Source organism: Vicugna pacos, chromosome 25, assembly GCF_048564905.1.
Source record: "Vicugna pacos chromosome 25, VicPac4, whole genome shotgun sequence".
NCBI lineage: Eukaryota > Metazoa > Chordata > Mammalia > Artiodactyla > Camelidae > Vicugna > Vicugna pacos.
In genome coordinates, this window is record NC_133011.1 from 34,176,438 (window position 1) to 34,320,616 (window position 144,179).

Sequence of the window (144,179 nt, forward strand, 5' to 3'; positions counted from 1 at the left end):
AATTCTCTTCCACATTCCCAAGGCTATTGGCAGAATTCAGTTCCTTGAGGCTGTTGGACTGAAGTTGCTGTTCTCTTGCTGGCTATCAGCTGGGGGCTACTCTCAGCTCCGAGAGGTTGCTCATGGTTCCCTGCCATGTGGTCCTCTTACAACATGACAGCCCACTTCTTCAAGGCCAGAGGGAGAAACTCTTATTCCAGCTGGCTAACATGTAATCTTGTATCACACAATAAAGTCATGAGTGTGACTATTGTACCTATGCCATAATCTATTGACCAGAAGCAAGTCACTGGCTCTGTCTGTATCCAGGAGCAGGGGCTTATACAGGGTATGACTCACTGGGGCTCGTTCTAAAATTCTGTCTAGCACAATTGTTTTGCCCAATGGGACAGTAGCAATCTTGACACAAGCAGAAGCTTGGAAATGTGCTTGCATGTTTCTGCTGGGCCCCTGGCATTACTCTGAGTTCATGCCTGGCTAATCTATTGGAAGGAAGAGATGTGTGAAGAAACGCTGAGACATCCCAATTGGAGCTTAGACCAATTTAGAACCAGTCCCACTCCAAGATCCCAGCCAAAATCAGTAGAGTTGCCTGTCAAACTATAGCTGACTGTAGATGCAAGAATGAGCCCAGTTAAGACCAGAAGCATCAGCTGGCTGATATATTCATAAACAATAATAAACAGGTGTGGTTTCAGCTGCTGAACACAGGCAATTTGTTACATAGCTCTGTTGTATCAATGGCTAACCGATACAGAATCACCATTTACTGCATATCCACTCCTTGCCAGATGCTGTGTTAGTTTTTCCATGTCTGTTTTCTCATTTAAGCCTCAAAACAGCCCTGCAGGAGAATTTGGATCTATTCAGTATTTTCATTATTGATGTAGGTGAGGATATCAAGATGATGAGTACTGATGGCCAACACGCACATGAAAAGATGCTCAACATCTCTAGTCATTAGGGAAATGCATATGGATACATTGAGATACCACCTCCCACCCCAGAGGATGGCTACTGTTAAAACAAACCCCAAACAAACAGAAAATGACAAATATTGGCAAGGATAGGAAGAAACTGGAACCCTTGTGCACTCTTGGTGGGGATACAAAATGGTGCAGCTGTTATGTAAAACAGGGGGGCAATTCCTCAAAATACTAAACATAGAATTACCATAAGATCCAGCAATTCCACTTCTGGGTGTGAGCCAAAAAGAGTTGAAAGCAGGGTCTCAAAGAGCTATTTGCACACCCACGTTCATAGCAGCATTATTCACAAGAGTGAAAAGGTGAAAACAACCCAAGTGCTCACCAACAGATGAGTAGATAACAAAACTAAAAATATACATATATATATACAAGCATAATTGGTATTCAGCCTTAAAATGGAGGGACATTCTGACACATGCCAAATTCTGCTTATGTAGACTCGTGCATTCTGGCATATGCTATGACCTGGATGGACCTTGAGGACATTTTGCTGGGTCAAGTAAGCCAGTTACAAAAGGATGAATACTGCATGATTCCACTTGTATGACCCCTAGAGGGGTCAAATTCATAGAGACAGAAAATAGAATGATGGCTGCCAGGGCCTGGGAGGAGAAGGAAATGGGGAATTAGTGTTTAATGGAGACAGAGTTTCAGTTCTGGAAGATGAAGAGAGTTCTGGAGATGGAAGGTGGTGATGGCTGCACAACAATGTGAATGTACTTAGCAGCACTAAATTGTACACTTAAAATGGCTAAGATGGTAAATTTTACGTTATGTGTATTTTACCAAAATTTAAGAAAAGATTATGATGACTCTGTCATCTACTTGCAGTGCAGATCCTCCTGTCAAGGGTAAACAATGCATGGAAGCCGCCAAGTCCTTAAGCTCGTGGGCTCCGATGGGAGACTAGCTGGGTTCAGGTCTGGACCCTAACTGTATGACACAGAGGTATGATCTCATGATGCTACTTAACCTCCCGATCGGCAGTTACCTCACTTGCAAAAATCAAGATAATAATAGTACCTCAACCCCAGTGTTGTTGGAAGGATTGAGTGATGGGACACAAGGAAGGGGCTGAGCACAGTCCCCAGAAAGCAGGAAGTGCTCAGTAAATGCAGCTGTTTTTGGTACCTGATAAAAGATGACACCTACCCCAGTTATCCTGAAAAAAAAAAAAAAACCACAATAGACACTCATCACAATGCAGAACATAAAGAACATAATTAAAAATCTTGGCAACTGAAAAACAGCGTATGGTTTCATACCTACTGTGCGATCCCAAGAACAAACAACTTGTTCTTTTCCCTTTGGGTTAGTATTCAAAATTAAGGGAAAATTGCCCACAGTCAAGTCTGGGCATGATGAAAATGGGTCACAGCACAAAGGCTTTCAGAGTCAAATGATTCAATTAGTGTTGAAACGGCCCAGCCACAGCACTGGATTCCCTTCCCTGATCTCTCCAGCTTACAGACCCTTCTCCCCTCTGAGGCCCTGAGCCCCTCTTGAAGGTCTTGGTATGTGCTGTCTCAGGCCTTGCTAGCTCAAAACTGGTGGGCTCTTTGAGGGTTGAGGCTGCGACTGATTAACCCTCCAGTGCGTCACTGTGCTGCTGACACAAAAAAGGCCTTTCTGAGCACCCAGATGATTGGGTCCATGTTGTTGTGAGCACTCAGGGACATAGTTCGATGTTCCCTAAGAACTTAGAGGTAAATTTACACTTGGAAAGTTCAACTTGAAAGCTCGCACATACTGGATCACAAAAGAGGCAAAATTTAAGCATGAAGACACCCAGGCCACCCAAGAACTCAGTATTATCCCCTAAAGAAAAAGTGTGTCTATGGCAGGAAAATAGGGTGTGAGAGGATGGCTGTGTCCCAGGTCCCAGGCGAGTCCCTGCGACGTGCCCTGCCAAGTGAGAGTCCTTGGTTTCATGCAGGAAAGAATTCAAGAGTGAGCCATAGTGGAGTGAAGGTAGATTTATTCAGGGAGATTCCACAGACAGAGTGCGGGCTGCCTCACAAGGCCAGAGAGAGGGATCGCGAGGCTCAGCGTTGTTAGGTTTTGTGGGCTTGGTAACTTAATGTGCTAACAAGTGGAAGGATTATTCCAATGACTCTGGGGATGGGGCTGGGATTCCCAAGAATTGGGCCATTGCCCACTTTTTGACGTTTTATGGTCAGCCTCAGAACTGTCCTGGCACCTGTGGGAGTGCCATTTAACATGCTAATATGTTACAATGAGCACATAATGAGGCTCCAGGTCTCCTGGAAGTCAAATCTCTCGTCATCCTGGGCCTAGTCAGATTTTAACCAGTTTATATCCAATCTTCAATTGCTGTGCCATTCTTCTGATGCTTGTACCCTGCCCCTTTCCCTCCCGTCTCATGTCCATGAGAAGGTGAACTTGGTGCCTGGTGGTGGCGGTGGTCATGCAGCCTTGGAGGAATGGAAAAGGGAGTCACAGAGGCAAATATCAGCAGGACCAGCCCAGCTCTCATCAGGGAAGGAGTCATACCTGGGTGCACTGGGTAAGCCGTGTCCACGGTGGAGGTGGGCACGCTGGGCTGTGTAAGCCATTGTGGTCCCGCTGAGCGTGCTGCATACACCTGTCTACAGGGAAATAATGTGCTGGGTATAGGGACCCAGATATTCTTGTTCCTGTATGGGGGGCAGGATAATCCCCCACCCCACAAATATGTCCATGTCCTAATTCTTAGAACCTGTGACTATGTCATGTTACATGGCAAAGGCAAATTCAGGTTGCAAATGGTATTAAGGTTGCTAATCAGTTGATCTTGAAACAGGAAGATTATCCTGGATTATCTGGGTGGGCTGCATGTAATCACAAGGGTCCTTAAATGTGGAAGAGATAGGCGGCAGCAGAGTGAGGTCAGAGTGATGAGCTGTGAGGATTCAACCCATGCTGCTGGCTTTGCAGATGGAGGAAGAGGGCAGAGAGCCAAGGAATGCAGCCGCCGCTAGGAGCTGGAAACAGCAAGGGAACAGATTCTCTCTTAGAGCCTCCATGGGAGCGCGGCCTGCCGACAGCTTGATGTTAGCCCAGCGAGACCAGTGCCAGACTTCTGGCCTACTGAACTATGGGATAATAAATTTCTGTTGTTTTAAGCCACTAAGTTTGTGATGATTTGTTACAGCAGCCACAGGAAACTAATACAGCCTGGCAGTGATCTCTCAATGCAAATGAACAAATTGGCATTTTGATTTACGTTTCCATTTCAGGGTATGCGGTTTCAACTCTCCATGGGCTGACAAAAATCAGATTTCTGACTCTGCAAAGCTAAGTCGACTCTGCTCCTGGAAGGCATCTCCACTAACAGACAGTAAGAATAATTTCCGTATGTTGAGAACGTCTTTGTGTTGAGTGCTTTACGTGCATTTCCTAGAATTCTCTCTCTAGCCCTGTGAGCTAGGTATGCTTATGTTCGTTTTGTAGATGAGGTAACTGTGGCCCAAGCTGTACCAAACCGATTCTTCTGGATTTACATCCCGTCTGGGTGTCTCTGTCATTGATTGATTGATTGATTAAGTATAGTCAGTTTACAATGTTGCATCAATTTCTGGTGTACAGCACAATATTTCAGTCATACCATATACATGCATATATGCCTTTTCATATTCTTTTTCATTATAGGTTACTACAGATACTGAATATAGTTCCCCGTGCTATACAGAAGAAATTTATTTATCTGCTTATTTTTAAAATTTTAATGAATGAGTGAATGAATTTTTATTGAAGTATAGTCAGTAGTAATGTATCAATTTCTGGTGCACAGCATAATGTTTCAGTCATACGTGTACATACATATATTTCTTTTCATATTCTTTTTCATTGTAGGCTACTACAAGATACTGAACATAGTTCCCTGTGCTGTACAGTAGGAACTTGTTGTTTATCTGTTTTACACATCGTAGTTAGTATCTGCAAACCTCGAACTCCTGTCTGGGTGTCTCAGTGCTCGTGCCTCGCGGCAGTGCTGTCCCAGAAGCTCCAACTCATGGAGAACAGTCCATCTGGTCACGCCCCGTGAGAGCTGGAGCTGGATGGAAGCGGGAGAGCGAGTGTTCCTGCCTTGATGCTCAGCTGGGGCTTTACTAATCTGTAGGGAGAAGGGGCTGGAGTGCAACCCATACACATTCTCAATTATTTGCAAAATGTTGCCTGTATACTTCTGAACCCTCTCTGTTTGTTAACTGTTTTACCCACTATATATGGTTCACCTCACTATGTGTTCTGTTACTCTGAATTATTAATCTTATTATTTCTGTCTTAAGTATTTCTGGGTGAAAGCACTCTCATAGTTAACCTCAGCCAGGAATGTTCAACCTGAACCAGGCGTGGCTGCCCTGCACACAGGGAAGTCAGCTGACGGACGGTCAGAGGAACAGACGAGGAGCCCAACGTCCTGCACAGCGGAGGGCCTCCTTTTTTAACATAAATCCCATGGTGGAAAGCTCAGAGATATAAAACCAGCACCAGCAAATCCATCTGGTTTCCCCCGTGCCTCCAGGAATGTGGTTGGTCTGCAGAGCAGAGTTGAGAACAGATGTCATTTGACCACGCTCTGCTCCAGTGGGTCCATATGACCTGGAACATGTGACCACCACTCCCTGGGTCCTCCTGACTCACTGGGTCAAAAAGGGAACTGGACCTGACGGTTGGGGTGACCTGCCCAAGGTCGTGCAACTGTCAGGTGGCGGAGCTGGGATTCACATCCAGACTTCAGGCTCCGACACTCATGGGTCTAGCTTTATCTCAGCCTCTGCTCTCCCTGCCGCGCTCAGCCTGGTGCCATATGTCCGAGGAGCCCTGGAGTGCTTCCTGGATGACGCTGATGTTGTGCACGACAGAGCGAACTGGGGCCTCTCTTTGTCTTCCAGGGGTTCTGCTGGGTGGCTGCAGGAAGCACCAGCTCCCATCATTTGCTGACTGGGGATATTCACCTCTGGAAGTGAATCACTTACCTGCTCAACTGGCTCAAGATGTAGGCTGCAAGGGTCTCACAGCTTTGCTCCAAATTTTCCCTCCAAGCAAGCACATAAGTGGAGAAGCCCCTGATTCCAACCAAACCCTAAATTGCTGCTCTCGTTCCCAAAGGGAAGAAGAAAATGTGTCCTGGAGGAACTCACACTGGGGGCCCGGGTCAGGTGCCTCCCTTGTTATCTGCACCGTCCTCGCTGTTCACCCCTCTGAAGACAGAAATTGAGGCTCAGACAGCGGCCAGACCACAGGAGGTGGCAGGTTCCCCAGGACCTGGCTTCCAACCAGTCCCGCCACCTCCTACTATTATGACCTTGGGGGCTTTCCCTAGCTTCTCTGAGCCTCTGTTTGGTTGTCTGTAAATGCAAGGTCGTGTAAATGCAAAGTCCAGGAGGCTCAGTGTGAACCGCAGGCTCAGTGCTGGCATCCTCAGTGCTCCCCGGGGTGGGGGGGCAGAGCACAGGTGCTCTCTCCAGCTGTCTCCTAATTTCAAGAGTACACGGGTCCTGTCACCCCAGAGGAAATGCCTGTGTGGATCCCATAGGAATCGGTTTAGAGGCTGTGTTCTTCCTTATTAGCCTCCCTCAACGGATGTCTGCCTTGCCCGCCTGGCAGGCTTGGGACTGATGGATGAGAGGAGGAGGGCAGACCGGCCCGATGGGTCTCCCCGCAGGAAGGAGCCTGGCCCTGGGGACAGCCACCCACGCATCTGCGGCCACACAGCCTTCCAGTCTCCTACCCGGCTCACGACTCCCGTCACCCTCACGGGAGGAGGTGGTTGGAAAACTCATTTGCGTGGACTCCAGGACACTGTCTGGTCCTGGGTTCAGGGAAGGTAGCAAGGGGCCCGCACGAGGGGCTATCTATTGATTCGGTGGCTCTTCTTTTCCTGTCTTGTTGCTCTTATTTTGCTCCAGCAATGGCTTTCTTTGTGTTGCCTCCGAGAAGACCCTTGGGAGCAGCTGGCTCAGGGTCTTCCTCCCAAATGCATGTCTGGCTCAGGGCTGCTTTGATGGATAGAGGCAATTTTCCTTGGAAATCGGCTGCGGTATTGGCAGTTCTGTGGGACATCCGTTACTCTCCTCCCGGAGAGAGATTTTCCAGGGGGCGGCGCGATGGAGCGATGCTCTTCACGAGGGGGTGGGGAAGCAGAAATAACCTAAAAGGAAAGGCATCTATTTAAATTTTTTGCAGAGCTGCGCCTCCTGCATGTGGGTCCAGCCCACTCCTGAGAAGCAGCTCCTTTTGGAAAACAAGGGGCCTGGCAAACGGCGTGTTAAAGGCAAGGGAATGAAGAGAAGAGGAAAGAGAAGCCTGTGTGAGGAGAGCCAGCACCTCCGGCTGGACTGACAGGCCGACCCACTGAATCCAAGGACCCTTGCTTTTCCGTGGAGACCAGAGAGAGTGCGCTAATCATCACAGGACGTGCGTGGAAAGTGCTGGGTACCCAGGAAGAGGGGGGCAAATCAGCATCCTCACCCTCTCAGAGCTGACAGCTCTGCCAGGGAGACACACACAAAAATAGCCCTCTTGATATAAGAGCGCTAGCATTCCTGATACGTGCTTGCTGTTTGCTGGTGCTTAAGAAGCATCCAGTAATTTAAGTTCACCCAAACCTTGTGATGTAGCTGTTATGATGATCATCTCCACCTTCCAGATGAGAAAACTGAGGCACCGGGAAGTGAGGTGACTGGTCCAAGGTCATGTCTAATAAGGGGAGGAGCTGGGATTCAGATCTTGCCTCTCCAGAACCCACGCCCACGCTCCTCACTGCCCCTCCTTTCTGTCTCTTTCCTACCCCGGGAAATACAGACAAATCTGACAGTTTTAAGCGGTGCATTTGCCGGCTCTTAAATCCCAGGTACCGATTTGGTCAGCTCAGCGTGCTTTTCTCCAGATTCACTTCTTGAACCTTGGCCTTCCTGCTTCCTCTTGTGTGACTCACCTCCTTGCAGCTGAAGGGCAGAGTCTGGAGCCTGCAGGGGGCAGGTTGGGAAAGCAGAGGGTCTGGTCCCCGGGGAGCTGTGGTCTTCATCCCTGAAGCCTCTGCTTGGCACCTGTGAGCTTGCTCTGCGCTGGGCACCAGGGGTGCACCTGCTCTGTCTTCGGGATCTTGCTGTCTACTCGGGGAACCAGACATTAACAAGTCGACACTAGAAACCCGGGTGAATGCCATGCAGAGCATTATAACTGGCTCGTGAGATGAAGTGTCTATTTTGAGCTAGATGACCAGATGAGGCCTCTCGGAGAAATGACATTGAAACTGAGATTTTAACCTCAAAGTGGAGCTGCCACAGGAGGACAAAAGGAGGGGCATTCCAGGGAGAGGGACCTGCAGGGGCCGGGGGGCTGCCGCGTGGGCAGAGGCTGTGTCGCTGGAGCGTGCTGGGCGGGCAGTGTGGGCGAGGTGGGTGGGGGGCGGTGTGGGGCTGGGATGCGGGCCTCGCGGGTCATGGTGAGGGGTTAGGATTTCATTGAGGTGCGTTAGGAAGCCCTGGAGGCTGTGAGCAGGGGAGGGACATGATCGGAAGAGACACAGTCACTTTGCTGCCAGGTGCTCGTCATTTTAGCAGGAATAAGCCTCCAAGGCCAGTAGTGTGGCCTGACGGTCAGAGCTCCGCCCTCGGGATGAGAGCTGCCATTTCACACGCACACTTGTTCTTTCTCTGGCAGACGTTCCCTGGGCACTGACCACGGCCCGGCGCTTTGCATGGCACTGAGGATACAAAGGGGCCTGGGGAGTATCCCTGGCCTCCAGCATCTCCTGTTGTGGGGGCAGAGTCAGCCTCCCAGCTGGGACAGGACTCAGGAAACAGACCTCTGGTCCTTTGCAAGATGTACCTGAGACAAGTGAGAAATTAAGAGTAATTTCCTGACTGCTAAGAAGTCTTAATTAAAAGAACACAAATACTTACAAAGCAATAGGATAAAATATTAACGGAAACACCGTTTGTCTGGTTACGGCGACTCACGGAGTGGGTGGTCCTTGCAGGGGCGTAGGCACTTGTCAGCAGGAGAAAGGGTTGGGGGGATGCTCGGCAGAGGGACCAGGTTGCTCGGCCCCCCGTGTTCCAGACACTCCTCCTGGGAGCACAAGGAGGGGGAGGGAGGGCCATGAGGTCAAACTCGGGGGAAAAAACCCTTGTCATCTCTCCTTCCAATGGCCTCTCATTTCAGCCAACATCCTTTCACGGGCAGGGAGGGGCCTTGGGAAAGCGCAGAACTAGCCAAGTCCCCAGAAGCTAGAAACTTACAAGACCTTGCGGACCACTGGGCCTGGCAAAGAAAAACCAAAACCAAAACCACCAAAACCACAACCTACTTTCTTCCCCCTAAATCCCAACGCCTGTTAAACCGCCATCTGGTGGCTCAGTGTGAAATGACGATCCGTCCGGTCCCAAACAAAACGTTCCATTGTTCTCTACTCCGTGTTTACTTGGAAATGAATGTATTTACTGTGCTTCACTCCGTGTACCTACCATTCAGAGACCTGGCAAACGTCACCCTATGTTTCCATCCGCAAATAGCTTCTGCCTCCTTAGTAATTATTCCTCACCCACGTGTTTTTCATATATCTCTTGAGAAACTGCTATTGTATCTGCTGGGCTTTTCAACACCTGCCTTGCATTCGAGGTATCTGTGAGTGTTTCCCTGTCTTCCCAGGCACACCACGAGCTTCCAGAAGGCAGAGAATCAGACTCATCCCCTTCTGGGTTTAACAGAAGGAAAGAGCATTAATTAGGACACAGCCAATGGTGGCCACTTGTACCTTCGAGAGGAGTGTGTGGGACACAGTTCACACAAAAAGGGACATACATTTCTATTCATCTGTTTCCTTTGCTGAGCTTCGTGAGAGAAGAAGAAAATGTCATGAGTGGCGCCCCCGCTGCTGATGCAAAGCCAGCTAACAGGTACCGGGTGCATGGGAGACCTGCATGCTTAATCTTTCTGCATCTCAATTCCGTCCTCTGTCCGGTGGAGGTGATGGTGCTTACCGTGCAGACAGCGCAGTGAGCGTTAGCTGAGTTCCTGCATATGATATGCAAGAAGCTTGCTTTTGGTTTTGGTTTTCTTTACCAGGCCCGGTGGTCTGCAAGGTCTTGTACGTTTCCAGTTTCAGGGAAGGCAGCTAGCTCTGAGCTCTCCTGAGGCCCCTGCACACTCAGGGTGTGGGCCGAGCGGCTCTGACAGAGACCGGCTCGTGGGCATGCCGCAGGATGGTGGCTACCGTATTGGTTTGTTGTGAAGATGAAGTCTGACAATGCCTGAGAAGTCCTGGCACCCGGCCTGACGTCAGGAGCACAGTCAGCCCAGGCCAGTGTTGGAGGGAGAGAGGGAGGGAGAGCAGTTACAGAGTCAGAGACCTAAGAGGGGTGTCCGTCTGCCCGGATGGGGGTCCTGGACTCTGACTTGGACGTAACGGCGGTCGAAACGCACTTGGAGACGTTTGGGGTTAACAGACTGCGGACTGGCTGTGAGATGAAACGGGGGGTGGGGGTGGGGGTGGGGAGAGGAAAGCAGCCCGTGACGCCCGGGGGCTGGGCTGGCGCGCCCAGCCTGGCCTGGCTGTTGTCGTGACCTGTTCTTGGTCATTTACAGCTACTGAAGTCTCGCTTGGTTCGCTTGGTGCGGTGCTAACAATCCGACAGATTTCCTGAAATGCCGGGTCCAGTGAGTCGGCCAGACGACGCCAAAGGGCTGCGTGTTGGCGCCTGCCTTCAACCCCCGCTCACACGGTCACAGCTCTGCCGGGCCCGTCTTCCTGCTTGCACAGACCACACAGGCGGCCCGAGGGGACTGCTCAGGGCTTTCCTGGGGCTTTTCTGGGCGTGGGCACAGCCCTGCGCGGTGCGACCTTTTGGGTTCCTTAGGTCTAGAGGTTTGATCGGATTCGCTTGTACCATTACGGCAAGATAAAATGACATTCTTTTCCACTTGGACCCATCAAGGTTTGGCACGGTACACGGCACTACACTGCATAGGGAACTCAGGAGAGAGGCTAGCTGAGGAGATGCTGCTGTGTTGATTATGAGGATGGGTTTGGCACAGACAGGGGCTGAGGGCTGTCCCAGGCTAGTCATGCAGGGAAAGGCCAGGGCTTGCAGACCTGCCTGTGCAGAGGGAGCAGAATTAACATGCATTGTTCTTCATCTGTGTCTTCTCATTGGACATGTCTGCTCACGGTCCTCTGCAGACTGACCGTACTGGGGAAACAGAGGCACCTTGGAATCCTGCATAGAAATCTCCAGCAATAATCAGGCCTCTGGATGGCGACATTCACCCCAGAAGATTGTTCTGATGAAATAAAAGCTGTCACATATATTCAGGGGCATGTGTTCATCGCCAGCTGAAAGTTCTCTTTGACTTCCTCCCAGTGCAGAGCCCGACCTTGCACACATGCAGTTTACTTAGGAAAGTGGTCTTGAGGAAGCGGAATGTGGAAGTGAGAAGAGTAAACCAGGGAAGGAGAGGAAACCAAAGCAAGGAGGGAGTGAGCTGGTCGATGCTGCAGGTAATCAGAGCTCAGTTTGGCTGAGGACCCTCAGGACAACTGTGCTGAATGCACTCTGGAACTTTCCACCTGAGAGATGAGAATGAGGGTCTCCCTCCTTGGCTCTCACTCCCGTGCACGGAGAGTTGACACAGGGGATGTTCATGTGCATCTTCCAGGTGTGCACCTGCATCAGAACGGCTGAGTTAGTGCTCACACGTGTCCTACAAGAAATTCACACGTCGGTGCTGATACAGGAGGTGGGAGTTACACGGTACGGTGGAGGCAAGGCACTGTCCAGACGCACCTGTGTGCTGCTGTTTGCTATGGGAGTCAGAAGGTGGGCTAAGAGAATGCGGTGGGTGTGCTGGGGGTTCCCGAGGCCAGCCTTGGGTTTGATGATTCACTGGAAAAACTCAGAAAAGCTGTTAGCATCGCAGTTATGTTTATGACAGTGAAAGGATGAATCAGCACAGGAAAAAGGGGTGTAGGGCAGAGTCCAGGAGATGCCAGGCACAAGCTTCCAGTGGTCCACTTCCCGGGGCGTCCCATGGTCACCGTTTCATTCCCCCGGACAACATGTGATGTGTGACGACACACAGGAACTGTTGCAAATCAGAGAAGCTCATCTGAGCCCTGGTGCCCAGGGCATTCACCGGGGGCTCAGCCGGTGCCTGTACATCTGACCTCAGCTGCCCAATATCCAGGCGCCGTAGGCTAACCGGGCTCTGCCTGCTCTCAAATCTTCCTGGGCATCGTCTAGGTTTTCACATATTTTCCTGCTGGGCTGCAAGATGGATGCCAGGTAAGAGGAGACAGAGCCCCACGGCGCCAGGAACAGCCACCAGGCCAGGTGTGGAGGGGCTGCCAGCACCCAGGGCTTCCCCTTCCCTTCCAGCCGCTCTCCTCCACTGGCTTCAGAACCGAGGAGATTTGAAACAAGGCACATTCATTTCCCTCTCTTTCCTTTCTCTTCTCCAGCGAGTCACTAAGGCTTGCATTTTCTCTCCAAAATGCCTCCCTAGAGTTTCTCTTCCTCCTCACGGTCCACGTCGGGCCCTGGGGACATCCTCTAGCTGGGTCTCCTGCCTCTCTAATCTCTCTTCCCTCAAACGGGCTTCCCTGTGGTCCCCAGGGGATCATTCTAAAACAAAGAGCGTCCTGTGGCCATCTGCATTTCTTCTTTTGGAAATATGTCTGTTCAGTTCTTCTGCTCGTATGTTAAATGGGTTGTTTGTTTGTTCGCTTTTTAATTGAAGTACAGTTGATTTAAAATGTTGCATTAGCTTCTGGAGCACAGCGTGGCTGGGCTTGGAGGGCATGATGCTAAGTGCAATGAGTCAGAGAAAGACAAACACTGTAAGGCGTCATTTCCATGTGGAATCTAAAAAGAATACAACAAACTCGTGAATATCACAGAAAAGAAACAGACTCACAGATGTAGAGAAGGAACTAGTGGTTACCAGTGGGGAGAGGGGAGGGGGAGGGGCAAGATGGAGGTGGGGGATTAAGAGGTACAAACTATCGGGTATAAAATAAGCTACAAGGATGTGCTGTACAACATGGGGAATGGAGCCAATATTTTATAATAACTATAAATGGAGTATAACCTTTAAAAATTGTGAATCACTATATTGTGTGCCTGCAACATGTAATACTGTACCTCAACTATGAGGTCGTACAATAAATACATAGATTTAAAAAGACTTACAAAAAAAACAACAAAAACAAATGAAAGTACGGCTCCTCTTCAAAAGCTGCAGCTGCCTTCCATGGTCACCACCTAACTTCAAGCTCTGGGGACGGTCCCCAAGCCCCCCGGGATCTGGCCTTACTCTGCATCTGAGGCCTCAGATTCAGTCGCTCTCAAGCGCCAGCTGCAGCAAGCTGCCCGGCACGCAAGGCCCACTCACTGTACCGTCTGCCCCGCCTCCCTTGACCACCACGTTCTGCAAAGCCTGGTTCAAAGACGGGGCGGTTCCTCTGGTGTCTCCATGTCAAACTAGGTTTCCTCCCGAGTGTCCCAGAAAATGCTAATTGTCTTTCTCTTTAGTATTGAATTTGCACTTAAAAAACAAATTGTCGTTAGTGTGGTTGTCCCCTCCCCAGAGGGACCCTGTGCGGTGGGTGGCGTGCAGAGAGCAGAGTCCACCGATTTCACCAGACTGTCAGTATGCGGACTCCGAAAAGCTAAGAACAACTGCTTTAGGCAATTAAAACAGTCTCTATCAAGAATTATCCTGATGGATATGACTTACTCTTCAGAACTGCCGGAGAGAGGAAGTCCTTTTGAGGACGTGGCATAAAGGGGAGGCAGAACTGGTAAAGGTGTATCGACCTGATTCCGAACCTTCGGGCATGTGGCTCTGTCTGTGAGCTTCTGTCGGATCCTGCTGAATCCTTCACGACTCTTCCCCACGAGACATGGTCTGCTCATCACCGAGTCTATGAAGCGTGGCTTGGTGTCTGGCACACAGCACGACTATGAAGATGTCAGTGGAACTGTGAGGCCTGGGGAGCAATGGGTCTTTCTCTGGAATTCGATTTTCCACCTAAAACAAGGTGGGTCTCTTTGTGAGTTCAGTCTGTGACTATGCGGAGATGAGGTTGCCGTCTTTTAATTTACCACTAGGCGGCGCTATTGGCCCGCCCTTGAGTTCCTCCATTGTCTCCGCCTGCGCGGTGACCGTGCATTATTCAAAAGGATGATTGCTACCAAGTGTTAGACTTACCGTGTATAACGGCACATAAAAGCGATCGATAACGAACGGGGTGGGGCGGATGATTAGCTACATCCGACTCCCTGGTACCTGCTTTTGCGCGGATGGTACCTGCGGGACCGACACCACCTTGCCTACACCCTGAAAGGTTCACAGGTTCGTTGTGAAAACCCACAGGTTGCTGCCAACTATTTCAAAGGGATGTGCCTTCCTCGCTCCATGAGGAGGGTGGGAAATGATTCCTCTACTCCCGCCTGCATCTATTTCCAGCCTCAACTTTAGCGACATTAAACTGCATACCTTACAGAAGTCTGCTCCCACCCCGAGGGATGTGCAGGAAGTTCTAAGCGTGTGGGCAGCAGTGGGAGGAGGAAGTGTGGCAGCCCCCAGCTACGCTGGGCAGTAGACGAAAGTCGGAGGCTGCTCCCAGCATCCCTCCTCCCCTGCTGTGGTCCTGCCCTCCTGCCTTCCTCAGGTCCCCTTGCTCTAAGCTCTTGCCTCCAGGCGGCAGCACCACATAACGCAAAGCCCTGGAGCCTGGGTCAGGGCAGTGGGGATCTGGCGAGGGCTGTCTAGAACTTCGACTGTGTGATTCTGGGCAAGTTGTTTCCTGTCCTATGTGCAGACTTGTTTCCTCGTCTGCAAAATGAAGATGTTAATGCCTGCTTTATCGGACTATGTGAGGGATCTCCATTTACTGGGATATGCTCTTTCAGTGGGAGGCATTTAGAGAATTAGAAAAAGCCAGGTTCCAGGTCTTAATTTGTTGTGTGGTCCTGGGCAAATCTCTCTGGGCCTGAAATTACTGATCTGCAACAGACAAGGTTGGAACAGCTGATGCTTAAAGTCTTTTCCGTTCCAATCTTTTACAAAATATACCTATCCTGTGTTCTACACCATCACAGCCTTGACCTGGAAAGCGATCGGGTAAATTATAAAGAGTTACGGAAGCAAATACATGAATGGGCAATCAGGATGACCTGGTGTATTCCTCTTGCGTGATTCACTTTTTACCAGGGGACGGAAATGTCCAATACTCTCTTTTCCTGGTCTGCTGGTCTTACTGTTGCATCTCAGAGACGACTCCCCTGCCCCCGAAGCCGTCTCTAACATCCCCAGGTGATGTCAAGGCTTTTTGATGCTGTTCTTGCGCAGCGGACCTCAAAACCCCCAAATTATATTGTTCATGTGTATGTCTTCGAATTGAGTCTTATTTTTTACCCCGTTCTTACTGCTTTTGATAGCATGGTACAGACAAAACTTTCTTCATCTTGTGATGATACGCACGTGCTCACCTCTATATCTGTAAAGCAGGTATCTGTGGTGGGGCGGTCAATAATTTCCATACTCTCAGCAGGTCATGCAGTGCTTGGCACATGGTAATCACTTGAGAAGAGATTTTTAGATGAATGAATGAGTGAAGAGAGTGGGTGGGAGACAGAATGGATAAACAAATAAATGAATGACCTGTGTCTCCAATAACGGGTTTCAGGCTCCCTGGATGAGGATGGATTTTGAAGAACACAGATGAGAATAATCCTTTTTACGCTGCCTGAACAGAGGATGTCAAGGTCATACATTTGCAATCCCAGGCTCAGTTTTTTTTTTTTTTGTATTGTGTGTGTTCAAGTATAGACATCATGTTCTCTTTTATTTTCCTTGAAGGTTAAACTTTTGCTTTTTTTCTTCTGTAAAGATGTTTTAAAATCCCATCTTGAAGCTTTAAAGATTTTTTTCTCGCAGCAGCTAGATATAGATCTATAAAATCCACCCACCTTACAAATGAAAATGATTGATACACATCAGAAAAGTTATCTGCCCCGGATAATAAAACCCAGCTCAAGTCTCTCTTTACAAGATCACTCCAGGAACTTAACTGAAAAGGCAGGTTCCTTGGAGACGCAGTGGTGGGGCATTTAGGAACGAGGACAGTCGGTGGTGGGAAGGGAAAGTCCTATTTGTGTAGGAGACACTGCTGAGTCGTCCCCACTGGAGAACAGCCAGCATCAGCCCTAGTTTTGCACGGGAGGGAATTTGAGGCTCTGATATCTTAAGCAAATTGTCCAAAGATGCACACGCCAGCTGGTGGTACTGACCTCCCGTCAGATTCCTGGACGTGCAGATCCCACCCTCACGCTGTCTGACATCACTGTCGTGAAACTCTGTGAAAAGAGACGTTGGCGGGATTTTTATGCAAAAATTGAGTTCACTTTGCGGTTGTAGGCATCCTCCAGTCCCTCCTTGCCCACGGCGGAGTCCTGCTGTGTTTTTATCACCCACAGAGTTTAAGAGTCAGGGCTGGGCAGTCAGGCAGGGACAGTTTCAAATCCCAGCTCTTCCACTTAACTCATGTAATTTTGGACAAATGACTTAACTAAATCTTGGGGATGATGATGTTGTCTAGTTCATGGGATTGTTTTGAAATTATGTGACAAGATGAATACAAAGTACTTAGAGATGTGTCTGGATATAGTAGGTGCTCAGTCAGTGTTCCCAGGATGAGGTATTGAGACATTCATGGTGTTTTGACTTTTCCCCCTTTGCTTTGTGGCAGGTTCCTCTCAGCCCCACCTCTAGCCCAAGAGAAAGTCCTCTCCTTCCTTAAGATATTTTATTTCAGTCTCCCAGCAGTAGTCTCAATAAATACTGAAATTTATGGCTCCCATTGCGATGAACAGCACCTCTTAGACTAGCACAGTGGACAACCTGCACACAGTTCCCTGTGGCCCTGGACCTCTTTTGGGGGGTGATGGTGGTGGTGGTGAAGCAGTTTCCCCTTCCTGAGAGAGTGGAAGATTTCATGTCTGAGAGGATGGACCTCCTTTGCCCCAGAGAGGAGCTGACCAGTGGATGAAGGCGCAGTCCCTTCTGGGGCTGGAGCTGGAGGCTGACATTCCAGAGCGTAAAGGAACAGGGGCAGAACCCAGAGAAGGAAGAGGGAAGTTCCTGGGCCACCAAGAAGAGGGGTGAGTGTGTTGCCAAAGCAGCAGGACCTTGAGCTGGGGAACAGTGGGAGAGAGCTGAGTGGACTAGGTCCTCCTTTAATGGGGAACTTTGGCTGGAGGGCTCCCCATCAGCCTGGCCACAATTTTCTTAAGTTAACTTTCTCTCCTTTTCAAGTGTCAGAGTGGCATGGTGGCTCTCCCTTCTGTCTCTTTCTCCCTTCCTTTACCCTTTACAAGTGCTTCCCCCAGTAAGTAATGGGAACACCTTATAGCATTTCCTGCTCAGAGCACCCGAACTAACACAGACACCATGATGACTTTGTAGATAATTTAAAACCTTGAATTAAGTAATGCACTGTATTTTCCTATAATAAAAAAAAACATTTCATGTATTTCATTTGTTTACCTTTATAAGGAGCTATGACTTACTTTTCCCCAAGGAACCCACCATCACACATGTCCTCCGTCTGTTTTGTTTTCCTGAAGACCTCCCTCCAGGTGCCCTCTGGTCCCTTCCCAGCCTGGAGTGGGCATCCTCAGGCCTGGACGCTGCTCTGTCTAGATTTCCCTTTGCCCTGTGTTAGATTTCTCGTCTTCCTCTTGACTTACTTCCTTGTATCCCAAGAAAGGGCACCTACACGGCAACTTTCTTATTCTGCCAATATCTGTGACTGTCTTTATTTGCTCCTTTGGTTGGATGGCCTGACGGTGTTCTCATTCCAATTTCTTTGTATGGGGTCTCTTTTTTTTCTTTCTATCTGGAAGTTGATAGGATCTCATAATAGTGTCTTCGTGTGGGTCTTATTTCCTTTCCTGTGCTGGGCATTCATGGCCCTTTTCCATCTAAAGATTCGAATGTTATGAGGGGACAAATGATGAGAAGTCAGTCTCCTTCCTCACCCTGTCTGCTGGCCCCCCACTTTCTTTCCTCCGAGCACTGTTGTCACCAGCCCCCCCATGCCCTCTGGAGATCAGCCATGGCGCAAGGACAGCTTCGTACCCTGACGCTACATTCACGCATTGACATTTCCTCAGTTCGTTCAGAAGTCTTTGAAAACATCTCTTTTAATAGCATCTCAGGATTCTAATACATGGGTGCCATCAACTTGATTTAACCAATTCACTCTCGTGAAGTGTTAGGCTTTTTATACTGTCAGTAGTGATGTGATAAGCGTGTCTAAGCATCTTTGTGTACATGTCAAATTATTTCCTTGTGTTCTGTTTTCTAAAGGCTGTTCCCATGGAGGATCTCAGTTTGGGGTTCGAGTGGATATGGTTTTGTGGGGTTTCATGTTCTTTTTCTTCCCTGTGGACAGTTGAGAATGGGACCCCATTTTAACCGGTAATGAAGCATGAATGCCAGGGAACATTTGGTTGTCTGTTGCCCACACGCAGAGGACAGAAATTCCCTTCCTGCAAATCACTTTTTGTTAAAAGGAGGCTTTCTCCCTCATGCCAGATGACATCATCTCCAGGCCCAGCTGTCCACAGAAACTCAGAGCTGTGAGCTCTGCAAGTCACGATTTCCCAATCCCTCTTTGAGCTTCTGAAGCAACAACAAAAAAATTGCACACCTATTTCTTCTCCACAAGTTCTGAATGCTTAGAGGATCAGCTGCTTTCAAAATTCTGCTCCCAGCGAGGTCTGACGCACACAGGAGAAGCACCACCTTATATTGGTTGGACAGTTTCCCCCTTAAAGCATTTTTATATCTGGAAATACACCTGATCCCCCCTCGCACTCTGCAAGGTTTCAGAGCCAGGCTCGTGGCTCCTCCTGGTGATTAAATTGTCTCACGGGGGTCACGGTCACTTCAGGGCAGATCTGAGTCTTAATCCCTGGCCTTCAAGCCAACCTAGAGCTGATTCCACCAGGCCACATAACTGGGGCGTTTTCAGAGAACAGAAAGAACCAGCCAAGATTCAGAGCTGCGGAGTTACTGGTGAAAAGACTTAGGAACTCTTCAGTTGGGAGGACCTGGCTGTAATCCTCCCGCTCTATCTCTAGTACTTTTGCAAAGTGGGGATAATGCTGCCTGCCTCGCCGTGTTGTCAAGCACTAAAACACGTCTGTGAAAATATTGATCGTGGTGCCAGGTGTACAGCAAGTTTCCAAGCATATGAGTAGAACTGTTATGTGAGTGATTTGAAATGCAAGTGAAAAATCTGGAGTCAAATTCTTTAGAACCCTGGACGGCCACGGTTAGGATGGACCTCCCAAATGGCCCCAGGAGAGGAAAAGAGACCCCTTAGGGGCAGGGCCAGGAACAGAACCAAGAGTCCAGCTTCCTGTCCATTGTTTTCTTTACCACTCCACTGAGATGGCCCAACCAAGGTCCCCCACGCCCTGCTTGTGGACAAACCCAACAGACACGGCCACCCACATCTATCTCGAGATGCGTTCTTCCCTTGGTGCCTGAGACTCTGCAGCGTAACTTCCCATCCTGCCACTCTGGCTGCCAACTCAGTCTTTGTTGGATTCCTCTTCCTCAGTCCTCTTGTGATGTTGCCATCCTTGGGGTTGCCAGGTCCCCCATAAGCCTCCACTCTTCTCATCCCAGGTACCCTCCCTGGATGGCCCCATCCACATCTGTGGCTCTGGGTTTTGCAAACTCTGGTCTCTCAGCCTGGAATGCTTTTCCCCAGCCCTCCAAGTTTCAACTTAATTAATGGCCATGTCCCTGAGAGACCTCCCCTGACCCTCCTATTGAGAAGCTCCATCTCGTCACCTGCTTTATTTCCTGTGTAGCACTTTGCACAATCTAGTCATTCTGATATTTTTGGCCATGCTCTTTCTGTTGTTGTTGCTGCCCCCCTGCTCTTAGAGTGTACACTGGGAGCACAGAAGCCTTGTCTGACCTGTTCGCCAGGGCCTAGCAGGGTCCATGGCCAAGGCCCGGAGTCCAGCGCTGTGTGAGCTGCCCCAGCCCCACATCAGGTTATCCGCCTGGCCTCCTCCAGGGCATGGCGTCGGGAGCTGCCTAGGTCGGGAACGTAGGAGCACTTTTCAAGTCTTAATCCCAGTCATTCACCAAGCCTTGATCATCATAGCATCCCGAGTGAGTGAGCCGGGTGGGAGCCATCCTGCCTACGTCCTGGTCCCAGAAATCAGGCACACGATGGTCATGTCTCATCCTCCAATAGCCTGGCCTGGCCTGGTTCACTAGATTGGCAGAAGATTCCTCAGGGTCAAGAAAGAGCAGGTCCCAACGCACATGTCTTTCAGTCTCCGCTTGCATCACATTCACTAATGTCTTACTGGCTAAAGCAAGGCACGTGGGCATACTCAGCTACAAGGGTGGAGATATGAACCCCAGCGTTTGCTAGAAAGAGTGGCCAAGTCCCACTGCAAAGGGGCACGTGCACAGTGCGGGGAACGTGCGGCCACTTCGTAGTCTACCGTAGCCTGGATAGATAGGCCAAGGGCAGTTGGAAGGATGTGGAGAGCAGAAAAAGGTGACAGCCACCAATCTGGTCAACTGCAGAGGACAAGGCAGCATGCGTCTCTTTGTTTATCAAGCAGAGATCCAGACCTCGCTCTATTCTCTGCTCTCTGCCGAGCACGGTCAATGCAGAGATGCCCATTGCCCTAAGGAGCTCTAGCCCAGTGAGGGAGGCCCAGCTCACGCTAGGGAAGCTTTCAGAAACCCCGGAGAAACGGACCAGGGACAGCCAAGTGCTCCTGGGGCAGCAGGCATGTGGGAGGAGTGGACGGTAGGCAGAGCTGATCGGGAGGCCCAGAGATGAACTCAGGCAACGGTTCAGCTTTGCCTTGGAGCATCTCTGATCAGGGCTCAGAGAATGCTCAGGTATTACAGCTCTCCACCTGGAGGGGAGATTGGATTCCATTCCGTCCTGTCATCTTGTTGTACAGCTTTTGTGATTTTTATATGTTTTATATATTTTTTTGTGATTTTATATATTTTATATATTTTTTGAAGATGGTAGTCAGGGTAGGTTGACTGCTGTAACAAGCCAATCCCTGAATCTCAGTGTCTTAGCGCGCTAAGTGTGTATTTCTCACTCACACCGAGTGTGGTGCAGATGCTCTTGGCCGGCCGCTGGCCTTCTACAGAGCCACTCAGGGGCCCTGGCTCCTCCTGCGTTGTGGCTCTGCCCTTCCCCAGGGCCTGCGAGCCCTCCGTTGGACATGGCAGTCAGCTGGCATTGCAGGATGAGGCGAGGGGAACATTTGTGGCCAGGCCTGGCAGTGGCCCCCATCACAAATATGCACTGGCCAGAACTCACTCATCCAGTTCACACTGCAAAGAAGCCAGGAAACAGATCAGCTGTGTGCTGTGAATAACATGAGTGGGTCTGGGGACACGTGGCAGCACCGTGTGTGGACACCGCTTTGCCTGGAAACCATGTTCTTTAGGAGGCTGGGGCTGAGTCACATGTGCCCCGTGGCCGAGGGCCTGGCTCAGTGTCTGCTGTAGGGAAGGTACTTGACGTGTAAGGGTTGAGGGCATGGAACCCTGACTCTGTACTTTGTCCTGACCTCGGGCTCTGTCCTCGCTCATCAGACTCAGTGACTAAACCCAGATTTCTGTCCCCCTCCCCCTTCTCTGGGCTTCTGTTCCTGGCTCTTCCTGTTTCTGGCTTCCACCCTGGCTCTGGTCTCTTGGCCACAAACCTCCGCCCACCCATCTCCTGCAAGGGGCAGGAGGACCACAGGGACAGAAGGAACGCCTTCCTCCTGCCCCGCCCCTCAAGCCGTCTTGAATCCTTTAGCCACGCCAGCCTTCCAGCCTCGAACAGGGCCCCCACTCGACAGGTCTGGAAACTTTCTCAGCAAGAAGACAAGCTGGCCCATGCCAGGGCTGTCTGTGTCAGACAAGAGACACACGGGCTGGGAACAGACCACGAGCCTGACCCGCAAAGCTGACAGGGACCCGGGGTCCCTGCGGCCGCACCCCAGGCCTGGGTAGAGAGTGCCCATCCCAGGGCCACCCGCACCAGTGGGCAGCCTCTCCCTGTGCCAGTCCCTTGTCGGCCTCAGACCCAGACAGGGCGAGTCCAGGGAGGAGGAGGAGGAGACAAACAACTCCCAGCACGCCTCCTGACGTTTCTCAGCTTGGGGGGGAAGAGAAAAAAAACGCCAGTTCAAAGGGCTGCCCCAGTTTCCAGCAACAAGGTTTCCCCCGGGGAGGTAGGAGCCTGCTGCGTTGATGGAGCACAGGGGAATGATCAAAAGAGATGTTTTGGAGACAGAGAGGAGGCAGGCCTTTGAGAAAGAACGTTGGCTTCTTTTCTGAAAAGAGAAATTTGGAATAGAAAAAAGATCAAGATGGCACTGGGGTAGAAAATCGTGACCATTATTTTTGGTCTGCTCTATGCCAGGTACTTTATTTACTTTTTAGACCCTTGAGATAACCCTGCGAGGTGAGTGTATTACCGATTTTTTATAGATGAGGAAACAGAGGCTCAGAGAGCTTGAGTAACCTGATCGGGGTCACACAGCTCTGTGTTTGAGTCAGGAGTAAAGGACTTTTCTGATTCCACTTTTCTGACTTCTCCCCTACTATTTCACTCTCCAGCTTCCAGATTTTCCAGACTATTTCCAGAAAACACTGCTGTTCTAACTTAGAATTTGTCATTTAGGGTATCTGTACCTGTCTTATATCTCAGTTAAGGGTTACAACAGTCCTATGGGAAGCACACTCTTGATTTTTCCAGTTTTTTGAGGGAGAAACAAACCCAGAGACCTTGAATAGCTGGTCATGGTCTTGGGGCCAAGAAGTGGAGAGGCCAGACTGGAACGTGGCTGTGTGGCCCCAAACCCAGCGCTCGTTCCTCAGCACCAGGGGTCGGCAAACTCCCACCCCGGGGCCAAACCTGGCTGCCTGTCTTTTTTTGTACAGCCTGTGAGCCCAGTTTTTTAATTTCCTTTTCTTCCTTCCTTCCTTCCTTTCTTCTTTTTTAAAAAAATGTTTTTACATTTGAAATGGTTGAAAAAAATCAAAACAGGCATACTATTTTGTGACATGTGGAAATTACTCCTATGAATTAAAATTTCAGTGTCTATAAATAAAGTTTTATTGAAACACGCCCATGTCTATTGCTTCATAATTGTCTGCAGCTGCTTTTAAATGCCAGTGGCCATATTGAGTCATCGTGGCAGAGAGTGTGTGGCCCATGGAGCCTAAAATGTTTACTCTCTGAGTCTTTACAGAAAACTTTGCTTTCCCCTGCTGTACAGTATCCTGCTGGGAGCCACTGAATTCAGAGAGGAAGGTGTCTGGTTTCGGGGGAGCAGGGCCAGGCCTGGGGAGCTTGGCCTTTTCTGCTGATGGTGCAGGGCAGGGTTGTCCCCCAGAGAAGCTGCATTAGGGAGCCCAGGTGGGCCAGCTTGGGGTTGCCAGCAGGGCTCAGTGCATGGGGAACGCCGGGATTCCGGTGCCTGGGGACTCAGCAGCCAGCTCGAGGTAAGAAACAAGGCAGGAGGGCGGTGAGAGGAGCTTGCAGGTGGATGTATCGCAGGAATTGAGGAGGAGGCAGTTTGGAAGAGGTGGTTTGGTCCAGCAGGAGCACCAAACTGGAGCAGGTCCAGCCTGAGTCTGATTTGGGTGAGTGATGGGGTTAGGGAGCAAGCATTATGTCTTCAAGGGGATGGAGGAGGAAAGGCTGGAGATGAAGGCGTTAAGGCCAGGTGAAGAGAGTTTGGGGAAAGCTTTGTCCCTACACCTGCAGGGTTCCACTCGGCCCCACCAGGGCTTGGTGATCTGAACTCGGCCCCACCTCTGAAGGATGGAGGGAGGAGCATGCGCACTGCAGGGCGGAGTGCTTGAGTGTCAGGGCTCCATTCTCAGACGTTCGGCACGTGGTCCTCCCCTGCCCTTCCTCCACGTGCTGGACAGCGGGGCCACACAGAGCTCCCTCACCTTCTAGCAGGGGTGGAGATGACGTGCTCCTCGCCCTCTAGGAAGGAGAAAATTTCTCTTTTCCTGTAAAAGGTTCAGACTCTAGGTATAGCGCGTGATCAAAATCCATCATGAAAAACTAAGAGGGAGGCTGGGGTGTGAGGGAGAACAGGTTTTGGAGCAGGAGGCGGTGTGGAGGGGATGTCTGCCTACCCAAAGGGCATTTCCCTGGGGAGGGTGGGGCGGGGACAGGAGGGACCTATGGGTCCAGGAGTTTTGAATGCTGGCCCTGTTCCATGGCAGGGCTTGCAGACAGAGTAGAGCAGAACACCAAGGAAGAGGGCAGGAAGAGGGGCCCTGGGTCTCGGGGTGCCGGTGCTGTCAGAGGCTCCCCAGTGTGCAGGCTGTGTGGGTGCAGCCCCTGGACCATCAGGGGCCACGTGCTCTTGGAGGATGCAGATGACGTCAGCAACCAGGAGTGAGTGGAGCCACGGGGGACCCCTGGGATTGCTGCCCCTCGGAAAGTGAAGGGGCCTCAACCACATGATCAAGAGGGAGTTGCCTGCCTGCCCACATGGGATGGGGGCACAAAGTAGAAATTAGGTCGACTGCAAAGACTAGAAGAGAGTGACATTTCCTAAACCTCTAAATCTTTGGGCAATTGTGTCTGCGGCACATGTGAAGTGCTTACAGCCCAGTACGCGCTAGACACACAGTGTTAGCGCCTCCCCGCCCTACCTTAATGTTTCTCATGATTACTGAGACACGGCTGAGGTCTGTGAGTCAGGACCATTGATAGGGACCTCTACCCCTTACTGAACATGCAGAATGTGCCAAACCTGCTTCTAAGAGCTTTCATTCTAATAACTTGTGTTTTCCATGCAACACTACCCCCATTTTACAGATAGGTAAAGTAAGAGTCAAGGGTTATACAGCCAGGCGTGGTGCCTCCGGGGTCAAACCCTTCCACCTGTGTTCTTGACTGTTCTGCTCCATTGCCTCTGGAGTGTTCTGGAAGCGAGCAGAGAGTCTAGGAAGCAAGGAGTCAAAAGGAGTCCTGTTCAGAGGGACTTGGGCCAGTTCTCAGGTGGAAAGGGGATCTCCCAACTGGGAGAAACGTGCCATTAGAACCCCCAGGTCGGCCGTGCCCCTGAGGGGCTGCTGCCAGGTTGCCGTCCTGCAACACACCAGGTGGGGCTCCCAGGGCCCATGAGGAATGCCTGGAAGATTCCGCTGGGTCTCAGAGACCTTCCAGAAATGCGGTATGTTTTAAAGCAGCAGCCGTCCTGCCCTTTGTCATCCCGCGGCCCCATCTGTCTCCTTCTGCTTCTGACTACTGAAGGCTTTTGCATGAAAACGGGGTTTTCTCCGTTCTCTCTTCTCCGAGGGCTTGGCTTCCTGCTGCGGATTCCCACCTGGAGCCATAATTCTCCATTTGTGGCTCAATAACCATCCCCCCAGGTGACTAATTGTGGACCATATGCTCCTGGGGCTGGTGGGCTGGAAAGGCAGATTGATGTGCTTCAACGTCTGCGTCGTGTTCCTACTTCTCTTTTGGGCCTGCTAGTTCCAAACCCGTCCCCCAGTGTGTCTCCCCAGGGCCTCAGGAGACTGCTTTCCTCCTCAGGTCAGGTTCTGTTTGGCAGGTGACCCCGGCTGGGCTTAACTGGGCATTCACTCATCTGCCTGCCCGCATCTCAGGATTGACCAGTTGGCAAAAATCAACTGACGAGCAGATGACATCAGCTGTTTAAATCCCCTGCAGGTGAGATGATGGAGCAGGACGAGCTCTGACCTGGGATGCGGGGAAGTTGAGTTCTGCTCCTAGTTGTGCTGGGAAATTGCTGTTATGACTTTGGAGACATCTTTTACCTTTCTGGTTCTTAGTTTTTTTTTTTTTTTCAAATACAAAAGAAGAAATTTTGGTTAGATCGATGGCTTCCAAGCTGATTTCTCAATGTCTGAAAAGGTAGTGATGGGCATGGTGGGGAGTGGGGGATTTCAGACCGCTCTGGACTCCCTTTAGTTGCAAAGTCTTAGAAGAGATTGCTGCCTTTTCAGCTTTGTGTCTCCATCACCTAGGGGTGTGGGCTACAGAAGTGCCAACAATGAACGTTTGTTGAAATAAGAGGGCTTTTCAGAAAGTCCAACAAAAATTATTCTTTGGCCCTGATGGAGCTGGGCAGACTAACGAAAACCTTGGTTTCTTTAGTAATTAGCATTGCATTAAAGATGTCTCTGCATAACTAACTCTGTGTCACTTTAGCAGGAAAGGAATCTTTGCGAAGGGCGCTCGCCAGAGTTAAAGGACGGATAAAAAGGCTGAAAACCAGACTGGAAAAGAATGATGGGCCCCTCAGGAGCCAAGGCATTCGGGAACACAGGTGCGATTCCGTGTGGAAGATGGGAGGTCCAGCTGGATGAGCCGGGGCCACGTGACTGCCCAGCTGCTGGGGGGGTGGGGCAGGGGAGTTGTCTGGCTTTGCCAGGCTTCCACAGACATTGTCCCCCACCGAGACTATCACAGTTTGGGAATTTCTGCCAAACAGGGAGGAAATTTGAGTTCTGGGTAGCCCCAAAAATGACAAAGGGCCACTGCACCTGTTCCTCTGGTCCCGCCGCACTTACCTGGCACTCTGCTCAGTATTTTTGGGGTGGCTTTGGTGAAAGCAGGTGGGAACACAAACTGACACGTGTATTTTGATGTAGAAAAACACCTATGTTCCTGGAGTCTGTGTGAAAGAAATTATAACAGGATGCTTGGAGATGAAGGCCGACCCATTTCCAGCCTACAAAGATGAGGCCTTCTACTAAGACGCGTAACGGGGAGTCCCCTGCAGAGAGGCAGGTGCAGGCACCAAGGGAGACTCACCTTCTGCATCCCTAGCTGTTCAGCGGAAGTGCCAGTGAATTGCCTTGTCTGTTCTCTCCATCTCTCTGAGCCACACAACCCCAAACTGGTTGACTGCATTGGGATTTTGTGAGATCAAATGAGATAATGGATTCCAATAGTTACAACTCTAAGTGTACTCATGTCTCCTGTAACAATTAACAGCAGCGTCAACAATACCGATAACTGACTTGGTGTTTTTCTGGAGGGCGTGGGTGGGCAGCCCTTGATAGAAAACACCTTGCCTTTTCCTTCCCCTCCTTGTTAACGTAGATTCTTTGTGCTCTTGTCGTCTCTGCAGTTGACATATGTCATTTGCCACTCTCTGGTGTCTTTTGAATAGCCTCTGTGTTTTTGAATTATTTTTCTCATTGTGACTCCTGCCTTCTCAAGGCAGAATCCAGAAAATTTTTCATCCTGAGGCTTGCTTTCAGCCAGGATAATAGCAGAGGAGCTAGGTCCCGAGAGTCAGATGAACTTGTCTGAGACCTGGAATCAGAAGTGAGCAATACCAGGCTTCAGTCTGGCAAGGGGGGGCTCTCAGCGAGAAAGGGTGGAGCTGTTGGGGTCTCTGGGGGAGCAGGGGTGGACTTTCTGTCACCCTGTCCTGGTCACTGCAGCTGCTATATAGTGACCACTGGGGCGTTTTGCTAGAGGATCCCTACAAACGTGTCTGGACTTGGTAGATTCAGAGTCTGTTCTTTGCTCTTCTCAGAGGTCTTCTGAGCTAATAGCCTTCACTATGTTCCGTTTGTGGGTATTACTGTTCTTGAAAATATGTAGACAGATTAAAAACTAGTGGAGGAGACACAAGTGACAGAAGAAGAGATAAAGAAGAAGAGAGCAAGGACAATGAGAGACAGACAGAGACGCAGAGAGAGACAGAGAGATAGAGAGGGACAGAGAGAGACAGACAGAGAGACAAAGAGACAGAGACAGAGAGACAGAGAGAGACAAAGAGACAGAGGGATAGAGAGACAGGAAAGGGCCCTGGCTACCCCAGAAATGATCCCCAGCAGGTTAGCTTCCATGGTAGCCAGCCCCGGCCGCAGCCCCACCTCTGGTATCCACGTCCTATATAATCCTTTTTTACATTGAATCAGGACTGGCTCGTGCGACCAAAAAATTTGGCGGAGGTAGCCATGTGTGATACCCAAGTCTAGGTAATCAAAGGCATTGGATTCTCTGCCTTGGCTCCTTGGCCCACTTTCTCTGAAAAAAGCCAGCTTCCATGTTGGAAGGACACTCAAACAGCTCTGCAGAAAGCCCACGTGAAGAGAAACCAGCGTGGCAGCTCCTTGCTAACACTGCCGGACACTACCTGGCTGGCCACGTGAGTGAACCTCCTTGGACGCGGGTCTCGTAGCCTCAGCCCGTCCCTCGGGAGACTGGGACTCATCTAATGCCTGGCAGCAATCTCCTGCGAGGGACCGGAGCCGGATCTGCCCAACCCGGCCGCGCCTGCGTTCTCGGCCTCCGGCGCCAGAGAGGGAACAGACGATTACTGTTGTTTGAAGCCATTAAATGTCAGGTTATTTGTCACACAACGTTAAATACTTGACGCAGATTCTCCTGCAGCCCTTCCTTCTGGTAAAGATGCTCTGGTCTCTGCGGGAGGGGCGGGCAGTGGACACGCTGGGACCCCCGTCTTCTTCTGACGGTGTTACTTTTCTGCTTCATAACCCGCCTCAGTTCCCCGCTCAGTAGAAACTCCTCGTGGGCTCGGGCAGATAATGAGACATCAATCTGATGTTCAGTGTTACTGCACCTTTAACTCTCCTGGGTCTATTTTCGCAAGTCTTTCAGTGGGAAGGTGGGTAAGGATGAATCAAGTGCTGCTGTCTTGCTGTTCCCCTAACCAGGAAATCAACGCCCTTTAGCTGCCTCGACATTTGCGGTGATGCACGCCTCTGTGCGTGTTTTGGAGCCATGTCTCCAAAATATATTTCCTTCCTTGTTCCTTCATTTACTTGTTGTTTACATGTGCCATTGTGTTGTTTTTGTCATATACATGATGACACACAAAAATATACATTTAGAAAATGTGAGATAAAAATGAATAGAAATTGAAGTTCTAACATTTTCTTTTTCTATCCAAATGGTTCTCTTGGGCCCTGCTGGTAAATGTGTCCCCTCTCCCACTTTGGACACCACCAAGCTCCAATATGGGGAGCTTTTCATATTTTTGTATGATCTCATGTGTTTTTAAGGGCAGAGGTCGTGCCTCGAGATTATGGGGTTGCTGCTCTGTTTACCCTTCTTATTCTATGGAATGAATGCATGAATGAATGAATGCATGAATATATGATTAAATGGAGGAATGACATCTGCATTTTAGTATGATACTAAATGCAAGGAAAACGAAAACTAGTATGTTAATGAAAATAAAATGATGGAAAAATTATAAAAATTTAAACGTAAAATTAATTAAAATTAATGTGTATGTTAAGTAGATGAAACTCACTTTTGGTCTCTTTCGGTCCCTGCATACTCTCAGTGACCAGGAGTCAAACCTGGGCATGCCTGATTCCAAAACCCCGCTCACTGTTTCACGTCCCCCAGATTACAGAGACCATCCTTACCCCACGCCCTGAGCATCACCTTTGTGCCAGGCACACCCCTGGAGGGAAGTTCCCGGATTTATTTCTAAAACAAATTGTGTTCTGTTTTCCCTGCCCATCCCGATCCACACATTGACACACACAGCCCCCCGTCACAGCCCCGCATACAACAGTTTCCTCCTTTTCCTTCAAGCTGTCTTCCGGGCCTGGCTCTCTGGCAAATAGCCAACAGCAGCGAAGACCTTTCTAGTGAGTACATACACGGGGGAGGACTTTCCTTAACTAGCCTGCCTCGCCAGGACTCAGGCTGTCTGGATTTCTGTCTCCTTGAATTTCCTGGAGCTGAGGACCTGTGGCAGAGATAATCATAGCCAGCTTGTCAAGTCTGTTCGTCCAGCTGAGCATCCCTCGTCCCTGTCAGTCGACCTCGCTCTCCATCACCGTCTAGGCTTCGGAGTGACCCAGGACGTTAGAATCAATGCTGCCGTTTCCCTCCGCAGCCCCGTTCTCCACTCCACTGACTTTCCTGGCCTGGGGTTGTGCAAGTAATGGGGGGCCTAGAAGAAGGCAAGGAAGGGGCAGCTTTTCTGAGAATACGTAGCTTGGTTCTCTGTGTGTGTGTGTTTCTGTGTGTGTGCACATGTGTGCAATCAGGGAGTGATGGGAGGAGCGCATTGCATAGGAACTCACTTCCAACTCTTCGTGTTTCTGTAGGGGGAGGGAAATTCTGCTTTCCCGGAGGGAAGGGCTTGGGAGGAGCACTGTTGACATTTTTCTCCACACCTATGACCTACTTATTCCTCCCCCGGGAAGGAAAAGTGATTCTGATACAAGGAATGAATTTGGGGGAAGGATTTGAATGGGGACCAGGGTTCGTGATGGGTTGTAGGTACCCCCAAGGAGAGCCGGGAACTGACTGGGACCTGAGGTTCAAGGAAGTGAGTGGCTCGGCCTCCTCTGTCCCGTGTGTGGCAGAGACCAGTGGTGCACCCACCTGTCCTGATTCCCCGGGTGCAGGAAGAAGGGACAGGTTGGTGGTCGGGGACAGTTAGCAGCCGTGGTCATGATGGCGAGAGAGGTGGGCACAGACCAGGCAGAGCCCAGGAGATGACGAGGCCTGAGTGGAGGGGAGGCTCTGAGGGGTGATGGACAGGAATTCAGACATGGATCCAACGGGAGACTGAAGGAGGAGGTGCTGGGGTGCAGGTTCCCAGCTCGGGTGAAGGTGTGGAGTGACCCTGGCATCTGTGGCCTGAGAGGGAGCCATGATCGCTCCGTTTTGGAGCTGGAGGAGTCACGACGCTGGACTTGGGTTCTCCCTGAGCAGCTGTGCCAATGTCTCACCAGAAGACTCTGGAACAGAATTTACAAAATAGTGATCTTCGGGCTGAATCCAGCTTTTGTTTAACTGAAACAATTTTTAAAATTGTGAATTAGCTGAAGGAAAAAAAAGTGGAGGATTATAAATAAAAATCTGAATTTCAATTTTTTTCCTTAAAAAGAAAAGACTGGGGAAAACTGGGGCCCACGTTCTGGGTTGGCAAGTGTCTGGGAGCTGAGTGGGGCTCGCTCCCTTTTGCAGGGGTAGCTCCCGGTTTGCCGCTAACCCCACGGATACATCGTTTTCCAGACTCGCTCAGTTTCCCGACCAGGTGACCTGCCCGGATCCAGTGGGCATTAGAGGCTGCAGCCCTCTGTTCCACCTGGGTGCTGGGTTTAGCCTCTCCTGGGTTTTGATACTTTAATGTAAGAGAAAGGCCTCTGCAGAGAGCTGTACCTTGCCCTGTAAACTTTTAGATACCATTACAGGTGGTTTCCAGACCCCCTAAAGCTGTTTAGAACCTGGATCCCAAGTTAAAAACCCCTGCTTCGAACAAAGGATCCCTGTTTCTTTGAAACTTCACTTGCAGAAGCACTTTACAGTTTAGGCGCACACCCCTTTTCAACTTGTAGAGTGCGCGGTGTCCTCCCTCATTTCCCGTTGCCCTCCCTCCCACACCCTTGCCTTATACCCTCCGTAGGCAGGCGTGAGGGTGGTCCCCCCTCCTTTCCAGGTGAGAACTGGGCTTCAGGGCTCCTGGGTGACACGTGCAGCTCTCTGCACAGCCAGGAGGTGGAGGGGCTGGCACTCAGCTCACCCCACGATTCTGGCTTGAGTCTTTCTTCCCTTCCCACTGCCTTCCACTTGCCAGGCGGTTATAAATAGCTCAAAGAAGATTTTATTTCCAGCTCCGGAGTGACATGTGCTGTCAGCAACACCACAAAACACTTCATTGATGTTTTTAAGGGGTAGGGAAGAGGAAATAAGATTGCTTATTTGCCCAAAGCAGTGTTCAGTGAAGTGAAATCCACTGACTCCCCGAGGGACTCTCTGCTTTTCCCAAGTGAATGGATTTTCAAATTTGGAACAGGTGGCCTTCAGGCTGAGTGGCTGCAGCCCGCCTCCCTGATCACTTCAGTCAAGGCCGCAGCCCAGGGAGGGCTAGGAGTCGGAACCGCCACCGCCCCGCCCCGCCAGCCTGGGGAAGACCATGTGAGCAAGAGCAGGGGAGCGGGAGGGGATGGCAGCTCCTAGCAGTTTTGGAGGCCTTGTCTGGAGAGGTAAGCGACTGGCTTTCTCTCTTGCTGCATGTCAGGGCCAAGCAGGAGGGAGAAGGCGCTTCTCTGCACGCGGAGCCTTCCCAACAGAGGAAATCACAGCCAACCCTTGGCGATCACAGAGAGAAGGGCTTGTGTTAGATGTCAGGGTGAAAATGGGGCACTTTTCGATGATATTATGAGCAGGGGATCCAGGAAAAAGCAAATGGAGCTCCGGATAGCAATAGGGGAAGAAGAAGGGCTGTGCTTGGACATAGAAAAGGGAAGGAAAGTACCCAGGATCATTAGCTGAGCCTTGGACACAAAGCCCAGTGCAGAGGTCGGTGGGTGAAGGGTGTATGGGCCTCGTTAATAACCTGGGAAGCTCTTCCTTGGCCTGAACTACTAGAAACTGCCATGAGTTAGTGCTTCGTGCTCTCTTCCATCCACCACTGCCCCTCCGCGACCCTTGGGAATGAAAATCATCGTCTTTGCATGCCTTTGGTAGATGAGAGAATTAGGGCCTGAAGAGGTTAAGCCATTTGCTTGGGATCACATGGCGGTGTGTGGCTGAGCCCGGTAGCCTGGCCCCAGGCTTGATCTCTTTAACCTCTTTGCCTCATTGTCTCAGTGAGCAAAGCCTGAAATAGAGGAAGAGCCAATCCCCAGGGGAAAAGGAACCCAGGGGAGAGAAAGAGGCAGGAAGAGGCTGTCAGCCTCAGTGTCTGGCCGTGAGCGGGCTCGGGTCGCCTGTCTGAGAAGAAGAAACAGACCACTGGAAACAGGAAGGGGCAGTGAGACCCCGGCTGAGGGCTAATTTTAGCTCTGATCCCTTTGGACTCTCTGAAGGGAGAGAAACAAGAGCTAATTCGTGTCCTGACCTTTTAACACTGCTCTGCACGCGAGTGGTGACCTTATTTTTCTATTCACGGCTGTGTCCCTGCTGAATCCCTGGCTCCTCACAGGTGCTCAGAAAGTCCTTGTGGAAAGGATGTGTAAAGTAACTGGCCCAAAGTCAGTGCCATCGTTTACACGTAGGTCTGTTGGCACTGAAAAGAGTATGCTGGGTGTACCCATTTCTGTACACTCAAGATGGTGAGAACCCATCAGGTTAAAATATCACCCCCTTTAATGATACAGCTGAGAATTTAATAAATATTGAAAATATTGTCAGGACTAAGTAGGCACTTAATGAATATTAGATAATACCATTTCTTAGGTTAGTTTGGAACTGCCAGCAGACACCATGAAGAGAAGGTCTGTCTGACACTGAGGTCAGCACAGGTTCAAAACATGGGAAGACTGAGTCCTGATGTTATCACCTGAGCACCTGGATCCATCCATACCTGAAGCCAGTGATCTCTAGAATTTCTTATTTAAGCTGATTAAAGTTGATTTTGAAAGATTTCCATGAAAAAGACTATTGCTATCACCTTAGAACTTTTTGTGATTCCCCTTCTTTTTGGGGCTAAATTTCCAATTCCTTGGCTAAACCTCTAAGAGTCCATGACTTCACCCCTGCCTAACTCATGGGCCTCCTCCTTCTCTGTATCCACTTGTTCCCTACTTTCCCACCTTTTCGAACTTGCAGAGCCCTATGCCCATTCTGCTCCGTCCTCCTCTGTGACTTTGCATGTGCAGTTCCCAGTCCTGGGGATGCCCTTCCCCGTTGGGTTGCCTCTTCCCCGGGTGCTCTTGCTTTGAGAAGCTCTCATAAACCCTTCTGAAACTGGGTCAGGCTCCCCTCCTCCCCTGTCTTGCATGACAGGCACTTGTCCCAGCAAGGATTGTCACCCTTACCCCAACACTGTGATCTCCTTGAGGGCTGGGACCACTTAGATATGAATAATTAGCTCTGCCTCCCAGGGTCTGGCACACAGCCTGCTACACAGAAGGTACTCCCTGTGCACTCAGGGTGGACTCAAAATCCACCCTGTGAGGGCGAACAAGAGATGAAAGACAAAAGCAAAGTGACGGCATTCTGATATGCTAAGAACCCTTGATGTGATTTGTTAAAAAAAAGCAAGCCTTTAGGGTGCCAGAGGAGGCAGCCCGTTTGGAAGCGCAGCGCTTGAGGTTCCTGCTGGATATTTGCTCATGGCTGGTTTGGCCACGTCTCTGACAGTGAAGTCAGCTTCCACCTGACAGGTGCTTGATTTAATGAAACCCCCAGCCTTGTATCAGCCCTGACATGCCTGGGGAATAGGACAGCAAATTAGAGAGATGGAAACTCCACTCTGCTGCAAGCCAAGATTTAAAACGTCCTAGTAGCCCTTATTTATGGAGTTTGGGTTTCCCTTTAACCCTTCAGTGAGAATGGGATGGCTTGCTGGCCCTAAATACTAATGAATTTTGGGCTGTGTTCTGCCTCCTGGCATGACGTGCTTAATAAATGTTCCCATCTTTCTACAGGGAAATCTCTCTCTCCCTGCTAATTGCTGTCAACATCCATCAAGATCACTGAGACAGCCGCGTCCCAGCCAAAGGGGCCATCACCAGGAAGCCAGGGGCCCATAAGGGACTGCATTTGCTGGGCATCTCCACTGGGAGGCGCCAAGGACACACACACGCACACGCACACGCACACGCACACGCACACGCACACGCACACAGTGGGAGTCTAGACCAGCAGCTCACAGACTGTGTACCTTAGAGCCACATCCCCTTCCCTGGGAGAAGTGTGGGGTCTGGGGGTGTCGGAGCTATGGGGTGCCAGATTCCATCAGCCTCTTAATCAGACCAGCCCCCTTTTATCTCTTTTATACCTCAGACCAGCCCTAAAGATTTTGTCAAAAGAGTTCTGCTGACTTGAAAACCACAGCTCTAGTCTAACCCTCACCTTTAACAGGTGAATAGACACAGTCTGGGGGTCAAGGGTGGAGAGGAGGGAGGCACCACTAGGTCAAAGAGAAGGTCAGGTTCAGACCTGGGGCATGGAACCCCACCTCCTAATTGCAAAGGCAGCACTTCTGAATTTTTGTTTGTTTGTTTTTAATTTCCCACCTCCCACTTCCATCTGTTTTCTGCTTTCACAAACGCGCAGGCAGGCACCACCCTCTGTGTGTCAACCTTAGAGACTGTATGTGAGGGAGGGTGAGGCGCCTGAGTATCTGAAGTCAGGGTGACTCCCACCTGCTGGTCATTGGTGGGGAACGTCACAGACTGACTTATTTATTTAGCGGATATTTGCTGATTGCATATTATGCACTGATAGGTCCTGATCTTGAAGAGCTGATGGGCCAGTGGAGGAAGAAGAAGGAAACAAACAAGCAAACATAGAAGTGAAATAACTACAAGCTTTGTTTAATGCAGTGAGAGAAAGAACTGACATCCTGTGATGGAGAGTGGTGGCGGGCCAGAGTGGTGGGCAGTGTCCTTGACAGGGTGGTCTCGGGAAGACTTTCCTGGAGAAGGGGATGTTTGAGCTGGGATCTGAGAGTCAGAAGTCAAGCAATTCAGAGGCGGGAAAAGTATTCTGGCAGAAGCCTTCTGGCAGATCGGGTGCCATCCAAGAGGAGCACGTGTAACCCACTGGCCTCTGCATTCCTGGACCTCCTCCCCTCAGGGATGTCCCCCAGCCGTCTCGAGCCACCCACCCCAGGGCCATCTCTGAAACCTCCATTGAGAATATCGTGCTTCCTGGCTCCCACTGCCTGTCCATCTAGATCGCCCAGCACCAAAATGGCATCAATCAGAAGCAATCAGTTTGGGAATCTTTCCTCTGCCTGCTTCTGCACTCTCTGCGTTTCCTCCTGTTTCAGTGGGCGGTGCTTCCTACGTCCATCAAAGGGACACATCCGCTTGTGGTCTGCATCACGGGGCTTCTATACTGAGATGATTCATGTTCAGATACTTCCCACCTTTACCGTGGCCCCCACTGGCTTTGGTGTCTTTCCTCTTCCCTCCACCATTGGGTGACGTCTCCAATGCCTTGTTACTGCCTCATCTCCCATTACCTCTTCGGCCACCACCATTCGAGCTGAATATGACGCCCTGCCCACTACAGCAGCTGCTTCGTCAGGTCGTCGTCAACCTGCAAGCTGGCACGGTCGCAGGTCTCTTCTGTGTCATGATGTCTATTTCCTGGTCACATTCCACACGGCTGCTTCCTTTGGATTCTTGACACTGCATTTGGCTTCACTCACACAGCCCTCCCAGACTGTTCCCGCACATTCTTCTCTGCTGGACCCCTCCCCTGCTCTGGGTCTGAGTGTTGATCACCCCAGGCTCAGCTCTGGGCCCTTCTTCTTCATCTATACACTCTCCTTAGGTGACATCATTCATTTTCATGGCTTTAAATACCATCTTCATGATAATGACTTCCAAATTTATACCTCCAGCACTAACATCCTGAGGCTACAAATTCATATATCCGGAGACTTGACATCCCCACTTAGATGACTAATGGGCATCTCAACTTAATACATCAGAAAAAGTCTTAATTTTCTCACCTTACCTCCAAAGTTGTTCCTCCCTTACTTTTCGCCATCTTGGCAAATGTCACCGTCTTCTCCCCCATTGCTCAAGCTCAGGTCCCAGGAATCATCTTTAATTCATCTAAGCACTTCACCCCCACACCCAGCCTACAAGTGAGACCTGTGGGTGCTCTCCTTAAGGGAGGTTCTGAATCTATTCACTTCCCTCCATCTCCCCCATTGCTGTAACTGCCCCCAGCTCCACCATTGCTCCCTCCAGCTTTGACAGCAGTCCCTGCCTGGTCTCTGTGTTGCCTGTCCTGCTTCCCAGAATCTGTTCTTTATACAGCAGACTGGGTGCTCTTTGAAAACTATAAATCAGATCTCATCACTCATCAACTTAAGGACCTTCAAAAGTTCCCAAGTGCATTTAAATTTAAGCCATTTACTGTGCCTAACAAGTCTGTATGTGAGCTGGCGCCCAACTTCCTGTGACTTTATGTAGTACTGCACTGTCTTCTCTCAGTATATTTTGTCCACTTTGGCTTTTCCCCTCCCTCTGTCCCTCCCTCCCTTCCTCTTTTCCTTACTTCCTCCCTCCCTCCCTTCTTCCTCTAAACATCAAGTTCATTTCTACTTGACAGCCTGTGTTAGCTTTCTCTTGCTGTGTAACAAATGCGCAGACACTTACCAGCATGTTCAGTGGCTCCATAAAGTTGGCTGCCTCTCCCTTCTTGTTCCCAATTTGTCACAGGGAATCAACTATCTCGGGGAAGGGGAAGGGGAAGGGATGGGATGGGTGACGGGGGACAGCTTAACAAAGGAGGGAGCAGAATAAAGCCATTCAGAGTCTTTCCTCTGCCCTGGCCTCTTCAGCACAAGTAACACTCTGTGACTAATCAGGAGCCGGAAGTCATGAGCCTGCAGAGGACAAAAGGAAATACAAATGTCACATAAGGATAAGAGCACCCATCTGAAAGCTCTGTGGTGAGGAGTCGCTCTTACCCTGTAATTGTCACCAGGCTGCGTCAGCGCCAGAGGCAGGGAGTCACTTTGGAGGGCCTGACAGGAGGACGGATGTTACGTCCCCAGGGCTGCTTGCACACGGGCCAGCCCAGAGACAGAGACAGGGCTGGCTTCTGCTGCAAGCGCAGCTCTGGGCCGGCTGCTGGCGGGGCAGGCAACGGTGTTGGGGAGAGCTGGGGCGGGAGGCCAGCCTCCACGTGGTGCCTCTGTCCGGCAGGCAGGGTGCTGGGCTTGGCGCGTGACTCTCAGCACCGGCCACGCCGAACAGTCAGGCTGCAGTCCTGACACGTGACCAGCTCTTGCTGACCGTCAGTGTGGAAAGCATTTCTTCTCCCCTTCTGCTTGGGTAAGCCCTATGGATTCTTTCAGCCTTGGCTCAGATAATACACCCTCCAGAAAGCTTTTTCTGATTTCTCTTCTTCTCCAGACTGGGAGAATTGTCTGTCCACCCTCCTGTAGCCTCCGGAATGTCCTTCTCTCTTTCTACAGTGTCGTTTGTCGCTTACACTGTCTGAGCCCTTGGAGACCAAGGGCTATGTCTTTCTTTTCCCCATCTCTGTTGTACCAACACCAAGCACACTGTTTGGAAATTAGCAAGATCTCAGTTTGGGCCCATGTAATGAGTCTCTAATGCGACACTCACGGAAATTCTGACACACGGCTTGTGAAATCAACACCCTAACTCTCACGGCTCAAATGAAGACACTGGACAGGACAGCGGTAACACAACTTGCCCAAAGACACAGTGCAAATAAATCATAGCACCTGGTTTTGAATCATTGTGATTATATTGGTATTTATACCAGTTTTATTCGAGCAGCAACCAAAATTTTGACAGTGAAATTTCAGGTGTGAGCCTGCAGGGGAGACAGGATTCGAGGGGAATTGGGACTATTTGTGCATCCCTGAGAAAAACCATTGAGGCAGTGTGACTATGCTGTGGAGGTGGACCTGGGGCAGGAATCATAGAGGTTTTCGTGGCTTCTTGTGGGCTCTGATGGAGAATGAGGTTTTGTAACTGTTTAGAACAGTGTGTAACTCACAGAAAGCCCAAGGACCTGGAGCAGGAAAGAGGTTGCTTCTGATGTGGGGAGAAATGGTCCCATCTGACCGTCCCTCCCTCGTGGTGGGGATGCGTCCAGCATCCGTGAAACAGCTCTGGGGGCAGGGGTCTCTTGGGTCGGGTTCCCCAGTCACAGACCTTGAGAGGAACACACGTGTGCAGGTGGTTCATGAGGGAGGTGCTCTCAGAAGCCCGTGGAGGAGTGGGGCCCAGGCAGGCCTGGGAAGGGGAGGAGCCAAGCCAAGGTGCCATGTCAGCCCAGTCCTGAGGACACCGCAGCCTGAGCCCGCAGGGAGCTCTGGAGGGTCACGCCCAGATGCAAGGGGGCTGGGTCACTCTCCAGCACCCGTGGGCACTGGCTGAGGGCCACTAGCCGGGGACATGCACACTCAGGCTTCCTTTGTCCTTGAGCACTGGGCAAAGTGCTCCAGAGCCCTGAGGGAAGTCCTCCTATGAAAAGTTCCAGGGTTGGGGTCGAAGATAAAAAGTGCACAGAATCTGGGGAAGAGGGGAGGGTGCGCTCTAAAGAGATCTGGGGGAGGCCGCCACACAGGAGGATCCCTGCTCCTCTCGGTGGGTCAGACAGCTGAGAAGGAGAGACTCATCCTGCTCCGCTGGCCGGTGGTGCGAGGGGCAAAATAAAGGCAAAGAAACAACGAGGTGTCACCTCACAGCAGTCTTTCAGTTAAAAACAAAAACAGACTCCAAATCTGCCCATCAGACCCCCGGCTGCACCAGCTAAGACATTGGAAGAAGACTAGAGGCCACGGCCCGGGACGTCAGAGAGGGTCCGGGAGGAGGGGACCCCGGGGGACAGGGTTCTGTCTTCTCTGGGGCGGTTCTCAGAGGTGTGGCTGTCCGCCTGTGTTTGCAGGGGGCGCTCTGTGGACCATTTCTGTGCAGAATGGAGGGTCTGGGGAGTCCAGGCTTTGCTGCTGAAGGCAGTGCAGTTGGGAAGGAAGGACCTGGCAGGAGTTTGTGATGCTTGTGCTTTCAGCCTGCCTCCCCGCAGGGCACCTGGAGCCCGGCGTCCCTGAAGCCTGAGCCACCCCCTGCGCGTTCCAGGCACGGAGCCAACAAACTCCCTCCCTGTTCACCTTGCTTGAGCTGGCTTTGTGTTCTGCGCAGCTGAAATTGTTTTAATCACTCAGACCTGACGAGAGAGACCAGGAGAGTGTGTGAGATGTCCCCGTGGAGGGGGGACACACAGGGCGAGGGACGGGACCATCAGGAGTGCTCGCGGAGAGGGTTTGTGCAGGGGCGGGGAGGGAACGTGCAATTCTAGGATGTTGGAGGTGATTTCCAGTCTTCCTCAGTCCCAGTGGGGGCGCTCTGAGAAAAACACCGAGAGATCGGAGCCTCAGCTTCCCATTTTGTGCCGTGGAGGCAATGCTGAAATACCGGTGGAGTCTGCGGGTGCGACGAAACGCACCGCGGCGGCGGCGGCGGGCTTTCGGGCGCCGTGGCCTGTCTCCGTGCCCCACTCCGCTTCCTTCAGCAGCGAAGCGGTGATTGCGCTCACACGCTGCAGTTTTACCCGCCTCGACGTGCTGTCACCCGTGGTATCTCGTTTTCCTTCAGTGCGTTTCCTTCGGGTTCAGGTGGCTGCCGGGCCGAGGGGAAGTGGCTGGGGAGACGGGGAACTGACATTTTAAAATCATTTATCTCTTCCAGGCTTCGAGTACACTTAACCCCGTTTAATTATCTCAGCCGCCCTTTGCGGCTGGGCTTACTAGCTCCATTTTCAGATGGGAAACTGGGTTCCTGCGAGGTTCGTGGCTGGCTTTGGGTCAGGCAGCTGGCAAGCGGTGGAGCCTGGAGTCACAGCCAGGCTGGGAGGGAGGCAAAGCCCCACCTGCAGGCTGGGAGCGAGGGTGAGTGGCGTCGGCTCAGCTTTGTGGCTTCCAGGAGCGCCCCTGACCTGGGGAGGCGGGTAGCAGGAGCGGGATGCCCTCCCTCTCTCTCTTCAGCCCACCAGCATCCTCGGGCTGGTGCCTCAGTGCAAGGTTCGCACGACGCATCCTCTTTTTTCCTCGCTTCCACCTGCCTCTCTCCTGCGCCTTCCCTGAGGCGGTGGGACTGGCCCAGTCTCTGGCTAATTAAGGCTTCATTTTCTTGAGCAAAGCCACCTCCTCTTCCTCCCACTTCTTAGGAGGCTGCTCAAAAGCAGTTGAGCTGACAACTCAGAAGAGAAGGCAACTCAGGTGGCTGCAAACTTTCTCCAGAGGCTTCCCGGGGGAACCCGAAACAGGGGAGCTGTCTGCTCCTGCGAGAACACCAAATACTCTCCAATTGGCTTTTTTTTTCTTTTTTAAGAAAAGGGTTTAAACAAACCTCCACACATCCTCTTCTTAAGTGGGATAAAATTATAAATGGATATACTTCCCTATGGGAATATGTGGTGGGGTCTTTCCTGCACTGCTCATATTAGTCCCATTTTTCTAGACTGGGATGCTGCCTCCACCACACACACACATGCACACATAATTAAGTGGGCCACTTTATGCATATACATTTTATAAATATGTATAATGTCACCCACTATGTAGTGGGCCAGGTACTGGGGACAGGAAGGTGAATAAGATTCAATTCCTGCCTTTAAGGAGGTCGCAGCTCCTGGCGGTGGGGTGTGATGGGAGGACTAGGTAAGTGCGAACTTGTAGTGAAGAGTGCGTGAGGGTCCGTCAGGGTACCATAGGAGCACAGAGGATGGAGGCTGTCAACGTGGCGTGGGAGCGAGCCTGGGAGAAGTGGAGTCTAAGCTAGAAGTGCATGAGAAATAGGTAGGAGGGTGCAGGAGAGCTGAGGAGGAGGAGGAGGAGGAAAGAGAATTCTTGCAGAAGAAACAGCCTGGCCAAAGGCTCAGAGACGAGAAAGAACATTGCTCTGGGGAGACCTGAAAACAGCTTGGTTAGTTCCCAATGCATTACTCTTCCTAAATGGGGATGAGACAGACTCCGGGAACTTTGTGTCTAAGTGTGTCTGTAAAGAAATGGGATGCTGGCAACCAGCAACTTTATGGCATTTGGCAATTTACAAATGCTCTCACAGCTAAACCCACATCTCACTGGCATGTCCCAATGGTCCAGTGACATGTGTGTGCCTAATCTTGTGACAAGTCCAGTGTTACACTTGGGAAAACCAAGGCTTAGGAGATGGTCATAACCCTTCTGAGCTTAAAAGTGTGTTGCCTCACACTTCACATTAGTTTTTTTATTGCTGCATAACAAGTTAGCACACATGTAGCCCCTTTAAACAACACACATTTATTATGTCATAGTTTCCATAGGTCAGGAGTCTGGGGCAGAGCTCAGCCGGGTTCTCTGCTTCAGGATCTCCCCAGGCTGCAATCAAGGGGCTGGCCAGGCTGCATTCTCATTGGAAGGCTTGGCTGGAGAAGGGTCTACTTCCAAGCTTTCTCAACTGTTGACGGAATTCGTCTCCTTGAAGCTGTAGGAGTCACAGTAGCTGGCTTGTTCAAAGTGAGCGAGGAGGGTAAGATCCTAGTGCAATCTGCTAGCAAGACAGAATCTTATATAATGTAACATAGTCGCAGAGTGATATCCCATCCCCTTTGCCATGTTTTGTTGGTTAAAAGAGGTTCTGTCTCTACTCAGAGGGAGGAGATCACACAATGGCATGACTATCAGGGGGTGGAGATCGTGGGACCACCTTGAAGTCTGTTTGCCACACTCTACCCTTTATTCATGCTGTCGGCCCTCCCCTCAATCTCCGTGGCAAGTCCCACTCATCCTCCAAACTGCAGCTCAAATGCATCCCCCTCGCCTTGGGAAGCTCCCTGACCGCCTCTTGCTCCTTCCAAGGTGCCGCTGTCCAGTCCTCTCCCACCTCCGTCACTGCGGTCACTGTCAGATACTGGACTCTCACCCCTGGTGTGCAGGTCTCCCTCCCTCCAGGTGGGAACAGAGCCTTCTCACATCTGCATTCCCCAGTGCACGATGCCTGGTGGGTGCTCAGTAAGTATTTATAACTAACCAAACTGAGGAACTGAGTGATTTGCTTAAGTCTCAAGTCTATTCAGGAAATTGAGCCCAATTCTAGGCCTCACTCCATGACCCCATCACCTCTCCAATTTCTCAAAAACCAAAATCGAAACTTGTCAGCATTGTGGATGCTCTTGTTAGAGCTGATCAGATTTGAAGGAGCAGCTCCTTTAAGACGTAAGGGCAATGGATGATAATACATCATGTCATTGGTTTCCAAAGCACTGTCCTATTCAGTGTTACATCTGCTTCCTTCAGTATTCAGTTGGGTTTGGTCTCCTTATATACAGTGTCAGAAGCCAAGGCTCAAAGAGATAAAACAATTTGTTTAAAACTATACAGAGGAAGAACAACTGCCAAGCTGCGGCTCAGTCCTGGGGTGCTAATTCCAGTCCCCCGGCCCCACGGGCACAGTGCATCCATTCCGTGCTGGACGTCACCAGGGGTGGAGACACAGCCGGGAGGAGCGTCTTACCCACAGAGGGCTCACGCTCTCGTGATGGAAACGTTGCCAGACTGTAAGCATAAAACGAACTGGCAAGCGCAGTGGAGTTACGGAGTCATGCACAGGAGGCTTTAAGGATTAAGAGGAGAAATACATCACCAGGTGGGAAGAGGGGAGTCTTCAAAGTGTGCGCAGAAAGTCACCAGGGGCAGGCAGGCACAGGAGGCAGGAAGGGCCTAAGCGAAAGCCGGCCGCTCTGAGGCATGGGGCTGAATCGTGGGAAGGTCCGTGTGAGGCTTGAGACACATGGCAGGTGAGTGAGGCATCCTAAAGCTCCCCCTCTTTCTCTCCTACTCTTGTTTCTAGAGCATCTTCCTCTCGTCCAGGGCCGCTCCCTCTGCCTGTTCTCTGGAATCCACCCTCCCCTGCCTTCTCACAACTGCAGTCTGTTGGTTTCCTTTTCCTCCTCACCTTCGGCCTGTCCCTTCCACTTGGTTCTCACTGAATGTCTCTGACATTTACCCCCCCCCCAACGGCTGGCCTGGACCCCCATCTCTCCAGCACTGCTCCCAAGAAGGCCCCCAGCGACCTCACGTCGTGCTGAGTCGTTGAACACTTGCGGGCCTTGTCTCACGTGAGCTCCCACCAGGCCACAGAGTCCACCAGTCTCTCCTGAGACAGTCTCCTCACCCGAATTCCTGACACCACTCTCGGGTTACTGTCTCGGATCTCCAGCTGCTCATCGCTGGTTTCCTGGACTTAGGTCTCCTTCAGGGTTTTGTCTTCAGCTGTCTTCTCTCCTCATCTCCAAGGCAGGGAGGCCTGCAGGTGCAGAGGCTCTGAGGGGCAGCAGATCTTGCCGAGTTTGATGAGCTGGAGGAAGCCTGTGTGATGAGAGCTTAGCCGGGGAAAGAGCCTGTCCCAGCTGATGGCGGAGGTGCAGGGAGAAGCTGGGTCATGACGGGTCTTGTAGGCCATTGATAAGAATGACGTTTATTTGATATCATTGGGGGTCTTTGAAGAACAAGAAGGAGGAAATGACATGATTCTCTGTATATTTAAAAGACTGTCCTGGATCCTCTAGGAAACTACATGGCGGGGGGGGGGGGGGGGACCAAGAGTAGAGGAGGAGAGCCCAGATGGTATATTTTAAAGGCAGAAATGATAGTATTTGCTGATGGATCAAATGTGGGACCTCTTGTGGACTCTCCCCTGTTATTCATTTATTTATTTTTTAATTCTACTACCATTTTGTTTCCTTTTCTGTTTGTTTAGTTTGGGGGGTGAAGGGAGAAGTAATGAGGTTTATTTACTGATTTGTTTTTCACCAGAGGGACGGGGATTGAATCCAGGACCTCATGTATCTAAGCCTGCACTTTCCCACTGAGCTCGACCCTCCCCCCAGTTATTGTGTTAATTGCATGAAACTCTTTCCTTCCATGTGTCCAGTAAAAATACAGCAATCCACGTTTAGACAGAGACGGTTTATTACTCACATGGCCAGAAGAAGGGAGAGGAGTTGAAGCTGCCAGCTCCTGGGGTCCTTGTCCTACACCCCAAAAGGAGAACACCAAAGCCACAGGGGCCAGGTGACAGTGCAGCACAGGATGTGGGACACCCCCTGCCGGTGTGTGGTTTATAGTCTCTCATAACCTCGGGGAGAGGGTGATGAGAAACCACCTCCTGACAGCCTCCTGGGGGGATGGGGAGGCAAGCGGAGGTGAATTTGTAGTGTCTCCTTATAAGCTTCCCATCCTCTCATGTTCTTGAAAGATTGCAGAGTTCTGCCAAGACTCAGACTGGCTGCGGTTTGAGGCTCTGTCTGCCTGGTTTATGTGGATAGGTGTAAGGTCACCAGGGTACCAGTCCAGGCCTTTTAGTATCTCTCATTACAATCATCATTCACATCACAGCAGACACACGTGGCATTAGGAACTCTTACTGCGTTCTAAGTACACACATTAACTCATGTATTTGATCTTCATAGCAATCCTATGAGGCAGGCATTATTTCTTGAGGTTGATGTAAAAACATTTTTAATTGTGGTGAAAAAGACAGAATACACAATTTATCATCTTAACCGTTTCAGAGTATGCAGTTCCATGCTCTTAAGTTTATTCACGTTGTTCTGCAACACAGCTCTACAACTTTGTCTTGCAAATCTGAAACTCTACACCCATTAAATAGCACCTCGCCAGACCCCCCTTCTCCCAGCCCCTGGCAGACACCTTTCTGCTCCCTAGTTCTATGAGTTTGACTACGTTAGGTACCTCATCTAAGTGGAATCAACAATATTTGCCCTGTTTTTCTATGGCTTATATCACGTGGCATAATTCAAAATTCATCCACATTGTAGCACGTGCCAGGGTTTCCTTCCTTTTAAAGGGTGAATAGTATTCCATCATATGTGTATACCAGTTTATTTATTATACCAAAAGTAGGCACTATTTTAGCTCCATTTTTTTTTTCAGATGAGGACCCTAAGTTAAACAGAGGATAAACCATTTGCCAAACTCATAAGGGATGGGGCTGGATTTGAACCCATGGGCACAGGCATTATGTCCATTTCGTCCACCGTGGTGTCTCTGGAACTAGAAGAAAGTATGGCATACACAAGGGATTTGACAAATATCATGGAATCAACTGAGCACTAAGGCTAAAACTTACCTGACTGAGGGCTGATGGACACAGGGCATGGAGGAGTGGGAGGGGTCAAGGGCAGCTCCTCCCTTCTCGCCTGGTGATTAGGGTGTTTGCAGCGCCATCAATTGAGGTGGGGTGTGAGGAGGAAGGACTAATCTGAGGGGCAGGTGAGGAGCTCACTGTTAGACATTTTGATTTAAGGATGTCTGTGGACCACCTGTGGGGAGATGTTCAGTAAATTTTTGAGTAAATAAAGAAAAATGAGGTGCAATTTTCTCCCTTCAGGATGCTCACAGAAGTATCGGAGACATAATCACAATTCAATGGCACAATAAAACTGGGAAGAGAAGAGGGGAAAGGATGGGTGTTAACAGCCAGAACAAGCCTCACCTTTTGTATAATCTTTTATCATCCTACCCCGAGGCTCTTCCACGGTGTTGGGGAGGAAGCGGAATCATTGATCAGACTTTGGGAAGCTATTCTGGTCTTGACACTTCAGCAGCGGGGTGTCTGGAACTGAATCTGTTCTGGTTAATAGCTCTTCCCAATTGTTTTCCCAGCGAGGTGCTGTTTCAGCTTTCTGTCATCCTGGATTTCCTTACTTTTTTCTTTTTTGAATAAGGCCTCCCAGTAATAGCCTGCTTTAATTACATTGAAATGCTACCCACCCACTTCCTGGCTGATGTCCACGTGACTGTGGTAGCCTTGTCTCCAGTTATGGTGGACACGGGGGAGGACCCGAGATGTGTACTGAGACACAGATTCAAATGGTCCTTTAGGGACACACGGGGAGGCGATGGTTATCACAAGAGATTCAGAGCTCCTAAGAGAAGAAAAACCTCTGAGGAGAAACAGTTCTGAAATGAGGGTGAAGGTCGCGGCGGTGTGTTTACTCCTATCATTTCTGACCACATTCTCCTCCACCCTTGTCCAGGGAGGTGGGTTTCTATGATGGAGACTTTAGAATTGGGAGAGGACTAGGGACGGTAACAATGGAAGGCTTTTGGTGAACGTGGACTGTTCCTATGAACCAGGCTTGAGGAACTCACATTTCCACTGCTGTGTTAGCGCCTTGCCTCTGGGAAGATGGCAGATTCTCCCGACGTACCACAAGCCTGATGAGGGTCCATCTTCCTGTATCGCCCTCCCAATCCGAGGATCATCTGCTCACACGCAGACGGGGACAACACTTCCACGAGTACACACGGTTCCCATTTTAGTCACCCAGCAACCCTGCGGGGTCTCAACTGTTACTTACCTTGTTTTGTTGAATAAGAAACTGGATGTTCCCAGGGCTCAGGCTTCTCCAGGATCATCCAGCTGGTGGTGGCAGAATCAGAACTGGTTCCTCGATTCCTGGATTCTTGGTCCAAAGCTTGTTTCTACCACACCCCGGTGCTTGGGGAGGGGGTCACTGACAAAGCCCTCCATCCCGGCTTACCTTCATTTCCCCCTTCCTTTACCTTAGTGGCTTATCAGCCTAAGTAGGTAGGTCGCATGTCTGACGCTCACTCAGCGTGGGGCACGACAGTCACAAGAATCCCTTCCCACGCCCTCTCAAAATTCCACCTGATGCAAAGACAAGCCTGAAACGTAGGTAGGTCACATGAACTTGCATGATGACTGGGAGATGAAGGCACGTTTCCATGATGCCCCATCAGCTGGGTGGAAAGGTGGAAAGGGAGAATGCTGGAAAGGAAATCAGAGGACCAGAACCCTGGGCTTGCTTCTTCCTCGTAACTCTGCAAGCCAGGTAATCTCCCCGGGGCTCAATCTCCTTGTCTGTCAGTGAGGAAAACCGCCCTGCCCGTCCCTGTAAGGCATGTGAGTGAACTGGGGGATCTGCCAGGCCCTATACAGCTCTGAAGTCGTGCTGTCATTATCCTGGAGGCAAATGAACCTGAAACCTCATGTATAGTTGCTTCTCTCCATACACGAAATACGATGAGACACTTGCTCGTTTCTTTCCCCTGCTAGGGAATAGCAGTTATCTAAGGGGCATTTGGTTTGGGTTTTAATCATGCACAGGTGTTGTAAGATTCTGGCAGAACTGAGTGTCTTTAGGTGCCCCTTCACAATCTCTGCATGTAGAGACAGAGATAAGATTATTTACACCCCATTCCATTATTCACAGCCTCTTGGAATGTAGCGTTAAATAATTCAGAGACCATACAAGCCTGGGGATTGATGGCAGGGCTGATACTTTTTGCAGATACAGCATGCAGCAGCTACAGAGCAGCCGTGGTTCTAGTGCAAATGCACGTGGGGGTGATTCCTGGGTACCCAGTGCTCGTCAGGACCTTGGAGAAAGGCCTTCTCTCTGGTCTAAAATGACTGTGGATGGCAGGGGTGGGGAGCCTTGTCTCTGGGTGTGAAATGCTCACCCTCCAGCGACCTTCTAATCTAAAACCTTGAAAGCCACTCGTGTTAGAATTACCCGCCGTCTCTGACATAGGTCCAGTACCACAGTAAGTGTTTGCTGAGCTTACACGCAGTGAACAGTCTTCATCTCTTAGCTGCTGCTGTCCAAACTATGACAGACGGGGAACAAGCAGAGCCACTGGGCGGCGGAAGACCGGTGGGTGTCCGAGTTCCTCCACTGACTAGTCTGGTGACCTTCCCGGCCATGGGGAAGGTCATGAGGAAGAAGAGGGGAGGACATAGAAACTGAGTCCGGAGAAGAAGCAGAGAGCTGGGAGGATGCCGAAGAGGGGAGAGTCGCAGGTAGGAGGTGGTCTGGAGGATCAAGGGGCGTGTCATTTGAGGAGGAAGAGTCCTGGGAAGTGACCACCAGATTTGACAGCAAGGAAGTTGCCCACCTCATCTCTGACCTCATGTACAAAGCCTTCTTTCTGTACCACCAAGGCAGACACGTGGCCAGCAGGCCTGTTTGGACCCACCAGCCACTTAGCTTTCTGGCCTTTGGCTCCTTGCATTTGGCTCCTGAGTTCCCAGCCCCACCTCTGGCTCTGATGTCTCCTGGCCTTGCCCTCAGCTTTTGAGCCGGCCAGGCTCTCCTCTGGCACCTGGAGCTCTGGTCCACTCTCTTGCCAGACTCCGAATTGACTCTTGATTTCAGAGCCACCTGCAACTCTGGACAAGAGGCCCTGCTTCTCTGTCAGTCCCCCGGCACCATGGAATCTTCCACGGCTGGGATGGTTCCTTGTTTCATGGTTCAGAAGAATATCCCTGGTGAACTCCCAAAGGGAAATTTAGGCGAATTCTTAGTTAACATGCTAGATTTCAAGTAACCAGGAGCACAATCCCCGGCACGCTTAGGTCTCCAGTGGAAGCCGCTCAGTGATGGAGACGGGTCCCAGACGGAGCCGGGGAGCTGGCAGAGCTCTCCTCCCAGGGGAGCAGGGCCACGGCACTGTTGAATGTGTGTGTTGGGCAGTGAGCAGGGCAGGCCTGTGACTTCCTGCAGCCGCAAGGAATTTGAGCATTGTGGACGGGATGAAGGGGAGAGACATAAAGGAAAAGCGTGGAGATCCAAGCCCAAAGGAATTAGAGGAATTAGGCTGAGAGGCAAGAAGCAGGTTCTGTAATTAGCAATGAGCGAGCTGCGATGGAGGAGCTTGGGGGGTGGAAGGAAACACCCTGAGGCTGGTTAGATGGAGGGAGGGGCCTTTCAGGGGGTGCGGCTGCCTCGCTGGTGAGTGAGGAAGGACCAGAGAGGACGTGGAAACAGTTTGGACAGGTAGGGCCTGAGGGTGTGGGTCGAGGGGCTGCTTTTAGACAGGAGAAGGTAAACCCTTCCCTGAGATGGGAAAGGAGGAGGCTGAGGGGCCAGCCGTTGATGGAGTTGAGCTTTCAGGATGCTGGCAGAATCTCAGAGAACAACTACCCCAGAGAAGAGCATGACCACAGAACAAGCGCTTGGCTCTGTGAGATCACTAAGGAGCTGGGAAGTCAGGCTTCCAGAGGGGCAGCGGGGAAGTTAACACTGCTCACCTGCGTCCGCAGGTTAATGGCGATCCTACGATATTTCAGGCACTTGACATGGGCCCTTTGCCTCCTCAGAACACTCTGCTCTGGAGAATGTATTGCTCTTCCCCATTTTGCAGATGAAGTAATGGAGGCTCAGAGAGGTTAATTAAAATCACCAAGGTCACACAGCTGAAAGTGACTGAGATGGGAGTCTAGTCCTAGTCTTTCTGATTATGAGGACCATGATCTTTCTATTGTGCCCAGGGAAAGGGAAGTGGGAGTGGCTTTTTTCCATCTGCACATCATCACTGTGATTTATCATAAACTCCATTTAAGAAGGTGGCCCAGCTTCTGCACAACAGTAATCACGACAGCGCTGAGGGCATTAATCACCTCACCTGGATGGCTTTCCACTGCTTGTAATTTACTTGTTTCATCAGATTCTGATCTTTAGGCCATTAATTACCCTGGGACGATTGGTGTAGATACTACTGTCCTGTTGGCAGGTGAAAAGAAAATTGAGCAGAGAGGCCCAGGGACACATAGGAGGTTGGTCCCCTGGTTGTGGCTGGAGCCAGATTTCTTCTGTGTTTTTATACAGGCGTCTTTGCGCCTCACCCGGCTTCGTGCACATTTTTGGGTTTCCTACAATTATAAGGGACTGATTAAAAGAGGAAAGAGTGACTCAGTGATCACCTGTGTCCCGATATGACCCTAAACTCAGGCCTTGCGTGGCCATCGCTGTCATCTGCACTCCGGGCACAGAGGACAGGACTGACTAGGGTTGAAAATCTACCTACTGTGTGCCAGATTTGGAAAAGATGTTATCACGTTTAATTCTAAAGAAAAAAAAAAGGAACAAAGATGAGCAGTAGGTCTTCTAATATACCCATTTTATAGATGAGGAAAATTGTGTCCAGTAAACAGTGGCATGTGATCTTGTCTGAACCTAAAGCCTCTCTTCTTTCCATGGCCTCCTGATCCTGCCCACACTTCTTCCGAAGTGCTCCCAGGCACTGGATATAAATCTGCTTCCAACCACCTGGATGAAAATTGGAAATATCACCCTCCTGGCTCCAAGAACCATTTCTTCTGACTGCATGCTTCTCAAATTGATCGCAATGGTTGATTTCATTGCTTTTCTTTCCTGCCTGATTGTAGATTCTACGAGGCAGGGATAGGTTCTTTTTGCTGACCGGGAATTCTATGCACACTAGAGGTCCCCGATAAATACGTGTTGAATGGATAAATCCCAATTTATAGCCGAGGGATCTCCACTCCCGAGATGTGAATAAAATGCAAAGCTGGGATTCAGATTCACTCTCTGCTTCTGAGTTGGCCCACCTCCCGCCTTTAAGAGATTTAGACATGGGTGGCGTCAGTGTGTGTAAGGAGGGGAGAATGAAGCCGAGGTTGGGAATAAATAACTCGATGAAAACGTCCCAGTGAGACTATGCATCAGGGCGCGTTGGAGGGTGGCTCTAGTCTGCTGACAAGGAGATTTCCACCAGAGCTGCTGCGCTGGTTGCTATGTGCTCCCCAGGCCCGTGCGCAGGGAAGAAGGGAGAGCCGGTGGTTTGAAGTCACAGGACTGGCACCATCTGACACTGATTGGCCTAAACTCTTGCTCTCCGTGGAGACTGCAAGGGTTTTGCTGGAAACTGGTCACCTCGGGCCACACGTGGAGTAGAGAGAGCCGGAATGCTGGAGGGGAAGGCCCAGCCCCCAGTTCGGCCCCTGCCTTTCGGTTCCCTGTGCCTTTTGTGGTTAGTTATTAACCACCCGCAGCACGTGGGCAGCACATGCGTGATGGAGAGCGTGGCCCTTGGAGCAAGATGGCCTGGGTCTGAATCCCATCTCTCCTGCTCTGTGACCTGGGGCAGGCACCTAGGGACCCGATGACTTGGACTCTGGTTTGCAAAATGTGGATAGGAAGACTTTCCCCAGCAAAGTCCTGATAGGAGGATTAAATCAAATTATAAATGCAAAGTACCCACCCGAGTGCCTGGCTCTTTACAAGTCCTGGTTTCATGGGCTTTGGGCTGTTTTAAGGATCGAATGAAATAATAAAATGAAAGCACTTTGCAGAAAATCACAGGTGCTGCCCTCCATCCTGTGCACCAGAGGACCCCATCATCAATTACACAGGGTCCCCTGAAGGATTTTCACACCTGTCACCATATATCACTTGTCTTCTCTGATGACAATCTACTACCTTGTTTCTCTGGCAAACTTCTATTCATCCTTCAATGTCCACTGATGTCATCTCTTCCATGCAGCCTTCCTTGACTGCCAGATACTGCTATTGTTCCTTCCTCTGCTTCCACAGTGTAGACTTGGTGTAGACGTTCAGACTCACAAGTGTTGCATTGTGCTGTGATGAGCTGGTTTGGTGTCAGCTTCTCCACCCCTAGACTCTGAGCTCAGAAGACTGAACTCCTTGAGGTCTTGCCAATCAGTCCTGCTCAACTCTGGACCCAGCACATGGACGATCTGAAATCCATTCATGCTGTCTTGAGCTGAAGGTCTGATGATTCACAGGAGACAATAAGTCATTTGTGAAATTTGAAAAGGATGATCTGATCTTTTTACAGGCCTTGATACAGAAATACAACTGGGCTATAAATAGAGATTTAAATTACTTGCTTTTTTCGATCTTTTAAAAAAACCTTTTAATAATGGAAGAAAAGCCACCAGCGAGTTGTGTGGATAGACGCAATTATTTTTCCTCCGAGAATTTGTTTTCTGCCTCATTAATAGGACCTCTCCCACACGTTGCAAGAAGCATCTTTTCCTCTCCTTTGCTAGGAAGGACAGTTAAGAAATGACTTGTGCTTTATTTTTCCTGGGCGTGGAGTAGATAATTGCTTAAAGCTGAGTTTTGGGCTGCTAATCATCCAGTCAGGGTCTTGGGCATAATTGTTTCTGTGTAACCTGAGCCTTTCTTCTCCGCGGTTCTGACTTCTGAAGCTGGTTCTCTTGGCAACAGCCTGTCTTTCTGGGGAAGAAAGAGTACAGCCACTTGGGGGTATTTTTGCTCAATAGTTAGGAGATAACAAATGAGGAATAGAGAAGCGACGGTGGGCATTATTAGAAAAAACGATGGAGACTTTATGAATATGCAGATACATCAATGTCTGAAAGAGAAAGAAGTCTCTCCGAACCTTGGTGTGAGCCCAGTGTTTCTTTCCTCGCGGTCAGAAGATGAGGAGGCAGATCGTCTCTTTTGTGCCTTGTGCTCTGGCCGAATGACCTCGCCGGGGCGGAGGAGGAGGGACCTTTTGCTGCTGTTTGAATTTGGCATCTTCCTTTTTCAGTCCACTCTGGAGAGTCAGAGGAGGAGCAGCAGGTGCTACGGAAGAGGGTGGAAGGACACTTGGATCTGGCCCTGGTGATGACAGGCCACTCCATTCACCTCACAGGTCAGTGTCCTTGCTTGGGATGGGAGACAGATGGGTTAGACTCAAAAGTCATGAACCATCAGCCCAAGGAACAAATCTAGCCCTCAGAAATGTCTGTCTGGCCTATATGGTACCTAAAATAATTTGAGCTAATTACCAGCAATTAAAACTCAGAATGGGTTTCACTAAAAAAAAAATGAAATTTCTGTCCCCCGTTGATAATAGGAGAAATCTAGAGTTCCTGAGTCCACATCTCCGCACAAAGCTGGACTCCAACAGTTCTTTCAAAGAGAATTCTTACTTCACCACTGCCCCCATGTCTCCCAGTTGTCCGAGTCTGTGTCACTCACTGTATCAACTGCCCAGCACCTACGGGCGTTTGCGTGTGTGACCCCTGGACTGGGGGATCTTGAATTTCCCATTTAAATTTGATCAGTATCTGGCTAACACACATGCGACAACACTATTTTGTCCTAATTTGAATCTGGGTTCCCATTTTATGGATGCAGAAATTGAGGTTCAGCACAGTCAGGCACTATGTCCTTGGTCATGAAGGTTGTAAGTGGTGGAGTCAGCATAGGATCATGGGATTCCTGACTCGGAGTCCGGCGGTTGCTTCTGAGAGTTACATTTCTGCTTCATACACAGGACCATGTTGGTCCTGTGTGTACTTATCCCAAGGCGATCAGATGATCTGCATTTGTATATATAATCAAATGACCTTCAGAAACCACATGAAATGAGCCTGAGTTATCACTTAGCAAAGACTTCCAGAGATGAAACCGCTGATTCAGATCAATTCTGAATCTGAGAATAACCCCAGCCACGCTGGATATTTGGGAAGAATGGTAACTCCTTAAATTCTAAGCACCTGGCAGGTTTGTAATGCTTTCACTACTGATTTAAGAGTCTGAAGTAGTAGGACTTACTGAGGTGAACGGTATAATAGTATTTAATGGCTTCGATTCTTGATTTTGTGAATTGTGTATGAATATTGACGGCCACTTTCTAGCTTGGCAACTTGGCCTTCTTAGTCTGCAACAAAGGATGGTAGTGGTCACTTTCGACCTCACAGTCAACGTACAGTGATGTGTGACGCATGTGTGTCATGTGCTTTGTACAGTGTGTGGCCAATATTGAGACCTGACCGTATGTCCAGCCCTTGTCCAGTGTTTTCCAGACATTCACTCAGTGGGCAATATCATCCCATTTACATTTGTGGAGTTGAGTCCCTCAGTGGCAATAAGACATTTATTGAAGGCTACATGGATAAGAAATATTGGAATTTTGCTTAATTTCAAATCATATAATATTTTTTACCACGTCCCAGCTGTTCTTCCTGATTCTTGTCTTTGTAGTATTTCCTTGACTAAATTCTGAATCAACCCCAAACTGAGCCTCAGTTTCCCTTCTGCAAAATGAAAGAGTTGGTCCAGAGGAACTTGTGGGCATCTCCAGCGCTGAAATTCTATGATTCAATCAATGAATGAATAGGAGGGGGGTAACATTAAACAGCACAAAAACAAGCCTTAACTCCATTTTGGTTCGTTGCTTCAACAGGATCGGATCATTAAAATAATTATCTGGAGTATAAAGAAAATAGATTTTCCCTCACACTTACAGGGAGAATTTTCCTTTTCTCTCTCTGTCCCCCTTTGAAGTTTGTTTGCACAGGACAAACACTGGGGTCTAATCAGAAATCCTCCTCTTCCACTTCCCCTGGTTTTGATTCAGAAAATTGTTCTGCCAGCCTGTCACTGATGAGGACAAGCCCGGGGTCACAGGAACAAGGGCCCCACTCTTTGTATCAGCGCGCAGCCGGCGGGAGACGAAAGGGGAGTGACTGTAACAGGGAATTTGAACACATCCTCTGATTTTTAAAATCAGTCACAGGACCTGTTCTTTTCCCCTTTTTTTCTGGGGAGATTATTACAGGGGCAGCAACGAACAGTCCTCAGTGACTTCCTTCTCCGTCTTTGTCTTTGCTTGGAGGTGACAAAGCCAGGTCAGATGATCCCAGTTTTGGTGGTAACATCCCAAGCGTCATAGTCAGGGGCCAGTGGAACGTCCTCTTCTTCACTCCATCAGACCCAACTGAGGGGTTGACCTTGGCCCAACAAGGTCACCCTCCATCACAACTTGTTTGATCTGGTGCTTGTCGGCCTGGATGTCCGCAAGGAACGTGACCGTGTAGTTGTCTTTGGTCTTGTTCACAGCGGACTCCATCGCCAGGGGAGTGTGATGATGGAATAGTGGTTGAACTTGCCCCTCCCGGCAGTGCTCTTTTAGACTTGGGCTGCCTTGAGAGCTGCCAGGTCTTACCTGCTGGAATGTGAGTAACATGTGGGGTTTTGTTTTTTTTTTTTTGAGTGGACACCTTCTCCTCTGCTTTCTTGGCCTCCAGAGCTTTTGCTTTGGCTTCTGTTTTGAGGCGGAAGGGCATCTTTCTTCTCTTTCAGCATCATCTTGGTGAAAATGTCTTTTTCTTTCTAAAAACAACTTTTTTTTCCCTGAATAAAAAGAAATAGAAGAAAAATAAGGAAATGAAATACTATTCATGGTAAAAATTTTAGGGAATCTGAAAGTTTAAAAAAATTATAAGCATATCACAGCCCTAAACACTTCCATATTTATAATATATTTGTGTGTTTGTGTGCGTGTATGTCCTTTCAATTTTTTTCCTGTAGTGAGTGTGTACGTCTGTGTCCTGCCGAATGTACAGACTTCTATCTAGATCTTTCACTTAACTTTATGTGTGAGCTCTTCTCCCACGTTCTTGTGTATTTTTAAAAACGACTTTGCAGCTGCCTCCTTCACGCATGGATCTGCTGCTATGGACTCACTCTCTTGTCCCACATTTAGCTTCTTTGTCGTTTTTTGCCATCATGGATGATTCTACCCTGAATATTCTGGTATGTTTATCTTGGCTCACAGCTGTGACTGTTTGAGCTGGCAGACATTTCTCAAGACTTTTGAAGTGTTGGGACCGAGTGTCCCATCTGCTTAAACCAAAATCCTGACCACCTTCTTGGCTCTGACCCCTCCCTGATGCTCTGCCCTCAGAAGTCCCAAGCTATCTGGCAAGCGTTTGAAGGTTTGCATGATGTGGTCCCTTCCAAAGTGTCCAGACCCATTCCCACAATGTCCCCAATGTCTAGTTTACGATTCCACCAGTTTAAACTGCCTGTAGCGTTCACTTGCCCCGAGCTGTTTCACACCTCCCTGCCTTTACTTAATGCTTCCCAAATTCCAGGTTCTCAAATATCACCTCCACAATTTTGCCATATTCACATGCCACCAGTGCCTTTATTTTGTTAATATTTATTTTTAAGACTAGCTGTTACTTAAAGTAGGTTTTAGTGGGGAGGGTATCGCTCAAGTGGTAGAGTGCATGCTTAGCATGCAGGAGGTCCTGGGTCCAATCCCTAGTATTTCCTCTAAAAATAAATAAACCTAATTACCGCCCCCCACAAAAATGTAGGTTTTAACTTAGCTACAGTAGGTGCAAAATCATGTATTTAACATACTGGACATGTGTATGTATGCATGTGTGTGTATGTATGATTTTTTTTTCTAATTCACATGAAAACAAATTTATAACTATTGAAATGAAAAATAAAGGTGCTCCCCACATTAACTAAAATTATCTTCTGTAGTAACGCACACTCCCTATTTTGGGAAACACTACATTAGATCTGTCTTCCTAGTGTGTTATCCCCTCTTTCCCGGTAGACTAACTCCTATTCGTCTGCTGAGCCCTAGGAAGGCTGCCCTGACCCCAAGTCTGAGTTGGAACCATCTTTCCCTGGGGTTCTTCAGTGCCTTGTGCTTTTCCATCTTAGCACTGAGCACACACGATTGTAATTACCTATTTACTTATAATCTTTCCCCCTAAATAGCATTTATTGAAGTCCTTTATGTGCCAGGCTCCGTGTGAGAACGTAGTGATGGCAAAAAAAAAAAAAAAAAAAAAATTGCTGCCCTCAAGGAGCTGACAGCCCAGAGCTGTCTCTCCTTTGGCTGTGGGAACCCAGAAAACGGGTTCCCAACTCGGTCAGGGGCATGGGCTAGACTGACGACAGGGTGACGAAGAGCTTCCATGTGGAGGTAACCCCGAGGTTAGAAAATGCCTATTTAACACAAAAGAAGGCAGTAAAGACGGATAAATCAGACAAAACTGAGTGAATTTCATCTCTGCCTCCACTGCATAATCCTGGATAAGTCGTTTTGCTCCCTACACTCTAGCCGCCTCACCAAGAAAGTGGAAATAATAGAATTTACAACACAAGGTTCATCCATTCACTTACGTATTTTTTTGTTCATTCAGCACATGTTAATTGAGCGCGATGATGATCATGTTTAAGGGCTTGGCTGAATGTCAGGTGCCTTAACTTCGCTCCGTGAAGAGATTTTCCCTGTCTTTGGTCCTTGGCTGTCTTTCTTTCTTATGCTGCATCCTTTCCTAGTGTGACGTCATCTCCCCCTTGCGTGTTCTGGGCCTGCCTACGCTTGGGTGGCTCCCTCAGTCACTGCATCCCAGAACACTTTTACTCTGAGCGCCAGAGTCTTACCTCTGTCACCGCCTGGCCACCTCCCCTGAGATGCTCAACTCAGGATGCCCGCAAGGCACCTCCTTATCTCTTCCCAGCCACTTTATCTGTTCCTCCTCCCCTGCTTGTCCCTTCTTTCAGAGAATAAAGCCACAGACTCTCCAAGAGCCAGAAACTCTTCCTGAAAATCTTCCACTCCATATGAAGAGTAGCCCCTCCAAGGTTCTGCTCAGAGAGGCCCGCTAGACAGGGTCCCCCTACAATTTCAGGTTTACCTCATACAGTTCTGGTCACAATCAATATTGGTGGCATTAAATGCGTATAAACTAATGGTGAGAATTTCATGCACCATAATGGGATTGGAGGGGAGCTATTTTGGGGCATGGAGTGAGTTATTGATCTCCCTGAAATCACATCACTTAGACAACTATACATTTTATTATTCCTGAGCTGAGAGCTGAGGCTGAATAAACAATGAGATAGGCTTGAAGTTGATTGATCGACTGATCGATTGATTCTTTAATCAGGCATACATATTTTGAATACCCACTTGGTGTCAGACACTCTTTTGGCTTCTGAGGATCCTGAGATGAACAGAACAGGAGTCCAAAGATCTCATTACCTGGCTGGGAGGAGGGCTTGGAAACTGCATATGTAATTAAGCGTGTGCTCTGACGGAGGATTGAACCGAATGTTCCGTGTGACAGGCTCTCCCTCTGAGAACCAGGGTGGGCTGTGTGGAGGTGGTGACAGTTGTTGGGGGCCTTTATGGGGAGGAAGCGTTTGCTAGTTGGAGGGAGAAGTGGGGGTGGAGGAGGAGAAGGAAACCCTCGGCGGGAAGACAGTACACGTGGAATAAGGAGCAGGGAAAAGAAGTGGCGTTAGGGCACTGGGGAGAATGTCTCTGCAGCCGACATGTGTGACGTGTGAGGGTGAGTGTGTGCAACGAGGCAGGGCGGCCCACGGGGACCACGGGCTGGATGTGTCCAGTCGGGCACTTCTCAGTGCTGGCGTGGATCAGAGTCACCTGGTCGTCGTCTCAAAAGGCGGACTCCTGGGCCCCACCCGGACCCAAGGAATCGCAATGATTGGGCTGGTACCCAGAATCGTGATGCAGAAACTCTCCAGAGGGGAGTCAAATGCAGAGACGGGCTGGAGTGCCTGTCAGCAAGGTCAGCGACCTGTCCATGGTCCCACAGAAAGCGGCAGAAGCAGATTTCCCACTCAGGTCCCTTGGGTGATTATTAGAAACACCGAGGTCCAGGGCTATTGGTCCCAGCTGCCTGCTGGACTCCACAAACTGTCACAAATCCTGATTTTCTTGGAAAGGCAGTGACTTCCCTTGTCTGCCTCGAGCTAAGGGCTGCAGCTGAGTCCAGAAATTGGCATCCTCCCCAGCCTCATCGGTTCCTCAGATAATGACAAATTCCTTTTGGTTGCTCCCCATTATTTCACTGTAAATGAGAAAGTAATAAAGCGAAGCTGCAACTAGACTAATTAAATCAGCCGTTTCTAATCCTATCGATCCAGGGAAAGAGAGCTGTGGAGGGCTGGAAGGGAGAGAGGCTTTTGATTCAGAATAAGCCACATATATTTCTGTCGCCATGTGGGGGCCGAGGAGCGAGAAAGAAACAGCACAGGATCTGGGATCTGAGCTCTCCTGGGGGAGGGGGACATGCTGTGGATGGAGGGCAGACCCCACCCCCCTGGGAGGCTGCTGGTAGAATGGAGACAAGAAGCCATAGCTTCCTTCTCGGGACAGAGGCAGAGTGCTGGAGAAAAGGCTGTGAGAGTGAGGATCTCAGTCTTTGTTCTGGGGAATGAGTGATGGGGGGTGAATCTCAGTGACCAGTGGTGGCAAAAATAAATACATGTGTAAGTAAGTAAAAATTTAAAAAGGGACCTGCAGAAGTGCAGCTGGTGTGGCTTTATGGACTGACTGGACTGCACTGGTCAGCCCTGAGATTGGAGGCGTCAGAGGTAGCACTTGCATTCTTTTCTGCGGACGGTCGATTTTGTCAGCCGTGAGGATGAGCCCCGGTCCTCTGCAGCCGTGGTCTCCAGCCTCACCTCCCGACCTCCCATTCTGAACTGCTTGCAATTCCTTGAAGGCAGCGGAGTGATTCCCACACCTTTGCTTTCATCCATGCCGTACCCGGCCCCTCCTCCAGAATTTTTCAGTGTGTGATCTGTGCACTGTTTGTCTTGGACAGCCTTGGGGACTTTTCTGGAAGTGTGCAAGGCCGACCCCAGCCCAGCCCTGCTGAGTCACTCTCTGTGGGCCGCAGGAGTAGAGATTTTAGCAAAAACGATGGAGGCGTCTTAGCAACCCTGGGGTTTAAGATGTGATGACCGCCCTGTTCTCTCTGGGCGGGAAGACCTGTTCATCTGTCCTTTGTGGGCCCAGCGTGTTGACACATGAACAGGGCTCCTTGTTGCTTTAGGTTTAGAAATGGCCAAAAGCATTTCTTGCTTCCTTATCAGCATATCCTAAAATATTCTCCAGCCCAGCATCTGAATAACAAAGTACTTTTAATCCAAGGAGCCACATAGATTCCTTTTAATTAAAAGCTGATTCTCTTCCTAGAGGAAGACACACTTCTGATGACTCTTTTGCTTCCTCAAGGAGGGGGCTGACGTTATCCTACAACCACAGAGCATCACCTGCTCGAAGACGCTTTCTGACCGCCTCCAGTGGGTTGACCACCTCCTCCCTGAGCTCCTAATCTGTTACTGTTGTGATGTCTCAGGGCACCTTGGTATTTGCCTGTGGACCACTAGACTGTCACACTCTGGGGACAGGGAATTTGCCTCCGTCACTTCTGTCCTATGTTTTTTCCTGTACGTACACACCTACTGACAAAGTTCAGTTTATAAATTAGGCACAATATTAATAAAATACAATTACAAAATTTATAGACTGTAATAAAATGTACGTGAATGTGGTCTCTCTCTCTCTCTTAAAATATCTGATTGTACTCTACTCACCCTTCTTCTGATGATGATGTGAGATGATAAAATGCCTCTGTGATGAGATGAGGGGAATGACACAGGCACCGTGTGAAGTGTTAGGCTGCTACTGACCTTCTGATGTATCTGCTTCAGGTGATCCTGGTTCACGGGGCCCCGATGATACCAGTGCTTGAATGTGGGGAACAGACAATGTCGGTGTGTGGGGATCCAGGTAAGGCACAGTGGGGACGCATAAAATTTCATCACGTTGCTCAGAATGGCATGCAATTTAAAGCTTATGAATTGCTTACTTCTGGACTTTTCCATTTAATATCTTATGACCTCAAGTAACTGAAACCATGAAAAGCAAAACTGGTTAAGTGGGGGGAAATGACTGTATTGTCAGTACCTGGGACAGTCCCTCCATGGATTAAGCGCTCAATGGACGTTTGTTCAATCAAATAGTCTATGGAAGGAGATAGAACTGTGGCAAGCTCTGGTGTGGCCCCTGAGAGCAAGTCCTTGGAGACACTTAGAAGAGTAGGTTCCCTCAGCTCTGGGTGCTTTTATCTCCTATGGAGATTTATGCAGGGAAGTGGCATGGTTGTGCTTAGGTTTTAGGCAGCATCTCTTTGGCAGCCCTGGAGGAAGGATGAGGAGGGGCAAGACTACAGGCAGGGAGCCCCACAGGGTGGATACAGCAGTAGTCCAAGTACCAGATGGAGAAGCAAGAGATGTTTTAGAAGGTAACAAAAATGCAACAATTCATCAATGCTCTCCTCTTGTATATATCTTGTATACACTGTTGTTCATAACAGCCCTGAACTGCCTTGCCTCATAAGGAGATGGAAGTTGCTAGCTTTGTCTACAAACTCAGAGCTAGTGAGGGCAGAGCCAGTGTGCTGATGTGAGGGCATCTGTCATTCAAGCCCGTGCACGTTCCCGTGAGCCTCACACCTGACCTGGATGCTGCTCTGATGGCTTCACTTGTGCCTCTGAAAACTCCCGTGTGGCAGTAACAGAGCAGATACAGCTTTGCCAGGCCAGTGGGTGTTGGGTCAGTTCGCAGAAGGGCAAGAGGCAGGTTGCAATTTATAAGTGTGCTGATGCTGAGCCAGGGGGTGCCAGGGACGGGGTCTGGGATGTTACATTCATAGGACGGCAGCTGGGGTCGAGGATCTCTGCTCTCTGTCTAGTCTGCCCCGGTCGAGGGCAGGCTGTACGATCTGAAATTAAGTGTTTGCTGCCAGTCCAGATGTACGCTGTGAGCAGGGGTGGAACCTGGGGTTCTTCACCCCGAGACTAGTGCAGGCTTCAACAAAAGAAAAAGAAGAGACAGACTAGCTAGAGCTCCTGTATTTTATCATCATACGGGGCAGAGGTGCTGTGAAAGGTGAGCCGGCAGTTTTCTATTCCATCGCACCATGGTTCTCTGCCTACTGGACTGTAGGGCTGGGGCTAGGGTCCCAGGGCACGCAGGCACGTGGTTATAGCAGGTGCACGCTCTCAGGGCAGGGTGCCTGGTGGCCCTCACTTGTCCAGGCCCTGCTGGACCTCTTGGTAATCTGTGCAACAGGGCAGGGGCAGGAATGGACATGCTGTGTGGCCCCTGCTAGTTGAAATTCTCTAATTCTACAAATCTCCTCCAAGTCTTCCTCATAGTTTTCCACTGTGTTGCTTCTTTTTCTTCCAATGTTAATTAATATTTCAGGAAACCTTGGTGTTTGAAACTTAACCTTGTGATTCTGACTATTTGGCAGAGCCTCTGAAGAGCCATGTCGTATGATAATTTGTCACTCTGTGGAGGCCAAACTTGAATTTCAAGGGCGGCGAGGCCCGCTTGCCGGAGCGGGGGCCGAGCTGGCGCGCGAGCCGCGGGCGGCCCCACCGCCGCTGGCTGCGTGGCATCTAGGCACTGTCATGTGATGATCAGGAAGAGCTGCTGTCAGTTCTCAAGTGTGGATTCTGGGCCAGACGCTGTGTGAGATGCGCCACGTGCCTTATCTCACTTATTCCTCTGAAAAACCGTGTGAACGAATGTCTCCTTTTGCAGAGACGTGGTTGCCCAGAGGTAACAGGTGCCTAGACAGCAAGTGCCGGACTCGGCATTCAAACCAGGCTCTCCTTCCTTCCAGAGCCTGTGCTTCACGTTGCTGGAGATTCTGCAGGGTGCTTCCTTCTCAGGCACAGGTTCGTGGTTAAGGCGACTGCCATGAGGGTGTCACGGAATTCTCTGCTTCAGTAAATGTTCACTGAGCTCCTCCTGTGTGCCGGGGCCCTGTTCTGTCATCAGCGTTGTTACACGGTGAACAGCAAAGGACAAACAACTCTGTCCTCATCAAGCTTTTGTTCAAGCGGGCAGAGACAGGTGATAAACTACGCAGTAGACATCGTCTATATTGGACAGTGACAAACGCTACGGAGAAAAATAAAGCAGAGAAGGGGTAAGGCGTACAGGGCAGGACTGGTTGTGGGCAGTCATTCAATTTTAAGTAAGGGGGGCAGGCATCCCCCACCGGGAAGGCAACATATGTGCAAAGACTCAGAGGTGAGTGTGGGTACCATGCACTGGGCAGGATGGGACAGAAAAAGGAATGGACGCATTGGCCAGACACTGGCAGGGCAGTGTCTAGAGTGTTCAAGCACCACCAGGACCCTGGTGTGGCTGGCGTGTGAGACTGAGAGGAGGGTGTCAGGAGAGGAGACCACACAGGCCACAGGGACAGACCATGAGAGGCCAGTGGGACATTCTATGGACAGCAGCTTCCATTCTGAGGGGGATGGAAACCACTGGAGGTTTGCAGCAGAAAAAATGACTTGCTCTGACTGGTGTTTTGAATCAATGTGGAGAATTGATGGAAGGGAACCAAAGTTAAGGAGTCCTCTGGAGAGATGACGGTGGCCTGGACCCGTGGTTTGCTGAGGAGCTGAGATGTGGTCAGACCATGGATGCATTTTGAAGGCAGAACCAATAGAATTTTCTGAGGGAGGCAGGATGCAAACCTGAGTTTATTTCAGTCCCAGAATTTACTTAAATAGCTTTTTAAGTGTCCTTCATGCTATCCTAAAAGCATCACTGAAGTCTAACTGGCGTTCCTTAGATATTCTGATTATCCTTGACGACAGTTACAGGAGGAAGCAATTTGGCACCACACGTGGATATTAGCCAAGATCTTGGCTCGTAACCCTTGCAAATGTCTGAAGTGTGGGTGACTGTTACCTGGTCTGGACTTGGATCAGGGACAGAGATCAGGAAGACACTGCCAGGATCTGAGGACATGAAGTGGTGGCTCATCTCTGAGGAGGTGAGAAGCCAGAAACCACACTGGGAACAAGCTGAAGCAGTGACAGCGGCCTTCTGTGCTGGGAAACCCGTGGTTCCAAGAAGAATGTGCCTGTGGAGGGGGTGGGGGCCCCTCCTGGCAGCACAGACCTGCAGATGTCTGGAAGTTTCAGAGCAGCAGATTGAAGGAGACTTGAACGCCTCAGAACAGTAAGGACAGGGCTGGGGAGCCCACATTCTCTGTCCCGCCGGCCAGTCTGGCTGGAAGGAAGCATCCCTGGCTGGGCACTGTGGTCACCAGTCTGCTCAGGTGGCCAGCACGCGGAGCCCAGTGTGTGCAGGATGCGTGCGGCTCTCCTTAGGTGTCTGCTATAGCATCTCCAAGCCCGGTAGGCATTTCAGTGCATCTCTGTTCACAGCGGAAAGTGCTCTAGACTTAGAGTTGGAAACCCTGATTCCAAATCCCTGCTCTGCCACCTCCTAGCTGAGTGACCTCAAACGTATCATGTAACTCTTTAAACCTTGTTTTTGCATCTGTGCAATGCGGTGGTAGAATATATCACTGATCACCCATATTTGATGCCCCTTCCTGCAGGGGGATTGCACTTGTGATGATGTGACTTGCTTTGACCAGTGGACCTGTGAAAAAGTGACATTGACACTTCTGGATGAAAGCTTTAAAGAGTCAGTGCATGGCTTGTCATGTTTTCTTTCCCTTGTCTTTGTGGTTGTGAAGAACAGATCTAGATGGAGCCTCCATCAGTCTGGGTTCCTGAGGAATTACAAGGTGCAGAACCCCCAACCACCTGTGATGGATATGTAAGAAACTGACTTTTTTTGCTTTAAACTTTTAAAGATTTCTGGATTGTTTGTTACAATGGCATAACCTAGCCTATACTGACTGATACAAATGGAAATGCTAATCTCTCTTCATGTCTTATAGCACAAGATTGTCCTGAGGATTGAATGTAAGTCTCCCCTCTCTCTGGAACTTTCTGTTCCCTTATCTACTCCAGGATAACTCTCGTTTACTCTCTAGCTGTCGGCTGAAATGTTGCTTCCTCAGGGAGGCTCTTCCTGACTTTCTCAATGTGGTAGCTCTTTCTGCTGTTAGAGCTTCTATACAGCACCTTGCTTCATCTCTTGTAACCTTCATCTCATCTATAATCCTTTCTTGAATAGCCTGTCACAACACTGTTCTTAGACCCCATGAGAGCAAGCCCTTGCCTATATTGTCCATTGCTGCCCTGCCACCTTGCACGGTGCTGGGCACAGAGTAAGTTCTCAAAGATGAGTGCATAAGACCAACGCATAAGACCAACAAACAGAGTAGCTGGCACGGTACTCCCTGTCTTTCACCACTGAAGATTCCTTTATAACATTTCTCTTCTTCCTTCAGGGGCTCCATATTTAGAAAGATTTCTGTCTACCAAACAAACTGCATTTGTTACAAAGCAATTCATTTCACCATTTAGTATTAATCAAAGGCACATGCAGCTACTGATAAGAGGTTCTGATCAGCAAGAGATAATCACCATGACCACATCAATGGATGGAATTCCGGCCCCAGGCAAAGCAAACAGCTGTTTGAATTTGTGCAGCGTTACAGAATCTTTAACTAACAGTTGCTTCAGCCAAAAGGATCTATAATGTTTGTTTAACAAGAGGTCCTGAGGGAGGCATTTCTGGGGTTGGGCAGGCAGGCCCACACGTCATGAAGGACTCAGGCCGCCTGCACTTTCAGTCCTGCCATCCTTAGTCCTAGGGCTTGCTGCCTCCTGGACTTCCCAAGATGTCTGCGGTGCTCCAGGGATCATGGGTACACTTAAGGCAGGGGGAAGGGACAGGGCCAGCAAGCTCTCTTCTCTTTCGCTTTCCCCAGGAAATCAAAACCTGCCTCGGAAACTCCTCGTCAGACTTCACTTTATGTTTCTTTCATCAGAACTGGATTCCATGACTACCTCTAGCTGCAAGGGATTCTGGGAAAGTGGACATCTGGCAAAAGATCCTGGGAGTCATCCTGGGCCATTGCCTGGCACACAGGCATCCTGGGGATAGTGTGGGTCCATTAGCAAGAGGGACACTGGGGAGAGCGGCTTCTGGGTGAGCAGCAGAGTGTCTGCTGTGTCTGCCATTGGTGACGAGAGCACATGGCTGCATTACTTCTTTCTCATTCATGCAGGCAGACACTCATTTAGCAAATGAAGAAAATAAATATCCAAAGAGGAGACATTTTCAAGGTCTCTTCTTGATTTCGCGGCAGATAAGGGTTAAAATATAAGCCCTCAAGGTCTCTTCAGTCTTTTGAAGAAATAATCTAAAGAGCCCTGGAACCCAGGCAAGTTGTTTAGCACAAGCAGATGGGCGTCCCTGAGTGTCCGTCGGGGGAATAGCGTGAGCAGGTGACCGCGATTTCCACCCCAGTTCTGCTTCTAACTAGCTCTACCTTTGGGCAAGTTATGTAACCCACGTACGTTTTGTACTAGCCGTCTTTATCTAATTTGGTTTTCCAGATGAGGAAACTGAGACCCAGGGCAGTGAAATGACTTGTCCAAGCTCATGAGTGGCAGGACAAGAACTAGAGAAAATTGGAAAGTCTCCCAATTTCCTGAGTGGTGTCCTGTCCCAGACAGACGTGTCTGGAAGAGTTTCAAGTCCTACCTGCGTAAGGGGTTGGTTAGGGCCGCACGCCCTCTCTGTCGCTGAGGGCATGACAGTAATTGTGGCCAGAGGAATGGTTGACCAGGTTCGGCTGTGTTAGGGGGACCTGGCCGGTTCTAGCTGTTCAGACATGGACTTGAAACACTTGGCTTTCAGGTTACGTTTATAAAGTGGCTCTTTGAGTGAATAAATCTGGACAGCATGCATGAGTGCAGAAAATGCCCATGCTGCTCTGTGCATCAGTGAATTACCCACTGCTGCAGTGACGGGGGCAGTAAGAACAGAACCATTTTGATTTTTAATAAGAACAAAGAATGCCGGCTCTGGCAGTGACGCATACCCCTGTCTAATCAGCACCATCTCCTGTAGAGAGATATTTAAAAAAAAAATCTTGGAAAGCCCAGGCAGGACTTACAAATATGTATCTTGACAAAGTTTTTCAGGAGATTCTGAAAATCGGCCTTGTATTTCAGTCACTCAGTGGACAGGATGGGACTTCTCGAAGCAGGCTTTGGACATCTTTGCATTTGTTCATTGGCTTTGCCTTCAAACAAGATGTGCATTGCTGGGCGGATGGATGTGACTCAGGGATGACCAGATGGGAGAAGCTGCAGAACTCCTCAGAAGCCCTGTTAACCACGGGAGCAATTTGCTTTATAATTTGAAAAATGCGTAACTTTCCTTTTTAGGGGAACTGAATGTGAACACTGAGTACTAATCCAGGCAAATAGAGGACGCCAAAAAAACAACACTTAAAAAAATACTAAGGCCAAACCCATGAGATGCTATCAATCATCATTTAGATCAGTGGTTTTCAACAGAGGTGGGTGCATCTGACAATGTCTGGACACACTTTTGGTTGTCATGGCTGGCAGGGGTGGGGGAGCTGGCTCCTAGTGGGTAGAGGTCAGCATGTTGCTATGCACCCTGCGACGCACGTGGCAGATCCCCCAACAAAGAATCGTCTGGCCCCCAGTGTTGATCCTGCTGAGATTGAGAAATTCTGCTCCAGGCTGGAATATAATTCTCTCATTGCCAGTCTTTGAGCTTGGCATATGTGTGTGTATGTGTGTGTGTGTGTGTGTGTGTGTGTGTGTGTGATGAGGATCACACCATCCATGACTCTAGGACATTCTTGTATGAATTTATGTGTGAAATTTAGACTCTGCTGAGGAAGACTTTCGGGCACTTATTTCTCTTTCATTTATATGCTGTCATCACCAGGTAAACAGGGGTCTCCCCTTCGGTTCCTGGGGCTCCTGAGACCTCCTGGGACTGCTGTAATTCCACAGGGGTGGGCCTTGGGCTGCTGGTTCCCAGGCTGAATCTCTAGCTCTCCCTGATTATTCCTCTTTCTTAATCTGCTAAGAGACGTCATGCCCACCTCTCCTTCTCTCTGGTGTGTGTTACCATCCATTTCTAGTTTCTTGCCAATCAATGTTTACCAGAAAATGCTTTCTTCTGTTTTTGAAGGACTTAGAAAAAAACCTATAAATTTGAAAAACAAATCCAACCAAACACAAGAGGTGTTTCAGGCACAGGCACTAAGAAGTGCATATTCCAGAAGCTGCAAGGCAGAGTCAAGGGTTCCGCCTGGGGAGACTAGAGTCCTGGGTTCACCGTTCACCACCAGGTTGCTGTGTGGCCTTGGGCAAGTTACTTCCCTTCTCTGGTCCTCATTTTACCCTCTGTGCAATAGATGGCTGGTTGAAGAGAGTTCTCTGGTTCCTTCCTGGTCTGACACTGAACACTCTGAAGCTGGCAGAAGTTTCTCCTGGACAAGGACCCACAGATGGACCAAGAACAGCACATCCCGTGAGCCACAACCTGCTCTCCTGTTTTCCTCCAAAATACTAGGAGGAATGTTCAGGCTTATCATCCTGCAGACTCCTACACCCACACTGACGGCTGTCAATTCTGGCATTTATTACAGTGCCAGTAAATCTTGAAAACAATAAATATCTCATTACTTTGCTGATGATGTGTCTTTAAGTGCTGCTTCAAAATGCCTGTCTCTGTTATGAGTGATTTATAACAAGAACTCGCTTTCATCCTGCAATCTTTCTTCGTTTGCAAGTACCTTGTTGGCCCCTAATCAGATTTCTTTAAGTCCCTGAGAGCAACAGGCGAGGAGGCAGAAGTGGATGGTGTGGCACTAAGTCCTGGCCGGTCTGGAATCTGATCTCCCTGACCTGTGACTGTCAGTTGAAATGAGGCCGACTTCAGTGTCGCAGAGACCTGGATTAATACCCCACCCCCTCTTCTGTCACAGGCCAGCTGGGTCATCTTGGACAAACTACCTTAAACCTCTCTGAGCCTCAGTCTCCTCACCTTAAAATGCGGGTTCAGATCACAGCTTCTTTTCGGAGTTCAGATTCAGAGGAAACCAGTTGACACGCACTTGCACAGCAGCTGTCCTGACGCCTGGAATGGAGTAGACGCCCGGAAAACGGTGACCTATTAAAATGATTATTACTCTGAGGACGGAGTTGAGAGCTTCTACCCAGAAAGCCCCAGAGGCTGATGTCAGAGGCTGTAAATCAACTCCTTTTCTGTTTTAATACTGAATTAACAACCAGGCAGGGGGAAAAATGGAACATTTAAATATTTCAACCAAACATTTAATTTTTAAACATGAATATTCTTTTTATAACTTGGACAACTCTTCCAGGCCCGTGGAAAATTCCCCGAGCCCACGCTGTCTGCCCTCCTTCAGGGTGTGTGCTAAAGAAGGCTGCTAACCTTGGGTGCCTCTGAACTTGGCAGGGGCTAATACATTTGTTTTATTCAGAAGAAAGCACATTTGTGTCCTAATAAAGATATTTCTGACAGGTTTCTGCAAAGGAAGCGGAGTAAATCCCTGTATAATAAACATGAAACTACATCTAAAAGAAAGGAAATGATTTCATGTGATTGTGGACTCCTGCTCTCTGCCAGACACGGTTCCAGGCTTTGTGTGTTACTTCTTTCAAAGTGCACAAAAACCTCAGCAAGGTTTCACTGTAATCATTTTTTTTTTTTTTTTGGCCACAGGAAGCTGAGGTTCCGTGAGGCTGGTTGAGTCACCCAGCATCACGCTCGTTTGGACAGTGGGCATTTATGCATTGCCTTTGCTTATACCCTCTTCTTCCTGCGAGGACCTCTGAGTTTTGCTTGGAGATGCACTGCTTCCTCCCTTTCTTTGTTGCTGTTGCTTGTGGAGCTAAATCCACCTGTAGCTTACCAACGTTTGACAGGTAAAGAAACTGAAGCTAGGATGGTTTAAAGGGGACCAGAAGGGGATACAGCACAGTGTGACACGCGCAGTTGCCTGTGTGAGCATCTTGTGCACATTGCCCTGCACAACTTGCATTTTTTTTAGACAGGACTTTTGTGCCTAAAGTTGTAAACAGAGGTCTTGGGAGAGACGTGGTGGGTCCACCTGCCTTCCCCGTCCTGAGCCTCCGCTCCCCAGTGCCTACTCCTCTGTAGTGCTCATGGAGACATGGCAGTGGTGTTTGCATTAGGCGGTGTGCCTGTTCCCCCGCAGTGTGCTGGTGATCACTGATTGCCTTTCCTGGGAACTTCATGCTGTGACCCTGAAGGACAGTTGCCAGTGCCTAGAACACCTTGATATCGGCTGGGAGTTTTTCAGGAAGTGGGGGGAAGCTATTGCAGTCTCCTTCAGACCCTCCCTGTGTGGGAGGCAGCACTAGACTTCAGAAGTGGGAGGCTCTGAGTGGAGGAGGCTGGGTGCGCTGCTGGTCCCATCTCTAATAAGCTCTTTGGTCTTGCAGATCATTTTCCCCTCCCTTGGCCTCAGGAACATGATGGCCTGCCTTCACACAGCATTTGGACAAGAGCTGTAAATATGTTCATAGCCTTTGACACCATAACTCCTTTTCTGGGAATTTACCCCAAGAAGATAATCCTAAATATAGAAGGGGTTTTCTGCAGACAGAGGAGAAGGAGACCAACAGAGTCCAGGAGAGCAGAGGCCCCAGTGATCTCGGTGAGAGGGTCCTGGTGCAGTGGACAGTGAGTAGGACCTGGGGTCAGACTGACATGGGTCCGAATTTCACTTTTGCTGCTGATAATACCTGTGAGCCCTTGGGCAGGTCACTTGACCTCACGGGGACTGTTTACTATATGTGAAAAGGGAGATAATGATGCCTTCTTCTGGGGTTGCTGAAAAGATAAATGGGATTATTGATTGATTAATACGTATCTTTATATCACAAAGTATTTAAAGTAGTCTATCAGAATTTATATAATAAAAGAGAAAAAGAAAACAAAGAAAAAGGTGAGATGAGGTTGAAAGAAAGGACATAAATATGCAAACACAGGAATCGCAAGTAGTCATGAAGCTGGGTCAGACTTGGGTCACTTGCCTTCTGCCGGCCAGTGCAAGTGGGACGGAGCCATCAGCGACATGCCTGGCGCACTTCTGGCACCGATTGTAAGTTTTCTTCCCTTTCCCTTACTTGGCTTATAAATGCTTTGTGACCACTGGCCTTTTCATAGTAGACTCGGGTTCTGTGGCTCAGAGCTGGTGTGGACACAGTGGAGCAGGCGGACTTGGGGGGTCCCCCATGGTCTGTTTTGTCAGGTGAGCCCACCTGCGAAGGATGCTCAACAGAGAAGCTGGTCTCCCCTCCCACCAAGGAGACTGGGATGCGGTGCTGTATTTGTTTTTGTGTGTTGCGCTTCCATTGATGGACCACCCCCCACCCCCCTGCCAACCTGGTGTCAAGCACTAAGCTGAACACGCATCCCTGCTCTCCTGTGTTACTGATACCAACCCTTTGAAAGAGACACTTTTATCATTCTCATTCTATAGATGGAAAAAGGAACCTCAAGGAAAATAAGTAGCACACTTAAAATCACATGCTCATGGATGGCAGAGCTGGGGTTCCTATCCAGGACTCTCTGGTCTGAGGCCACCACGCTTAGGACATGAGTCTCCCTGTCTGCCTTCTTTATGTGCTGATTTGATGAAGGTGGGAGAGACTTACTGATGAAGCATCTTTTGAGTTTCTGTCCTACCCCCTGGAGAGAAAGGACTGCATTTGCACAATCCCTTACTCCAGGGACCTAAGAAAAATCCATTCATTGACTAAACAAATGGAACACAGCAATGAATAAAATGGACCAAGTTTCTGCTCTTAATGGAACTCACATTCCACTCGCAAGAGTGAATGGAATTTCAGGAAAAGTCATTCCTGTCCGTCGTTACTTAGAAAATACCTGTAGCTTCTGCTTCCCACCACTAGCTCAGCCCCCACACTGGCTGCATGAATGACGTAACAGTTATCTTCTGTTGAGCACCTACCATGTACCAGGAAGCCTGGTAGACACTTTATAGATGTTATCTCATTTGAGTAGCATAGTGACCTGATGAAAAAGGTAAACCACGCCTTTTAAAAAGATGAACAAACTGAGGCACAGAGAGGTTGAGTATTTGCCTCAAGTCACACAGCGTAATTAGTAGAGCTGTGACCGAAATTTAGATCAGGCTGAATCTAAAGACTATGCCTCCTCTGTTACACTATAGTACCTTCATCCAGGTTCTAGCCGTGGTTCTGCTGCCCACTGAATCTATAGCTTTGGATAAATAGCCTTTCTTCTTGTGACTTCAACTGTCCCTTCTATAATAGGATAGGATTGGACAAGATGACTAATCAGGTCCCTCTGAGTCACATGCTCTCTAATGGTAGGTCTCTGAGAGAGGCAAAGATGGGAGTTTCAAGGGATGCCCAAAACTTACAAAGAGGTCTGTCTGTCTGTCTGGAGAAGTGGAGAACCTTGCTCCTTTAAATATCAACTTGGGTCACTCAGTCCCAGAAAGTGAAGGCGATCACACCCCCTTCTACAAAGACGTCCAAGGCCCCCTGAAAGCAGGAAGGGAGGTTGCTACCTTTCTGCCAAGACCAGCCTGCATTTGGTATTCAAGGTCAGCCACCTGACAGCTCAGGTGGAGGCAGAATCGCCGTCTCCCAGGTAACCATGAAGGTGATCTTGTGGCCACTGACTTTTGAATCATTCTTAAATGACTCACCTCTTGGGTTTGTTGTAACCTAATATGAACCATGCATCTAATTAGAACTAATTAGGGAAGTGACTCCGCATCTGAAGAATGAATCCTGGAAAGTAACAAAATGAAGCTGTTTCCACCCCTTCAGCAGCCTGGAAGAAGCCTTGGAAAATGAGGGGGAACAACAGACATTTTCTATCCATTTGCAGACTTTAGGAAGTCTGCATGAAGACGTTATTATTGGTTTCATCAAAGCTGTTTTTGTTTTCCTTAAGGTGGTGTTATGGTATCTTAAAAAGGGCTCCGGTGTTGACGTTAGTCAGGTCTGGAATTGAATCCCGGTTCTGTCATCACCATCTGTTTGTGACAGTACTAGTTAAGGTGACAGTACTAGTTAAGGTGACACTAGTGGCTATGCTGCAGGTTGCTTGTAAAAGTGGCCCCAATTTTTGACCCCTAACAATGCGATCTTGCTGCTTCTCCCGTCAAGAGATGGGCGATATTTCCTCACTCCATGCGCGTGGCTGGCCTTGTGACTTGCTTTGGTCAGTAGACTGTTGGTCCACCCCAAGCCTAGGCATCAAGAGGCCATGCATGCTTCCACGATGTCTTTTGGCCCCTGTCACCACCTGAGAACCACCTGGGCTACCCTGCTGGAGTGAGAGCCATCACAGGGTATAAAGTGGAAATATCCCGGCCTAATCCACTCTAGAGCATCCAGCCCATAGCTGGGCGTTTACAACGTCTGTATAAAGCAGGCATTGCTTCCATTTTATAGACATTGAGACTGAGGCAAAGAGAACTTAAAATGACTAGGTGAGGATCTACAGTTACCGGCCAGACCACAAATCTGCCTGATTTCCAAAGCCTCGCGCCACTGTCTCTCTCTGTAAACATAGGTTGACGAGGCTTTGGTCTCCATACTGTGTGTCTCAAAGAAAGAAGGCAGAAAAGTGCTGGGTTTTCCCTGCCTTTCTCCCATAAGCCGGTAAGGAGGAGTCGTCTGACTTGTGTTTACAGGACCAGAGACTGAATCTGTAATGCCTTCCGCAGATAGTACGTGAGAAGACATTGCTATCAGCCGCTGCTCATTCCTAAGGAAGACACAGAGGTGAACTCAGTGACCATGTGTGCTTCTGATCAGGTGAACTGCACCAGGGGCCCCCAGAGCCACAGCCTGCAATCCCAGCAGGGACAGTTGATCTTTTCTTGGGTGGAAAAAAATAATCTTTGTGCACGGAGCACACAGCAGGCTTGGGACAGGGTCGGGGTTCAATCCCACGCCTGCCTGACCCCACGCCTTTGCTCTTTTCACTCCACTGGACTTTCACCAGCCTGTGCCCTGAGAAACGGGGGTTTGTCTCTTGCAATAGCTGTCCTGGGGCTTCAAAGTCATCTAGCTTTGCTCTCTTGTCTCCTTAACTCTCTCTAACTGAGCAAGGGACAGGTGGAGAGAAAGACACTTCGGAAAAGCTGTCATTGATTTTCTGAATGACAGTGTGAATGACGTGTAAAATGATCTGAAAGTTGAAGGAATCTGGGTCACCTTAGTAATAGAAAGGGGGCTGGTGATTTGTTGTGAGAATCGTAACTCCCAAATGTTTAATGAATTCAGGCGTGTAGCCAGGGAAGGGCAAATAGCCTGCTCTGAGTTTTCTTCTCTCCTTTTCTCATTTCCCTTCTTTCTGAATCTTCCACTCAGAGGACAATCACATCTACCATAGTCAGTTGGGGCTGGAAGTGAGAGTGGGAGGAATAAACTAGAAAGTTTCTCTCCGCATGTTGTCCTACATTTAGCCTCCACTGTAGTTCTTACTCTCCAGTAATGTTCCTGGTAAGAAGCGAGTTTGCAGAAACTTGCTGCTCTGCTTTGCAGATACAGACACAGGGAAAGCGTTGCTCAGGGTTAGGGTGGTTTTGTAAATTTTTCATCCAAATAGGAACTCTTTTGAAAATAAAAAGGCACTGTTACTAACTATACGAGGACACGGGTATAGACTAGGACTGGTCTGGACAAAGCAGGACGAATGTATTCTACTCACCGTGGGCTTCCGTGGGGCTACAGCTGAGCTACCCTGTTGATACGCTGATTCGAAATTAGCCCTACTGGGATGGACTGGAAACGGCTCAGGATTTGGAGTCAGTCCCAATGCCTAGTTAGATACTTGGCAAGTCACGTATCCCCTATGAACCTTGGCTCCTTGATCTGTAAAGTGGGGTGATGATAATCCTTACATTGTTAAGATGAGGAGAGAGGAACTCAGGAAAGATTTTGCAAATGTAGTTACTCTCCAAATGCTCTACCATGAAGTTCTCTCTGATAAATTTTATGGCTCTTTTTACTTTCCTAAATTCCTGCAGCTTTTTCCAACTGGACTCCAGAGTTGAGGACTACATACTGGCTCATGTTTTTCCCTGTCGACTCTCATATGTTTTGGTTTCAATAATAACTCTACATATGTGACAACCCCCTTTTAATGTTTATACAGCAACTTAAATCCTATTATTCTGTTTAATACTCTCTGCTACACATTAGCTGTGTGGCTTTTAAGAAGTTACTTTGTGCCTTAGTTTCTTCACAGTGGAGATAACAGTACCTTTTAGGTTTACAGTAACCTCATAGGGTTACAGTGAGGATTAAATAAATGAGTAAGTATAAAGCATTTAGCACAGTGCCTCCCATGAGAGTCTCACTCTGTAGACCTAGCTGTGGTGGTTGCTGTGAAATGAATGTTCTCACCTAAATGATGTTTACCCCATGACATCCAAGACCCCCTAGAAAGCCACCATGTATCTCCAAAAGTTCTCAGTATGAGAAGGGTCATTCTATGCCATGCCTATGCACTGCCTAACCCCCTAGTTATCTGCACTCACCCTGGGGAGGAGGTCATTTCTCACCAGGAAAAATGCCACTGGAGACAAGTGGCAGAGAGACGTCTGTGAGGTCCGTTGCCTCCTCACAAGCCTGCCTTCTTTGTGAGGCGCGAAGTTTTTGAATAAGGAAAGCTGAACTGGTGAAGGTCATGATGATGGAAGACCGGGTGGGACCTCTCTGGAGTGATCTGGTCACCAGCAGCTTGGGAGGGAGGTTGTGATTATTTGGATACCAAGGCTCGGTAGAGGGACTCATTTGGCTGGTTAATTACCCTTGAAAGTGTAAGAAGGTCAGAGGAGGACATGAATGACAAAGTCCATTGAGCCTGCTGGATGGAGGCCAAATCTAGTCGGCACTGACCTCTTCTTTCTCCTCTGGAGGTGGCAGTGGCTGCTTAGGGGATGGGTACCAAACAAACATTCTGATACCTTGGAGAAGGCTGGTTTATGGGGGAGGCCTCTGAGCTTGGAGCCAGGAGACCCTGGTCCTGATTCTTTCTTTTCTACTGCCATAGTGTGTGACTTTGAGCAAGTCCAATTCTGTTTTTTGACCTTACCCTTCCCCCTTAAAAGTGAGGGGTTCATCTCAAATAATGCTCCGGGTGGGGGGTTTCCTGCTGCAACACTCCTTGGCTATTAATTTGAGGAAAGAAGAAGCTGCTCATTGTCAACCAGTTCATCTCGTAGAAATCTGCCAAGAAACAAGACTGACCATATGTTGAAAGTTGTTGAAGCCGGATGATGGTACATGGAGGTTCATCATGCCTTTTGCTTCATTTTCACACGTTTGAAACTTTGTATTTACAAAGAAAGTTTTAAGAATCTGCTAAAATCTTTCAAGATTAATGGCAAGAATGCTCAGATCTAATTCATTTGCAAATGACCAGAACTTCTCATACATCAACTCTGGTAGAATGTGGTATAATTCAAGGAGAGGCGACTTGATGAAAACTATGTTTACCACGCAATTCCATACATGCCTGCTCAGCTCCCAACATCTCTTCCTTCAAGAGAGAGGGTAGCATAGTGGGAAAAAAATTGAATCTGGTTATTTAGATGGGGATGCATTTGAATCTTGAGCTTCAGTTTTTTATCTGTAAAATGGTAAGAGTTGTAACTGACTTGGTGGGTTTTTGGTGAGAATCAGGAGTGGTATATATAGTGCTAAGAAATGGTAGCTCTAGTTATGATATCTTGGTTTCCAGGAGATTATTTAAAATGCAGACACTGCAGGGAAATGCCCACCTTTGTCACTGAGTTTAAAGGAATTCATTTGCAAGCCATAAAGCAGCATATCTTAGCAGGGTTGGGTTTGCTGATTTCTAGGGATGGGAGGGCAAAGGGAAACAGGCAAGAGGCAGAAACAGAGGTGGTGGGTAAGAGGGTGAGAGATGCTGCTTGGACATTCCCCAGCATTCCTGTTCTCCCCCATGAGTCCTTACAGCAATGTCTGTTTCCATGCTGAACCTGGATGTGCCTCTATTACTTTCATCCTGAAAGAGCCCCCAAGTAGCATGATGTGGTGTCAAAAGAGCATGGATGTTGGTATTAAAAGAAGTTGTGGTATATTTATACAATGGAATACTACTCAGCAATAAAAAAGAATAAAATAATGCCATTTGCAGCAACAGAGACCCAGAGATTGTCATTCTAAGTGAAGTAAGCCAGAAAGAGAAAGAAAAATACTATATGGTATTGCTTATATGTGGAATCTAAAAAAAAGAAAGAAAGAAAGAAAGAAGAGGACACTAATGAACTCATCTACAAAATAGAAACAGACTTGCAGTCATAGTCAACAATCTCATGGTTACTGGGAGGAAGAGGGTGGGAAGGGATAATTTTGCGAGTTCAAGATTTGCAAATGTTAACGACTATATATAAAAATAGATAAAAATACAAATTTCTTCTGTATGGTACAGGGAACTATATTCAATATCTTGTAATAACCTTTAAAGAAAAAGAATATGAAAATGAATATACGTATATATATGCATGACTGGGACATTTTGCTGTACACCATAAACTGACGCATTGTAACTGACTGTACTTCAATAATAATAATAAAAAAAAGGGATTTGTGTTCAAATCCTAAATCTGCCAAGTCTTAGCTCTGTAAACTTGATCAAAGTCACTTAACCCCTCCGAGACCTACTTCCTCATTTCTAAAATATGGACAGAAATGTGTTTTTGAGAGCATTTTAAAATAAATTACCTGATTCATGGTAGCTGCTCAATGTCTGACCGCTTCCTTATTACCTACATGAGAAGCTGTGATGATTCAACGTCCTTCCTTTTGCATTGTGTGACTTGTGCCACTAATCATAATATTTCCATATGAACCTATTCAGAACAAATGTACTTCTTCTAATCTGTGATGTCTCTCTAAACACTTTGAAGTGGTGGTCATCCCATCAAGTTCTTCCCATTGAGAAGTGTGAACCTGGACCTGGAAGTGTGAACCCTTGAACCTGGAGTGGCCATATGATTTCTTTGGCTGATGGGACAATAGCAACCATGAGACTTGAAAAGTGGTCATTGGCACCTACTCTTATGACATTCCTGTGACCAACATCTGAAAAATCCTGGGTGATGGTCCATGACAGACCACGTGGAGCTAAGAGGAGACACTACAGCTTAACCCCTATGGATGACAGAGTCCAGCCAAGACCAGGAAAACCATCTGGCTACCCTGACCCATTTGCTGACTCACAGAATTGTGAGCTAAATAAACGGTTATTGATTCAAGCCACTAAGTTTTTCAGTGGTTTATTTTGCAGAAAATGTGACACATCAGACTTTCATAACATACATTCTTCTCTGCCTCATTGCATATGCCCATTCTGCCCCCAATTGTTTTTATGGCATTTTTAAACCATTCATTTTCTTGGAACTTTCTAAATTACTGGGTGCTTGGCACAATCAGCTCATTCTGTCTGTTCCTGACTTCTTCCTACTAAATTCAAACCATATGGCATAAAAGTACAGATCAATGTCCAAAAAGTCTTTAGAGCCTCTTTGGGAGCTTAAAAAAATCCCACCCAAAACTTTTGCAAGGAAATCGTGCTTGGCCGAGGAGAAGGGAACTTGAACAGCTTGAATTCTGCTCAGCTCTTCCTGCGAATGATAAATAATTCTATACTTAGGAGAATTTCTTTTCTAGGTTTGAGTTAATAAGGTGGCCTCTGCACGACACTCAATGGGCCTGCATAGAATTTTGGAGCTGGAAGAAGTCTCAGGTTTTCTTTGGTCCAAGTCTATCTTTTTACATGTGGAGAAATGAAGATTATGGTAGTAGATTATTGGAAGCGACACTGTAATGAAAGGACCCCAGATTCCTTGAGTCAAAGATTGGTGCTTATAATGGTCATATTTGGTTTTCTATGGACATAGATTCCTGCTTTCTGGAGTATTAGATGCAAGTGTATATGTAAAAGTCTGAGAGTAAAGGCTTGGAGGGCAGGAATGTGGAGTTGGAGGCCTCCTGTTGGCCATTAAGGAAGCCACTGTGCCCAACCATGAGCTATTTGAGAGCAGGGTGTGGCTTATTCCTCATTGCACCTCCAAGCCTGGCATGGTGTTTGGCACAGTGTAGACACTCAGAGTGTTGAAGGAAAACACAGGTTATGGGTCCAATTCCAAGGGTCAGAATCTTCGACAGGTCTTGACAATTCTTAAATCAATAGCTCCTTTTCATTAGTTTTGCCATAGGTCTTTTATAGGCAGGCACAGACTCATTCCAAATGCAATTACGCCATGGATGAAGAGATGAATAAGACTTGACTCTTGCCGTGGAGGAGCTCGTGGTCTACTAGGGAAGATAGATGCATAAACAAATAATTAAGAGGGATCCTTGACAGAGGTATTAACATTTGAAAACTTGAGAACAAGAATCTTCTTCTCAATTGAACTAGTAGTCAGTGAAGAGTTTTTTTTAGCTCCCCCCTTTACTGTAATACCTGCTCCCATCCTGTCACTGAAACACCAGTGAGGAGGGATTTTGTACCTGGCTGAAGCCACCATAGGCTGAGGCAGCATGAAAAGGAGAATGGATTAACTCAAAGGCAATCATAATCCCATGACTGTCCTTAAATCCCTATTCCCATAGAAGGTTATAATGTTTCTGAATTTATTTAAATAAGTGCTAGTCTTTGAGACAAACTAGTCTGTTTAAACCTGGACTTTGGCATCATTCTCCATCTGGGTTTTCTGAGTCTTGAGTCCTTCTCTAAAGTCGATGTTGACGGTTGGCTTATATCAGATCTTTAAAAATGTCATTAATAAACCACCACCTATATGTTTTAAAATCCAAATTCCTGGGAAATATCTGAGAGTTAATTTTAAAAAAAAGCTCCTCAGAGCACATTAAAGATTAAAAAGTATTTATTGTTTGGTAATGGTTTTATTGGCTGAAAGAGAGAGGATAAAGATGGGCTGGGCAAGAATGCTTATTTACAAAGGAAAAGACAACTGGAAGAAGAGGGGAAAAGCTAATGGAAGAATTACTGATTATATCACGATTAACTGTGGTGGGATGGGGGTACATCACCAGGTTATGAACATGAGAGGGACATAGTGATATTTATACTTTAGAGAGAGTATAGGAAGGGAATGCTGATGCACATCAAATATTCATGAGCTGCTCTATATTTCCTAGCCATCTGTGAAACTAGGTTGGGGCCATGCAATGGGATTCTGGCCAAATGGATGTAGGCAGAGAATTATAAGACACTCTTAATGCTTACAGTTCTAAAATCCTCCACATCTTCCTCTTCGTGAAGAGCTTGGGGGGCAACCTGTTCCAGAGGGTACAGACAAAAGGTGAAAGAAGTTAACCTGCCTCACATCAGATGGTGGCTCAACTGAGAATGCTTAATAGCTGCAGGGAGTTGCTGACATCCCAGCATTTGTCCCTTGTTGCAGCAAAGCCTCTCCTATCCTGCCTAACTCAGGGGACTAGACTAGAAACAGAGAGACCAGTTAAGAAGCTGTTGTATGTCTGTGTGTCTGCTTCTGTTTTGTGAATAAGTTCATTCATTTTTTTTTAATTCCACATGTAAGTGATATCATATGGTATTTTTCTTTCTTTTTCTGGCTTACTTCACTTAGAATGATAAACTTACGGTTACTGGAGGGGAAGTGGGTGGAAAAGGATAGATCAGGAGTTTGAGATTTGCAGATACTAACTAATATATATGAAATGGATAAACAACAAGTTTATACTGTATAGCACAAGGAACTATATTCAATATCTTGTAGTAACTTATGGTGAAAAAGAATATGAAAATGATCTATATGTGTGTTCATGTATGACTGAAGCACTATGCTGTACCCCAGAAATTGACACAACATTGTAAACTGATTATATTTCAATAAAATACACACACACACACACACACACACACACAAAGAAGCTATCGTGTAGCCAAGAGACTGAAACAACCTAAATGCCCATCAATAGATGACTGGATAAAGAAGATGTGATATATATATACAGTGGAACTCTACTCAGCCATTTAAAATAATAAAATAATGCCATTTGCACCAACATGGATGGACCTGGAGATTGTCATTCTAAGTGAAATAAGCCAGAAAGAGAAAGAAAAATACCATATGATATTGCTTATATGTGGAATCTAAAAAAAAAAAAGTATACAAATGAACTTAGCTACAAAACAGTCACAAATATAGAGAACAAACTTATGGTCACCAGGGGGTAAAGGGGGTGGGAAAGGTTAAATTGGGAGTTAGAAATTTGTGTTTCTTGGAGAGTAAAGGAAATGTTAGCTATCTTGATTGTGGTGGTTTTATAGGTGCATGTATCTATCAAAATTCATCATATGTGTAGTTTACTGTACAGAAATGATACCACAATAAAGGTGTTTTTTTTTAAAGAAGCTATTGTAATAGAAAGGTGGGTGATGATAAAGGCCTGAATTATGACAGAGACAGTGTAGATGACGGATAAGAACCCAAGTCCAAAACCTTATGGAACGAGCAGAGCCAGGCTCCAGTCTCCCCGGCCACCTGCCCGGATTAACACAGTAGCCCTTGGCTTGGACCCCTGATTCTGCCTGTTCTCTCTCACAGTCTATTTTTAATTCAACCTTAAGAAATATCTGGTGAAAATGCCAGTCAGATTACACCACTCTCCTGCCTAAAACACGTCAATTGCTTCCCAAGTCTCTCAGAGTAAAAGCTGAGAAAGGCCTATGGGCCAACATGACCCGTCCTTTGGTTGCTTTTCTGGCCCAGTCTCCTATCACTGCCCTTTTATCTCGTGAACTACACTTAGCCCATACTGACCTCCTGCTCCTCCCTGAGCCCCCAGGCATGCTCAGACCTCAGGACCTATGCACATCCTGTTCTCTTTGCCTGAAAAGCTGTTCCTTCAGATTTTTTTCTTGGCTTGCTTAATTTCTTTAAGTTATTGTTCAAATGCCACATTTTCAGTGAAGGCTTTCTGAGTGTTCAATTTAAAGTTACACCCTACCTCCTTCCAGCATTCTTAACTTCCCTTACTTGATTAATTTTTCTCCAATATATCTCACACGTCCTTAAATAGTATATGTTTTACCTATGATTTTGTTTAACGTCTGTCTCTGTCCACTAGAATGTAAGCTTGGGTTACAGCGGGACAGGGTTTCTTGTTATTTCTTTGTAATCTTCTATATTCCTAATGCCTACAACAGTGCCTGGTGCACAGCAGACACCCAGTCAATGCCTATTAAGGGAATGTTAACTAAATGAATAAGCTAAACCCAAAGGATGTTATTGGCATTGAAGCATAGGTGGAAGAAATATTCTGTATAAATACATGGTATGTAGTGGGTAGTAAGATTACAGAGTAGGACTGGGAAGGCTTGGTTGCCTTCAAGGAGACTATGCTTCACAGTTTGTGTCACTCAGCAGAACTTCTTCTCTTGGCCATTCTGGGCCAAGTGGCCAAGAGATCAAATATGTTACTCCCTTAAATGTCTTTTGTGTCTTTTTTATCATTTTGGCCCCAGAAAGATCATTACTAATTGGTGGTCATGGTGGATCGCTCTGAGACTTATGCAGAAGCTCATGTGTGTAATGACGTATCATACACAGCAGGTGACAAATTAACCTCCATTTCCTCCCTCACAACTTTTTCTTCGTCATTTCTTCCTCCCCTGCTACTTTTCTTCTTCCTTCCTCTGCTTATTTCCGCCACCTCAGTAGTAAGTGGATTGAAGACAATACTTATTCCCAGGTTAAGAATGGAGGCTGAGAGTTAGGGAAACCAAGAAGGAGCGAGGAAGGGGAGAAGAAAGGGTGGGAGGGGTTCTGGGAGCATTGCTCATGATTAACAGTTATTTGAGTGTTATTTCACTGGATTTAGCTGAATGTTAGGCCATATAATCATGGTTTAAAAGCTTTAATTCTCAACTTGAGAAGGATGGTTGAATACTCCCCAGTCACCGTGACACTCAGCCTGCAGACTATTGAAAAACCCCACTGCAGCGTTCATTGAATTATTCCAGTATGATAAATTCTGCCGCCTCCATCCCAGATTCAATTTGGGCGTTGCAGATGCAGAAAAGATGATGAATGTGGGGATGAACCTAATATCATTAACTGAAGCCTCCATATTCCGCATTTCCAATAAGTATCGACCTAGGGTGTGATGAAAATGCATGTTGCCAGTGGCATTCCTCTAGCCTTATCTTGCCAGCATTGTATACAGAAGCCAAAAAAGGAGTCAAGTTCAAGAAGCCTTGGGTTCAAGTCCAGGCTCTGTCAGTTACTGGCTGGATGACTCTGTGACAGAGACTTCATTTTTCCACCTGCAGAATGGTTGTGATCTCCGTATTTCAGAAGATCCAGTGGGAGAGACAGAGTGTACAAAGTGCCCGGCTCGTTGCTTATGGCGTTTTTAAGGCATGTGACCTCCCTTTCTCTTTCACCCTACAGATGTTTAGACCATCCAGTTATCTGGCCCACATTCCCAGTGAAATTGATTCCATATTACTCAGGTCCAAGGATCATCAGCCTTTGTGGGGCTGCCTCCTACCACTGCTACTCCGCTGGGGATATCATGTGTCTCCGTAGGACATCCACTATCAGAGATAAAATTTTGCTTTTTTTTCCCCTGAGGAGTAAGGGTGGACTGTTCTGAGCCAACTGCATCTCTGTCAGATGCTGCTGTGGCCTTTGGTATCAGTCAGGACGGGCTCGGTAATGCTGGGTTAACAACCACCCCCCCAGTCTCAGTGGCTTACGAGAACAAACACTTGTTTCTCCCTCCTGCTTCATGCCCAGCGTGGCTTGGTGGGCGCCCTGTTCCACGCCATCTTCAATCCAGATCCAGATGAATGGGGCAGGCGCCCTGTGGAACATTGCTTGTCCCATGGAAGAGGGGAGAAAGACACGGCAAACTACACAACGGGTCTTCAAGGTTCCTCCTGTAAATGACACATGCTACTCTGCCCACATTCCATTGGCCAAAACCTCACGTGACAATTCTTGAGTTCATCAGGGTAGGGCTGTACAATCCTCACCTATGGTAAGACATCTTGAGGAGGAAAAAAAATGAAAACTTTGGTTAAAAAGTAACACAATACCATGTTCTTCTTTTTCTAAACTTCAATCTTTATGCCCACCTTCATAATTTCACCGTACTTGTTTGATAGCTGTCTTATTATTTACTTCTCATTTTTCTCTAAAAACTAGCATCACTTAAAGTGGTTACCATAAAAAGTAAAGCTTGGGATAACAAAACAATGGTATTCAGCTCTCCCTGGAGAGATTTTGAAGGCTCTGCACCTAAGGCAAGTTTTCTTTCTGTCTCTCTCTATGTTTTGTTTTGTTTTGTGTTTCTCTCTGTCTCTATCTCTCTGATTCTTTCTCTCTTTCTGTTAGAAGGGAAGGAAGTTGGCAAGTTTTAAGATGTTAACAACATATGGTACCAAACAGACTTTCTTCTCAAAATAATCAGGGAAGTTGGGAAGAAAATGAAAAAGGGAATGGCTTTCATACTATGTAATTCAGTGATTTAATGTCTGATCTATTTACAAATAAACATTCTCTCTGTAGAATTTTAAAAAATTAAAATCATGTGGACCCACTCGTGGTAAGCCTTACGCATTTAGAAACATTGTGTCATGAGGACAATGGGACGGCCCAGACTCTAGGCTCATTCATGTTTGTGTCTCCGCACAGTACCCGACAAGGGTGTGCCCTGTAAGGTTTGTTGAATGAAGCAATGACTAATTCTTATTCTGGTATATATTCTTGCACATAAAATAATAGCTCAAAGAGAAATGTTTGTTAAATCAATAAATGAAAAGGCCTAGGGTCCCCTCTTTTTGTTTCTGCCCAAGGTCCAGGCCCTCCTGACATCACTTTTTGGCTTCTTTCTGCCCAGATAAGCAGCTTAGAGCAGTTGAGTTTTGAGATGGGTTTAGATCATCACCTCCCATAGAGACATGGACTGGTTGTGTCAAGCCCCCAGGAGAGTCCTTGACAATGAGTCATGTCTGGGTTGATATCTGAAGTTCAACCACGGGGGCCCAGGTCGATAAGTGGGGCTGTCCTTGAAGACTCTCTGAATACCTGGGTTGGTAAGCCCGTGTTTGGAATCGTGGTGGTCTTATCACCCATCTTCCTGCCCCTTACCAAGGTGACTCCTCTTGTTGCTCAGTCCAGGGGGCAGAAGGGGGCACAGAAGTTGGTGGGGTGCCTGGCTGGCTGCCCCTCAGAAGGCCTCGTGGGTGGAACTGTCTCCATAGATGTAACTCCAACAAGGTCGTTGGCAGATTCTCAAACAAGAGTTTCTGAGCACTGCAGAGGAAAATGTCAATGATAGACTGACATGAACAACACACACACACACACACACACACACACACACACACAACTAAATACCAAAACACCCATTTATAAAGAGGGATGTAGTTTTCAGTGAGAAATGTGAGTGTCCTCTGCCAGAAGCTTGCGAGCTTGTGGCTTCTTCCATCAGGGATATGCCCAGATTGTATAAAACTGCTAGTAAATTCTTCCCTCAATGGGCCTCATTAGAGGCAGTGGGACTGAGTTTTTAGTCTGTATCGATTTCTAGAATTCCAGGGCCCTAGAGTTCACCTGCCCAAGCTTATCTGGTTCACAAGCAGAGGGTGTGGAGCTTGAACGCACTTCTATTTGGCTCCAAAGCACGTGCTCTCTGGCAGGCCACTGAATTGCCTCTTCAGGGACAAGAATGGTCATGTCCCCAGCAGTTGGTATCTCTGCCCTGGACAGCGGTAGGTGTGACCCACGAAGACAGGCTTTCGTTACCACGTTGCAGGCGGAAGTGAAATGCTTGAACGTTGGTGACCAAACGACCATCAGTATATATTTCCCCCTTGGGCTTGATACATTGTCTCTGTCTAATGTGTATTTTTTATTTTAATTCTTGGAGTAACAGCTGAAGCATTTTTGGTTGTAATTAAGAGAAAATCCAGCCCAGACTGGAAATGTATTGTAATTTAGCCGAGAAGCACGGAGGCAGGCTGCATCAGAGCGGCCTGTTCAACAGCTCAGTGACGTCGCCAAGTAACTGGCCTCATTCTCTCTCTCCTCCCTGCCCTGGATGGTGCTACTGCATCCTCGTGTTAGCCCTGTTCGTGGTCCCGGACGGCTGCTCCCACATCTTAGGACTTCCATTCTTCCTTAGTGACAACTAGCAGGAAAGTGGGATTGACATTTCCCAGAACTCCAAGGAGAGGTCATGTAGTCAAATTGGACTTACGTCAAACACCTGTCGTGTTTCCAGGAGGATGGAATATTCTGATTGGCTTAGCTTAGCTTCACTTGTATCCTCCAGCCCTGGAGCTGGAGTCACCATCCTCAGATCTCTCATAAAAGAGGGTGAGAAACCTGGATGCTGGGAAGGCCACCAGGAAGTCTCCACTGAAGACATTAACATCATTTCCTCATCCCTAAGTACCTGGCTGGGGCAGGAGGTGAGAGGACTCAGTGCCCTTCTCCATCCCCTCCATCTCTTCCCTCCCCTTCCGCTCTGTCTGTCAGACAGTGAGGTCCAGGCACTAAGCTCTATGGGAAGTGGGGGAGGCTGACTGCACGAACTGCTTCAGCGGGCTCACTTGGCCTTGGACTTCTGGTTGAGTTTGGCCAGTAGGGAGCTGGCAGAAGATCAGTGAGGTGGGGGCACTCACTCCTGGGCACTCTCCCTGTCAGGCCTGCACTCTTACTGAGGACCACCTGCTGGGAGATCCTCTCCGTGTCCCTACTCTCGGGATTCTGGTAACTTCTCCCCTTCTTTGCCTCTTTGGACCCAGGGGAAGGCATGTGGCCCTGCTTCTGTTAGCACATAGGTCCTGCCCTGTCCCTTACTGGCTTCCCTCCTGCACGGAGCTGCACTGTTGAGCACTCATACGTCCAGGCTGTACGTGCCATGCTTCTGTGCCAGGGCCCTGCCTGATGCACACCTTCGTTATTCATGCAGGGATATTTCAGAGCAGGTGCCACCCGGTGGCTGCCTCCTCCCTCTGTCTCAGGCTCTTCCTCTTCTTTCGCTTAGCCCATCACCTTTTCATCATCGGAACCTTAACGATGTTACAGTCCTAACAACACGGTGTTTTAAATCACACAGCTGCAAAGACACCACATTTAGAGAATATGGTAGTCACCTTGCTCTAATTACTGGACCCTGGGCAGTTATTCGTGGCTGACTTTCAAGGGTCCGGCCGGCTCTGGGTGCGAATGGGTTGGCTGAGCTGAAAGGATCAGTGACCAAGGGGCAGAGAAACGTATTTTGATATTTTAAGTGTCGAGACAGCGCTATAGCTAGAGCTTAAAGGAAAAGTGAGAAGACAGCCCAAGTAAAGGATGGAACCTCTAGTTTCAAGCCTCCAGGGGCCTCCTGCTTTAACTGTTTCAACTGCAAAATGCGCATTTAAAAGAGCAAGGCTTCCCGGGCGGGGGCAGGGGGGCTGGGAAGTGGTGAGAGGATGATGCCAGGGAAGCCGTCAGACTCACTCAGCCTCCATCCCACGGACGAGCCCCGTGGGCCCACGGCGTCATCCTGGGAGAGGTGGCACTTCTCCCTTTGATGCTTGGGCTCCTGTCACCAGGGCTCATTATCTGCTCAGTGTGAGTCACCGTGTCCTGCTCGGCTGCCCCCATACCTTGTAGCTGGAGGAGGCTCTGTGAGGCTTCCAGGCGGGAGGACGTGGAGCAGGGAGGGCCCCAGGCCCAAGCCTCCCGGGACCCGAGGAGAACTTTGCCTTTCTCTCTTCTCCTTTTTAGAGAGACTTGTGGAGCAAAGGAGGGGAGAGGAAGGCGCAGCAGAGCGGGAGGGGAGAGCTTTGTGTAACACCCGGGCCTCTGAGTCCTGGCTGTCGGAGCGGGGAGGACCTGGGAGATTCTCCGTCTCACAGGGGAGAAAGTCCAGCCCTGTCTAGACCCCTTCACACTGTGCAGTCACAGCCGCAGCCCCGCTCTCCATTCGAGCACTCCGTCTGACGCGCGGTTTACCCAGTGCCAGCGGCTCCCAGCTCGCACACCTGCCTAATGGAAGATGGTCTTCGTGTCTGTGTCCCTAGACTGGGAGTCCCGGGCGGAGGCCTTGTCCTGTTTATTACTATATCCCAGTACCTGGCATAACGTTAAACCAGAGCTGCTTACCTGGGGCAATGTGCCCCCCAGGGCCACTGGGCAATGTCTGAAAACATTGTTGGTGTCAGAACTTGGGGTAATACTGGCATGTTGTGGGTAGCGTCCAGGATGTGTCTAAACACCCTGCAGGGCACAGGACAGTGCCCCACCCCCGAAAACAAAGAATTGCACTGCCTGGATGTCAACAGTGCCAAGGTCGAGAAGCCCTGCTTAATCCCATGGCAGACACTCAAGCAATGTCTGCTGAGTGAAACCATGATAAGACGCATGACGTACTGGGTGCTTCCGTCTGCCACATGCTGTGCTGAGGGCTTTTCCCGTCTTGTCTTGAATCTTCCCTTTGACTTACCGTGAGGATGTCCATGTGTCTTCTTTACGCCCTGGCACCCCTGCGTCTAACATCACGCCCAGTGCCCAGAAGGGCTTCATAGATGTTTGTAGAAAGTGCAGCCCAGACAGGTCATCTGACTTGGGAGCAGCCCAGCTGGGACTCCGACACTGTCCACGTGCTTCGTGCGGCTCTACGTCAAGTCAGAACTGTGTGTAATCTCCAGCAGCTTTTACACTCACAAGTTCACCTACCTTTGAAAATGCAGGTGACGTTAAGTTTCATTCAGCCCCCTTTAAAGGTGGGGCAGCTGAAATACAGGATCCTCGGTGACTCGGCTCAAGCCTTCCAGGAAGTCAATCTTAGAGGAAATCACGGGGGGATGGTTGTGGGGAGGGGCGTGGGGTCCATGTCTTTTGATGCTGAGATGAGTAGCATTTTCTTTGTCTGCTACAGCCCTTGACTAGAATCTAAAGTAACCATGTCAGAGTCCAGGTATGTAGCTTTATCCAGTTATCTGGGGGTTTTATTGCCATTTTAAGCCTCAGAAATGTGTTAGGAAGACCCCTGAATTTGAGTCTGAAGGTCTGTGGACAGAGGCTCTGGCTCTGTCACTGTTTGGGTGGTCTTGGCTAAATTTCTTACACTTGTCTCATCTTCCTCATTGGTTAAGTGGAGAGAATGTTGTTGGGAGACATAAAAAAGGTAAGGGGCGGGGAAACTTACATCACGTCTAGAGTTCTATTCCAACGCGCGAGATCCGTGCGATGGGTTGATCTTTGCACTGAAAACCAACTTTGGTTATGCTGTGTCTGGTTAAACAAGCCAGACACAGAAGGGCAAAAACTACGTGATTCCACTTACGTGAAGTACCTAGAGTAGTCATATTCACAGAGACGGGAGGCAGAACAGCAGGCACCGGGGCTGGGGGGAGGCAGGGCTGGGGAGTCCGCGTTTAATGGGTGAAGAGTGTCTGTTTGGGGTGATGAAGGTGTTCTGGAAACTGACAGTGGTGATGGTTTCACAATGTTTTGAATATACTTAATGCCACTGAATCATACACTTAAAATGTTTAAAATGGTACATTTTGTTATTATATTACCACAATAAAAAATAAACGAAGAATTGATTCTTGGTTTTTGAAAAGGATTTATGTGCTTGGTCTCCTCAAAGTTTTGAGGTTTTTTTGGTATATGTATTTTTTAGTTGAAATACAGTCAGGTACAGAGTTGTGTCAATTTCTGGTGTACAGCATAATGCTTCCGTCTCCTCAAATAAAGTTCTTAATCCAACTTTCCATTTTATGAATGAAGTTACCAAGGTGAAGAGAAACCAAGGGAGCAGCTCATGGACCCTCCTGAAGTTGGACCACGACGAAGGCAGGACCCAGGTCATGTGACCTCCAGCTTGCCGCCTTTCCCACGGTCCCATCAATGCCTCCTCGGCTAGGGGCAGGCTGCTGGTCGTCAGAGAAGCTGTCCACAAAGATGCTGGGACACTCTTTTGATGAAATAGGAATCCAAGACAGAGGTAAAGAATACTGACAAAGATCAGAAACCAAGCAAATAGAAGTGCTGGGGCATCAATGCAGTTGCTGCACGAACCCAGGGCATCTGTTTTGCTTCGTGCAGCCGCATCTACCTAGGGGTGTTTGGATCAGATGAGTGACAGCCGCACGAGCGGGTATAGTAATCCCAGAACCCACACGTCTGTCCCCCCACGTGATCTGTGGGCTTGGCGCCCATGTGTTTGCTAAGTGAATGCATAAATAAGCAAACACGTTGAATAGCAGGGGCTGGAGTCTCACCCAGTGTTGGGTCTCAGACTTGCCCCTTACTGACTGAGACCTGCGTTCAAGTCACTTCCCTTTCTAAGGTTCAGTTTCCTCATTTGTAAAATCAGGGTCATAATAGTGCTTAATTCATAGGCTCATCACGAGGAGTAAGTATAGATGTCATATGCTTACAATAACTTATTGATTAATCTATTTTAATAGGCAGTAATGATGGATTAAGCATGGATTTATACTCAAGAGTCTTCTCCGTTAAACGTAGCACCAAAGATCCACGTCTTCAAGGGCTTCCAGCCTAAGGGGGATGAAGGAATGGGCAGAGGAAGGTCCAAGACCGCATTTGACCACAGCTGTCCCGAGGTGGTGCTGAGAGCAGTCTCTGCCTCTGTGACTTCAAGGAAGTCTCTCCTAATTCTGCCCAACTTCAGTGTCCTCAACTGTCCAGCTGGCATGCTGTTCCTCTCCTTGCTCAGCCTGCCCGTCAGAATTGCTGCAGTTTGCACAGGAGATAAAATCTGCAAAAGTGCTTTGTGAACAGCAAAAGTGCTTTGTGAACAGCGAAGTGCTGTCTGTGTGAGCCGCCATCACATCAGGTGCTGAGTGAGGGGTGTGCCTCTGCTGCTGCCCATTTGCCATGGGAATGGGGGTCCACTCCCCCAGTGGCCAGGGGGCCCAGGTGAGCTTGCTCCCCAGGAGATGCTGTCCCCGGAATAGCAATGTTTCCGAACTTCTCAGCAGAGAGGCCCTGCCTGCTTGCAAGACAAGTCTATAATTATAATTTCTGATTTGGAAATAGCATGACTCAAGCTTGAAGTGGCGGGCAGTGTGGGTGGTCACGCCTTGGTTTCTTTCCCAGAAAGTTCTCAGCTAGGTACAACACACCTTTGATGAATGTACCCTAGAATGTTTTCTTTGCTTGATTTTGAAGACCTCATTAATGCGCTCAGGATATTAATTAGTTCTATTTTCAGCCCCAGAGCTTGAACCTGAGGCTGAAACGTTTCTGGATCTTTCCCACTCCATGGGAATTTCTTTACCAGCCATCCTCGGCTCTGGTCATATTAACACAGGCTAGGCGATATGAGCAGGGAGGGGAGTGAAGGCCTACTGTGCACGTGGTTCTCTACAAACGTCATTTCTTAAACTCACAGACACCCTGGAAAGTCGCCACTTCCATCACTGGTTAAAGTCAGGCACAAGAACGCAGGGGAGGGAAGTGCCTTGACCAACGTCACCTGGATGTCGACAGACTAGCCTGATAGGTGGGGAGTGTCAGATACAGGCTGGTGGCCTGGCCCCCACAGCTGGGAGGGGTGGGTGGGGAGAGGGTGGGAGTGGAGAGGACGCATAACAAAGTGAGATGATCTAAATGAATGGATGGCAGGCAACAGAGACAAAGTTGAAAAGCACCCCAGACATTCTGGGTTCAGCTGCTTAAAATAGGCAAAGAAATTCTCTGGCTAATGCATAATCACTGCGGGGATTAATGCAGCTCTGCTCCTTGGGGTTAATTTATACTCCATGAGCCCCTATTAGATGAGATTTCTAAAATGCATAAAAGCACAAGGCTCGTTAGGGACTTTCATAAACACTCAGGACAGGAGAAGAAAGGGAGGCCGGTCCTGCGATGCCCGCCCAGAATAACCCGGGCCCGGCTGCCTCAGGGGCAGGTGCAGACGTCACTGCTGACCTGCGGGCCCCTCCTACCAGCGGAGCTTCATGCCTCCTGGGCCCCATTTAACATCAAAGGAGGGCTGCAGGGGTGGAGAGCAGAGAAGCTGGGTTCTCCTCAAATCCCAGAAGAGCAGAGCTGGAACTGACTTTGTAGATCCGTCTGGCCCAGTCCTCCTCTGCCGCCCACTGCTGGAGAGATGGGGAAACTGAGGCCCGGAGGGGCGAAAGCTCACTGTCAGGTATGTTTCTTCTTTCCCACTTCTGGGCACAATCAATTGCCCTTCGGTTCCGTCCAGTCTTCCCTGACAATGTCTCTCACTCACGTCTTCCTCCCTCAATCAGGGTGGATCCCAAGTTCTCCCTCTGGAAAGGAAGAGGCAGCCCACTCATTCACTCACTCAAGTTGAGCATACTGACCACTTCTGACCAGGGTCTGTGTTAGGCTCTGGAAAACACAGTTGGATATCACACTGCGTTCTTCCCCCAGAGACCTCGGTCTGGTGTGCAAGGAACAATTATAAAGGGTAATTTTTAAGTTTTCTTCCAGCTCTAGCTGTCCAGGGACCTCCTGATTAGTCTGCCTTCTCCAGGCATCTGGAGAAATGCGTGCTTTCAGATGAATCTGGAAAACAGCTCTGATCACTCAGCATCCTCGGTGGCTCCCCACTGCCCTGACAAACTCCCAACTCTGAACCCCATTTAGATCGCACATCCCTCACATCTGGATGACGCAGAACCCTGGGCTGGTTCTGGAGCACGTGCTCTGTGCTCAGCCTTCCCCAGGAGCGGTGGTTCTTGTTGGTCCATCTGGAAGGACTTCCTTCCCCAGGGCCACCTATGGGAATTATACTCTTCAAGGCTCATGTATCATGGCATCTCTTCCGGGAAGACCTTTCCGAACATTTTCAACAGAGGCGATCCCTCACATCTTGGAACTCTTCGGAACTCTTTAACTCTTACTTTTATAATTCCTAGATTCTTAAGCTCACACTTAAGCCCCATGTACCTCAGTTTCCCCACCTGTAAAATGGGAAGATAGCAATACCCATCTCATTCATTGTGAAGACTGAAAAAATAGGTATGTAAATTGTAGCAGATCAACTCAAGAAATGTTATTCATTATAATTAATGATCGCATCTATTATGTTCTGGCATTTTGGAAGAGAGCCTCATATCCACTTACTGTTACACTTTGCGGCCCCCATAGGCCGTGCCTTCTGTGTCAGAGACACCTGGCACCTGACTGCTCAATGAACGGTATTATTTAAGATATTCATCCCGTCGTTCATTGAATAGAGGTGTCCTGGTTGCCTGCAAGGTGCTGGGGGCTGAGAACACAGAGGAGATGGAGGCACAGGCCTGCTCTTCAGCAGCTCCTGGTCCAGAGAGGGACAAACACTCAGAATTAACCAGGCTGCACTGGGATAGAGGTCGCAGAAGGGACGGGTGCTGAGGGCCCTGAAAGTTGGAGCCGAGGGAGTTTCACTCTGCTCAGGAATAATAAAAATAATGGCTAACCTTGTGGGAACTTAAGTGGCATCTTTCTTGTTACCTACATTTTGGCTCAGCCTCCAAAGTTGAGAACACGTGGTACTGGGTAGTCACAGATTCTAAACAAGGAAGTGAGATAATCTGTGAAGAACTGCTAAGGGGTGGCCTCAGTCAGTCCAAGGCCCTGGCCCTTAGAAAAGAATCTGCAGGGTTTTTTTGGCTGAGTAGTATTCCACTGTATAAATATACCACATCTTCTTTATCTAGCCATCCGTTGGACATTTAGGCTGTTTCTATGATGCACCTGGAGAATGTCATTCTAAGTGAAGTAAGCCAGAAAGAGAAAGAAAAATACCATATGAGATGGCTCATATGTGGAATCTAAAAACAAAACAAAACAAAACAAAAAAACCCAACAAAAACAAAGCATAAATACAAAACAGAAATAGACTCATAGACATAGAATACAAACTTGTGGTTGCCAAGGGGGTGGAAGGTGGGAAGGGATAGATGGGATTTCAAAATTGTAGAATAGATAAACAAGATTATGCTGTATAGCACAGGGAAACATACACAAGATCTTATGGCAGCTCACAGAGAAAAAAATGTGACAATGAATATATATATGTTCATGTATAACTGAAAAATTGTGCTCTACACTGGAATTTGACACAACATTGTAAAATGATTATAAATCAATAAAAAATTAAAAAAAAGAAAAGAATCTGCAGGAAAGTCGATGGAGGGGGCAGGAAGTGGGGTTCCCTTCAGAGGGAGCAGGGTAGGGGTTGGCGGGGCAGGTGAGGGAGGGCCGACTTCCTTGGTACCATTTGGAGAGCTTGTCCCTGGGCAGTGATGGGACAGGAGTGGTCCAGGGGAGTGGAAGGAGGGATGTGTGGAACGTGCAGGGCAGGAAGCCAGCCACGAGCCATCTGGCCATGGGCCCAGGGTGTGTCCTGGGATGGGCAGCCAGAAGCCGGGCGCTCAGGGTCCTCATAGAGCACAAGCCAGTGGTGACAGCCGGGTTAGGGGACTGCAGCCAGAGGTCCCCACTGGACTTACTTCCGAGAGGCTCCCAGAAGAGCTCCAGGAGGAAAGAAGAGAGAGACTGCTGAGCACTGCCCCTTCCCCAGAATGGGGGTCTCAGCCCAGGACAGGCAGATGTTGGGGAAGAGAAGTTTCAAACAGGGTGAGGCTTTGAGGCTTTGGTGTGACTGGACTGGATGGTTTAATACTGCAAAATGGAACTATTTCCTAGCACCTAAGAGCTATCGGGAAAGCCAGAGTCCTTCCCTCCCCCGGGGCAGAGGAAGGGCGATGCAGTCCAGCAGGGACGAGAAGCATTGTGGGGGGAAGCAAAGCCGCCTTCTGCTTGTTAGGGTCCGAGGATCCCCACATAATGGCCAAGTACACGGATGCTCAGAAAGGTTAATTAACTTGCCCAAAGGGACACAGCAAGAAGTGTGGAGTCGGGTCTGGAAGCCAGGAACAAATTCTAAATTCTAAGTTAAACGTGGTGAGGAGACAGGACCACAAAGCACCCAGGGAAAAGCCAGCCCCTTCTGCCAGACTCACAAGAACCTTGTTTTGACATTGGGCATCAGAGCAGAGAATGATTCTAAGGTGCTGAGCGGCTGAGCTCCGGCTAGAGTCTGTCCACTGCCTCCTGGAGCAAACGGAGAAGGGAAGGGGGCTGGGTTCGGAGTGGGCAGTAAGGCGCCTCCCCGAGGTGGGGTGGGATGCAGCCGTCTCTAGCTGTACATGTGTGGGGCGGTGACCCGGCCTCCAGGAGGGAGGCTGCAATGACCACATACTGGGAAAATGATTACAGCTGGGACCTGCTGTGCAGAACCCTCGCTCAGCTAGCATCACCTCCGTCAGAGCTGAGGGCAAAGCTGGCCGGGAGGAGGGTGTGCGGGAGTCACTGACGTCCCTGGGAAAGGGTAGGGCTTCTGGCTGGGCCGGGAACCGGGCTGCTCTCTGCTGGGGTGTGGATGTCACCAACTTCAGGGGAGCAAAAGCAGAGTGTCAGGGAGGCCCCGGGTGAGGCCAGGCCTCCTCCAGCTAAGCTGGAGAACTGCTCCATTGCCGGGGCTGGGAGCCGCAGAGGAGCTGGCATCGAGGGCTCCTCCCACGGTTCCAGCTCCCTGTTCACTTCCCTCACTCCAGGAGGCCCAGGTTTACCCTTCCCCTTTGGCAGAAGAGAAGAAGGAACCGTAAAAAGGATGAGAGACACAGGCTAGACAACATGATTGGCAGAGCCTAAACTGGAGCTCTCACCTGTCTCGTTAAAGCCAGCGTCTCAGCGGGGGAGGAACCACAGCCCCAGAGCCTTTGACCGTCTGAGGTTGCTCCTGCATCAGCGATGTCGGCGGCGGGGCTGCCCTAGCAGGACTCAGAGGGAGGTAGGCTGGACCCCGCAGATTAGCCCAGCCCCTGGGTGCTCTGCCCACCTCCTTCTGCCCACCACACCAGGCCCTGGGGACACGAGGTGGACTAAGACCCACTGGGCCTGTGCACACGCTGGTCCCCTGGCCCGGACAACACTGTTTCCCTCCTAGCCCCCGGCTCCCAGCACTGCCCTTCCCCTGGCCAGCTCCCCGAGGCCACAGGTCCCGGGACTGCCTTATGCTTCCGTAGCACATGGCTCCCTCACCTCCACCCCGGGCCCCACACGTAGCTCATGGGGACAGTGACAGAAACTCCTTGTTTGTGCTCATTCTCACCTGGGAGCTTAAGCAGCCTAAGGCCACGCAGCCGGGAAGAGGCCGGGCTGAGATGGGAGGGTCCCAGCTGACCCCTATTCATCTGTAGCGTGAGGATGACAGGTCCTGCCTCTTAAGGTGAACTCAGGCGTGGAAATAAAAGTGACGATGAGGCGGAAAGGCAGAGCGAGATGGCCCAGAGATCTGAACATGCCTCAGAGAAAGAGTCCTGGAGCCCGCGGCCTCTGAGGCCCACGGGGCCCCTGCCCAGAGCAGGGGGGCGGCCGCTCCTGCCCGGGGACCGTTCCTCTCCAGCGCAGTGAGCTGGGGGGTGGGTGGCTTCCGGGCGTGGTGGCTTCCAGGGGTTCTCTAGCGAGTCAGTGAAGTGCTTTTAGGCAAAGCAGCGGCTGTTGACACGGTGACTGTAAGTGCTGGAGAGCCTGTGAGAGCGGAGAGGGCGAAACGTGCAGAAAGATGCGGCTGGGCCAGCTAGTCATCCTGCCAGCCCTGAGGGAGGGGCTGCTCTTTGAGGAGATCGGACAATGAGGCTCCGGAGAGCACAGGAGGGGAGAGGGGAGGGGGAAGCTGCCCCACACGGGGGAGGGCGGCCTCGACACACTGGTGGTGTGGGCTGAGCCCGGGGTGCACGAGGGAGGAGATGCGAGTATTGCCCCCGAAGGAGCCCTGGGATGAGGCGGGCATCAGAGAAATAAACAGAAAATCACAATGCAGGAGTCACAAGGAGGGGGAACACAGGGCATATGGAAACCCAGAGGATGTGCAGTTAAAACAGAGGAAGGCACATCGTCTCAGCCTGGGCTGCATATTAAAATCACCTGGGGAGCTTTAAAAAAATACTGTTGTCCAGGTCCTACCCTCATTTAATTAGTTCAGTATCCCTGGTAGTGGGACCCAGTGGTCGCTCTGGGGAGGTGCTGAAGCATCTTAGGCTAAGGATGACATCATTAGGACGTCACTGGGGGAAAGACACTGATGGGTAAAAACTCCTTCCCCTGTCCTTTAGAGAGATAGAGAGAGACATTCTGGAAGGAGTTCTGAGCCCATCGAATGGAAGTCCAATTTGCTGCAGCGACAACCTTGAAACACATCCGATCCTGGCTTCCCAGTCTGTATCTCATTCTCCCTGCTCCTGCACTCCTCCTTCCCAGAGTCATTTCCTAAACAAACTGCCTGCCCCTGAGACTTTGTTTTGGGGGAATTCACTCTAGCACAAGCCCCAGGGAGCACTCAGACATTGTCCCCAAAGAGCTCGTGGTCCATGGTCTGCTGTTGGAGTCAGATGTGTGCAGAGAGCAACTCAATACAAGGGACACATCCAGTGGTGGGCAAGCACAGGGCACTTTGGGGAAACAAAGGAGGGGCACCAGGACCTGACTTGGGGTGATATGGAAGGCCTCCTGGAGGAAGTGGTATTCAAGGTGAAAACTGAAAATGAGGAATTTATCGGCCTGGTGAAGAGTGCACGTGTAGGACTGGGCAAGGCAGAAGGCGTGAGGATGAAAGTGCAGGCAGACAGCAGGGGCTGCTCTCAAGCTCTCCGGAGACAGTGTGGCACTGCTGGGAACTGCACAGTTACTTGGGCCTGGCGTGTGGGGTGAGAGGGTACAAGAGGCCCGAGGTGCGGCTGCCACTGCAGAGGATGGGGGCCCTGGTCTGGGTCCTTAGGTCACAGTATCCTGGATGCTCCAGGAGACCACCGAGTATTATCATGGATGGAAGCTCTTTCTGAAGTGTGTGAGTTTCAGGTGCCCAGCCCAGGGGCTTGGCTCGGAAGCTGCCTGGTAATACAGAAATTCTTTATCCTTATTCATCTTGAGGGTCCTTTCCCCTGATCTCTTTGCCTATCACCCCTTTTCCTCCTTTACAATTTCGCCTTCACCCTCAATCTATTTTTTTCTGCTGTCTGGAAATGTCCAATTGCCTCCAAGTATTTAATAGAGAAAAAAAAATCAACTCACCCAAAGAGAGGAGTCTGTGGATCCCGTTGGCTCCTGGCTCCTTCAAAGGCAAAGAGGGAGTGGAGGAGAGGAAGGTCTGTTTCTCGGCAGGTGGGTGCCGTTTTATGGGGAATAATAGGAGGCTTTCTGTCAAGCAGTCATGGTGGGTCCTAACAATGTTTGGTGCTTGTGTTGGGTGTGCTATGTTACAGCAGAGTCCCCAGGCACGTGACATTTCAACCTGGGCGTGGCCAGGCAGCAGTTTCTACGCTGGGAGACTTTGACTTTCTTAACACTGGTCTTGGCATCTTTGGGTCCCCAGCCCTGGCACAGTGTCTGCCCTGGAGTGAGGACAGCACATCCTTGCACATTAACTGGCCTGAAAGGGAAGGGGCACATATATTTATGGATCATCTACGCTGGTCCAACCACTGTTGTTACCATGAGAATAATCATGGTGTGAACATCACCATCCTCACTGAACAGATGATACCACTGAGGACCAGAGTGAAGGGCTGAATACATTGGCTAAGGTCACACAGTTTGCCAGTCACAGGACAGGATCTGCACCCACACTGGCCAGAGACCACCTATGATTCCCATCTCAGTATTCCTTCCTCCCTTCCTTCAGGAGTCAAATCAGATCATGTCCTGGCACTTCTCCATCCTGTCTTAAAACTAAAATCAGACCTCTGTGCTTATTTAGATTTCCTACCCTCTCGTCTGCCCCCAACCTTCACCCCAATCAGCAGACAAAGGTGCAAATCAGCTCTGGGAAGCCGACTCAACAGCCGTGTCCGTCCAAGGAGCCCCAGGTGCAAAACTGGAATCACGCCGTGACTTGCTGAGCTTGGCACCCTTCAAATTGATTGTATTTATAAATATCAAACTTGAACTTATTTGCAGAGATGGGGAGGAAGAGGAATCCCTTGTGGCTTTTATGACAACATTTAAAATAATCAAGTACCGCTGAAATCACGTGGTAGTTAAGGGTATGCGGTCTGGAGTCAGATTGCTTGGGGTTCAAATGCTTTCTTCACCTCTTGCTAGCTGAACTGCTCTGTGCCTCAGTTTTCTTGTCTGTTAAATGGAGATACAAATGGCTTTTGCCTCCTACGGATCAAATAACAGTGTAAAGCACTAAGAACAGAGCCTGTAAGAGTTAAGCACTCAATATATATTAGTTTATTTTCTCCTCCTTCTCTTTTTTCCTTCTTCCTCCTCCTCCTTTTCCTCTATCATCATCATCATCATCATCATCATCATCATCATCATCATCATCATCATCATCATCATCATCATCACCATCCTACAGCCCACCTCTCTACTCCTTCGACAGAGGCATCTTGTTGGAAAAATGCCCTTACTTCAAGCTACCAGCCCTGCCTGGGCTCACATTTCCAGGCTCTTTTCACACTGAGTTGCAGTTATCTGCCTAATGATCGCCTCATCTTCTGAAAAGTATATTCCTTGAGGGCAGAGATATTGTTTAAACTGGAACTTCTTTTCCTGGGTCCATGGAATTCAGGGCATCCATTAAGTTGAATGGAAGAATTACATCTTTATTTCACTAACTTCTATGTCAGTGGTTCTCAAAAGTGCAGAATGAGCTGGAGGGCTTCCTTAAACACAGATTGATGGCCCTCCACTAGGGTAAATAGCCATCCCAGTTTGCCTGGGACTTACAGGTGCCTAGGATGTGAGACTCTCAGTGCTAAAATTAGGAGCCTTTTCGGCAAATGGGATGAGCTAGTCTCTAACTCAACCCCAGAGTCTCTGATTCAGTAGATGGGAGATGATTTGCGTATCAATGGTTCCCTTCACCAACTGCTGGCAAGGGGGGTGGCGTAGGCCAGCTCTGCTGGAAAGTCAGTCTGCATCTAATTAGAAATTCAGATTCTCAGGCTCCGGCTGGGCCCTATGGAATCGGAATCTCTGGGATCAGTTCACTCCTGTAAATTCCAGCTCGAGGGAGAACTGGAAGGTCAGAGCTCCCACAGCGTCTTCTGTCACTTCCAGAGGTGCTGCAAAGGGAAGCTGCATCCCCTGCTGTGAAGGCTGCCTGGCTGGGCCTATCTCCATGGGAGGCACTGGAGTGTGTGCCCCAGGGGAGCCACAGGGTGATGACTGGGTCCAGAGTGGCTTCCCTGTTTAGCTTCGCTCTGGCCCCAGCACGCATCTCTCACCTTCCTCTCTCTGGGATCTGTTCAGGACACGAGTCCTGTCCTTTCTGCTCTCACCCTCAGAGTGAGTGCCTTTTCCGGGGCCCTTAGTGTCGTTGCCTTTCAGGAGACATTGACTCGGGACTCTCCCATTTCAGTGCAACAGGTTTCTTTGGCTTTTCGTTTCTAAATGGAAGCAGAGTTTTAGGCGTTTTCTTCCAAGAAGCCTTCTGACCCCTACTAAATGGCCACATCCACCCCAGATGTGCAAATTCCACAGTGTTCAAAGGGGGCGCTAGTTCAACTTGATGAAACTCCATTCACTGACACCCAGCTTGGTAGTCGATCAATATGCTAGAGGATCATTTTTAGTAAATTATCAGATCTCCCGATTAACCAAGCACTGGTTGCAGTGCTTTGCCTGTAGCAGTCTGCAGGGGGTCTGCGTTTCTTGTTTGTCCCCAAACCTTGTTTCTTGGGAGCTTTGGTTGGCTGGTCTCCATCTCCTCTGACGGCAGCATTTCCAGAAAGGTTTAATTGGCCCGAAGTTCAGAGTTAAGAGGACAGTTCAGTCTTCTCATGGGCACTTTTAACAGACTGGCCCTTTCAACATTCAGCTTTCGCTTCAAATAGATCTTTACCAGTTTGGTAGGATATAAATACAAGAAAATCCTCAGCTGGACTGAGACCCACTAAACACAAACTGTGGGATGAAAACCCCATAGTCTAGCTCTGTCATCCAAATGTGATCCTATGTTTGAGAGTGTATTAATATACATAAAGCCGGATGGAAATGGACCCAAATGTCAACAATGAGGTTCATTAGATTTTTTTAAAATGAAAAGTATCACTTGAGTTAGGTTTGTTCATTTTGAGAAGGTAACATAATTACGCACCGTGGCCATGTGAAAAGAATGTAATAGAATCCTTCGTTTTCTGTGTCTTAAAATGCACACTTCTCAGCACTTTAAAATGCTGCTTCCTGAGGATGAGTGACTCCAACTGCTGGGAACACCTGAAGGCAGGATGGGCAACAGGAGGCAATGTGCCATTGCCTCTGCCTTTGCTTCCTGCAGCAGGCATGGCTAATCCATCACGGAGCTCTTTCCTACTGAGCCCAGAGCACCCTTAAGATCTTTCTCAAGCCTTTGTTCCAAGCAGTGCAGATGAAGTGGTGAACTTTGAGGCGGGATAAAATCTGTTTGCCATCTTAGCTCTGGCTTTGCTGGATTGTACTCTTCCCTTGACCTGGTTCTGTTTGCCCCCATTCTTCCATATTCCATTTATTGCTCAGCTGCAATGGTTGCTGTCTGGCTTCAGGATATGTACGCCTAATGCAAAGACTTACCTATCATTCTCCAGCCTTTGCTCGTCCTTCTGAACGTAGGGACAGGAAGTATGCTGCTCCATTCCCCCGTCTTCCTTCCTTGCTCCTGAGAAAGCAGACCTGTCCTCTTCCCCCAGCCCAGTGTGGGAGCAGCCTGGCCCAGAAAACTCACTTCCATCTGTTTTATGACATGTTCATTACCACTGTGTCTTACCAGCATCTAATACCAGAAATCTCAGGACACTGTTAAGTCTTGGCCACAGTTTACAGCTCAGATTCCGCTGTGCTCCAGGCTGCAGACCTTTGGTCTTTCTATTTACCAAGAAGCTGAAGCTGCAGAATTACCTGAATCAATGTCCAAAGAGTCCTTTTGGGGATAAACAATCTTAGGAGACAGGAATTTATTTTCTTGGTTTTGCAGAACTGCCCACTCGCCCTGGGCAATCTGTCCTGGAAAGATCCTGAAATTCTTCAAAGCCACATTTAAGGTTATTTCTTTATCAAATCTTACTGCTTTATGCATATCTTTGATTTGGCCTTTCTTGCATCACATTTTAATTATATGGTTTTTTAAAAATTGAAGTACAGTCAGTTACAATGTGTCAATTTCTGGTGTACATCACAATGCCCCAGTCATGCATATATATACATATATTTGTTTCATATTCTTTTTCATTAAAGATATCGAATATAGATCCCTATGCTATACAGAAGAAATTTGTTTATCTTGCCTTCCTGCTCCCACGCAGACTGGGCGGTCTTTAGGGCAGGGACAGTTTTGTTCACCTCTGTGTCCTGAGGGTAAGTCACAGAGCCTAGAGCAGGCAGCAGAGTGTACTGGAGTCAGGCGTAAGCAGAAAATAGTTCCAGGGTCAAATCTCAGCCTTGACACTTACTGATTATGTAGTTGTCTGTGAATTATCTAGGCCTTTCCTAATAATTTGAACAGGCCACAGGACTTTAAAAAATTAAGTAGAACAAAACGTTTCTATAATGAAAAGAGCAGTCACAGCCCGCTCTCCCCACCTCTGTCCTGCTCCTTAGGAGCCATCATTTGTAACTCTGAACTGTTTCTCTTGGTGGTTATCTCCATATTTCTAAATATAATTTCTTACATTGCTCTTTTGACTTTACACATTTAGATAGCATCTATTGATGCATTGCTATAATTAATTGGCATTTAACTCCTTTATATGTTTGCACAATTTGACAAATTTGTACCACCACATCCCCTTAACTTTCTAGCAGGTTTTTCAGAATTACGACTATTTAGTTTGCTCGAGAGCTAGGTGGTGCACTATGACTTTACTTCTTTTCTCATATAGTTTCTGTGTCTTGTTTCTTTTGTCCTAAGGTTTCTGGTTATCATTCTTTTTTTTTTCTTACTGCAAAATATCCTTTATGATTTTCCTTCACATTTTTTCCCAACAGCTTCAGCCGATCAAATAGTCTACTGAGCATTTTTATTAAAATCATTATCCTTCTTTTCAGGTTGAAACAGTTTCCCTTCTGGGGTGGCATGTTCACCGTTCTGGACATCCCTTGTGCCCTCACCTGACTCGGGGCCTCTGTTTCCTGAAGTCCACATTCTCCTCTTTCTTGGGTTACTTTCTTACTTTGCTACACATGTCTGTCCTGTGTGGAAAAGGTAGAAACATGTATAGAAACATGTACAGGAAACATGTATACACAAAGGGTAGGATCAATTGCTCCCCTTGACAGACTGGAGGGAACTGAGCTGTGTGGGTGGGTCTCCTCGAGGTTGGTCCTCTATCAGGGATTCAGCATGAGGCTGCTCCTGTTGGCTGAATAAAATTTTCTAGAAAAAGATGCAGTTGTAAGCATTAGAAATCACCACTTAAAATAGCGACAGGACAAATGCATCTCCCAGTAAAGGGGATCTGGACAAAGAGCCAGCAGTGTCTACCATGGTGCTAATATACATGATGAAACCCATCTGTAGCCCCATCTTCTCAGACCACCCCTTTGAACTCTTTTAGTTATTTTTTCTAATAGGTAGCTTCGTAATTCTAAATGTTATGTTTATTTACTAGGTGAAATTTTAGGCATTTTCTATAGATTTCCTCTTATAGTAATAAGTGAGGAATTGTGCTATTTTTAACCTCTTCTACCTTGTTCTCTAAAAATAGTCATGTTGCATTTTAAAACCCAAATATATATTAAATGTCTTTATTGCTGTGATTATGTACCTGGTCGACTGCCGAGCCTAGTGCTGCACAATGACTACATTTCTTTTTTTTTTTAACAAAGGTTTTAGTTTTTCCTGGAGTTAATAATTGCCTATTTTTTCATTTACTTAGTTTCATATATGTAAAATAATTGGCACAGTGCCTGAAAAAGTTAGCCCTATTTATTTGTTTATTTACTTGTCATTTGGCTAAGTTTTCTCACATCCTATAACAGTTCTATTAAACTATGTAGAGCTGGGCCAATTTTGTACATCATCAAATCTATCAAATACTCTATCCATTCTATTTTTTTCCTGCAGCTCCTGATGCCTCCACCCTCCTGTTCCTATCTGGGACTAGCTTCTCTCTAAATGTAATCCTTAGCTATGATCCCAGACACCTATCTGCCATCATCTTTGGGGCTTCCATCCCCACTCCCCTGCAATGGGTTTCCATTCTTCAGTTTACTTCCTTGTTCTGTTAGAACACCTCCTCCAGTAGCTTCCTGAAAAACGGTAATTGAGTGGGAATTGCATTTTGAGACCTGACAATTTAAAACTTTTCTTCAGTTGATACTCACACTTAATTTACAAACTGAGTAAGGTGTAAATTGTTTTCCCTTAGACTTTTGAAGTAATTGCTCCATTTTCTAAACTCCCTATGTTTCTCTAGAAGAGTCCAATGCCATGCATATTCTCATAACTTTTAATGTACTTTCCCTCCTACAGGAGCGTTTGGGAGCTTCTTTTGTTCTGAAATTTCACAGTGATATAATTTAGTTTGCAAGTTTGGACTTTTGTAATGTCTTTTTCACTTATTACTCAGAAAGAACTTGTGTATCTCCATTCTAAGAAACATTCCTGCATTTTTTTCCTGTAATAATACCCTCCTATTTTCTCTGATCTCTCTGGAAACTCTTATTAGTGGGATGTTCAACCTCCTAGATTAATCTTTTAATTTTCTTGTCTTTCCTCTTTTTTTTTTTTTTTTGTCCATTGCTTGTCTTTTTATTCTACTTTCTGGGAAACTTTCTTGACTTTATTGTCAAGCACTTATTTTGAATCTTTTTTAAAAAATTGAGTCATCATATTTCTAATTTCCAGGAACTCTAACTTATTTCCTGAATGTACTTTTTTATGATTGCATTTTTCCTGTTTTATAGATTACCTCCATTTATTTCTCTGAAGATATTAATTACATTTTCTTTGAAGTTTTTAATGCTCTCTACATTAATTCTATTGCCTCTTGGTTTGGATCTCTTTTATCGAGTAGGCTGATTTCCCCAGTTTTTAGTAATTCTCAGTTGTCTGCTCATATTGGTGAGTAAGGTGCTTCAAACCAGATGCAGGCCCTGAATGCACTGGCAGGCTCTACTGTAGGGCAGTAGAGACTAAATGACACTTTTATTAGAGATTTATGGCTCTTTTCCTGGTGCAGGTTTATTTTTCTGTAAAAAAAGATCCTCAAATCAAGGGGGTGTGGACCCCCTCATTTACATAGATAGACGTTTACTTTTAACCTACTTTCAGCAAAGTATAGACTCCATATTCAACTCAGTACTCCTGGGGACAAAACCTATGGTGTCTTAGAGGATAGGGCATGGATTGGGATGGGGATCCGAGGGTCTAAATTGTTATTATTCCAACTTTTCAGCCACTCTTCTGTGTCCTGCTGCTCACTCTACCCTTCTCACCTGTGCCTCTTTTGATGCCTGGTGCTCTTAGTTTCCTAGTCTTGTTCTGTTCCTGGAGGGAAAAATTGGGTTGATTCCTCTCTTGCAGGCATTTAAGGTTGAAATGTTCTCTCTGCTAAGTCATTTGCTGTCCATCTTCTATAGTCCATCTTTCCATATAGTGTTTTAAGATGTCTCTTAGTTTCATTGAAGATGAAATGCATTGCCTTTTTCAAGTTCTCATTGTTCTTGGGGGAAATTTCTGGAAGGGAAAGGTACCGAAATGGACTTACTCTGTCATCTTAAAATGAAGACTTTTTCTGTAGAAGCTTTTAGAGATTTTTCTTTATTGTGGTGTCTTAAAATGTGATAACCTGTTTGTAAAAAATTAGACTGAATAGTTATGTTTGTTTTCTTTCATGCACACACACACACACACACACACATATATATATACTCTTTATATTTTTACCTTTTGTGCTTGGAGAACCCCAAATTCCCAAGTATGGATCCTTTGAGGGTTGGAATCACTCAAAATCGTTAGTTAAAAAGATCAGCCAGACGTTCTGCCTGATGTGGAGGTACGAGGTTAAGAAGGCAGGTTACGTACCTGGGTGACAATGCTCTGCTCACAGAGGGTGTGGCTGGGGAGGAAGGGAAACTATTTTGAACTCAGTTTTTTTGCTAATTTCTCTGGTTCCAGCCCCTATCAGTCTCACCTACCACTCCCAAGTCCTGGACTTTCCAGTTTTGTGTTACAGGATATAAGCTTTTCATGGCACATGTCATTCTGCTAACACAGAGAGCTGAGGCTCCATCCATCCTGAGCCACAGATCATCATTCTCCATGCTGTTTCCCAGAACTTGAGTGAAATCCCTTAACTGCTAATGGATTTTCTGCAGGCTCTGTCTTCATTGCGAGTTTAAATACTTTTTACTCCCTTACAATTCCTGAGGTTAAGAGCAAAGGGTCTGAAGATATAGTGCTTGGAATATGCCACTACTTTATAACTATTTATCTTTGGGCAAGTTAGTTAGCATCTCTGTGCCTCAGTTTTTTAAATCTGTAAAGCAAGAATAATAATAAGACTTTTCTTGTAGGGTTTTGTGAGCATTAAATGAGGTAATCCAGGTAAAGACATGAAAATTTGACATGCAGGAAGCTGACTCATAGCTGACCTTTCAAAAATGTCACTCATCATTATTTTAGTGTAATATTGGCATGGAGAAAAGACAAAGCTTGTTTCAACTCTCTATCATTAACTGGAAATCTGATGAACTTTCCTGAGATTTACATATTTCATGCAGTTGCTTGAGAAATAAATGGGCTAACATATAGAAAACACATAGCACATGGCAGGCACAGTGTTGGTTTTATTAGTAGTCACAGAATAGGTGTTTGTTGAATGACTATTGAAGAAAGACTTATACAGGGAAGTAATCCCAAGCTTGGATGTTAGATGCATTTAGCCCTGATTGTCAGTTTTTCTGTGACTCAAATAAGTCAATGAACCTGTCTGAGCCTCAGTTTCTTTTTCTGAGGATAAGAATAATAATAGCAGATACTTAGTGATTTTATAGTGATGAGTTCTATGATAAGTGTTATGCAAAATGCAAAGTCCTTCATAAATAATAAGGTATGTGTGGGGGTGCACGCCCATAGGTGAACATGTGAGTTAAGCTATTCGAAACAAAACTCAAAGGAGGGACACCCCCATGTTGTCAGAGATGCCAGGAAATTCTACTAGTTCTTAAAAATGTTGCATCTTTTCAGATGGTAACCCAGACCTCTGTGCCCAAGAACAGCTAATCGATGCCACCGTCTCCAGACTTGTCTTCTGTGCTTTCCTGCTGCCAGTGGCTCTTAGTGAACCCAGTCAATGGGGGAAGGCTGCCCAGCACTGACAGAGTGAAGGACTAGTCACTCCCCACCTAGCTGTTTCTGAAATATTTTCACTGGATATAATTACGAGGAAAAGGAAGAGACAAGAGGCTATCTATCTCTGAGTTGTTGCATGGAGACCCAAGATTACAAATAAATGCCTCTTAACCAAGAAAATTCCAATTTTTTTTTTTTTTTGCTGGGGGAGCTCTCAACGATGAGTTTTATTTTCATAATTTTTTTCAGTCACCACTAAGCCCTGTTCACAAATGGGCAGCGAGAGAATAAGACAATGAGATGGAAATCTAATCTCCAAGCAGCTCCCACCAAACTCCCCTGAAACAGGGGCTCACACTCACTTCTGAGGGACCCCTCCTCAGCGCCTGCTTCACCTCTCTCCCCTCAGACAGACCTGTGCCCCGACTTTCTCCACGGAGCCTGTCTACAGGGAAGCTAATTATTTTTCCCTCGTGCAAAAGCCCACTTTTGACTTTGCAGCTGTGCTCAGCCTCCTGGAGGACAGCAGATCTGAATTTTAGTGCTCCCGACTGGACATTGGATGGCCTAAAAACACCCACAAGTTGGTCCTCACTTTCCTAACTAGGCTGGGCTCTAATCGAAAAGCAAACTCTTCTGAGGATTCTAAGGGACTATTACTTCCCACGGATGGCATCAGCTATAAATAGTTTGTCTTCCAGGTGTCTGCCGCAGGCAGGCACAGCCCTGTGCCTGCATTATTCTGGGGAAGAGTGAGTGCTGCCAGAGGATTCTGGGAGTGAGGGGGCGCTGGCCTTGGACTGGGGGCTTGGAGAAAGTCGCAGGGGGTTTCCCGATCCCCTTCTCTGTACCAGCTTCCCTCCCAGCTTGGCACTGGGATGACAAACAGGCAGAAGACAAGTTTGAGCTTCTCAGGATCTCACAGTAGAGAGCAGAGCTGCCCAACAAGAGTACCATGCAAGCCATGTATAGAATTTAAAATTTTCTAGCAGCCACATTTTTAAAAAATTATAAAGCAACAGGCAAAATTCTTTTTCTTTCCTTTCTTTCTTTCTTTCTTTCTTTCTTTCTTTCTTTCTTTCTTTCTTTCTTTCTTTCTTTCTTTCTTTCTCATTCTTTTGAAGTTGAAGTACAGTCAGTTACATTGTGTCAATTTCTGGCGTGCAGCACAATGTCCCAGTCATGCATGTATAAGCATATATTCATTTTCATATTCTTTTTCATTAAAGGTTATTACCGAATAAAGTTCCCTGTGCTATACAGAAGAAATTTGCTTTTTCTCTATTTTTATACATAGTGTTTAACATTTGCAAATCTCAAACTATTTCTTGAATCTTACTCCAATAAGGTTTGTACGCTCATCCCTCCACCAAAAACTGTTCTTTTCAAGGTAGCAATAAATTCTGTGTTGTTAAATACAATGGTTAGCTTTGAGTTCTCATCTTACTTTGCCTGTCAGCATCATTTCACACAAACGACTTCTCACTCCTTCCTTAGTAAAATACTTTAACTTGGCTTCTAGGACCCATGCTTTCTTGATTTCCCTCCTACATAAATGGCTTCTCCTCCTTTATCAGCTTTTTGGATTCCTTCTCTTTTCCTGACCTCTAAACATTGAGCATCCAGGGCTCAGTTTCTGACCTCTTTTTCTTCTTTAATGATACTTACATTCTTTTTGTGATCTCGTCTAGTCTCAGAGTTTTAAATACCATCTATCCACTGACAACCTCCCCTGGACTCCAGATTTATATACTACTAGACATCTCATTTGAATGCCTGAGACATCTTAATTTAACATGTCTAAAACCAGATCTTCCCCCAACAAACCTGTTCATCCTCCAGACTTCCCAAAGTTAGTAAATGTATTTGCAGTAAAAGTCCTTCTATCTGCTCAGACCAAAACTCTTGGCATCATCTTGACACCTCCTTTCAGATCCCAAACCCAATTCATTATCAACTCTTGTTGACTGTATCTTTAATATATATCCAGAACTAATTTTTTTTTCTTATAATCTTTGCTATTACCACCCTCACTGAAACTGCAATCATCTCTGGCCTGGATTATTGTAATAAAACTCTAGCTGGTTTCTTTTTTTTCCTGCTTTCCTTCCTAATCTAGTCTATTAATATTTTGGTCAGTAATGAAAAAGCAGTAATAGCAATCACAAATAGTAATGTGATATTGGGAAAGTCACAACTTCCCTGTGTCTCCATTTTCTCATTTGAAAACTAGAAATGTGAGCAAAGTTCTAAAGACGTTCTCCCAAAGTTTCAGTTCCCTGGTTATTCAATTGAACATCAATTTAGGTACTGTTGTGAAGGGATTTTGCAGGTGTAATTAATGTCCCAAATCAGTTGACCTTAATATATGGATATTAACTTGGTGGCCTTACTAAATCGGTTAGGTCTTTTAAAAGCAGAGAAAATCTTCTCCCACTGGTAGCAGAAGATCCATTCAGAGATTAAAAACACAAGGGGAATTTGATGTGCCATTTCTAGCTTTGAAGATGGAGGGGCACATAACAAGGAATGCTTTCAGCTTTTAGGAGCTGAGAGTCAATCGGCAAGAAAATGAAGACCTCAGTCCTACAACCACAAGGAACTGAATCAACCAATAATCTTAATAAACTTGGAAGCAAATGCTTTCCTAGAGTCTCCAGATAAGATCCCAGTGTGGTTCATGCCTTGACATCAACCTTGTGAGGTCCCAAGTGAGTCTGCCTGAAATTCTGAACTACAGATCTACGAGATAATAAAGTTGTGTTATTTCAAGCCACTTAACTTGAAGTAATTGATATACAATGATAGAAAACTAATGCTAGGAATAATGAGATTCTTGTTCTCTTCATGGTAACTGCTGATTTTCAGAGCTAAGTCAGATTATGTCTTTCTTTTTCTTTTGAGAAAATGGTTACCATGTCATATTGAATAAAAGATAAAGAGGTTAAAGGGTTCAATGAGACTCTACTTGATCTTGCCTGTTCACTTCTTTGACTTAATTTGCTACTTTCCTCTTATCCGCTCATCTCCAGTCAAACTGGAAGACTTGCCTCAGGATGTTTGCCCCTGTGCCCTACGCCCAGAGCAATCTGTCCCTAGATATCTTCATGGCTCCACCCTCAACTATCTCAGGTCTTTGCTCCAGAATCTGTGGCCTGATATGTTTCATTAGTTCATTAGTTGTGGAAAGTCTACAGTCACAATCTTCAAATACTTGCCTTTAACTGATTTTCTCCATTCTTTCTTTCTGGGACTTTAAGTACTGTTAAATCATTTGGCCGTGTGTCAGTGTATCCTATTCTTTTCTCTATGCTTTCCACCCTTTGGTCTCACTTTGATTTGGTCTGAATATGTTCTGCTGACCTACCTTGTAGTTCATTGAACCTTTCTTCTTTTGTGACTAGTTTGTTGTTAAACCAATCTATTAAGTTCTTAAATTCAGATACTGTATTTTCAATACTAGAGTTTCCATTTAGTTATTTTAAAAAATACTTTTCAGTTTTGTGGTTAATTTTCCTGCCTGGTTATTTATTTTCTTGCATATATTAATCACCATTATTTAAAAATTTACTTCTGGACCTCTTCTGGATGTGTTACTATTGCCTGATTTTCTCTTGCTTTTGGAACTGTCTCCTGGTATGCCTGATAAATTTCAGTGAAGTCCAGCTATTATGTATGAGAAAATTCTAGAACTAACATGAGGCTCTGGGATGATGTTACCTTCCTCTGGCAGGAATTTAGGGTTTGGGAAGATTATAAGCCAGTCTAGGACTGAACTGAGTTGAAGCTGTGTCTTTAGTCTTTGTGGAAGTTGGCAGACTTCTAGCATGCCCTTATTCCAGGGGTGCAGGACTTCAGTAGTCCCAACTAAAAGCCTGTGGGATTTTCCATGTCTCCTCCTCCTCCTTAACATGATCTGAATTGCATTTTTTCCTCCCCAGCCCTTGACATGGCTGAAATCTCAGCCCTTCAGCACAGTTTCCTCTTGGTTTCTTGGCCCCTTGGTCATCATTTACTAATGAGCAAACACCTCAAGCAGAGACAGAATGTAGGGCTCTCTTCTCTGGACTTTTGTCCTCTCTTGGATCTTGCCTCTTTAAGTAGCTCTCTAATTTCTTCAAACAGAATATTTAAAAGATAATTATCTGTTTTTTTCTGGCTGTCTCCAGGCAGAAGGTTGGTCTGATCTAAGCTGGCTAAGCTATAGCTGGAAATGGGAGAAATGTCACAGCCTCTATGATAACTTTCCTGACACCCTGTAAAAATGACAACCTATTACCTCCCCTCCTTTATTCTGACACATTTTGTTTCTCCTCTCTGAATGTTTTTCTGTGTATCATTTATCAGTATTTTATATACTATATATGTTTATTATTTATGTGTATTTGCCATGAAATATAAACTCTGAGAGAAGAAATTTACAAATATATTTTTCTTCCATTGCAGTATCCTTATCCCCTAGCACAATACTTGTAACAGAAGGTAATTAATTAACCAAATTAAATATTTGGCTAATCAGTAAAAATTTGAATGAATAAATATGAGTAAATGTGTAAATTTGATTTAGACAATTTTTGGTGGCAGAGACAAAAGAGAAAATGTGATAGATTGAAATGCTCTCCCTATCTGTTAGGAGAAAGGATACAAGTTATTAAAGAAGTACAAATTTATTTCCTGGAATGACATTCTTAAAGGAATTTATTACCTGATTCTGTATATAAGAGTCTTTTAATGACATAATAAACAGCACATTAAATGGTACTTTCATAGTGGATGCAAAAGTGATTTTATATGAATCTTTTGTTCTATTATTCATAAAGTTTGAGAAAAATGAATTTAGGCCAGAGAGTTAAGGACTGACAAAAAAAAAAACCCAAGATAACTAGGATGATGACATTTGTATTTTATAGGTAATTCTCAGAAATGTAATGATCAAATCCAGTAATGTCAGCAATAGGAACAACCACAAAATTTATCAAGGTGACAAAGAGCAGGTTAATTACTTCTCCATGCCTCAGTTTTCTTTTCTGTAAAAGAGGAATAATGAGAACTCTACTCTTTCCAGAACTGCTGTGAATATCAAAGATAGAATTCTAAATGCTGGCTAACAAAGAGCTGAATTGCTTTTTCACCATTGACAAAATGCTTTTAAGTGCATTTTCACATTTATATAAGCAGGTTCTGTGTGCAAGTATTGTCATCACTCTCTGTTTTCCAAATGAGGACACCAAATCCAAGAGGACCAGTTGGCACAGCCAGCAAGAAGCAGAGATACGATTCATCCCTCTGTCTTTTGATTCCTGTCCTGAGTCTCCAAACCCATACTGTCTCTCCATAGGAGGGATTCTTAAGTGGTGGAAACTCAGACATCAGGGCAGACGCTCGTGGGTCTGGTGGCCTTTCCAATGCTCCTATTGTTACTCCGTATCAAACCAGCTCATTGACTTTTGCAGATGAGGATGTACATAAATATCCCCAGAACTGATCAACACCAAGCCCCAAGGTCTTGGGGCTAGATGAATTCTCCCTAGTTGTGAGAAATCTACACAACTTCTATTTTTTTCTTAGTTAAAAAGCAAAACATTTAACTTTTCCCTTAAAAATGAATATTTGGTTTTTATCTGGAGCTGAATGTAAAGACCTTCCTGATGTGTGATTCAGTAAACTGACTCCATCCTTTGAACCCTGTAGTGGCCTCAGGCAACCAGATGATGAGAAATGCCTTCAAAAATATCAAAGGCGTAGCAAATGTATCTCTCTAAGTGTTAAACCTAAAATAGCCAGGACTCTGGGGCAACAGACATCCTTGCTCTCCGACCTCCTTGCTACCTTGGACTAAGAGAATCCTCCTTTCTTTCCCTGGAGGAAGGAGAGAGGGTGTGTAGGCCTGGAGCCTTCCAGAAAGCTTTTTAGCCCAGAACCTGGGACCACACATATTTAGGGTTTTCTGTGGCTCTCATGACCTCATCCATTGGCATTTTATCTCTGCTTCTAAGATCTAAGGAACTGGAAGCAGATGATGCATTTATTTCATGGTCTAACAGATTGGCCAGTATCTCGGACAAGCCAATTCATTAGGAAAAAAAATATGCCAAGAAAATGCAATTATGTTTAGTTGGAGCTAAAAACCCCACACAAGACAATAATGATGCCATCAATCATTTTTCCCCTTCCTTCGTGCCAAATACCGTATGTGCATTTCATATCCATTATTTCACTTATGCCACATAGTTCCTATGCAAAATACAGTATCACCCTGTGTTTACAAATGAGGAACAGAGCCTTTGAGAAGGTAAGTGACTTGCCCAATGGTTACATGTTAGATGGGTGATAGAGTTGAGATTGGAATCCATATTCTGTCTGATACCAAAAATAACACTCTTTCTTTTCACCATTATTATAATTAGTGGTAGTAATTGTTAGTACTTTATCATTTGTGGTAGGCAGCCTCTAAGATGACCTAATGATCTCTGCCTCATGTTGAGTGTGGATTGGATCTAGTAACTCAGTTATGTTGAGTGGGATATGGCAAAATGATGGGATGTCACTTCTGCAATTAGATTACAAGGAGACTTCAGCTTCTAACTTGGGTGTCTCCCTTTCAGAGAAGCAAGATGCATGTTTGGAGAGGATTCTGTGACAAGAGAGCCAGTGAGGACATGACCTGCCAACAGCCACAGAAGTGAGCTGAGAAGTAGGTTCTCCCTTATTCAAGCCTTGAAGTCACAAATGACCACCTGATTGTAGTCTTGTGAGAGACCCTCAGTCAGAACCCTCCAGCTAAGCCAGGGAAGCTACCCAGGGAAGATGGTTTATTTTATGTATCTCATTGGCCTAATGATCTGAATTGGTGGTGGTGGCTACCTGAGGTATATTCCTCCATAGTGGGAATCTGAAGTTGTCAGAAGGGCAAGAGGAAATACATGAGCTCTCCTAACGTGTGGACTTGGAGCTGGCAGACTGCCATTTCTGCTCATGTTTCATTGGCCAAAGTAAGTTACAAAGCCAAGCCCCACATCACAAGGCGACAAGGTGGGGAAGGGAGGTGCTGGACAACTAAGCTTCTGGATCCTCTTTTATGGCTGAGGAAACACAGCTCAGGGATGAGAGGGCCAATACTTAGATGCAGCATTTTGTGGCTTCAAATCCTGTGAACTTTTTCTTACAGAAAAATCTTCCTTGGTTCTAATATTGTAAGTTCTTCAATTCTCTAGGCAATAAGTCAAAATTAGAATGAGCATCAAGGTGCTCTGAGAAAAGTCAGTGAATTCTGGGTTAGCTAGAAAAGGAACTTAAACTTGGTCAGTCAAGGACCCATTTGATGTGAGTCAGCAGGGATGCTGAGCAGTGTGGTAACAAGAGGTGTGAGGGGTGCCCAGGCCAACAGGGGAAGATGGCCCACAGGACGTGAGCTCCATGCAAGCGAGGGTCTTTCTGTACGGTGCTCCCTGATGAATTCCAAGAACAGTGTCTGGTAATAGTAGGGGCTCGGCGTGTATTTGTGAAATGAATGGATAAATATTGCCAATAAAATAATGAAATAATGGCTAATGAAATGTTGCTAATAAATAGCAGGGTGATATAGACCAAGGACTTTGGAATCAGATGTGAGAATGTCAGCCGTGCCATCTATCAACTCTGTGTAAACTTGGGCGAAATATTTACTCTAGATAACTCTTATTCCCTCACCTGCCCATACCTGATTCATTATCAAACCCTTGATTATATGCCATCTAAGTATCTTTTCACTCCATCTCTATTACTGCTGCTTTAATCCAATTTATTTTTCTCTTGCGATAACTTCTCAATAGCTGGAGGTAAACTGAGGTGCTATTGTTGAATAAGGAAGGGCATCTAAATTAAACCGAGATGATGCAGTAAAGGCTTCGCAGAGAAACTGATCCTTGAGCTGAGTCCTGAAGGGTGAGAAGATGTTATCCAGGCAGAAGGGAGTGATGTGTTTTCCGGGAAGAGGAGTCAGCATGTACTGGGGCAGGAATTTCCACCAACTACTCGGAGGCTTCGTGGCAGATGAGGCATATAAGCACAGAATGGTGGGAAGTTCTGCACAGGAGGTAATGACTCACCTGAATGATTAAACCAAACCTCCTGCTCCCTCCCCTCCTTCACCTCTGCAGTCTATGGAGCCAGAGAGAAGAGTCTGGGAGGAATCATTTAAAAGAAAGACAACTTTGTTGAGTTTGATGGTCATGCTTCCTGAACTCACTTATTCATCTATTCATTTATTCTCCCAACGTGCACTTTCGAGTCCCTGTCTTATACTAAGTAACTGGCTAGCACGCTGGGAGGACATAAAACCAATGACTAGGATGCAGGCCTCTCCCCCACAGAGCCCAAAGTCAAGCAGGGGAAACATTAAAAAGCACTCGAGTAAGTCCTGTAATTGGAGGTGAGTATAGAGCGCCATGGGAGAAGCTAAGGACTTGGGAGGGTTGTTGGAGAAATCCTAGAGGAGGCGATAAAGAGTTCTTGCAAGGTGAGGATGTGCCAGAAGGAGCTGGGATAAAGGGAAGGGCACTGGGGGCAGAGAACACTGTGTCAAAGGCATAGAGGCATGAAAGATCATGGCGTGTTCTGCTCCATGATCCTGGGAGGGAGAGATTGGGGTCAACTGGTAAGTGGTAGGAATGGGTCAAAAGCAGGGAGAAAGGACAGCCCACAGCTTCCTCTGGTTTCCTATGTCTCTGCCTCACAACTCCTGCAGTCAGGGTCCCTTTAGTTCCCTTTTGTCTATGAGGTTTTTCTGGCTGTAACTGAGCCCATGGATTCTTGACGCACACTGTTGCTGATGACCAGCTTCGATCATCACTTTAAGGCAGTTGTGAAACCTACCAAAGACCTCTCTCTGTTGGGTTAAGTAAAGCCAATTCCTTTCACTTTCCCTTGGGGCTTTGGTTTTATTAGAAACATTAATGAAAAAAATACAGGGTCTTTTTTTCTTTTGTAAAATGCAGATGTCCTCCTCCCCGGGCCTTAGGACTCCTCCGACTGTGAGGTTTTATTCTCAGCTCCAACGTGCAAGGTCAGCCTGAGCGGGTGTTAGGAGGCTTCACTGACGGAATCAGGGAAAGGAAGACTGGAGGAAAGGGAAGGTCATCTGCTGGGCTCTGTGCAAGGTGCTTGGAATGTGAGATTTTTATCATCCTCCCAGCATCTCTGAAAGGTAGGTATTTCTCTCCTCAGTTTGCAGATAGGCAAATACAGGCTCGGGAGGGTTTATGTGATTTTTCCAAGGTCATATGGGTGGGAAGAGCTCATGTTTTCCTCACTAAACCTTGTTAAAGTGGGGGTGATGACTCGTCCATTTATTTATTCATTCAACAAATGTTTATTAAGGATCCAGTGCTAAGTACTGGCTGGATGCTGGAGATACAGCTTGGAATAAACGAGAATTAGTCCTTGCTCTCATGAAACTTATTTTCAAGTCTGATTGCTTTTGGCTGGGTATTGGAATCTCCTGGTGGAGATTTAAAAGCTCCTGATGCCCTGGTCTTATCCCAGACCCACCGCATCTTGTGGGGAGGGCAGGTATCCAGGAATTAGTATTTTCCAAAGCTCCCAGAATGATATTTACGGGTAAGCAAGGTTGAGACCCACTGTCCTCCCCCAGAACATGCTCCCTCAAAAAGCAAAACAAGACAAAAAAACCCAAGACAAGCTGACAAGAAATAAGTGCATAATTTCAAATCATGGTAAGTGTAATGATGGAAACTCAGAAATTGCACTGATAGAGAATTAAAGGAGGCAGAGATCTACACCAGCCATTTTGGCTAGGGAAGGCTTTTCTGAGGAAATAGTAGTTAATTTGGTACCTGAAGGGTAAGGATCCAGAAAGAGCTTTCAGGGGAGAGAGGGAGGGACAACCACGGGCTTGGTAGAGGATAGGACTTGCCTCACCCGGTCCTGGGACGTCAGAGGCCGCAGAGCTGTGAACCTCTGTCTTAGGTTGCAGAGACTGCTTTATAGATGAAATGGGGAAATCTGGCTTATGTTCTTAAGAACGGAAAGGGAGAAAGTTGAGGGAAAGTCAGGGAAGGAAACAGTGGGGAGAAGGGACTAGACAGCAGGAACCTGGAATTAGAGTTGTGGGGAAGTTCGGAGGGGTTTCCCCTCCTTTCCCCTCTTCTCCCCTCCTCCACCTTCCCTTCTTTCTTTTAAAGGATTGGCACGCCGGATGTTCAGTTTTAAAGGATCTGGGCTGCTATGATGCAAATCCCTCTTAACTCCTCCAAACCTTCTGTCCACTGCGTGCCTGGGCGTGGCTCTGGATGCAACTGTGGGCACTTACACTGCAAAAACTAAGGAGAAGGCTGAGATTTTCCACTACGGGTCTGTGTGGTGTGAGAGACTCAAACCCCAAAGTGAGCTAACCCTGTGGAGCCGGGTCTGTGGCAGAGGTGGCTGGGAAGCATGACCCTGTAGGAACACACAGCATTTTGGACAGAAAATTTATGAGCCGCTGACCAAGGGGCTCGTCCTCCCCTCTTGTCAGCCCTGGGCTCTGAGTTTCCTCTTACTCAGCTGGCTGGTCACACTTTTCCTCGGTCTCCAAATAGCAGCAGGAATGATCTTTTAAAAATATCAACATGGCCATGTCTGTCCCCTGCTGAGAACACTCCGGTGACTTCTCCTCATACAGCAGATGAGATGCAGACTCCCCTCCTGGCCAACAAGCCCACATGGTCAGGCGTGTCAGATTTTTCAAGTGCATTTCCAGCTTCCTCCACGCCACCCCCCTGCAGTCCCTACAAAGACTCACATGGGAACTTCAGATGCTGTAGGTGAGTGTGAAAATACTCTGAAACTGCTTAGCCTGGTGTTTCAGTTTCCTTGTCTAGGAAGTAAAAGTTGTAATAGTCCTTACCTCGTGGGCTGCTGTGAAGCTCAGATGGGGTAAGGTCTGGACACAGCTTAGTCCCCTGTGTGGGTGGATCCAGAAAAAGTAGGTGCTATTGGTGGTATTGTTTAATTATCGGTGCTTCTGCAACTCTTCCATTAAGTCCTAAGCCAATGCCTCTGTCCAACCAGGGGGCCATACTGGATTTCACAAAAGAGTCAAGTCTTAGGCAAGCTTCCCATTTCTATAAAAAGGAAGCAAGGAAAGCAACAATTTTTAAGAGTAAAATTCAGTTTGGTCTGCTATAAAAGTGACATTAAAATGTTTGAAACCTTAACAAAGTCAAAGAAAGATCCAAAAAAGCAACCCATGGTGCCACCTGCAAAAGGTGAACATTGTTAAGATGTGGGCTATGTTCATGCTAGTTGCTTTTTTAATGTGTCGACTTCCATTTTCTAGTTTTCTTTGTTAGCGTTCAGTAGTGGTGCTCAAACTGTCTAAAAATTGCTAGTGTTGCTTTTTCACTATTAAATATTATAAGCCCAGTGTTTCTTCGTAGTTGACAGTGATAATAACTAATATTTATCAGATGCGTACTACGGGCCAAGAACTACCTTAAGAATATTACATGTATTGTCTCAACTAGTCTCAACATAATCCTACAAGGTCCAGGGGGGTGTCACCTGTATTTTGGAGTGGATGAAGCCAAGGCTTACAGAGGCTCAGGAACGCGCTCATGATTTCACAGCAGGCAGGTGGCTGAACTGGCTCTGGATAAAGTTCTGTGTGACCAGGACCCTGGATTTTCAGTCCCCACTGACCCCTCCCTGCTAAAGTCTGTTGTGTGCTGGGTCTCACGAGGACCGTCACATTCAGATTCTCCCTTGCTTCTTCCTGTGTTGAAAATTAGAGCTCAGTTAATGCCAGGTGCTGCTGCTGACTCAACAGCCTGATGCTTTTATGATTACTTCTTTTCTGAGAGTTTTTCTCTTGAAACTTTATAGAAATGCTTAGAAATGTTCTGGATTTCTCATGGCCCAGGCAGCACCTTTGATATGCCCCTGTCACCTGCTGGCGTTGTCCCTGGTCTTTATAACTGGCTCTTCTCCATCTCTATGAATAAGATCAAGGACAAGAACCACCTGGAAGCAAAAGCACTTGTCCGGGTGTTCAAGACAGTCCCAGGACCGGTGACTTGAACCTACTCTCTGATGATTTTGGTTCTGAACCGCCCCTCCCACCCCACCAACTTGGCTTATTCTTCAGGACTGTTTTTGTTGAAAGTGATAGAAAACCAGCCCAAATGGGCGTAAGCCAACAGGGAACTTCACAGCTGGATCCAGGATTTCAGACAACATTACCAGGTCTTTTTCCATCCCTTTCATCTGCCCTCTTCTCTATGTTGGCTCCAACTCTAGACATCCTGTTGTGAGGGACAAGGAGGCTTAAATCCTCCCAGCTGTGAGTCCAGAAAGAAAGAGAGAACTATTTTAAGTCCTTACCTTTTCCTTTTGATTGTGAGAACTTGAGTTACAGGAGAGCAGCTGTTCTCTGTAAGTCCGCTGGCACTTTGAGGAAGTACTAGCATTTGCTTTAAGCTGTGGCTGGGACCTTCCCTAAAACATTCAGGACTTTCCAGATGCATCATTCAGTTTGAGATCTCAAGGGGCTTTTTAGTTTGATCTCTTTCCTCTGAAAAAGAGGGAAAGAAATAGAGAGTGCATGTGAGAAAGGGAGGGAGGGAAGGAGAGGGACTGAGCACTTACTGTGGCCGGGCTCTGTCCCAGGTGCCCTTCAGGCAGCCCTCCTGCTGGCTATGAGACGGAAGCATCTCCATTTCACAGTGAAACTGCGGCTCAGCCACTTAGTAGAAGAGCCTGGGTTTGGACTCAGAACTGTTGACCCCAAAGCCTATGCTTTGAACCACTGCTCACTTTCCTGCCCAAATGCGAGACACTTAACTAGACAAGAAGACCCAGCAGAAAGGCACTTACTAATTTCACAGCCCTGAAGACGGGATGCAGAAGACTGGGTCAAGGATGGGCTGACCATGTAATTTACTAAGTTGGGGCACTGTTGAGATTGAAATTCATAATTTCACTAGGATAACAGGCCTCCACTGGGCTTCTCGTGGGCAAAACTGGAGTGCACGGCCATTCTAACCAAAGGCAAATTTGCTAAAGACAGGAGGACTGTCCTGGGCTCATTTTTACAGATGAGAAAGCAGAGGCCCCAAATCACAGAACTGGTGAATGGAGTCGCTGGGATTCTCGCCCAGGTCTGTATGATTCCAAAGTTCGTGCCTTCTTTTTTCCATGACAACATCCTGCCTTCTAAAGCCCTTGAATTCCACTTCTTCCAAATACAGCCGGGGCTGGCGTGCGGAGCTGAACACCACCAGCAGCACCTGCCGCCAGCATGTCAGGGACACCACCCTCTTAAATCTGATATTTCCTGTCCTCCCTTCCCCATATGGAGGCTCCCTCTGCTCCCAGCCCTGAGTGCTGGGCAGAAGAAGAGGAGTTTTCCTTTTGCCAAATGCAGGAAACTGCAGGTCTCAGGGTTCTTGTTCCATCAGACTGCCTGTGCCTGTTCCCCCTTCATCCAGATCCTTCCTCATGTGTTATATGCTCATCTGTTCAGTTAATGGTTTATTCGTCGCTGTTTTAGTTCACTGAACATTTATTGAGCAATAACTCTGAGCCAGGACCTCTGTTAAATGTTGGGATTAAAAGAAGAATAACACACACGTTCCATGTCTTCCATAAGCTCAAAGACCACTGCAGGAGTCAGACAGCTCCCATGAGCCAATCAGGCTGTGCTGGGGGTATTAGAAAAGCATGGCTATTGGCACTTGGGCATGGAGGGTCAGTGACATGTTTGTGGACAAAGAGGTAACCGTATTGGGCAGTTACTTCCATTTCTCCACCCATGACCCATCTGTCTATCCATCCAGCAATTGCATTTAAATCTATTTGTGCACAAGGTTCAGTAAGTCTTCAAAATGGCTTTGGGCTTAATAGTGACTAGTATTCTTAATAGGATCAACCTCAGCAAAAATGAAATAAAATAAAATAAAATAAAATAAAATTTAAAAGATGCACGCACAGCCCTGGCCTTTACACTTTCTCTTTGTGCTAACCTTCTCCCTGCCCTGTATCCCTCCCCAGACTTTCCACATCTCTGCTCCAGATGCCTCTCCTGGCAGCATCTGGTTCCAGCCAAGGTCCCTGAGGGACAGTCGGCAGACACATGCCATCTCCAGTTGCCCTGAGCCCCTGGAGGGCGGGACAGGTGTCCTGGGCCACTTGCCTTCCAGAAGCCCTGCCTTTACCAGCTGGGACCACCTCTCCATGGCAAGTGCCCTGGGCTCTTCTTCCTGGCAGCACGATGGATTCTGGGAACAGTATGCTTTCTTACAGGGTCTGCTTCTCTCACTAATGAGTGAGTTGTGTGGGTGCCTAGAAGTCTGTGAAAGTTGTTGATTCATTAATTTTTTCCTCTCTCCCTTGGCCTAAAGACTCCAACATAATCACATCATGACTGGGTCACTCGGCCTGAGTGACTCGTGAAAGGAGGGAAGCCTGGAGTGTTGCAGGGCTGCAGGACCCTCGGTGCAATCTCTTCTGCCCCTCCTCCCTCAGAGTTCAGGGGGATCCTGCTATGGGCCCCACAAAGCAGGCTCGATCATGAGAGGGAGGTGGTCCTTGCTCCTGTGGGATCCACAGCCCAGTGGAGACTTGAGTGAATGAATGAATGAACACAGGCATGAGTGAATACACACGCCTTCACTTATATGTACTCGAGTGGACACCACCAGAATGTTTGTCTCTTAAGATACACAAAGCAACATTCTTGGGCCGCTCAGGGAGAGAAAAGATGGTCTGAAATTCCAGCCAATTTTTGTTCAACCAGAACAATGTGCACAGGCCCCGACAGCCACGGAGATTTGGGAGCTCCTGGGAGTCGTTGAGGAGAAGCTCTGGAAACCCCCCAAGGATGAGTGATGCAGAGTTTGAGCACTCTCCACCTCGTGGAGTTAATTGATTCGAAGTCTTAGAAACCTCAGGAGGCTAATTGCTGGCAAGCACTACGTTCACTTCCAGCCTTCAGAGGTCCTATAGGCAAGGAGAAATATTCATGAGCAAAAGCATTCATGAGAGAACTAATGGATGGATTGAGGGGAACGGAAGATAATTAAGGGGTTGGAATAATCGTCAGTAAAAGGCTTAGAATTCAGCTCCAATGAGATCAAGGAATCAAGAAGAATAGAGACAGAGATAGATCCAGCTTCCAGGCCCTGCATACCAGGGGCGGAGGTCGGCCGGTGAAGTTAAGAGGGGGAAATTGGAATGCATTAAGGGGGGAGTGTTTCTCCACCTCACAAGCCCCTGGAGATCCCCCAGGAGAAAATATTTCAAATTAAACTCACATTTTTTTCCTTTATGAATATTGCTTTTCTATTCAAGAGGCCTCCTCTTCCTCCAATAACTAGCTTTCATCTTGACTATTTCCAAGGAGCACTTGCAGACATGTTTACACATTGTCTCCGTGAAGAAGCTGAGACCCAGACGTGGAGTAACCTAGCCGGGGGACAAGCGTGGTTTGTAGACTGCACCTGCTGGCCAGTGAATTCTCTTTCAAATTATCATCCATGAGTCAACTGTTTTCAGAATGATTTTGCTCCAGACGAAATATGTCCTTTTAAAAAAATGTTTTCTTGAAATATAGTATACCTATAGAAAAGGCACGTATCCTAAGTGAACAAGCTGGATGAATGTTTGCACCCTGACTATACCTGCGTAACTAGCACTCCGATCAAGAAGCTAAACACAGCAGCACAGGGAAGCCTCCGGCGCCCCATTGTCCTCATTTCTAACAGCTTAAATTAGTGTTTCCGCTTTAGGTACATGGAATGAGACAGTCTCATTTGCTCAGCATTGTGTTTTTGTTTCTTCTCCCGTGGCTGTAGCTTGTTCATTCTCATTGCTGATAGCACTCCATTCCATGAATATGCAACAATTTATCCATTCTACACTGGTGAGCATTTGGGTTGTCTCCAGTGTATGGCTGTTACAAATAGTGCTACTATAGAACGTTTCAGTATTTCTTTGGGTAAAGATATGTGTGCTGTTCTGAGGAATTCATACTTAGGAGCAGAGTTTCTGGGTCAAGGGATGCGCAAAAATTCACCTTTAGTAGTTACTGCCAGATTTCCAAAGTGGCTGGACTAATGTATTCCCACCAGCAGTGCGATGACCATTCCTATTGCTTGACTACCTTCCCCACTCTTGCGATTTTTCATCTTTTTAGTTTTAGACATTCTTGTGGGTTGTAGTGGTGTCGCATTGTAATTCTAATTTGAATCTCTTGATGACTAATGAACCTGGGTGCACTTCATGTCTTTATTAAGTCCGTGGTTAGTGCTTTGATCAGCTCAGATTGCAATAACAAAATACCGCAGACTGGGTGGTTTAAGTAACAGACAATTTTTTTTCTTACAATACTGAAGGGTGGAAGTCCAAGATCAAGGTGCTGTGAGCATTCCAGGCAAGGTCCCACCCTCACCTGGCTCTTTGTAAACTGTAAGAAAGAAAAGTCCACAGGAACAATCGCAGAAACCAAACCACAGCACAACGCATCAGGGTTTTCTGGGAAGATTAAACTTGTAAACAGACAACTCCCAAATGCAGCCAGATTTAATTTCATTTTCATGGCTTGAGAGGCGCTCACCCTCCATTGCCCCTCCCATGCTCTACGCTGGGGTTCCCCTGTGCTGAGGAGATGGAGACAGGTCTTTAGTGACCGTAAATTCGTATGCTTTTTATCATAGGACTGAAGTAAATACTGAAGTGAAATATCACCATTTTAAAGTGAAGCTGTGTTGGAAGAAAGACGAGCTTCAGGAAGGAGAAGTGACTGATGGGGTGAAGGATGGGAAAACACATCTAAATGATCTATGAGAACGTATGTGCAATTATTTATGAAATTCTTGGACATCTTCCCTTGCTAATGAAAGATAAAAGGAGGAAACTCACAAAACTCATCTTCAATGCAAGATAACATCACATTTTCCTTGTAAAATTCTTGGGGAAAACAGATGTTTCACTTTTGAAAGAGCTGCCAGATTTCAGAGGAGGGGAACTTACCCTAATCTTGGGGGATGGAGGTAAGTTCTATGAGGGGATCTGTCTTATAATTTTAAATCCATAAATGGTGGGGGGGGGCAATATCTTCTCATGAGTTCCATCTAAACACCATGCATTTTGATGTTAAAAGAAAACAATTGATCAGTTTCTTCTTTGATTTTGCTAATTGGAGCATTTCATTAAATGGGTTTCAGCCCTAATTTTGGTCTTAAACCTGTATCAGCATAGTCATGACATATCTTCTGACTTCTGTTGCATCAACCCCAGCCCATCTCACTCAAAGACCTTCCATAAGTCCACTTTGTCCAAACAATGAGGTCCAACCTCCTCAGCGTCTCATGTGAGACCCCCTCCCTCAAGTCTGACCCCCGCCTAATTTTCTGCAGGGACTGCCTGCTGCCCTTTCATGAACATGGGCTCAGCAGAAGGAGACTTGAGTCTCTGATTGGTCCAAAAACTCCTTCTGGCTTCCAGTTGCCCTGCCTGTGCACGAGCCCCTGTCCCATGGGAAGCATCCTCTCAAACCCACTTGCCATCTGGGTTCCCTTCTGCTGTGATGTTTGATATCTGTCCTGTGTTTTGCTCTTCTGGCTTTCAGCTCAGTTGTAAACTTTCTGAGGAAGGCTTTTCTCCTCTCTAGGGTCCAGATAAAAACTCCTGCTGCAAATTACACCATGCCATTTCAGTAGGAGCACCTGAGACGGCAATACAGCCTGATCGACTTGACCTTTATTAATCAGATTTTTGACCACGGTAAAGTTCTTTAACAGTCGCGGAGTCTCTGTTTCCTCATCTGTAGCATGAGCGTGACAGCGCCTGGCTGAATTCAGCATTAGGCAGGACATCTAAAGTGTTTAGTACACGTGGAGCGATTCTCGCTGAAAACTATTTGGCATAGTGTTAACAAGTACCTGTGTCCTGTTGCCCTTTGCAGTAGGTCCTCACATATGAATCAGATTATTCTTACTCTAGGATCTAGTACTTTACCTCTAATTCAATACCCAGAATAACATTTTACATCACTATGTATTTTTAATTTCTATTTATAAAGAGGAAAAAATTACAATGCGGAAAATGGAGGTGGGGTTTAGGTGGGCTGCAGTGTTTAAACTAAGATGGAGCCCCGGAGCTGAAAGAACAAGGAAGAGCCCGGAGGACTCTGATTACAGAGGGACTGGAGGAGAAGGACGGAGTCCCTTGCTCCCCGTCAGGCTCAGCCTGTGGCAATGTCACCTTGTGGAAAACCCAGGGAGCATTGTGCTTTGAATGGTTTTCAGAATGTTCTGACCTGCTGTGAGGTTGGGGGCCAAGGAGGGCAGTGGAGAGTTGGGTCTTTGGCCCATCTTCTTCACGCTGGCCGTGTCCTCTCTCTGCCCTCTCACCCCTCTGGGCTTTGCGGTCATTATGTTTACGGTAGGCATTTAGGAGGGTGCAGAGATCGACCCTGGCTGGAGGAGCCATTCGTGCAACACTCCCTCTGGGAAAGCCTCCACACGGCTGGCTCGAGCCTCTCTGGGCCTCTCTGCCAGGTGGCCAGATGGAGCCGGGGTCCCAGGGGCTCCACGGCAGAGAGATGCCTGATTACCCATCAAATTGGAACATGCATTAGGACATCTGAAATGAGGGAAAGAAAATGTCAGCCAGGCTGGGGGAAGGAGCACAGTCCTGGAAGAGGAGGCCCAGGCTGGTTCTGTCACCTGCGCCTGGTGTCACCTTGGACAAGTCCTTTGGCTTCTCTGAGCCTGGATTTCCTTCTCTGTAAAACACCGTGGTTGGACCAAGTATGCTACAAACTCTGGGGATGACGCTGTGAAATTGCTGCTCTGTTCTGGACGCTGTGTGAACACAGTTTCTCCAGACTTTGCAGAGAGCCCGTGAGAGTCTGGAGTCCCCATTTAGAAATGAGGCTCAAAGTGGTGCAGAGAATTACAAGAGAAAAGTCAGGGCCAGCATGGCTGTCTGGGGTTCCAGCCCAGCACTGCTCCCCTCGAAGTCTGCACGCCTTCCTCCACCCTGCTTCTTGCTCCCTTCCTTGGCTAGGTCCCCACACCACTAGGCCAAGACCAACCCAATGAGATAAACTGGACCATCATGGTGTGAAGGATGAATTGTAGACTTTATTTCTTGATTATCTAGAAGTCATGCAGAGAGAAAAGGAGAAAGAGGATGGGGAGGGAAGACAGAGAGAGGAAGAGAGGATGGGAAGGAGGAGGAGGAGGAAGAGGAGGTAGGAGAAGGAGAAGACCAGCACCACTGCCACCACCACCACCATCGCCACCATGGTTGGCATTTCAACCTGTAGCACCCGTCCAAAGAGCTCTCCATACATCCGGCCATGTCTCTCAGTGTCTTACACTATAACTTGGCTTGACTGTGTGTCCTCATCCAAACTGTGAATGACACGGGGAAGGAGACCAAGGAGAGAAGTAGCCGAGTGTCAGGATCTCTAGCAGTTAATCTTAGACAGTTTCAGCTGTCCATCCTCCTGTGGTGGTCCTGACCATTCACAGTCTTCATTTCTGAAGGTGGACACTACTGGACTGAGAATACAAAATTCTAAGTTGGACTCAATTTTACTCGAGAATTTTGAAAGTGTTTCTTCATTGTCTTCTAGCACCTTTTAGTATTCCCTTTGAAAAAATCTGAATTAACCCTGATTATTATTTTTTTATACATGACTTGTTTTTCTCTTTGGAAACTTATACAATGGTCATTTGACTCCGGTGCTCTATAATGATGTCCCTTGGCCATGTTTCTTTTCATCCACCGAGCTGGCCTCCTAGTGAGTTCTTTCAATCCTGAGACCAAGACTTTCAGTTCTAGGAAATTAAAAAAATATATTTCTTAGATAATTATCTCCCTTCGATTTTCTCTCTTCTCTCTCTCTGGAATACCTACTGTTTGGCTATTTAACATCAAGAACTGCTTTCTAATTATATATTATTATATCATATATATTATATAATAACTTTCAAATAAAGTATTTTATAAATTTGTATATATATTTATATCTTTATACATATACATAAAAGTATTTTTTATTTCTTTATTTGTTCTACTTTTCTCCTTTCTGGGAAATTTCCTCAAAGTCTAATTCTATTGAGTTTTTACTTTCTCCTCTCATGGTTTTAATTTTTATTAGTTCTTTTATATTCTCTGGATATTCTTTTCTAAAAATGGCACTTTGTTATTGTTTTGCAAAAACATTATTGTCCTTTATCTCTTCTGAAGGTATTAGTGAAATTTTTGTGATTTTTTTTCCTCTTTGTATGCTTTCTATTTTAAGTTTTCTCTAAGTTGATTTGTTCTGATTACTGTCTTTGAGTTAGAAAATCCTCTCGTTACGTATCTGGCAATCCTTGGCTATCCACTCACATTCAAGAAAAGGCCTGTAAAAAGCTGAACGGAAGACGTGAGCCCAGAAACAGGGCTTATGGACACTGGGGTTTACTATGGGGTGGTATTACTGGACTACCTCCTTGGGGAAACCTCTGGTATCAGTATCTTTAATCTTTCCACTTGAACTAGTCACATTATCCAGAAAAGGGCATTTTGACCTCCTCCCTTGAGAGCTTAGGCCTGTCTTCGTCAGTGTGGGAACACTGAGCATGAAAACATTTACTTAACCCAGTGTTTACTCTGCCTTAACTCTCCATCGATCCAGAAGCCTCCAGTCTTCTTTTTTAAATTTATTTATTTTTTCTTGAAGTATAGTCTTCCATCAGGATGGGCAAAGGACAGTCACCCATGGGGATTTGGGGACTAAACAAATCCTAAAACAGTATTCCATGTTACTACAGCAATTTAGCCTAGACTCCAATCCAGAGAACCGCGTCAATCCCAGGTAGGGGTGGGGAATCTAAAAGCAGGGATGACTTGTGCCCCCCACCCAAGGTGAATTCTTAGAAAGCAGCAAAACCTCAGCATTTCCTCTGGACCAGCATGGCTCAGACAGTAATGCAACGGTTGGACCAGCTGCATCCCACTGACATACTGGAGGGACTTAGCGGATCCTGGGAGAGAAGCAGGAAGGCAGCTGAATGTTCAGGCATCAGATGAGGGACTGATTGGATCTGCTAGCAGGTAAACGGGTAAAAGTGGAAAGCTCATCCCAGTGTCCTCTTTTACTGTGTGTAGCCTCCTGTCTAGATTGTCTGCTTTTGATCACCCTCCAGTATCTGCAGGTCATCGTTTTATGTATGTTTTGCTTATGTCTATGTTTATGTCTATGTCATTTAGACCTATCTATGTACCTATGTACCTATCAGTCTATGTATCTGTGTATCTATCTACCTGCTAATCTTCAGAGGGCACAGTTATTTTCTACGGGAGGCTTGGGCCCATGTGAGCTAGTTCACCATTCCTGGAAACAGAATTGTAAAACTCAATTTTCCTGGGCAATAAGATGTTATGTCTAAGCCAGGAAAGGACCAAGTAGGACCACACACTTCCGTTCACTTATCGCTGATAGCTGCTTTCTAGCTACGCAGGCAGAGCTGCGTAGCTGCAACAGGGATACGCAAAACCCAACAGTCTGCGAAATCTAACGTCTCCTTCCTCTCCCTCTTGTTATGATGGCTGTTCCCTGCTCTCCTCTCTCTCCTGGGTTTTCTGGATCTGCCAAACTCCACCCTCTGGAACCATCAGAGGATAGCCCCCCAGTTCATCTTACATTATTGTACAGAGTCATTTTATTTTCCTCTTTTGCAATCATCACCTTCCAAACCATTATGGTGCTTTGCTGTCCATAAGGAGAAAACCATCATGGTGTTCTGCTTGACCAAACCTCCACTGTGGTCACATCTCCACTCAGTGACACAAGGAATGGGAGGAACTTTGAAGTTCCGACTTTGCTTCCTGATGTTTTGTTTTTGTAAGGGCCAGGTCAAATGTTTAGCCAGGTCTCCTATCATCTCTCTAAGTGAAAAGCATTGACAGGAGCCTGGCTGGCTGAAGAACCCAGGGGTGATGGGGTCTTTCCTTTCTATAGGTGGTTTTTAACCCTGACTGAACACAAGAATCTCCTGGAGAGCTGTTGAAAATCTTGACATCCAGGCCATACCCAGGCCAATAAAATTAGGATCTTCAGAGTGGGGACTTGAAGTTGGGTTGAGAACCCCTGTTTAACACTGATAGCAACTAAGGTGGGAACTTTCTACTTTAGGGATGTGAGACTGAATATTAGGGAAGACTGCATGGCTCGTTTCAAACTAGGGGTCCATACTCCACACTCTAGATCCTGTGCTCTTCCCAGGAGAATCAATACCTCTTCTCAAAATGGAGTCAGACACAGAAACAAACGATTTCAGTATAATGTTACCGTAGAGGCATTACAGGTACTTTGCAGTCACAGAGGGGAGACCATCTCACTTTACGTGGGAGGTCAGGAAAGGGGCTTCTGTGAACTTTTTCCTGTTTTAGGGCAGCCTGGGGATGTTTTGTTACAGCCTGGTTTTACCTGGATGAGCAGATTGAGAAGCAAGGGGAACTGAGAACACAAGGGATGAATTAGTGCAACCTTTCACCCCCCCAAGGGAAGTACCCTCATCAAACTCCCAGTGAGCTTGTCATCCCTCTCCTCTCATTAACCAGGGAGGGAGATTTCCCTGCTCCTGCTTCTGTTCTTTTCGGATGGCTCATTAGCTGCTGAACAGTTCTCCTTCCCCTGGGGTCTGCTGTGAGATGACTCCATCAGGCTTTCAACAGTGTGGTTAGGCTGAGGTCTGACTCCTGTAAATGGCCACCTGGGAATACAGGAGTCAGCGGGATCAGGGCCTTTTCACTCTGCCAGCAGGTTGGGGAGGATGCTGCAAAGTTCTGTGGAAGATTATGCTTTCCTGGCTGCTTTTTTTTTTTTTTGATGGAGATGAGGGCAATACAAAGGGCGGCAGACAGCACGAGGTGTTCTCCAAATCCCATTGATTTTCCTGTTCCTTGGCACACAGAAATCTGCATTCTTCAGTCTCTACTGAAATTAAATCAGGGTCAATGAGGTATTTAGAGATACTAGCTACTTCCAGGCCTGACTCTTAAAAATATCTGTCTGGCCCTTCTTACTTTCTCTTCCTTTGCTGCAGCAACTTGAAAGTTGTACATTGAGATGATAGCATCACAAGTTAGGGGAATCTGGATCCCTTGCAAAAGAACTGTACCAAAGAACCTCCTGGCCTGACTGGACTTCAGGTATGTAAAGTTAAGGCACTGAGATGATGAGGTTTGTCTGTTGCAGCAGCAAGAGATTACCTATCCTGACTAATATGCATAGACATAGTTCAGCTCCTATACACAAGCACAGATAATCCTGAAATACTTTTGTACACATACAAATACACAGACAAGCTCATGTGCACAGAATCTAACTCCTACACACAAGTACAGGCACGAATTCACTGGCACACTCTGTGCACACACAGAAGCACAGTTCATCCACACCTGTATTGCTCCAGTATGTGAGATGCACATATTGACCTGCTATGGATGGACAAACATGTGCACAGTGATTCAACTCCTGATCAGCTGCCTCCATGAGTAATGACTGTCCTGGGACCCATGACTCTGAGTGTTCTGTGACACTTCCATTGATCCAAATAGCCTACAGCTATGTTCCAAGCGCCTGTGTCTGAGGGTCTCCACTCCTCCCAAAAGTGTCCTCTAATCTAGTCGCCTCGTGCTTTGCTCTCTGACTGCTCTCACACGCACAGGGCTTTGCTGGTGTATGAGCAAATTTTTAATTTTAATTATTTGTCCAGCTTTAGTGTCCAGGTCACTTTTGCATTTTCTCAGTGATGTGTCTGATTCGTTTTTATGCTCCTGCGTACCAAGAAATGGTTGGGTTTTCTTTTTACTTTCTGGCATTTATTAGTGATATCTTTTGACCAACTGCAAGCATCAGTGCCACGTGAATGTGCCCTGGACGGTAAAGTAGGGAGCTGCACTGGGAGGGGAGCGGCAAGGTCGCGGGGAGGGCACTTCAAGTGATGAAGATGTCAGTGCCAGCACCTCCTATTTCACAGGGGGAGAGGCAGCTTGTTGGGAGCTGAGGGGAGAATTTAGCTCATATGTTTGGAATCTATAACAAGCTAATTTGCTCCCCGAAGACAGTTCTGCAAGAAGGAAAGTCGGTCTGAGCAGAGGAAGCTGGTTTCAAGGAGTTAGAGTTCTTTGTGCAGGTGAAATTGTTGGGGAAGAAACCTCCGGTGGAAACCAGTGAATGTGAGCTTGGCAAACACCACGCCCGGCCGGTTGCTCACTCAGTGCTGGAGCAGCCAGAGACAGGACGAGAGGTGGCCCCCGGGGCTGCCAAGTGTATGTGCCCCCTCGGAGCTGAGGGGAAAGGGTTAACTCGACTGAGACTTTGTTGGCTTCTGCGGAGAAGCTGAAGGCAAAACCACGCAGAGGAACTCATGAGCTTTCATGAAAGTTTTATTTGATTTCATGAACAGGGAAAGACTTGTATCTGGTCTTGCTGTATTTATTAAAGCAAGGATGAGCGCTCAGACAGGGATGGAGCTGGATAAAACCATGATCCTGGAGACAGAGCTGTGTGTGTGTGAGTGAGTGAGAGAGAGACAGAGACAGAGAGAACCAAATGGAGGGTCCAGGGAGGGATCAGACAGCTCAGGCTCTGGTCAAGGAGGCAGCATCTAACTCAGGCCTCATATTCGCAAAAGTCCTCAGATGTAGCCTTTACTCCAAATGGCACTTAATGAACATTCACAGCAATATATTTTTTTACTTAAAAAATTTAAAAAAAATTTAATTGAAGTATAGTTGATTTACAAAGTTGTGTTAGTCTCTGGTACACAGCATAGTGGCTCAGTTTTATATATATATATATATACCTTTTCATATTCTTTCTCATTATAGTTTATTACAAGCTATTGAATACAGTTCCCTGTGCTGCACAGGAGGACCTTGTTGTTGATCTATTTTATGTACAGTAGTTTGTATCTGCTAATCCCAAATGCCCAATTTATCCTTTCCCACCTTTCCTCTTTGGAAACCATATGTTTATTCTCTATGTCTGTGACTCTTTCTTTCTGTTTTCAAAATAAGTTTATTTTGTGTCATTTTTTTAGAGTCCACATATAAATATCATATATGTGTCTCTGTCTGACTTACTTCATTTAGTATAATAATCTCTAGGTCCATCCATGCTGCTGTGAATGGCATTACTTCATTCTTTTTAATGGCTGAATACTATTCCATTGTATATATACCACATCTTCTTTATCCAGTCATCTGTTGATGGACCTTTAGGTTGTTTCCATGTCTCAGCTATTGTAAGTAATGCTGCTATGGACATTGGGGTGCATGTATCTTTCTAAATTAGAGTTTTCTCCAGATGTATGCCCAGAAGTGGGATTGCTGGATCATGTGGTAAGTCTATTTTCAGTTTTTTCAAGGACTCGCCATACTGTTTTCTGTAGTGGCTGCACCAAACTACGTTCCCATCAACAGTGTAGGGAACTTCTCTTTTCTCTCCACCATCTCTAGCACTGATTGTTTGTGGTAATAATAATAATAACATTTACCAGTTAGTGAGTCCTATGAGCCAAGTACGTGCTGGCTTTCTTCTAGATGCTGTAACACATCATCCCCATATATAAATCCCACTTTTTGAGGCTTACCACGTACTGAACAGTAGGTGGGGGGAGCAGGTTCACTTTCCAGTATGCACAGGCATTTTTTAACTACTAGTTATGGTTTATGCTTATTAAGAGTCAGCTATGTTTGTTCTCATACCAGTTTATGCTTTTTGTCCTGGTTATCAAGTATTTAGCTGCTAAGGAGCACGAAGCTACATGATGTCAAGAAACAAGTTACTGTTTCTTCAAACACCAAGTTGTATGCGGGGAGAATTTATTGAGCACTTACTATGAACTTGGCTCTCTGCTGAGCAGGTGTCACGTGCCTTATCTCCTTTTCCCCTGTAATAGCCACGCCCCCCCCCCAATTAGATATTATCTTTAGTCTAGGAGCTAAAATGAAGCTTAGGGATCTTAAGTAACTTACTCGAGGGCACACATCTAATAAGTAATGAAGACAAAATATGAACCCAGGCTGTCAGACTCCTAAGTCCACATGCTTCCTGCTGCTTCTATGACCGGCCAGTGCCCATCTGTGCCTGGCTTTGCATTAGGAAGGAAAACAGGGCTGAAAAAGACACACGTCTGGGTCCTTGACTAGCTCCAGACCTGCGGGGCAGGCAGACAGGTAGTAGACCACTACAAAGAAGGACATGTGCACACGGTGAGGGAAGGCTGGGACTCACTGGGACTGACAATACGGCACGTCTGACCTGAGCTGGAGGAGAAGATGCTGGAGAAAGCTTCTGGAAGGGGAAGCCCTGAGTGGGGTCATACAGTTTGAACAGGTGCTTATCAGGCCTGTATGCTATGTCCTCCCTCATCACAGCAGCCCGTTTTATTAGAGCCTTTCTCTGGTAAAATTGAGTCCTTGCATTCCAGCCTGGCCAGGTGCTTTGGGTGCCTCCTGGAATGATGAAGGGGCAGGTTGGGGCAGAGGCTGGGCCTGCGCCGCCCATGCCTGTGAGTCTGGATGACATGGCTGCCCCAAGGCCTCCCACATGCCACTGCACTTTTCTGCAAAGTAAACAGGACTCGGTCAAAAAAGCTGCACATTGCTGACCTTGTCACGTTCACCAGTGTAAAGACAATGAAGGAAGGTGGGTAGGAGGGGGTCAGTGGAGGCTCCCGGGACTCTTGCAAGTTCATCTGAAGTGAGAACCGCTAAGTCTGCCATATTTAACGGCAGGCCTGGGAGTGTAGTTGAAAGCGCAGGTGCCTTCTTCCCTTGACTCTCCGTGCCCTGTAACACTGCCTCCGGGCCTCGCTAAGCAGTGGCTCATCCTCACCGCGATCGGGGGCGCCCAGGGAGTGGCAAAGATTCTCAGACAGCCCCTTACCTGCCAAGCCTGCAGATTTCTTTTTCTTTTTAGCTCTTAGTCTTAGAGAAATTGACTTTTCTTCTTGTGGGGTCTCTGAGGTTCTTGGGAGGCCACGAAAAGCTTCAGCAACTTGAAAACGCGGTGCTGATGAGACGACAGGAGGAAGGGACCGCCTCTAATGGAACCTGAAGTCATAGTAACAGCTTGGGGACCCCCAGACCTCATTCCCCTTGTTGTCAGCTGTCTTTTTAAAGACAAAATCTTGATGACTGGTCAAGACAGCTAATTGGAAGTTATCCCATTACACAGCACTCCCGGATTAAAAGCTTTCCGGGGTCCCTGGGATTGCGGCATGCACAGATGTCAATTTGATCCTTTGATTACGTTTGAGCTCAGTACCAGGTCTTCTGGGAATTGTCCAGAGTCCCTTGCCCAGTTCTCTGGGGTCTGGCAATGGCTGGAATCTGGATCCGACCGTGAAGATGGTTTCTTCTCTGCCTACTGATATCTGATCAAAGTCTTGGCCCATCAGTTACAAAGAAAAATAAAAAATAAAATAAAAGCTGCAGAATCAACACTTTAGAAAAGCCTTCTTGACTTTTCAGGATGTCTAATTAATGATGTGAGCAGGCAATTTGCTGCAGCCCTCACTGATTAATTTATCAAACGCTGAAGCCTTTCTTGTTTGCCTCTCAGTCCAGTTAGTTAAGTGTTGGATGTGGCAGCCAAAGCAGTATCTCTGGGAAGCCTTGGCCGCTCCCCATCAGGGCCCTCCTCCCATCCCACGTGGGGGGCACCCACTTCCCCCCGTTCTTCCAGGTGAATTGCCCAAGGCTGGTTCCTTAAAGTCCAACCCATCCTGCCTTCTGTGGCATGAGTGGTCCAAGACAGGCTGTGGCTCAGGACAAAGCGACACACTCCTTAGCTGCCCCAGAAGGGCCACGGTCCCTGCCTTCCTGCCAGCGCTCCCCAGCCCACCACTGGGTTAGGCTCAGTTTAACGCTTCGCAACAGATCAACACGTGTTGTTCTCTAATCAACAACAAGCAAGAGCCCACGTGTGCCTGGCGTGTCGTCCGCTGTGAAGGGGCTTTCACACCTGCTGTGATGAAGAGTCCAGGGCAGTCATTATAATCTCTATTTACCAGAAGAGAAAACTGATGCCTAGATAGGTGAAAGTAAACTGTGCAAATTCGCTGCATCGTTTATCTAATTGCCACAATTGTGAGGCACAACTGCCACCCAAACACTCAGTGGCACACAACAAGGACCATTTATTGAGCTCACCTATCTACGCACTAGCTGTAGACTGGGTTTGGCTGGTGCAGTTTGCTTCTGTGTCCTGAGACCCTTGTTCTCCTCCTGGGACAGAGATGGTGTTCTGAGTCATACAACTGGTCATCTTGCGACTCCTGACTCAGCCTTCCACCTTGTAGGAGAGCAGGCAAGCGATGCACCCGAGGATGATCGGAGGAATGCTTAAAGGCACATCAGTCTCTCCAAAACCCTCACAGGTTGTCTAAAGCGTCTCTGATTTGTGCTGTTCTTTGGTGTTAAAACCCTTCCCTGGTGCCCTTAGTGAAATATAAACCACATCTAAGAAAGTAAGTTTTAAATTGTGATGAAAGGGGAAAGCCCGAATTTGGTGGGATCTGAATCAGTGAGGCTGGGGAAAATTCTACAGAGTGAGATCCACAGTTGCTGGAGACCCTGGGAACGTAGCTGGAGAAAACTGACGCAGGGAGAGGAGAGCCTTCTGAAACGTGTTCCAGCTGAGCGACCTTGGGCGATAAGCCTCTGTGACTTCAGATTCCTCATTTGTTCATCTATCCATTCATCTTTCAATCCACCTACTCATTTATCAAGGATTTATTGAACTCCTTCGGTGCACTAGGCAGTTTACAGGGCACCTTGACGCTGCTCATATGGAACCTGCAGTCTAGCAAAAAAGGTGGATAATAACTGTATGATTACCACAATGGAACGGATGCTCGCAGCTGTGATATGGGATGGGGTTGGTGGCCATTGTTCTCTGAGAGTGTATGACGGGGGGCTCTGACCTCATGAGGGCTATCTGGGAAGGCTTCCATGAGGAAGTGACAATTGAGCTGAGAGACGTGGGATCAGAAGGAAGTGACTAGGTGAAGATGGCAGGAAAGAACCTGCATTCAGAGAGACCAGTGGGTACAAAGGTTCTGTGGCTGGAGGGGGCTTGATGCTTACGAGGAAAAGAAATGAGACCAGGATTGCTTGAATAGGGAGAGTCAAGAAAAAGACAAAAATGACTGAGAGATGGAGAGAAGGAAAAAGGAGCCAGACTCCATGGGGGCAATGCAGGCATGCTAAACACATCTGCATTGACCCTGAGTGTGCAAAGCCACTTAGGTACATTAGGCAGAGAGGTGACATGAACAGGTGTGCATCTTGACAGGGTCACTCTGGCTGCTTTGTGGAGAGCACCTGGGAGGAGTGTCGCCCTGGGAGCCAGGTGGAAGGAGCGTTGCATTGTTCGTATGAAAGATAGTCATGGTTTGAACTAAAACGTGGCTGAAGAATTAGACTGAAGGGAATGTGAGGAATACTTCAAAGATAAAATTGTCAAGACTTGGAAATACATTGGTGAGGTGGAGGGAAGTATCAAAGAAGACTTGTAGACTCTGGCTTGCTCAGCCAGCTAGCAGGGCGGCTTTCTCAGCAGGGGTTCCTGGATGTCTGGTCCTCTGTAAAATAGGTGTAACCTTGCCAGTCCTGCTTCCGTCATGAAGTGGCTGCCAAACTCCGGTGAGACAAAGTGTGCGACGGCGCGTTGTGGGTTGTGTGGTGTGTAGACCTGTAAACTACTATTACTTCCCCACCTACTGTCGTCAATGGCTCAGCAGTGCCCTGCAACCAAATCTTCTAAGGAAATCTAAGTTCTCACTGAGAAGCAAACAAAACAAGTTCATCCCACCTTGGCAAACATCAGACAGAATAAAATCCTTGGGAGAGAAAAATGTCTTTTGCCAAAACTACAGCCCACTGAGGAACTTTAAGTTCCAAGCTTCTAACTCAGCTGGGATCTTTTCCATTTCTAGTTCTCATAGTTGGCAAATAGCAATGCTAGTGAATGAGGGAAACATCCCTTCTCATTAGACTTTCTAGACCTTTTTTTGCTCTTGCAAAACAATATTTTGAACGACCTCCAAGTGATTCAGAAGTGAAGATACTCCACTGGCTTAGTGACACCGTCAATGCTTCATGCAAAGCGCACGGTGGATTTTTCCTCCTCTCTAAGGAGACATCTTCCCATCTTTCCTGCTTTGGGATAAAATGCAATGTATGGATTTCAGGCTGTGTCTCTTGTTTCCACACATAATGGAAGTTCTGAGGAATCTCAAGAGCACAGAGACCACCGCTTCATTACGGGCCTCAAAATTTCCAGCTGGATTTAGCACTTGTGTGGAAAAAGTCCCCAAGTCTCCAACGTACCCCATGAGTCCTTTGTGCCTGATGCTTCTAAGAACAAAATCCCTACTCTGTAGCATCACATTAATTAGAACCCGACCCTGCCTTTCCACCTGCTGTTCTTTCTCACCACTCCCCACACTTACAGACACAATCTCCTCTGACCCTACAGAATTCCTCCTTACCGTCACCCACGCTGACCCACTGTCAGATTCCTTGGCTTCTGACTACCTTCATCTCACTCCTCCAGATTCAGTAAAGGCATCTGCCCTTCTTTTAGTTCTTCGAATTCATCAAACTCATCCTCAATTTTGGGTCATTGCACTAGCTGTTCCCATGGCTCAGAATGGTCTTCACTCACATGTGCACTTGGTTTATGCCTTCTTGTCATAAAAATTTTAGCATGAACGTTTTTTCCTCAGAGAGCCCTTTCCCAGGATTGTTGCCTGTTGTTGTCCACGTTGTGCACTGCACAATGTCAGGGGCACTGTTGCCATCAGAATTCGTGTTAATGGTGTCTGTTAGGGTCGTACAGGCATGGTCAGCACTGCCATGCTGGATGGTCTTTGTCTTCTCTGACATGCGCTCAAATAACCTTCCAACCCAATCCCAGTCATTTTATATTTGTTCACCCTTTTAAACATTTTTTTCACTGTATCTACCACTAACAAAAATAATTTTATTTATTTATTTATTTACTTCACTGTCTACCTGCTCACATGAGACTGTAAGCTGTGTAAAAGCAGAGGTCGTGACTTTCTGGTTCACACTGTAGCCCCAGTGTCCAGAAAAATGCCTGGGACATGGCAACTGCTCAGTAAATAGGTATTAACTCCAACAGCTGAAGTGTGAAGAGGCATGAGGAAGTAGCCAGGAAATGCAAAGTCACCAAAGACTCGCACACGAACTTGCTCTCTCTCTTCTTTGTCTTTGGGTTTATCTGTGTGTCCAGTTAATTCTGGCATCTCTCTAGGTGAGCTGCTCAGCTTTGTGGTCCTCTTGTGAGATGACAACGATGACTGTTTCCACATTTCCAGGTCCAGACACAAGGAGGGAAACACTCAACTCTCTCCTGACCCTGATCCCAAATTTTAGAACAACGGATGTGATTATTTCAGTTTGAGCCACGTGTCCATCACTGGTCCAATCAGGTATGGTTGGGAGAGTGAGGTCATATGACTGAACACAGCTGCCAGCGAGGAGCAGTCCAGGGGATTTCCTAGAGAAGAGGGACCTTCGTGATCCAGACAGACTCCAGCGGTTTCTGATGTGAAGGCAGTGGAGCCTCAAGTTCAAGTAAGAGCTGACAAGCCCAAATGCTCAGTGGAAGAGGTCATGGGATAAGGGTCCAGATTCAGGTAGCTTTTGATAATCAGCAGTGTGATATTGCACAAGTGTTTAACTTCATTTTCTTTGTCTGAGAAAGGAAGGCACTGGATTGAATTATTTCTATGCGCCTTTTAAACTCTGCCATTTTATGTCTTGTAAACTACTAACCACTCAGGTTAACCTGCTCTCCCACTGGGCTAACCTGCTTTCAACTCCATTCTCTAATCCTGGTCTACTTAGTCCCACTGGCAACAGCAATGTATCAGGGAAAACTTCAACCTTCATGCTGCCCAGCAGAGGCCAGAAAATGCTGAGAAATATCAGAACTAGGGACCAAAAAAATCGTGTTAAGATTTACCAAAAAAAAGAGGTTTCTGTATCCTGGGACATAATAAAGACCACAAAGGAAGACCAATAAAAGATATTCAGCCCTCTAAACCCAAATAAAAAGTGAACATGCATTTTGGGAAAAAGGAGAAAAAAATGTAAGAAAAGGTGAAAGCTGAGAAAATGATCAAGATGTTCAAAATGGACATTATCACAACGATCCCACATGGAGACACTTGACAAATGGATGGTGTAATCCATTCTCCCAACTTATGAAGCTCAAAGCCTTCAGAGAATGTGTTCTAAATTCTCCCAACAGCCCCAACCATTACCCCATTAGTGCCTTTGTGCTTGTGAGTGTGCCTTGAGACGTCTTTTCAGCTGCAAGATCATTAAAAACAGAGAGCTCTGTGCAGCCTGAAGATCTGCGGTGGCTCAAGTGCTTAAGTGGTTCTGGCTGCAATCAGCAACTGCAGAGATGCCCAGAACCAGATGCGAAATTAATTGAACGGTGGAGAATTGACAAGAGAATGGAGACGAGGCACAAAACAGGCGACCTCAAGAAAGGCTGGTGCTTCAATGAAACGCTGCCCTTGTTTGCTCACTAAGGGCAGGGGCTATGTGGTATGTGCCCCATTTTTTTGTCCCTAATAGCAGTTCTTATCTTATGCTGCCAGGCACAAGGGAGGCGTGACTATATGTTTGTGGAAGGCATGTCCATGTTGGAATATTGGTGCTTAATGTGCCCACAGAAGATTCTCAGCTCTGCAGAGCCTTCCTCTGTAAATTTTTTTTTTTGCCTGATGGTCCTCCTTAGCCAACCTGGGATTCTCTAGGGTTCTATCACACTGAGAAAAGTTCTATTTGTGTGTGCTCTTAAAGTCTCACTATCCGGGATGACACACTGCCCATGAAGCTTCTTTTAACAGTATCGACCTTCGAAACTGTCTCAGTTCTCCTTGGAGATGCTGTCAGACCTTGATCATCCTAAGAATAAAGTCCAAGTATCTTAGCATAGCAACCAATGCTCATCACACTCTGGCCTCAGGCAAACTCCTTTGGCTCAACTCATGGCACTGCTCAGTTTCGCACCTTGAAGTTCCCTGAACCTGGATTCTTCTTCTAGCCTCTGACCCTCGTTCGTTCTATTTCCTTCCCCCTTTCCAGGAATGCGCCGTCTTCTCCCTCACCAGTCCTATGCCTTGATAAATCCTTTAGGAGTCAGCTCATAGGCATGTCCCTTTCTGTCCTCTCATAAACTTCTTTATTTTTTTTTGCTGTATACCACAGGGAACTATATTTGATACCTTGTAGTAATTTATGGTGAAAAAGAAAATGAAAATGAATATATGTGTGTTCCTATATGACTGAAGCATTATGCTGTACACTAGAAATTGGCACACATTGTAAACTGATTATACGTCAATAAAAAAATATATATATAAGACTCTTCATTTATACTTCACCACAATACTCATCATTCCATGCTATGATTCATCCTTTCCTTTTCTTCCACTTTGTGCTAGAGGCTATTTGAGAATTGGACTGCTATTTTATTCATTACTATCCCCTCAGTTCATATGACCATGCCTTATATATACTAGGTATTCAATAAGTTGTTTGTTGAATGAATAAATGAACAAATCATAGAAGTAAGAGAAGGTTTCATAGGAGAAGGTTACCATATGTTGCCATTTCTCCAGGAGAATCTTCAAATTTCCCTTCCACAATATTTTTCCCTACACAAAGGGCAAAAGGACTGAATTCAGAGTGTATGTGCATATGGGTGTATGAGTATATAACCTGAAAATGTCTCAGGTGTTCAGGAAAACAAGAGATTCTTGTTTCACTTACAAAAGGTTTCTGGTTACTAGACCATGGCCATATAAGGTGGCAGATATGAGTGCAAAAAGTGAGTAAACAAGGAAAACTGTTTTACATCCAACAATTAGTAGCTATTATTATGGATAGAAACAGCAATAGAAATAAAATGCTTCAGGAGAAGAACAAAGTAAGGTATTAATTTTGATCTTGGAGGAAGCCAGAGAGGAATTTGAGGAGCAAGACTTATTCATTCTGTCATGCTCCCCTCCCATCACTTACAACACTGGGCAGGACTCCAACTCTGGCTAAGAAGTGTCATGGAATATGGGTTATGAGTGTGAAAATTATGAAGTCATAGAGCATTTGTATTCATCAGAATTCACACTCACATCCGGGGGGGAATACATTCATTCTTGACAACCTCCAAAGAGAGTAGCTTAAGGGCATGTTAATATTAAGCGTAAATTGGGGACTGAAATAGTGCCAAGAGGAAAATTGTCTGTTACAAGAGCCATTTGTCAAGTAAGGTGGCCCAGAGTACAGAGAAGCAGGTAGACCCTATGGCCAGTGCTCGCAGGATCCAGCAGGTGGCCTCTGTGTGTGGGCTGCTGGCTGCCACTTGCTCAGTCACCACCACATGGAGGACAGGGACATTTTGTGAGTCGCACTCCCATCGTCAGCTCATCTGCCACCAAGCCCAGCAAGCCACACCGATTTATCTACCGAGGATGAGGGAAGATGTCATTTGTCCTTCCACTGCCCTTGCTTTCCAGGGAAACGGAGATGAAAAAGAGCAACACCAGACCTTTTTACAGAAACCAAGATTGTTAGCATTTGTCCTTGGACTGACCTTAATGGTTTTGGGGCAAAATTGTCTGCAACCTAGGAAAATGATAAAATCTTAATTAGTGCTTTGAAATTCAAACCCAAGACACAGGGAAAGGTTTGGAATCAGGAGTAAGGTTTCCATAGACAGAGAGCAGAGAGTGGAAAAGAGCTTTCCTGAAGAAGAAAAACCAAAGGACGCAGAGAATACAAGACCACCCTTGTGCGTGCTTGGGGAAGGGGTGCCGGCAGGAAACACCGCCCAGCTGAGGAATTCCGGGGAAGTGTGGTGCAGGGGATGGAACCTCAATCTGGAGTTAGCGCAGTACTGGGTTCAACTCCAAGCCGAGTCACTCACTCACAGGATGGTGGAGGCTGGGTAAGTTATTTAACCTCTGAACCTCAGTGTCTTCATCTGTAAGAGATGTCCCCTCCATGATGCCTACATACAGTGTTTGGTCCACATTAGGCGCCCGCTGACCAGTCAGCGAGGGGAGGGGAGCCAGGGAAGCTTTCAGCAGTGACACCATTAATTCAGGACTGAGTTTTAGGGAGAGAGAAGTGGCGGCCTTGAAGCTCTGGAGAAAGACTGCAGCTTGCCATCATCTGCGTTTCTCCCGGGTCCCCTTCACCCAGCCTGTCCCGTGATGCTGTGAGCTGACCCCCCGTCACCTCTCTGGAGCCCCTGAGACTGCGTCTTCGAGGATAAAAGGCAGCCCCCCTGTCTCGAGATGTTTCTTCCCCCAGCAGATGGGCGAGCTCACTGCCTGGGCTCTTTGAACAAAGCACTGTCAGCTGTTAGGCATTTTCCAAGTGCCTTCCCCCACCCGCCCCATCTCTGATGGGGAACCTCAGACCTTCTAAGAGGCAGGTCAGGAATTTCACTGTGGCAAGCCCTTCTGAGGCCCGTCTGAACTCCCACTGGGAATAATCAGAGGAAACGTTTGGACTAAGAGGCCTCGAAAGCTGAGAAAGTCCTAGAGAACAAGAACTCCCCTGAGTTTTTCATCCCCGTGGCCTGACAAAGGATAAACTTGCAGGTGAAGAGAAACGTCCAGACTGGAGGCCCCCCGCAGCAGCCTTGAGATCTGAGACACTCTACACCTGCACTGGCCATGCTGGCCTTTTGTTACGCTGGCATCCCTGGTTATACACGTGAAATGTGTGCCAGGCGTGGGCTGGGTTCTGGAGCCTGGAAGGTGAATAAAGTCCTTGCTTCCATCTCCAGGGTTTAGACTTCTGTTAAAGAGATGGTCACACAATGTCAGAAAAACATGGTGTTTTTCAGTGATTGGTAAGACTGCCCACCTGGATGCCCAAACCAGAAATCTGGTTGTCGTCTTTGATACCTTCCTGGATGGAGGGATGGCCACCTGCCCGTGACGTACCCCGTGGGAAGGGGCAGTTCACTTGGAAGTTACGAGATGCTACCTCGCCTCTTGCTGATACAGCTAAAAGACTGAGTACTTTTTTCTTTTCTTCTTTTTTTTTTTTTTTTTACTGTTCTCAAGGGACATTTATTTGTACATGAAAGATCACTGACAGATTATCCTGGCTTTAAAGTTTAACATAAAGTTTATCAAATTTATAAAATACAGTTGTGTTTTCTCCATCTTTTAAGTTCAGTTTATAAATCTTATTCTGTTTGTAAAAGTCTAGTGAAAATTAACAATCCCTTAGAAGGAGATTTTAATACCTAGTCTCATTTATAAACTTAAGGATTTTCAACTGTCTTTATAATTTTAATACATTCTATTTTCAGTACTTTAATTGATTAACAAACAAAATTTCCCAAGTACTCAATCTTATAAATCTAATAGATTACTTTAAACTCATAAACAAACATGATGCTTTTTAGGATATCATAAATGCTCAGTTACCATACATAAATCTAGTTAAAACTCAACTTAACACAGCAAGTCTAAATCAATTCCTAAATTACTCACTTTAATTGTGATTACAAAATGTAACTGTTATCCCAATAGACCAAACTCTCTTAAATACAAAATTTCTGTATGAATCATATGTTATTTTTCTAATAACACAGGCATACCTCATTTTCTTGTGCTTTGCAGATACTGTGTTTTTTTAACTTTTTTTCAACAAAGTGAAGGTTTGTGTCAACCCTGTGTCGAGCAAGACCATCATCGCCATTTTTTCCATCGCATCGGCTCACTTCATGTCTCGGTGTCACAGTTTGGTCATTCTCACAGTATTTCAAACTTTTTCATCATTGCTATGTTTGTCACAGTGCTCTGTGATCAGTCATCGTTGATGTTACTATGGCAAAAAAGATTACAACTTGCTGAAGGCTCAGATGATGTCAGCAATTTTTAGCAATAAATTATTTTTACATTAAGATGCATACACTGTCTTTTCAGACGTTATGCTGTTGCACGCTTAGC

General features: G+C 47.3%; 2 long non-coding RNA genes across 5 annotated transcripts; both read left to right on the forward strand.

The window, feature by feature from the left end:
* The first annotated feature begins 9,595 nt into the window (after positions 1 to 9,595).
* Positions 9,596 to 68,384, forward strand: LOC116285404 (uncharacterized). 4 transcript variants are annotated; one of them, XR_012064243.1, is made up of 7 exons: positions 9,596 to 9,898; positions 25,652 to 25,770; positions 26,275 to 26,389; positions 52,877 to 52,981; positions 60,616 to 60,694; positions 67,096 to 67,229; positions 68,106 to 68,384. It is a non-coding gene; the product is annotated as an uncharacterized lncRNA (long non-coding RNA). The 4 variants fall into 4 exon arrangements; XR_012064244.1 differs by lacking the exon at positions 9,596 to 9,898 and adding an exon at positions 62,598 to 62,652 and having other exon boundaries at positions 13,025 to 25,770; XR_012064242.1 differs by lacking the exon at positions 9,596 to 9,898 and having other exon boundaries at positions 13,025 to 25,770.
* Positions 68,385 to 95,539: 27,155 nt separating this feature from the next.
* Positions 95,540 to 116,230, forward strand: LOC140689166 (uncharacterized). The gene is made up of 3 exons (XR_012064044.1): positions 95,540 to 95,622; positions 113,715 to 113,803; positions 116,085 to 116,230. It is a non-coding gene; the product is annotated as an uncharacterized lncRNA (long non-coding RNA).
* Positions 116,231 to 144,179: the final 27,949 nt, after the last annotated feature.